We start from the raw sequence: 144,179 nt of genomic DNA on the forward strand, positions 1-144,179 counted from the left end.
GGAGCAGACACACCCAACCCTGAGACACCAGGCAAGGTCTTTTGATTCCAAACATAGTTTATTGATCAGTACAGAATGTATCTCTAGAGCTTCCCGCTCACTCCCCTTTCCCTTTTCTCAAACATGATTCCCCTCTCCCTGCTGCCTTCCCACTTCCAGTCCACAATAGAGACTCATATCAGAATCAGGTTTATCATCACTCACATAATCTCATGAAATTTGATTTCTTTTGTGGCATCAGTACAGTGCAATACATAAAATTAGTATGTACTGTACAAAGGTCTTAGGCAACCTTGACCCAAGAATTTTGCACAGTACTGTATACAAATAAAATTTTCCACATTTATCTAGTACTTATCTTAAGTTTTCATGTGTTTGTGGCACAGAAAACTTGGAGATAAGACTCTTATATATTTTCAAAAATCACAGAACTACAGATGGAATTAACACACCCAGACACAAAAGACTGTAGATATTGGAAACTGGAGCACAGAAACTGCTGGGTGAACTCAGTGGATCATTAATGTTTCAAGTTGAGATTCTGCATCAAACCCTAATGCAAGATCTCAGCTGCAGATGTGTGGTGAACTACATACACCTGTCTGGACACCCCCCCCCCCTGTTGATTGCTCCTGTGGCTCCTCCCACAGACCCCGGTATAAAGGTGATGGAGGCCTGAGCCCGGCCTCTCAGTCTCCAGGATGTAGCATGGTGGTCAACCACTGCTGGCTCCTTCTTCCAGTCAATAAAAGCCGATATCTCGCCTTTACGTCTCAGAGTGAGTTATTGATGGTGCATCAACATGTTGACTATAATTTGCTGCTTGACCCTCTGAGTTCCTCTAGCTGTTCTTTGCTGAATAAATGAGTTACATTTGTAACTCTTACATACTCCAGTTTCGTCATAGAGCTATTTTTCAATCCTATTGCTTGAATGTGTTCATGCTCCATATCTGCAGCCAGAATTTTGTACAAGTTTTCTCCATCTGGCTTTGGTGAAATGCTCTCTCAAAGCTATGATTAGATTTTCAGAGGCTGAAGTAATCATTTCATTTTCCAGAGCAATAGTTTCAGCATTTAAACCAATTATCTTCACTGTGATCTTTGTACCTTCTAGTTTCTCATTTTTTTAAAACCATATTTTTAAGGCAAAACTGTGTCACATTAAAAATGAAAAGCTTTTCATTTGCTGATTCTTAAGCATGTGTGCAAACGTGAATATTAGATAACATAAAAATTAAATTTGATTTTAAAGGAAAGTGAATTGTATGTTTTATGTTGCCTTAGACCTTAAATAGATATTCTGACTTACATATGTTCTTAAACAAGGGCACTTTCCAGTGACATTAGCCAGGAAGTATAATGTGATAAAGGCAGAATAATACATAAAGGTATTTTATCTAATCTATTTTCCACTTTGCACTTCTAGAATAAATTTGAAGCTATTTGGCTATTTATTTAAAAAAATGATTTATAGAGAAAAGGTTCCTTGTTCCATGTTGCTGCATTCACTGTTTTTAAGCAGCTATTCAATATTTGATTTAAAATATAGCTGAGGGGATACTAGATCATTTGCCAGTCCCATTTACCCTCTAAAAAATATTACGGCGTTCTGTTAATCACAATGAAAACAAATGCATTTTGGACACAAATCACGTGGAAAAAGTCTAGCTCAGTGGGCAACCTCATTGCAGATTTCTCTGGGGTCTTCGAATGGCTCAGCTTCTCGAGACAGTTAGCACCTTTGTACATGGTAACAGTATGAAGCATTTTCCTGCTTCATTCATCAGTAATACCCATGGAAAACAAGAAAAAAAAACAAACAGTTGAGGAATCTGGGATAACAAGTACAGGGAGGAAAAAGAATACAAAAAAAGAAAAGGAAGATAGGGGAAAAACAGCTAGAGCAGGGGTCCATAGACCCCTTGCTTAATGGTATTGGTCCATGGCATAAAAAAATCTTGGGAACCCCTGAGCTAGAGAATAAAATCTCAGTAATCATTTAATTGGTGTATAGTTAAAAAGCAGCAAGTGCTACTTTGGTATTGCTCCTGAAGAAAGGAATCCATTCCTTCATAACAGAATTCATTCCTTAATAACATTGTGGTAGTTATGTCACATTTTTTTTACAATCAACATTAAAAGCACCAAAAGGAAGGCAGAGAATATTTTTTATTAACCAAAACATACCTCCATGCCAGACTGAATGTGAAATCTTGATTGGGTTTTGGAATTTCCCTGACTTTGTGTTTGATGTCCTTCTATTTTATCAGCTAAAAACTTGGCAGATTAATGCCATATTTTCTCTCCATAATTCTCCATTTAAGTTATAATCTTGATAATATTCTGCCTCTTCAAATATTACTGTGAAAACTAAATTAAAACTTACTCCAATGGTTGCAAGAGATGATTCATTTGAGATAAGGTCTTTATCTAGATCGTTACCTAAATCTAAATATTCTCATCTATGGCACATTAGAAGAAGCATGACATTTTTAGGGTGCCTACATTTGTACACTTCATACAAAGCTCCAGCCACCAAAACATTGTGAACGTTACTTAGGATTCACATATAGCAAAGCTTATATTTAAGTATTGACTTTTAAAACACTCACATATTTAAATCTAATTCAGAACTTTGAATCTTGAACTACCCCTTGATTATTAATGAATCTTCAGTTGATATCAACTGACATGATTGGCTAAAAAAGATTTGTATATTGGAGACTTTTTTAAAATTTTAAAATCAATGTGATTCTTGTGAAAACAGCCGTGAATAACGATTACCTACACTAAAAAGGGTTTCTTTACAAATCCTGTCATCTCAAACTTCAAACTTTGAGAAGCCTGTATTTAAGATTCAATCATGGCATAATCCAAATAACTGTAATTAAAAGCTGCATGTGCTTTTGTAATTATAGCTTAAACAATACATTTAAATAGCTAAACCATCAAAACACAAATTAACAGTAACAAGTCATCAGCATCACATGAAACTGGGAACAGCTGCACCATTAACTTTGGCTGATGGTGAGTAAAATGGCCAGAGTGTAGGGTGGAGGGGTCAACAAAGTGTCAACAGCTGAGGAAGGTTCTATTATTGAAAAGCAATTGCAATGATTGTAGTTTATCAGCCACATCCTTTAACATGAATTGTGTGGCATTATCAATAAAAAAACAAAGTGTAAAATGCATTTTCTATATTTCTGATAAGCCTAGTTCAGGTTATAGAGCACACTGTTTTTTTTAAACCAACTCATTAAACAATACTGAGCCATGCCATCCCCCTCTCCCTCTTCAGTCAAGGATGTCTCCTCATGGGTACAGATCACTCTCAGGGGGATGGATAAGGAACCAGTGGTTGTACATATTGACACAAGTACGAAAAAGGAATGAGGTAATGCAGAATGAACACAGGGGATTAGGCATAAGGTTAAGAAAACAGGCTCTCAAGGGTTTAAACGCTGGATTACTCCTGGTGCCATCTAGCACTGAGGGTAAGAATCAAAGGAGAGGGGTGGTGAATACATGATGAACAATTGGTGCAGTGGAGAGATTCAGGTAATTGAACTATTGGCGATTCTTCTGAGGGATGGCTTGCACTTGAATGAAGAGAGATCAATATCCTGATGGAGAGATTTCCCAGAACTACTCAGGAGGGTTTAAACTAGTCTGGTAGAGGGTGGAACCTAAAGTAGTTTAATAGCATATGAGAACGTTGAAGTATGTGCAGAAGTTAGAGCAAATAAGTTGTGGTGGCTGCAATTACCAGCCACACCATCAACTGGGCATATTAAAGTGTCCTGTAGCCAACCAGCCTCCTGATAATCTGGAAAATGACTGAGCTTTTACATTACACCGGCCCAAGTCGATAGGGCTGGATAATTGGATTGTGCCATTCTGCTACAGCCAGAGGGTTGTTCTCTGGAGCAGTTTCATTTAAGCGGTATCTTTTTAAGAAGAGGAATGTTTTCTCTCCCCTGCAATTTACTATGGACTGGCCAGCATTGAATATAAACCCGCAGTCAGCAGATGAGTGGTGTCACTTGGTTTGAGGAGTATTTATTATGCTGTTGTAACCAAGTTCTGTTCTGTTTAGCTGATTCAAGTTTGGACTCTAGAACAGTTCTGTCGAGATTGTAAATATTTTGGGTAGATAAAACCCCTATTTTCTATTCACCTTTACCTACTCTCCCAGTTTTATGCTCAGCCTGATCCTTCACATAAGTGTAGTAGGCAGACAGGCAGTGGCAGGACAGAGAACGAGAAAGATCTGATAGACTAAACTGCATTTACTTTAATGCAAGGGTTCTGACAAACAAGGTAGATGATCTATGGGCATGAGATTGGGAATATCATAACTTTACAGAAACATGGCTGAGGGATGAGCAGGGCTGGCAGCTCAGTGTTCTGGCTTACAGATGGGTTTAAGTGTTATGGAGGTGGAGGCGAAAGCAAGAGGTGGAAACTGCACTATTGGAATAGGGAGAATGGCACAAAGGCACTTAGAGAGGATATTCCTGGGGGACTGTTCAGTGAGGCAGTGAGGGATAAAACTTAGAAATAAAAAGCAGATGATCACATTGATGGGATTGTACCTGGGCCTCTCCTCCTATAATATGCAGGAATTGGAGGAGCAAGTACGTAGGGAAATGACAATTAACTGTAAGAATAATAGGTTGTAATAATGTGATTTTAACTTCCTTAACTTTCACCATGACTACTATAGAGCTAAGGGTTTAGATGGAACGGAATTAAAGTATATTGAAGAATTTTTTTCTCAAACAATATGAAGATGGCATTCCTGGATGGGGCGGGGGGAACATCAATACACGGTTTCCTGTTGGAACATGAAACAGGGCAAGTATCTGAAATCTCAATGGGGGAGTACTTTGAGACCAGTGACCATAGTTTTAAAACTAGTTAAGCAGAAAGATAGTAAAGGTCCACAGGTTAAAGTCCTAAATTGGGGAGAGGCTAATTTTGATGGCATTATAGACAAACTTGCAAAGGGTGATTCAGAAAAGCTGCTAGTAGGATAAGGGATGTCTTAGAAGTGGCAGGCATCTAAAAGTGAGGAAGAAAGAGCTCAGGGGCAACGTATTCTTTTTAGCAAGGCTGGCGGGATTAGGGAACCCTGGTTGTCAAAGGATATTAATACTCTGGTTAGGAAAAAGGAGACATATGTCAGACGGCTAGGATTAAGCAAATCCTTTGAGTACAAGGTATGCAGCAGTACACTAATAATGTAAATTAACGTAGCAAAAATAAGACAGGAAATGGTCTTGCAGGTAATAATAATTATAGTAATTATAATTTAAAGAATATTAAGAACAAAGGAGTAACTTGGGAGAAAATAGGGCCCCTCAAAGATAATGTGACCATCTATTTGTGAAGTCACAGGAAATGGATGAGGTCTTAAATGAATGTTTGTCACCTGCTTACCGTGGAAAAAATCATGGAAGCTAGGGAATTCAGAAGAGAATAGTGATGATTTAAAATACATTCACATTATAAAAGAGAAGGTGCTAGCAGACTTAAGTAATATGAAGGTAGATAAGTCCCTGTGATCTGACCAAGAATATCCTTGGATGTTGTGAGAAGCAAAGGAAAAAAAAACTGAAGCCTTGGCAGAGATATTTGTACCATTGCGGGCCGTAGACTAATGTTGTCTCTTTATTTAAGGGGGTTTCAAAGACAAGCCAGGGAATTACAGGCTGATGAGCCTAACGTTAGTGATGAGACAATTATTGGAGGAATATTGCTACATTTAGTAAGGCAAGGACTGATTAGGGACAGGAGGTAAGGCTTTGGTCATGGGGAAACAGTGACTCATAAATTTTAGGGGAAGAGTCAGCAATGAGGATTGATGAGGGCAGAGAAGTAGAAGGCACCGGGTTAAGATGAGAAGGGTCTTGATGAGCAAGCTTTTCCACAAGGAGGGTGGTGAATATACAGCAGATGCCAGATGAAGTTGTGGAGCAGGGTACAATTTCAACATTTAAAATCACTTAGATAGGTACATGGATAGGACAAGTTTAGAGAGAAGTGGGGGGAACAGGCAAATGCAAACTTCTCAAGTACATAACTTAGTCTGCATGGACAAGTTCAGCTATATGAATCTATGTATTAATGTGAATAATGACTCTTCACTTACAGGACTGCATAGATTTCTAAAATCCAAATCTGGCATGGAAAAATCTTTTATCCTTTATAAGTACAAGATGTAAAATCTTAACTCCATTACTGGTAGTCGTGGAGCCACAGCACAACCCGGCATTGACAATCCATTTAGTGATAACATTGAAATAACTGTAGCAGAGTACTGCCTAATGGAAATGGATTAAATTGTGGTTGAGTTCGAATAACTGGAGCTTTACTCTGCTTTGAACTTGACTTTACCTTCCCATATCTGATATTGACATGATGCATTCCTGCTCCTCTGCCAGAGTTCTATGAGCATTCCTCTTTCTCCATAAAAACATTTTAGCAGTACAACCAAAATATATTTCAGAAAATAGAGTGACGTAATCAATGTACAATGGACCAGACCTTGCCACCAGTGAAAACTTGCATATATGTTCTTCTGCCATAGCAGCAACTACAGACTTATTACTTAATTTAATTACACAAAAATTAGAATCAATTATGAAAGTTAAAAAAGAGCCCTGGGAGCAGGGAAAGTCATGGCAATGGTTGTGAAAGTTGTCAAGGGTTTTGACTTATAAATGCCTTTGATATTCAGCAATATTAAAAAAATATTACATAAATATAAAATATTAAATGAAATTGCTTAACCACTTAGAAAACCAAAAGCCTTAAACAAACTCTATTAAATATATTACCTTGCACTTGCCATTTCTGCATGTGGCTATTCTTCTCCATTCAAGTGCACAGGCTTGCTGTTCCTGGTGCAAATTCAGCAGATAAATCTTTCTGTTTAACTACTCAGGAAATCCAGCAAGCTCATGCACTGTTGCACCACTCAGTGTGGTCTCCAACACCATAAAGCTGCAGGAAAATTGTTAATGGAGCTTAGCCTACAAATTGGGATTCCTGAACTTCTGAACATAAGTGTGGTTGTTCAGCAGTCCCTACAAGTTTTCAGATGGTTGAGTTTTTTTTAAATCTTAAATGTGGAAGCAGAATTGAAAAATAAAAGCAACTTGAGGTGAGGCTGGTACCAATTATTTGTATGCACATACTATGGTTATATTAGATAAGAGCTTAAAGGAACATCCAGAATTTGCTGCCCAAGTCCTGCTTGGAAAAACTGTTTGCTCTCTTTCCAATTAAGTGTACTGAACAGCAAAAATTATGCTTACACAGCAGACATAATGTAAGTGCAGCACAGGAAATATAGGCATCCTTCTAATCAAAAAAATTACGTAATTACTACTCATCAAACTTTAGTGTTAAAAAATAACAATTAAATAAGGAGTCTCATTTCTTTTATAGTGCTGGTGGATCATTTGAAAATGTTAAAAGTTAAAATAAAAATTAATGCCCTTTCTCCTCTATGTTGTAATTCTGATTTGGTTTCTCTTTCTGTATCTGATTTTGCTGTGCATTCAGAGTTCCTTCTCATGCTCTTAATTTCACACTAATTTAATTTTGTTGGTTCAGCAGATGAAGTTGCTTGATCTATTCTCTCAGGATATGAAAGCCCCATTTCCCTGCCTGCCCCATTATCACTTACCACACAAAGAAAAACTAAGAACAAATTAAGAAGCAAACCAAGTGTGATCAATAGCAGACCCTATGAAAGCAGTATCTGACAAATAATATCTTACTATTTCTACAACTCAAATAGGGTTTACCTGCTTTATTTACGACAATAATTTATAGCCAAGCTTCCCTTGAAGAATGATCTCCCTAATGGATAACAGAATGACTTAATTACAATGTACGGATCCACATACAGGGATCCACAATAACCGACAATATGTTTCCCAGTGGTAAGAGATAAAAGAAATTTGTTTGAAACAAAATAAGGAGGACTCTTCTCAGGGTGTATATTTTTCACTTCTTTTCCTTAATCAATTTTACTAAGGGCAGTAATTGTATATAATTCTCCGTGGCAGAGAGGGTATAAGAGGGGATCGATCATGATACCCTGATTGTGTGACATAGGAGGTAAAGATTCACAGCTTCAGTAATTAAGATTAATTTCAGATACAGCAGATGAACCACAATATTGGAATTGTGAGTAAAGGTTAGATAAAGCACAGCAAGTGGACAGTAGTGGTTAATGTACAAAGTGCTGGTGGATTTCAGGTTAACCCATTTTAATAGTATTCATGGTGTTTATGAGAATTTTATCATTCAGAAATCTAGTTGGCCATATAACAGAGAAATTCCACAACCATGCAGAGATGTCAGATTAAGTTCAATCCAGATGTAAAAACAAATTTTGAATTACAAGTGCTTATGTTAGACATGTAGATTCAGAATGAAACCATTAGAAATTGATAATATTTCAAAACGTATACACAAGAGTATCTAGGTCATAGAAAAAGGATACAGTTGTAGGAAAGCTATTTTAATTATAATGGAGATTATGAAATCTGCCAAAGGTATACAAAAAAGTTACAAGCCTTGGTGAGATAAAATTAATTAAAAAAATTATTTTTGTGCAGATGACCAGAAGGTAAACATTTAGAACATAGAAAACCTACAGCACAGTACAGTTCCTTTGGCCCACAATGCTGTGCCAAGCATGTACTTACTTTAGAAATTACTTAGGGTTACCCATTGCCCTCTATTTTTCTAAGCTCCATGTACCTATTCAGGAATCTTTTAATAGACCTTATCGTATCCACCTTGACCACTGTTGCCAGCAGCCCATTCCACGTTCTCCCCACTCTTTGCGTAAAAAACTTACACAACATCTCCTTTGTACCTATTTCCAAGCACCTTAAAACTGTGCCCTCTCATGTTAGCCATTCCAGCCCTGGGAAAAAAGCCTCTTGACTATCCGCACGATCAATTTCTCTCATCATCTTGTACGCCTCTATCAGGTCACCTCTCATCTTCTGCCACTTCAAGGTGAACAGGCCAAGTTCACTCAACCTATTCTCATAAGGCATGCTCCCCAATCCAGTCAACATCCTTCTAAATCTTCTCTGCACCCTTTCTATAGTTTTCACATCCTTCCTGTAGTGAGGTGATCAGAACTGAGCACAGAATCAGAAGCAGGTTTATTATCACCAGCATGTGACATGAAATTTGTTAGTGGCAGCAGCTCAATGCTTAACATAATCTAGCAGAGAGAAAAATAATAATCATAATAAATAAGTAAATCAATTACATATATTGAATAGATGAAAAAGCATGCAAAAACAGAAATACTGTATATTAAAAAAAGTGAGGTAATGTCCAAACCATCAATGTCCATTTAAGAATCGGATGGCAAAGGGGAAGAAGCTGTTCCTCAGTCGCTGAGTGTGTGCCTTCCGGCTTCTGTACCTCTTCCCCGATGGTTAACAGTGAAAAAAAGGCATGCCCTGGTTGGTCAAGGTCCTTAATAATGGACGCTGCCTTTCTGAGACACTGCGCCTGGGTACTTTGTAGGCTAGTGCCCAAGATGGAGCTGACTAGATTTACAACCTTCTGCAACTTCTGTCCTGTGCAGTAGCCCCTCTATACCAGACAGTGATGCAGCCTTTCAGAATGCTCTCCAGGGGCACAACTATAGAAGCTTTTGAGTGTATTAGTTGACATGCCAAATCTCTTCAAACTCCTAATAAAGTATAGCCGCTGTCTTGACTTCTTTATGACTACATCAATGTGTTGGGACCAAGTTAGATCCCCAAAGATCTTGACACCCAGGAACTTGAAACTGCCCACTGTCTCCACTGATTCCTCTATGAGGATTGGTATGTGTTCCTTCATCTTACCCTTCCTGAAGTCCACAATCAGCTTTCATCTTACTGACATTGAGTGCTGCAGCACCATTCCACTAGTTGGCATATTTCACTCCTGTACACCCTTTCATCACTACTTGAGATTCAACTAACAATGGTTGTATCATCAGCAAATTTATAGATGGTATTTGAGCTATGCCTAGCTACACAGTCATGCGTATATAGAGAGTAGAGCAGAGGGCTGAGCACACACCCGAGGTATACCAGTGTTGATCGTCAGTGAGAAAGATATGTTATCACCAATCAGCATAGATTGTGGTTCTCTGGTTAGGAAGTCGAGAATCTAATTCTAGACGGAGGTACTGAAGCCCAGGTTCTGCAATTTGGGAATGATGGTATTAAATGCTGAGCCATAGTTGATGAACAGCATCCCAGTTTGTGTTGTCTAGGAGGTCTAAAGCTGTGTGGAGAGCCATTGAGATTGTGTCAACCATTGACCAATTGTGGTGATAGCCAAATTGCAATGGGTCCAGCCCCTTGCTGAGACTGGAGTTCAGTCTGGTCATAACCAACCTCTTAAAGCTCTTCATCACTGTCGACATGAGTGATACCAGGCAATAGTCATTAAAGCGGCCCACATTATTCTTCTTAAGCACTGGTATAATTGTTGCCTTTTTGAAGCAAGTGGGAACTTCTACCTGTAGCAGTAAGAGGTTGAAAATGTACTCTAAGTGGGGTCTGATGAGGGTCCTATATAGCCGTAACATCATCTCTTGGCCCTGAAATGCAATTCCACGGTTGATGAAGGCCAAATCATCATATGCCTTCTTAACCACAAAGGCAACATGTGCAGCAGCTTTGAGTGTCCAATGGACTCGGACCCCATGATCCCTCTGATCCTCCACAGCGCCAAGAGTCTTACCATTAATACCGTACTATATTCTGCCATCATATTTGACATACCGAAATGAACCACCTCACACTTATCTGGGTTGAACTCCAACTGCCACATCTCAGCCCAGTTTTGCATTCTATTGATGTCCTGCTGTAACCTCTGACAGCCCTCCACACTATCCACAACACCCCCAACCTTAGAGTCATCAGCAAATTTACTAACCCATCCCTCCACTTCTTCATCCAGGTCATTTATGAAAATTACAAAGGGGTCCCAGAACAGATCACTGAGGCACACCACTGGTTACTGACCTCCATGCAGAATATAACCTCATCTACAGCCACTCTTTGCCTTCTGTGAGAAAGCCAATTGTGGATCCACAAAGCAAGGTTCCCTTGGATCCCATGCCTCCTTACTTTCTCAATAAGCCTTCCATGGAGTACCTCATCAAATGCCTTGCAAAATCCATATACACTACATCTACAGCTCTAATTCATCAATGTGTTTAGTCACATCCTCAAAAAAATTCAGTCAGGCTCTTAAGGCATGACCTGCCTTTGACAAAGCAATGGTGACTATTCCTAATCATATTATGCCTCTCCAAATGTTCATAAGTCCTGCTTCTCAGGATCTTCTCCATCAACTTACCAACCACTATAATTTCCTGGGCTATCTCTACTCCTTTTTCTTAAATAAAGGAACAACATCTGCAGCCCTTCAATCCCTCAGAACCTCTCCCATCCCTATTGATGATGCAAAGATCATTGCCAGAGGTTCAGCAATCTCTTCCCTCACCTCCCACAGTAGCCTGGAGCACATCTCACCTGGTCCCAGAGACTTCTCCAACTTGATGCTTTCCAAAAGCTCCAGCACATTCTCTTTCTTATTGTCTATAAGCTCATGCTTTTCAATCCACTTTAAGTCATCTCTATAATTGTCAAGATCCTTTTCCATAGTGACTACTGAAGCATTAAGTATCTCTGCTATCTCCTTTGGTTCCATACACACTTTTCCACTGTCACACTTGATTGGTCCTATTCTTTCATGTCTTATCCTCTTGCTCTTCACATACTTGTAGAATGCCTTGGGGTTTTCCTTAATCCTGTCTACCAAGGCCTTCTCATGGCCCCTTCTGGCTCTCCTAACTTCATTCTTAAGCTCCTTCCTGCTAGCCTTATAATCTTCTAGATTTCTACCATTACCTAGTTTTTTGAACCTATTGTAAGCTTTTTGTTTCTGCTTGACTAGATTTTCAACACTCTTTGTACACCATGCTTCCTGTACCCTACCATCCTTTCCCTGTCTCATTGGAACATACATAAGCAGAACACCACGCAAATCTGCTGAACAGATCCTGACCCGGATCTGGGCCATACCTTCTAAATATATGGACCTGACTTGCACTACCTTACTCTCCCTTTTCGATTTTCTAATTATGATTTATAGTTTAAATTTTTATTATATTTACTTCGATTTGCACTTCAGGGAACAAGAAGCACAGAAACAAATATCACTGTGATGATTGTACGCTCTAGTATCAATTGCTTGGTGACAATAAAGTAAAGTAAGTAAAGTAAATATCCCCTGAACATTTGCCACATTTCTGCCATACATTTCCCTGAGAACATCTGTTCCCAATTTATGCTTCTAAGTTCCTACCTGACAGATTCATATTTCCCCTTACTCCAATTAAACACTTTCCTGTCTGTTCCTATCCCTTTTTAATACTATATTAAAGGAGATAGAATTGTGATCACTATCTCCAAATTGCTCTCCCTGAGAGACCTGACACCTGACCAGGTTCAATTCCCAATACCAGATCAAGTACAGCCTCTCCTCTTGTAGGCTTTATCTACATATTGTGTCAGGAAACCTTCCTTAACACACCTAACAAACTCCATCCCATCTAAACCCCTTGCTCTAAGGGAGATGCCAATCAATATTTGGGAAATTAAAATCTTCCACCATGCCAACCCTGTTATTCTTACACCTTTCCAGAATGTCTCCCTATCTGCTCCTAATGACTCCTTCCTGTTTCTAACTTCCACCCATAGAGACTCAGTAAACAATCCTTCCTCCTTTTCTGCAGCCATGACACTATCTCTGATTAGCAGTGCTACAATCTCCATCTCTTTGCCTCAGTCCGTCATATAACCATATAACAAATACAGCACGGAAACAGGCTATCTTGGCCCTTCTAGTCTGTGCCGAACGTTTACTCTCACCTAGTCCCACCCATAACCCTCCATTCCTTTCCTGCACATATACCTATCCATTTTTTTTTTGAAAATGACAATATCGAACCTGCCTCTACCACTTCTACTGGAAGCTCGTTCCACAGAGCTACCACTCTCTGAGTAAAGAAGCTCCCCCTCGTGTTACCCCTAAACTTTTGCCCCCAACTCTCAACTCATGTCCTCTTGTTTGGATCTCCCCTACTCTCAATGGAAAAAAGCCTATCCACGTCAACTCTATCTATCCCCCTCATAATTTTAAATACCTCTATTTAAAAATACCCCCTCAACCTTCTATGCTCCAAAGAATAAAGACCTATCTTGTTCAACCTTTCTCTGTAACTTAGGTGCTGAAACCCAGGTAAAATTCCATTAAATCTCCTCTGCATGCTCTCTATTTTGTGGACATCTTTCCTATAATTTGGTGACCAGAATTGTACACAATACTCCAAATTTGGCCTCACCAATGCCTTGTACAATTTTAACATTACATCCCAACTCCTATACTCAATGCTCTGATTTATAAAGGCCAGCATACCAAAAACTTTCTTCACTACCCTATCCACATGAGATTCCACCTTCAGGGAACAATGCACCATTATTCCTAGATCACTCTGTTCTACTGCATTCCTTAATGCCCTACCATTTACCATGTATGTCCTATTTTGATTAGTCTTACCAAAATGTAGCACCTCACACTTATCAGCATTAAGCTCCATCTGCCATCTTTCAGCCCACTCTTCCAATTGACCTAAATCTCTCTGCAAGCTTTGAAAACCTACTTCATTATCCACAACACCACCTATCTTAGTATCATCTCCATACTTACTAATCCAATTTACCACCCCATCATCCAGATCATTAATGAATATGACAAACAACACTGGACCCAGTACAGATCCCTGAGGCACACCACTAGTCACTGGCCTCCAACCTGACAGACAGTTATCCACCACTACTCTCTGGCATCTCCCATCCAGCCACTGTTGAATCCATTTTACTACTTCAATATTAATACCTAACAATTGAACTTTCCTAACTAACTTCCCGTGTGGAACCTTGTCAAAGGCCTTACTGAAGTCCATATAGACAACATCCACTGCTTTACCCTCGTCAACTTTCGTAATAACCTCTTCAAAAAATTCAATAAGATTTGTCAAACATGACCTTTCACGCACAAATCCATGTTGACTGTTCCTAATCAGACCCTGTCTATCCAGATAATTATATATACCATCTCTAAGAATACTTTGCATTAATTTACCCACCACTGACATCAAACTTACAGGCCGATAATTGCTAGGTTTACTCTTAGAACCCTTTTTAGACAATGGAATCACATCAGCAATACTCTAATCCTCCGGCACCATCCCCGTTTCTGATGACATTTGAAATATTTCTATCAGACCCCCTGCTACTTCTACACTAACCCCCCTTGAGGTCCTAGGGAATATCCTGTCAGGACCCAGAGGCTTATCCACTTTTCACCTTACTTGCTAAAACAACTTTATACCTTCTTTTAGCTTTTCTAATTTCTTTCTTAAGATTCTTTTTACATTCTTTATATTCCTTGAACACCTCAATTATTCCATGCTGCCTATATTTATTGTAGATCTCTCTCTTTTTCTGAACCAAGTTTCCAATATCCCTTGAAAATCATGGCTCTCTCAAACTTTTAACCTTTCCTTTCAACCTAACAGGAACATAAAGATTCTATACCCTCAAATTTTCACCTTAAATGACCTCAATTTCTCTATTCCCATAAAGTCCTTTCTGAAACATCTGAAGCCTGGCACTCGAAGTAACCATTGCTGCCTTGAGCCATTCAAGTCTCTAATGGCCACAACAGCATAGCTCCAAGTACTGATCCATGCTCTAAGCTCATTTGCTTTGTACGTGGTGCTTATTGCATTAAAATAGACACATCTCAAACTATCGGTCTGACTGCATCCCTTATCACTTGCCTACCCCCCTTCTTGCACTGTCTCCAAGCTTTCTCTATTTGTGAGCCAACAGCCCCTTCCTCCATCTCTTCAGTATGGTTCCCACCCCCCCCCCCCCCAGCAATTATAGTTTAAACTCACCCCAATAACCCTAGCAAACCTCCCTGCTAGGATATTGGCCCCCCTGGGATTCAAGGGCAATCCATCCTTTTTGTACAGGTCACACCTGCCCCAAAAGAGGTCCCAATGATCCAGAAATCTGAATCCCTGCTCCCTGCTCCAATCCCTCAGCCACACATTTATCCTCCAACTCATTCTATCCCGATACTCACTGTCGCGTGGCACAGGCAGTAAGCTGATATTACTACCTTTGAGGTCCCGCTTCTCAACTTCCTTCCTAACTCCCTGTAGTCTGTTTTCAGGAGCTCCTCCCTTTTCCTACCCATGTTGTTGGTACCAATATGTACCACGACCTCTGGCTGTTCACCTTCCCATTTCAGGTTACGGTGGATGCTATCAGGAATATCCTGGTCCTCGGCACCTGGGAGGGAAACTACCATCCGTGTTTCTTTCCTGTGTCCACAGAATCACCTGCCTGACTCCCTAACTATACAGTCCCATATTACTGCTGCCTTCTTCCTTTCCCTACCTGGCCACAAGGCCAGACTCTGTGCCAGAGGTACGACCATTGTTGCTTCCCACAGGTAGGCTGTCCGCCCAACAGTACTCAAGCAGGAGTACTTATTGTTAAGGTGGACAGCCACAGGGGTATTCTCTAGAATCTGACTCTTGCTCTTCCCGCTCCTGTTACCCACTTATCTGTCTCTCAAGCGCCCGGGTTGACTACCTGACTTTAGCTCCTCTCTATCACCTCCTCACTTTCCCTGACCAGACGAAGGTCAGCGAACTGCATCTCCAGTTCCCTAACGCGGTACCTAACGAGCTGCATCTCGACACATTTAAAACCATCCAAATTAAAACCAGGGAGAAAGTACAAATGATAAAAAAAAGCTCATAGTTTGGAATTCTCTCCCCAAACTAGTGTAAGAACATATTGCATAAATGAGAATTGGATAATTACTTGAAAAATAAACAAGAATTATATGAAGGAGGGGATTAGGCAGCCAGCCAGAAGTAGTGTAATAAATTTGGAAAGTCATATTAGATGAACAAATATTGCTCTTAAAAGCTAGTTGGCTGCCTTGGCAGATAATTACTTAACAAAGCACACTTGTTAATTGAGTAATATTGCTTTAGAAGTTTCTAAGCCAGAGCATCATCTAGCTGAGAACCATGCCGAAGTTCAAAGTATACTTACAATATTATTCATGTATACTGCAGATAACCTTCGCATTGGTTTTCTTACACAGCCTCAAAACAAAGAAACAGATTAGAACCCATTGAAAAAACCTACTCAACAAAAGCCATCAAACACCCAATGTGCAAAAAAAGATCATGCAAACAATAAAAAAGTAAACAAATAACACACAGAACATTAACTGCCGAGTCCTTTAAAAACAGTCCGCAGCCACAGAGCCAGTGAAGCAGGCCAGAGCCATGGAGCCATTTCAGCGCTGAAGCGAGTAAACCTCATGGAGTAGTGAGCTGAACACCAGTTCATCCTTCGCCCTCGACAACTTGATCAAATCGTGGAAATAGTAAAAAGTAAATAAAAGCACATGAAACATGAACTGCAGTCCCTGAAAATGAGTTCACAACTGCAGAGATTGTTCTGCACTGAGGAGAGTGAAGCCCATCCAGGTACTGCTCCTGAACCTGGCCTTACGAGACCCAAGACGCCTGCACCTCCTGCCCGTTAGTAGGAGCAAGAGGAAGAGCTCTCAAATGCAGACAGGTTGGCTGCGCTAAACACCTGTTCGTTTTAATTCCAGTTGTGGAAAAGTTTGATCTCACTTGACTCTTTAATTTTCACAAAATAATGGAGACGTCCACGAGTTCACCTTCTGCCTTCAGACTTCCACCCCCAGTGACAGCTGCCCTGACTGTACCTGCCCTTTTGACGGTCAATTACTCCAAATCCCCCAAGAGATCCCAAAAGCCCAAGACCACTTAGTTGGTTCGAACGAACATCCATAAAAGGGAACTTACAGGCTGCAGCAATCACTGCTCAGAAGTATATCTGCTAGTTTTATGTTTTATATCTAGTAGTTTTATGAGCTGCCTGGAGAATGTCACTGTTGGTCGCTGGCACCAGGATTCACTATGAAATATTAATTTGTTTGTTTAAAGGCCAATAAAGGCGTGAGAGAAAATTTGAATAAGGGAATTTCAAAAGCACGTGATAAACCACACTATACTTCAAAGCTGTCCAAGCTTTTCCGAAGCTTAAGTATGACTCCACAGCTGTAGTGGCCCTCCAGCATTTACCCAAATGCTATCAATCATGTGTAAGACATGACAATGAAGATCTTCACAATTATTCAACTGCAATTGAGCATATTCTGCTTTTCTGCACTCTGTAGCTTTTCATCCAGCTGTGGGATGTTCCTGGAACACAAAACATTGAAACTCCTACTGAAGCTTGAATTAAATTCAGGGGCAACCAGACGACAGAAATAGGCCCTGTAAATACTTGCCATAACAAATACCTTTTCTTTTTATTTTGTCTATGATACTCATCTTTAACAAGTTCATGGGTGCTTTTTTTTATAAAAGCAAATCCCCACTGAATGGATTCTGTTCAGCATATTTGTACCATTTGAAGTATCAACAATAGTCCACTGCTTTTTGAAGACAATTATAAATTGTAGACTAAATTCAGAATTGGACTCTACCTCCAGAAAATAGTTTTACTTTCCTTTGTTTCTGCTTGGCTGCATCCATCTCTAGAATTACACTTCAAAAGATTACTAAATGAAAAATGGTAAATGAGAATGCTTTCAAAGGAACATTACAAGAGCACTTTCAAGTCGAGTTCCTCAGTAAATAAAGTAAAGATTGACCAACTGAATAGACACCGAAAACTGCAGATGTCAGAATTTGAAACTACAAACAAGGTGGTGGAGAAACTCAAGAAACATCTAGGGAAAGAAATGAATAACTGATATTTGGGGTTGTGATCCTTCATTTAGACTAAAAGATAGAGGATTGATAAGGCAATAAAAGAGGTGAAGGGAATGTGGAGAGCAGACGCCGGCAAGGTGAATCCAGTTGACGAGGGTTGATGGACAATTTGGGTTTGGAAGAGTGGAAATAGTGAGTTTGGGAGGTGATAGGTGAAGGCAATAAGGGGCTGCAGCTGATGGAATCTGATAGGAAAGAGAAATGGAGCATGGAATCAAATAAGTGAAATGTGCAGATGGAAACAGAAGGGGTCAGAAAATAGAAGGGAGTAGTTGAATGTATTTTCAAATCTAGAGTCAGAGTCTACTTAGTAATAATTTGATCACTGAAGCAACTTTTTTCTCCTCAATCCATCTTTCTTGGTAGTTTGTGTTATTCTGTTTACTTTTGTTGCTTTTATCATTCTCTCTCTCTTCAATAACCCGAACCCACCACCTTCCCACTACAGAGATGACATCAGCTGCATTTACCTGAAAGCTGACTCTCAGTTTTCTTATGGAGTCCTAATAACACATTTCAGAAACAGCACCAGCAGTACAGAATTGGCTATTATACAGTGTAATAGCTCACTAAGACAAATGAGACGACACGCACACTATTACTGATAAAAAGGACCCTTCAACTCTGAAATCATAAGTTACATTCAGTTGACATTTAATGCTCAAACTGTGTCACTACATTCTGTTAGTGTAATGCTTGCACCTTTGTATACTTGTTCAATACATTATATCATATGGGGAGTAGGTTATATACTAGATGCTTTACCTTAGGAGCAGAAATCAAACATTAACATTTATTTTCTATCAGTTGAATTCTGATAGTTTCTTTGAGTGCTGAAGGATTAAAGTCAGCTGAAAAATTAATACAGCCTACTAGTTGGCAGGATTATACTTTCTGCTGATCTAGACTGCAGAAAGCATATTTCATCCACCTCATCACAATAAATTGTATCAAAGTTGAACTGTACATGAACACCAAGGTTCTGCAACAATGAAATTAAATCATTGCATCTATGTTGGTTTCAACCATATTTTATGTTTCAGAGAATTAGAAACAATAAGTTTTATTCTATTCCATATACTGAGCAATCATTCTACATTAAATTAATGAGATGATTTGTAATGAAGATAGTTCATTTCAATTTCAGAAGCATCAACAATCTTACACTTACAATTCATCTTGGTATTTTAACAAAGAAATAAATAGAAGTGAAAATGTGGTTACGTTCAAGGTAAACTTTTGAGTTGTAACAGTGCACACCCATACCACAGTCAAAGGAAAAAAGCTTTCTTGAAATTAATAAAACACAAATATACATGAACTGAAAAAATAAAGTTTCCCCTTCTTTAGAGTTCTTTTTATATACATATAAAAATATAAAACAGATAAAGAAATTATCCAATGCCAACTGATGTTTCATCTCATTTAACAGTTTTAAGTATGGAACCTGAAACGTATTTTCATGAATGCTAAATGGATTGAAAATGATCAAATGGACAAATTTTATGTTAAGAACATTCTTAAGCAATATTACTAAAATGACATCAATCTCATTGTGGTTTACATCCAAATATTTTGTGATTATTTCACAAATAGTACATTGATGCAATATTACAAAATGAGCAACTTTGTACAGTAGAGTTAGGATGTGTAACTGTCCATTCAAAGCTACAGTTTGATCTTTGCAATCCATTCGTATGATGGCCAATGGAGCTTTCTGTCAGTTCACTAGTTCCAGACTTCATGAGATTTGCTCATAATTAGGTTACTATGTGCAATTTTAACAGGCAGCAGTTATTTAATCCATAGTACCTTAAAGGCAGACTGTGGAAAAGAATGAAGTCTTGTTGTGCTAATTTTAGTATTAGAAATACTCAGATAAGTTCTTCTTAAACAGCAAATTCTGGTCCTCCCTTTATCGGTCTAGGAAGGAATCTTCTTATTCTAATGCCTGAGAAAGGATTAATCCATAGAAACGAAGGTTGTCCTCCAAAAACATTCTTCATTCCTTCCCATCGTAACTTCCTTTCCCATGTAGGCTTTTCATTTTTTAATCGTTCAATTTCCTGCATAATAAACACAACAACACTGATTAAATATGATTATATGCTGGGTAAATATTTAAATATTCACTCCCTTTTCATAGAAGCATGGGATGGAGGGGGTTGTTGCTGAATTAATCAATTTACCATGAAGAAGAGATTTTGAGAATGTTTATATTTTTCTTAACTATCCTCAGAGTCCAGCAAAAGTTTGAATTTGGAAATTTAAAAAACCTGGGTGAATTAACTTATTCTCAGTTTTTAACATTTGTCTTGTTTAATAGGAATAAAGTTCAGCATGATTTTGCACTTAATCAACCTTTTCAGAATCAATATCACTTAAGGAGTTTATTTTGCTCAGCAACGGAGCTAAATTTAACAGTTTGCTTAATGCTCTAAACTATAAAGCAAAACAATGCAAAAACCTGACAGTTTTTGCAATGTTATTTTTCTGTACTATCTCTGTAGAACAGAGGCATACAAGCTGCAGAATCAGTTGCCTGGACTAATTTTCTCTGATTGTAAACCTAGATGTTAATACATAGTCCACTTAGTAGCCTTGTGCATATACTTTCAACTGGAATTTGGTAGGGCCATGGCCATTGAATGGGTCCAACACTTTTTAATCAGCTTCCTAGTCTGCCTTTCCATCTTGAGTTTTTTTCTTATGTGGTAGGAGGTGTTTGTAAAAGTAGGAAGGGAAAGCAGGGTGGGGTTGATGTTAATGTGATGGGGGGGGGGTGGGGGAAGAAACAGCTCAATCCTAGTTTGTGTTGAAAAGAATCATTTTTCCATTCATTTATATTTTGCTTTAGGCTCTTATCTGACAGAAGAGAATATGAGTTTCACATCTCATGCAGAAGACACTTCCTCTGATGAAACTGAACTTATCCTGTATAGTAATATAGTTCAATTGCATTCTACGTTTATTGTCTTTAACAGGGTTTTACCCACAACTTGCTTGGAATTCAGAATACTAACAACTGAGTTCACCAATGAAGCCAACATTAACACCTGCTATGATTTTATGTTAAAAAAGTTAAGATGTACAAAAGGTCATTTTAATATACTTCACTACTTTAAAAATCATTCTTTGGCAAAGTATGTATGTGCTTTTAATACAAGAATTTTTGCAAGCTTAACTTGTTTCAGCACATTATGCAGATGATGGAATATGGCATGAGTTGCCAGAGGAAGAGTTACAAGGAGGTACAATTACAGTGTTTAAAAGACACCTTGACAGGCACATGTACTCAAAAGGTTCAGAGAATATGGGACAAATGCAGGCCAATAGGACTAACTCTTGGTCAGCGATGATGATTTCGATGAAAGTTCTGTTTCTGTGCTGTATAACGCTATGACTCTAAAAGAGAACAAAATCTTTCCTAGTCTGAGGGCTTTATATTTGCATATAAGAAAACCACCAAAATACTTTTAAAATAATGTTCAGAAGAATAAAGCAGAGGATAAAAGGCTCTTATTTGGGATTATTTTTGCATAACTTCATTAAAAACGGCGACAAGTTCTCCCTCTAGTAACATTCAATATGGTTTCTTCAACTAAGAATCATAAAAATAAAACTTACTGTCTCATCATTGCATATCGAATGAAGCTGTGTGCCAAACATTACTGAGGTGAATGTGAGAAACAGAAGTCCCTCAAGGCACAAAAATATAATTAAGATTACAGTTACAGGAGGTGAGAAGCCACTGCATTCTGTGGAGAGAAAAATGCACTATTAAAATATTTCTAACATATATGTTCTAAGTACAATTAATTTTATTTCATCCATTTATAATTACCCTTTTACATCCATTTTAATTTAAAATAAGCAATGTAAATAAATATACTCTCACACACAGAGCCTTTCAAATAATTGTTCTACTGAGTGATAATATCTTTACTGAAACATTGGCACATAAAAAAGCTAATGGGATGCTCTTTTGTCACACTAATTGGGATTATCAAGCAGTTATTTGATATATATATGCTGTATTGTAGTAAATGTGTCAGAATTTAGTGCTAATGGGACAGTGTTGGTAAAGCCATATCAAAACATGAGGCAAACTGAAATTCACTGCATGCTTTTGGGGAATTTTTGGCTGGCAACCAAATTCATTAAAACTACAAGACAAAGAGGTTAGTTTGTGCATATTTCTACAATACCAAATTTAAATCAACCTCCTTAGTAGCTAATGAGAGAAAAACAAACATTTTGGATGATCATGGTAAAAGAAGTCAGTTTCCAAAAGTTAGATCTTATATTTCTTAAAATTTAATTGAAATTTTTTAAAATCAGCATTGATATATTTTTCTTTCCTTGGAATGGAATATGGTAAAACCAATGCCCACTTTGCAAATTTGATCAGGCAACTTTGTGAGCGATGCTCATCCTCACACATGACCTTTGTTGGTCTAACATAAAATCATGTCATTCGCTAAGTGATAAACAAGAGAAAATCAGCAGATGCTGGAAATCCAAGCAACACACACACAAAATGCTGGAGGAACTCAGCAGGCCAGGCAGCATCCGTGAAAAAGAGTTTAGTTGATGTTTTGGGCTGAGACCCTTCGTCAGGATTTGGAGGAAAAAAAGATGAGGAGACAGAGTTAGAAGGTGGGGTAAGAACAGAAGAAACAAAAGGTGATAGGTGAAAAGTGGAGGGGGCAGTTGCAGTGAAATAAAGAGCTGGGAAGTTGATTGGTGAAAGAGATACATAGCTGAAGAAGGGGGAATCTGATAGGAGAGTACAGGTCATTGAAAAAAGGGGGAGCAAGAAAGGGAGGCGATGGGCAGGTTAGGAGAAAAGGTGAGAGAGGGGAAATTGAAATGGGGAATGGTGAGATGGGGGGCATTACCAGAAATAAGAGAAATCGATGATCATGCCATTAGGTTGAAGGCTACCCAGATGGAATCTAAAGTGCTGCTCCTCTAACCTGAGTGTGGCCTCGTCATGACAGTAGAGGAGGCCATGGAGTGTCATGTTGGAATGGGTAGTGGAATTAATTGGGAAGTGGAGATCCTGTTTTTTCTGGTGGATGAAGCATAGGTGCTTGGTGAAGCAGTCTCCCAATCTAATATACAGGAGGCCACACCAGGAGCACCAAATACAGTCGATGACCCCAACAGACTCACAGGTGAATTGTTGGCTCACCTGGAAGGACTGTTTAGGGCACTGAATGGTAGTGAGAGAGGAGGTGTAGAGGCAGGAGTAGCACTTGTTCTGTTTGCAAGGACAAGGAAGATCAGTGGGGAAGGACGAATGGACAAAGGAAATGCATAGGCAGCAGAAAGGGGAGGGGGGGAGGGAAGGATGTGCTTGGTGGTGGGATCCCGTTGGAGATGGCAGAAGTTACAGAGAATTATGTGCTGGATGCAGAAGCTGGTGGAGTGGTAGGTGAGGACATGAGGAACCTATTCCTGGTGGGGTGGTGGGAATATGGGGAGGGCAGACATGAGCCAAGTAATGCTTCTTTTGGAGTATTGCAGGGAATGAATTAAATTCCCTGAGGAGCAATATTGCTTGCCATGACTGGGACACCTGGTTTTCCCAATGAAATGATGAACTGAATTTTTTTCAGGTAAGCCTCATTTTTTTCATTCAATTTTTCATTCCTATGGCTTCACCTGATATTTCACAAACCCACATCCTGGCAGCTTCCGAATATGCAACCACCCCACCTCAAGGCCCAGTTACAGAAACATCTAATTCCCTGTCCCTACAATCCACCACCCATCCAAGATCACAATCTCCCAATCCAATGGGATACCTCAACCCTCCTTCTTCCAGATATCTCAGCCTCTAACCAATTCCTGCCATACAGCCTCATTGCTTACCCTGATCTGGGATCTTGGGGCCTCTTAACTAGTCATTGAAACTGAGAGAATACAACAGAGTTCTGACAGGAAAGACTGTAGGGTGAAGTACAGACACAATAGCTTTAGGAGTTAATGAGTTTACAGTGAATGTTAAACTATGCCTAGCTGTTAAAAAATGTTGAGAAAGATTAGGGAAGAGCTGGAAAGTAATGGAAGTGGAAGTGGTAATTCAATGTTCATGGTGAGAGTAGGATATATGACCGAGATAACCGAGATTGAATTGGAAAGGTGAGGGATGAATGAGTAAAACTGATTATGATTTGAACAGAGAATAATCCTCAAATTCCAAAGAGATGATGAACATGGTAATATGCTATATAAATTCTCAAAGAAACACTTGTTAGCTCGAGGGCACTCTCTACTGCTTTACCATTTTTCTAGCTGCAACTGCCTTCACTATGGACCCACTCTGTAACTACAGCTCCATCAGAGTAGCTCTCCACCTATTCCCTGAACCGAGGTAAGACTAATTCTAACCCAGCACTTTCTTGCTGTCGCTCACAGAACACGTCACTACAATGAGCAACTCCTCAGACTTCACTTGGTCCAAATGAAAGCTTTGTGAAGAGCAACACTGTAAATCACAAGTGCGATTCAGCACTTGATCATCTGGCACTCAACTCAGCTCTAATTAATAAAGCTAAATTGTGTGATCAGGAATGTAAGGAAATCACTACTAACGACCATGTTTCCTACAGTCAAAAACGTTAAGCAACTAGTCATGGCTTAAAGCTAACAACAAATAATCTAAAACAAAATCTGTCATTTGTGAACAAACATTTGCATAACTATTCTTCTGCATTAAAGAGGTGGGGAACTTGAGTGCACAGTTCAGAGCTCACTGGACTTTTGATCAACTTGTTTCTTCCTTTTATGTTTAACTCAGAAAAAGGAGAAAGCTAATGTTTTGTTGTTGAATAAACCAAAACTAGTTTTAGTTAATGGGGGTGTGAGAAATAAAGCAAATACCTTTAGAATAAAGAGTTTGTCATTTATTATTATGTGTAGAAATGCAGAGTCATAGACCAGGAAAACAGAACCTACGGCCCAACTCGTTGATGCTAAAGGAGATGCCCATCTAAATTAGTCCCATTTTCCCTGTTTGGGCTACGATCTCTCTAACCTGTTCATATCTGGCCAAATAATTGTTTTAGATGTTACTATTCAACATCAGACCATAAGACATAGATGCTGAATTTGGCCTACTGAATCCGCTCTACCATTCCATTGTGGTTCATTTTATTATTACTCTCAACCCCATTCTCCTGCTTTCTCCCTGTAAACTCTGATGCCCTTAATAATCAACAACCTATCAACATCTGCTTTAAGTACACCTAATGACTTGGCCTCCACAGCCATCTGTGGCAATGAATTCCAGCTTCACTACCTCCTGGCTAAAGAAATCCCACCTCATTTCTGTTCTAAAGACACATGCTTCTGTGCCCTCTGGTCCTAGACTCTTTCAGTATAGGAAATGTCCTCTCCATATCCACTGTAACTAGGCCTTTCAATATTGGAACATTCTTCTGTCAGAGGGCAGTGAACTACTGGAATTCTCTGTCCCCAAGGACACTTAGATATATGCAAAATTGAGATACATAAATACTTGGAAGATTGAGGAATTGAAGGCTATGGGGTACTGGGACAAGAGTTAAAGCCAGCACAAGCCATATTGAATATTGTGGCAGGCTTTTATACTTGGTGGTTTGCCTCTGTTCCTACTTTCTTGCATTCCCTAAAGCTAAAAACATAAGATGTTGGGTATCAATTGCCACTTAAAGGAATTTGTGCACACAAGCACACAAATCTGATATTTGATGTAGGATAATGCAATATCTTACCAATTTGAAGCTCAAATTTTTGGCCAACTAGCATACATCAAACTGCTGCTTTTTAAATCACAAGATTTGTCAGAAAACCACTTCAACCTATTAAACATATGTAGTTACTCACCACTCCACTGTGCTCTGATACAGAAGAAGAACTGGAAACCACACAGTATCAGTGCATGGACTGAAATCAGTGCTATGTACATCTGCAAGTGGATGAAGAGGGCACAACATCTGTCACTATCACTTTCATAATTAAGCATGACAATACAGCATCAGACTGATACAACACATTTATTTCAAGGTCAACATGTGTATCTACAAAGCTTCTAATTTGTTTATGTCACCAGCCAGTTCGGCAAAGATGTACATATATACTTTAATGAATAATAAAATGCTGCTTTTGAGTGGGTTACATTAGTCTATGACAATAAATAAAGGATTTTTAAATTATTGCATATTGAAAGACTGTTGGCCATAAGAAAATGTTGTGTTTCACAAGTTAAACATACAGTATAATACTTCAAACACACTCCCAAGATCATAAAGTAGTTAACATTTGATTGCTAACATACCCACTAATCTACACATTAAAAATTACAACTGGTCACTGATATTAAATTCACTCGCATTATTCCAAAACCTCAAGAAATCTATTGGATGTTTAATCAACAACGAAGCCTTAAAGTTTGATTTTGAGTGGGGATTACACAATAAATGTGGGATTATTGTACAAATGTTTTTGTTAAAAATTAGAATGGAGGAGTAGAAGAGACAAAAAAATCTTAAAGTATCTAAATGATAACTGAAAATGCATATTCTAGTTTCATCAATACTGGCAAAATGCTTCGGTATCAGATTTCTAACAGTCCATGAACACTATCTCACTATTTTGCACTCTGTTAGCACTATTTTTTAATATAGTTTTTATTGTAACTTGGCATTTTTTAATATATCGTATTGTACTGCTGCCACAGAACACCAAATTTCATGACAATGTGGTTAATTAGATCAGCAAATTTGCAGATGACTCCAAGATTGGGGTTGTAGTGCACAATGAGGAAGGCTATCGTGGCTTGCAGAGGGATCTGTATCAGCTGGAAAAATGGACTGAAAAATTGCAGATGGAACTTGATGCAGACAAATGCAAGGTGTTGCACTTCGGTAGGACAAATCCGGGTAGATCTTGCACAGTGAACAGTGGGGTGCTGAGGAGTGTGTAGAACAAAGGGATCTGGGAATACGGATCCATAATTCATTGAAATGGTGTCACTGGTAGATAGAGCCGTAGGGAAACCATTTGGCACATTGTCCTTCATAAATCAATGCACTGAGTATGGGAATTGGGATGTTATGCTGAAGTTGTACAAGACTTTGGTGAGGCCTGTTTGGAGTATTGTGTGCAGTTTTGGTCACCTACCTACAGAAAAAGGTATAAATAAAAATTAGAGTCCAGAGAAAATTTACAAGGATGTTGCCAGCTTTGAAGGACTTGAGTTACAAGAAAAGACTGAATAGGCTAGGACTTTATTCCTTAGAATGTAGAAGATGGGTGGATATTTGATAGGGGTAAGCAAAATTATGAGGGTAGATAGGGTAAATGCAAGCAGGCTTTTTCCACTGAGCCTGGGTGGGACAACAACAGAGATCATGGGTAAAGAGTAAAAAATGAAAAGTTTACAGGGAACAGAAGGGCAACTTCTTCACTCAGAGGGTCGTGAGAGTGTGGATTGAGCTGCCAGCACAAGTGGTGCATGTGAGCTTTATTTTAACGTTTAAGGAAAGTTTGGAGAGGTACATGGATATAAGGGGTATGGAAGGCTATGGTCCTGGTGCAGGTCGATGGGAATAGGCCGGTTAAATGCTTTTGGCACGGATTAGATGGGCCGAAGGGCCTGTTTCTGTGCTGTGCTTCTCTTTGTGTCAGTGATAATAAACCTGATTCTGATGACATCTTTAAGCATATTATCTGTAACAAATTTACCATTTAATGTTTCTTTTTAATCTCTCAGATCAAATCAATGCTAATTTCTTTATAAATCACTGTAGAATGTATTTCCACTTCTGACCTCAGACTCCCTTTTCTTGATTTCTCTGTCTTCATCTCTGGAGACAAACCATCTGCTGACATCTTTTATAAACCTACCCATACCTACAGTTATCTTGAACTATACCTCTTCCCACCCTCCCTGTCTTCTGTAAAAATGCTATCCCTTTACTCAGTTCCTTCACCTCTGCCACATCTGTTTCCGGCATGTGGCTTTCCTTTCCAGGACATCAGAGATATTCTTCTTCTTCAAAGAGCATGGTTTTGTTCTTCCAGTATTGATGCTGCTCTCACCTACATCTCCTCCATTTCCCGAACATCTGCAATCATCCTATCTTCCGGTCACCTTTACAGTGATAGAGCTCCTCTTGTCCTTACTGACCACCTCTTGAGCCTCTGCATCCAACAGATTATTCTCTGCATTTACGCCATTTCCAAAGACATCTTATCACCTCTCCCCTCTCTGCTTTCCACAGGGATCACTCCCTTTATGGTTCCCTTGTTCATTCGTCCTTCCCCTATATTCTCCCTCCCGGCACATCCCGGCCAAAGTGCTACACCTGCCCATCCATCTCCCCCCTCCCCTCTATTCAGGGCGCCAAACAGTCTTTCCAGGTGAGGCAATCTCACCTGTGAATCTGCTGAGGTTGTCTATTGTGTCTGGTGCTCCTGATGCGGCTTCCTCTACATTGCTGAGACCTGTCATAAATTGGCAGACCATGTCAAGCACTTCCACTCCATCCGCCAAAAGTGGAACTTCTGGGTGGCCAAACATATTAATTCTCGTTCCAACATGTTGGTCCATGGCTTCCTCTTGTGTCATGATAAGGCCAGCCCCAGTGTGGAGGAGCAACTGCTTAAATTCTGCTTGGGTAACCTCCAACCTGATGGCCTGAATATTGATTTCTCCTTCCGGTAAAAACAATCTCTCCCCTTCCTCCTTTCTTCTATTCACCATTCTGGCTTCTTACTGCTTTTCACCTGCCTATCATATCCCCCAGATCTCCTCTTCCTTCCTTTTTCCAATGGTCCACTCTCCTCTCTCGCCCTTCACCTTGCCTACCCACCTGGCTTCATCTATCACTGTCTAGCTATCCTCCTTTCCCTACGCCCACCTTTTTATTCTAGCGTTCTCTCCTTCCTTTCCAGTCCTGAAGGGTCTTGGCCCGAAATGTCAACTGTTCATTCATGTACTTAGACGCTAACTAAGTTCTAGTTCCTCCAGCATTTTGTGTGTGTGTGTTGCTTTGTATTTCTGCCTTTGCCTTCTCTATGCCTGGCAAATGATAGAAAAAGGAGCACAGAAATTTACAGAAAGTCACTGCTAACATTCAGAGACCATTAAGCCTTTGCTAGAACAACTGATACTGTGTTGATTATTATATATTTATGGCTTTAGTTCATGGAGATGAGCAGATTATCTTGGAGCTTAGTGATGAATTTACAATTGTGAGGTCAATTGAAAGAGAGTTTCCACCTGCTCCATCACATTAAAAAATACTATGAGTATAATAAATAGCGAGTTCCAAAGGCATTTCGGGTTTAATGAAGTTACTTTCAAAGTTAACACTTGTGAGTAATTGAGGTGAAAAGTTAATAATATCCATTACTGTATTGATTTTCCAATAATAGAAATATGTGGTACAAATTTTCAAAAACCAGGTTCAATTTTGCCTGTGAGTGAAGTCAAGGATGAATTTAATGGAGCAAGAATTTGTCCTACTGTTCACCAATTCTCCTGCTTGAAGGTAGCTGTCACAATATGCATTGTTCAGTGCTGGTCTCTTTATTGTGCATGAGAGATTCTGAAACTTGACCTGTGTACTGTTAAAGGCACGTTCCCTATAAGGTAATATTCAACTTCTTCAGACACATGACAAGCTTTCCTTTCCATATAAGATTCATATACATACACTAACAGATGCAGCGACACATTGGTGAAATGGAAAATAATTTGCTTATGTGTTACAACATACAATCTGCTATTTGTTAGAATTACTCTCTTCAGTCATTCCATGCAGTATGCGAACCTGTGTAATGCACTCTCTGTGTCAATGTTAAAGGCGCACTTCTCAAAAACTATTTATTAAGCTTCAAAGGCAAGGTCTGACCCCCCATATTCCCAATGTAAAGAAACATGGCAAAAAAAATATACAGGTGTCCCCCGTTTTTCGAACATTTGCTTTACAACACCTCACTGTTATGAAAGACCTACATTAGTTACCTGTTTTCCCTAACAGAAGGTGTTTTCAGTCTTACGAAAAAAGGCAGTGCATGAAAAAGGCAATGCGCGCCCGAGCAGCCAAGCTCCTGCCTCGGAACTGCATTTTAGTCGCCATTGTTTAAACAAATGCCTGTGAGCATCTGTGCTTTATCTCAATTTATTTTGTGCATCCGTTAGCAAGATGAGTTCTAAGGTATTGGAAAAGCCTAAAAGAGCTCATAAGGGTGTTATACTTAGTGTAAGACTAGACCTAATTAAGCGTTTCGATCATGGTGAACAAAGTAAGGACAAAGTGAGCTTGGCTTGTGGAAGTTGACGAAAATGATGTTAAAAGGATAACAATCGAAACTGAATGCAGTAGTGAACAGCCCAAAAGTGAAGTTATCCAGGAATTGAACATGAAGCAATTGCGTGAGATTTTCGCTGCAATGATTGCAGAAAAGTATGACTTTAATTTTGAAAAGGTACGTAGGTTTAGGGCATATTTGCAGGATGGTCTGAGTGCTTACAAAGAACTATGATAGAAAAATGCGGAAGGCTAGTAATCAAGCAGACTGTCATTTTTCAAGCCTTCCACATCATCCACAGCAGACGACAAAGATGACCTGCCTGCCCTGATGGAAACAGACGACGGTGAGATGACACCCCAGTCTCCCACCACCCCAAACTCCGACGACTCAGCCTAACACACTGTCAGTGTGCTCGCTGTCTTCCCGATTCTGGTAAGTGAAACTACACTGTACGTACATTATTTCTACTTTACATAGGCTGTGTATTTTTATGTGTTATTTGGCATGATCTGGCAGCTTCATAGCTTAAAAGTTACTGGAGTGTTTCTGCGAGAGCGCTTGAGCTGAGTGTTTCTCCCGAGAGCGTTTCGCTTGCATGAGATTCGCTTGCTACGGTGGACAGTGCTACAATGATTGCAGGAAAGTATTTCTACTTTATACAGGCTGTGTATTTATCATATCATTCTTGCTTTTACTACATGTTACTGTTATTTTAAGTTTCATGTGTTATTTAGCATGATTTGGTAGGTTATTTTTTGGGTCTGGGAATGCTCACAAATTTTTTTCATATAAATAAATGGTAATTGCTTCTTCACTTTATGACATTCTGGCTTACGTTTCATAGGAATGTTCTACCTTCAGATGGCAGGGGAAACCTGTACCACAATTTAATTTTAAGTCTAGTATCTTAGAAGCTGATATAGTCATGAAAATTAAATGCAAGTTCAATTATTGAAAGAGCACCACAATGCTTCTTTCAAAAGTATAAAAATGTCAAATGTATATTTCTCTGTATTCTGCCATTATAGTTGCAGATATTCTCTTGTTCTCCAGGTCCAGGAAATCAGCCTGTTCCAAGCATCCATATTTAAAAATTTTAATAACCTAATATCACAAATTCACAAACATCACTGGAATTACAAACATATAATGCACAGATTAAATAATTACTCAAAATAGTGACTCAACATTATCTTTAGGAATATAAGCAATAAATACAATGTCTGCAAGAGACAATTTTATGGAGACATGGGTTGGCTTATTTTAAAATAATTTATACTTTTTGTTAAAACAGCAGATAGCCAAATGTCATTGTTGTAATTTTGTTAGTAATAATTTCTAGTTTTACATCCCATTAACTGACAGAGGTCACTTCAATCATAATGCAAAATGACACATCACTATGATCTTGATTATGTCTTTGTTTTACTTTGGAATAATGTATTGCTTCTGCACATTTCTTTCACTGTATAATATAATTTTATGTATACTTTATAAATAATTTATATTATATGTATTGTCTGTGACTGTAGGTTCTCCACTGTACTCATGCACATGACAATAAACTCGGCTCAACTAGACCGCCATAAGTGGCTGTTCCTGAGACAGAATGATAGCGACACAGCCTGGGGAAAGACTCTGACATCTCAATGACATTTTTAATGCAGAAGTCCTGTTGCAGTTTTAATTCAAAATGCCTAGTTAAATGTCTAGAATGAGACCTGAAAATGGTCATTACTTTGCTTCGCTCTGGACAAAAAATAAACAATTGCCTGTGGCTGGATAAAAAGCATATGCAAATGAATCTCTAGGCAAGAGATATTTCTAGACACCTTTTTTTGAATTTTTGAGTACAAATTACTTTGTACAGCAATTCCAACTGCAACTCTTCAAACAATAAGACGAAAAGCCAATTGTGATATTTTATAGAAATTATAAAAAAACCAAGACCATATAGCATAAAAATCCTGTTTAATATTTTACAGGTATCTGCCTACACTAAAGGTGGATGAGGTCAATTAGCATACCAAGATTTCTGTCATATTGCATGTTGATTAATATAAACATTACATTTTCATTATTTATTTGATTCATTTATTTTTAAAATTAAAGTGATTAATTTTTAAAGTCAAATTCCAAGAGGTGGGAAAATAATTAAATATAATGCTAAAGATAACTCCTTCTGTTTCAACACCGATTAAATTTAACCAGAAATACATTTTAAATGACAATATTCCAGCTCTATTCCCTAACTAGAAGTGAATAGAATTTACTATTTGTTATCTCAACATTGTTTTTGGTCACCATTCATACTGATCTGCTTGCTAAGATTGCTCGAAAGCAAAGTAGATTTCACAGGTTCAATGAATAAGCTCCTCTGTCTCTCAACAATAACAATGTACTGAAAATGTAAAATCTATAACACCTATGATGAAGTATGGGAGAATAGGAATTCCTTGCAGCACTTGGTGAGGTTAACACTGTTTAGTGCAAACATAGTTAATTAGCTCCTTGCTTTATGCTATCCATAATGTTAATCCACCAAAGCTCAAATGCTAAATTCTCAACCCCTTGATGTATTACTTTTAATTGCTCAAAACTTATACTAGAGCATGTCTAAACTTACAGTGAAGAGTACAAAGAATTTTTGATTGTTCTCTCCAACGCAGTTGTTCACCCAAGGACAATGGTGGTCCATCTTCCGGATGCATCTTTTACAAATACTAATATGGGGAAGAAAGAAGAAGTCATTACATAGCAAAAATGATCAGCTAAGAAATTTTCAAGCAAGCATTAATACATAGATCACTACAGTACAGAACAGGCCATGTTGTGCCAACGTTTTAGCCTACTCTAATAGCCATACAACACTTCCCTCCTACATAGCTCTCAATTTTTCTATCATCCTTGTAACTATCTAAAAGTTTCTTAAATGTCCCTAATGCATCTGCTCTACCACTACCATACACTAACCATTCTCTGAGTAAAGAACTTACCTCTGACATCCCCCCTATACTTTTTTCCCCCAATCAGCTTAAAAATTATGCCCCCTGGTATTAGCCATTTGACTCTGGGAAAGCCTCTGGCATTCCCCTCGATCTATGACCCTTATCATCTTGTACATCTCTATCAAGTCACCTCTCATCCTCCACTCAAAGAGAATAAGCCTGGCTCGTTCAACCTATCCTCATAAAACATGGTTTCTAATCCAGGCAGCATCCTGGTAAATCTCTGCACCTTCTCTAAAGCTTCTAAAGTTTGATATGGGCCCCCAAGTCCTAAGAACTTTCTACAGGGGCACAACTGAAAGCATCCTGACTGGCTGCATGACTGCCTGGTATGGTAACTGTACTTCCCTCAATTGCAGGACTCTGCAGAGAGTGGTGCGGACAGCCCAGCATATCTGTAGATGTGAACTTCCCACTATTCAGGACATTTACAAAGACAGGTGTGTAAAGAGCGCCCTAAGGAGCATTGAGGACCCAAGTCAGCCCAGTCACAAACTGTTCCAACTGCTACGATCTGGGAAACAGTATCGCAGGATAAAAGCCAGATCCAACAGGCTCCCATACTGCTTCTTCCACCAGGCCATCAGATTGATTAATTCATGCTAATACAATTGTATTTCTATGTTACATTGACTGTCCTGTTGCACATACTATTTATTATAAACTACTATAAATTGCACATTGTGCATTTAGATGGAGATGTAAAGATTTTTACTCAAGTATATGAAGGATGCAAGTAATAAGGTCAATTCAATTCATTTATAAGAGGTGATCAGACCAGGGCGGCATGGTAGCATAGTGGTTCGCACAATGCTCTACAATGCAGATGATCCAGGCTCAATTCCCACCGTTGCCTGTAAGTTCTCCATATGACCACATCGCTTTCCTCAGGGTGCTCCCACAGTCCAAAAACCTACCGGTTAGTAGGTCATTGTAAATTGTCCCTTGGTTAGGCTGGGGTTAAATTGGGGGATTGCCGGGTGGCATAGCTCAAGGGGCCAGAGTGGCTTACACTGTGCTGAATCTTAGACAATAAAAACTGAGCACAATATTCCAAGTGTGGTCTAACCAGTATTTTATAGAACTGCAATATTACCTCATGTCTCTTGAACACAATTCCTGATTAATGGGGAACTAATATATCTCATAATGCTTACAGATAATTGTTCAAAGTACATATTACCTCATATTCAGAAATGAACCTGCTATCAATCAATACAGGGAAAATAATTATTTTTAAATGTTCTCTTTTAATTTTTACTTGTCCAAATGTAATTGCGCTATTACACAGTGGAGCTTAAACCATTAAGCAGACTAACTTCATACTAAGCCGTACAGTATGTGTATCTACTTCAGCCCTACAGTGCTGAAGGAGAAGATTGTGTCTAAGGTTAAGGCAATGAAATACAGGCCAATTAGCCTGACATTGGGAGTGGGGAAATCACTTGAGGGATTTCTGAGGGACAGGATCTACCAGTATTTGGATAATACAATTAGGACTCATGAGGCTTTGTGCATGGAAAATCATGCTTGGCAAATACTTTAGTTTTTTTGTTTTAAGAGGAAAGGAAAAGAAGGAGATGAGGGTAGAGCAGAGGATATTGTCTATTTGGACCTCAGCAAAGTCCCACATAGTTGACTGGTTTCGGGCAGAGTAGGTCTCTTGGAATATATAGAGAACTGATTAGGTTAATCCAAAATTGGCTTGGATGTAGGAAGCATAGGGTGGTGGTTAAAGATTGTTTCTCAGAATGGATGCTGATGCATAGGACCCTTGCTATTTGTTATTTTTATAAATCATTTGTATGCAATTCACAAGGCTTTATCAGTAAATTTGTGGATAATATAAAACCAGGAGATGTTGATAGTGAAGAAGGTTATTGTAAGTTACAAGGGGATCTTGCTCAGTTAAAGAATTGAGCCAAAGAGTGACAATTGGATTTCAATAGTTAAATGTGAGGATTTGCATTTTGGAAAGTCAGTCCAGTGCAGGACTTATTGTATACCCTACCACTCATTGTATTAGGGTACTGCGAGGGTATTAGTAGCAGTGGTAGGGAGTGCAATGGAACTTGCCCATTACTTGGGAATACAAGGGCATAGTTTGCTGTAAACAGTGGGACAGGTAAACAGGATGGCAAAAAAGGTGTTTAGCATGCTGGCCTTCTTCAGACATTGAGAGTACAAGATGGGACATAATGTTGCAGTTACATATGCTGTTAGTGAGGCTGCACTTGGACTAATGTGTACAGTCTTGCTCACTCTATTGTAAAAAAGACGTGGTTAAATCGGAGAGAGTACAGAAAAGATTTACCTGGACTTGGGGGCCTGAGTTATGGGGAGAGGTTGGCCAAGCTAGGTTCTTATCCTTTGGAGTGTAGGACAATAAGGGACAGTTTTATGGAAATTGCATTAGATATGCTAGACGATAACAGTCTCTACCCCAGGGTAGGGGGAGTCCAAAACTAGGGGATGCTGATTTAGGGCAAGTGGGAAAGATTTAAAAGGGACCTGAAGGGTAACTTTCTCACATAGCAGTTAATAAGTACATGGTGTGATTTGCCTGAAGAAGTGATTGAACCAGGTCAACTGCATCATTTAAGAAGCTCTAGCGGGTGGGCCTTAAAGAGGTACAGGCTGAATGCAGGGAATTGGGACTAGGTAGGTGGGGAGTGTGGTCATCATTGGCTTGATGGGCCAAAGGGTCTTTATCTGTGCTGTATTACTCTAAGACTCTATTGTGGATTCATGCCCTATTTTAAAAACTTGAGCACAAAAATCCAGACTGCCACTTTTGTTCAGTATTTAGGAAGCTATCATTTCCAATGGGAACTTTACAACCAAGATCTCATCTGCCATTTCAGGCACAATTCTGAATAGCAGAGGGTCCCTCAATCAACATCACCAAATCAGATTATCCTACTGCTGTTTGTAGGAGCTTGCAATGTATATTGGCACCACAGTAGTGTAGTGGTTAGTGCAATGTCATTACAGCTTGGAGCACTGGAGTTTGGAGCTTAATTCTGGAGTTAACTGTAAGGAGTTAGCATGTCCACCTTATGGAATGCATGTGTTTTCATTGAGTGCTTCGGTTTCCTCCCACAGTTCAAAGACGCATTGGTTAGTAGGTAAATTGATCATTGTATTTGTCCCATGATTAAGCTATGGTTAAATTGGGGACACTGGGCTGCACAGCTTGAAGGGCCAGAAGGGGCTATTCCACGATGTATCTCAATAAGTAAATAAATAAAACACATTTTTTCTCCAGTTAGATTACTACATCATAAGATAAAAGAAACAGCTGAATATAATTTATTGTTATTCTATTTACAACTTAGAAATCTATTTCAAATTGAAACCTCAATTTTTCATAGCCAACTTTATTCACGTAATTGATTATGAACACTTATGCTCCATTGGCCTTCCCGTATTTAAGATCATCAAGCAATTGGAGAGTCAAATCAGCACAGCAAACTGAAATGTTACAAGCTATTTATCAGAATTTCAGACATTCAATAGAGATTAATTGCTTAAATGCAGCATTAGTTTTATTTCTAGACAATTTCTCTTCTGTAGTGCTTTATTAATCTCATATTAAAATTCCAAAGTAACAGTCACAAAATGTGGTGACGAATCAGCATACATGAGGGAGATTGAAAAATCTGGCTGTGTGGTGCCACAACAACCTCTCACTCACTGTCAGCAAGACCAAGGAGCTTTTTATTGACTTCAGGAGGAGGAAACCTGAGGTCCATCAGCCAGTCCTCATTGAGGGATCAAAGATGGAGAGGGTGAGCAACTTTAAATTTCGCAGAGTTATCATTTCAGAGGATCTGTCCTGGGCCTAGCATGCAAGTGTAATTACGAAGAAAGCATAGCATGACATCTTAAATTTTGACAAACTTATATAGATGTGTGGTGAAGAGTATATTGACTGGTTGCCTCACATCCTGGCATAAAAACACCAATGCCCATGAATGAAAAGTCCTACAAAAAGTAGTGGATTGAGCCCTGTCAATCAAGCCCTCCAACCGTTGAGCACATCTACACAAAGAGCTTTCACAGGAAAGCAGCATCTGTCTTCAACCCATCGTTAGGTCATGCTCTCTTCTCAGTACTGCCATCAGGAAGAAGGTGCAAGATCCTCAAGACCCACACCTCCAGGTTCAGGAGCTTATTACCCCTCAACCACCAGGCTCCTGAACCAGAGGGGATAACTTCACTCCCCTCATCACTGAACTGTTCGCACAACATATTGTCTCACTTTTAAGGACTCTTCATCTCATATTCTCAATATTTATTGCTTACTTATTATTATTTTTCTTTTGTATTTGCACAGCTGCCTTTTTGCACGTTGGTTGTTTGTCCATCCTGCTACCCAGGTGAGGTTTTCATTGATTCTATTGTGTTTCTAGGAGTTGCTGTGTATGTTGGAAGAAAACAAATCTCAGAGTTGTATATGGCACATATGTACTTTGATAATAAATATACTTTGAACTTTGAAAATGCAGGAGGAACTTAGTTAACCAGGCAGCATCTATGGAAGGGAACAAATAGTCGACCTTTCAGACCAAGCCCCTTCATTAGCATATAGCAGAAAGGAATGGGATTAAAGCCTGCATAAGAAGGTGGGAGGAGAGGTACAAAATGGGAAGATGATAAGTGGAAAGGGTAAAGGGATAAAGTAGAAGGAATTTGGTAGGAGAAGAAACTGGACCAGAGGAGAAAGAGGAGAGGGTGATCACCAGAGGGAGGTGACAGGCAGGTGGAGGAGCAGAGAAGTGGTCCGAGGGGAGCCAGAATAGGGAATCCAAAAAGAGAAAAAAGGGGAGGGGAGGAATTACCAGAAATATGAAAAATCAACCTTCATGCCTTCAGGTTGGAGGCTACACAGATGGAATATAATGTGTTCCTGCTGCAACCCGAGGGTGGCTTCATTGTGGCAGCAGAGGCAGCCATGGACCGACAGGTCTAAATGGGAATGGAACACTGAACATACATTGAGTAGCTATAAAGCTGAATTCCCCAGCAATTGGTGTCTAGAGTTCAAACTGCAAAGGTACATGATAATCAATAGATCAATGAAACATGTAAATATTATTAATTTGCTGAAATAATTGTCCTGTTCTCCAACATAAAATAGTTGAGGTTGTAATCAGCGATGCTGCTGTAAATCACATCATCTCACAAGCATGAATTAGGTGTTAATTTTGAATTGAAAACCAAGAAAAAAATTAAAGGTAAATTGTTGCAATTGAACAATGGAACAAAGTTTATGTAATTCAAGAATGATTAAGCTTACAATCAATAGTACTATTATTATGGAATGACCAGGCACAGAGATCACAATTGCATTGGAAGCTTTAGTAAAATTATGTCATTTCTATACCTGCAATGGTGAGCTCGCTCTGGCTTAATACTGCAACATTTTGGGCACTTATAGATTACTTCCCCTGGCTTCAGCTGCAGACTCTCCATATACTCTTTTGTGGCATTGCCTTTCGGTACAGCACCCTGTGCAAAGAAATCGTTAATGAGTCCACACCAGGTAAATAAATGAACAAGTCAGTCATTAATCAGATGAATCTCAAACATAAAGCGACTTAAAAGAATTAGACTTTTTTTCCTCCCACAAACAATTATAAAATTAGGTATATACTTAGGCATGTTACAGCCCCACAATTTTCACAACATTCTTCAATACCTCTTTATGAAACTTCTCTCAGTATCTGTTGTCACTTTCTAATTGTCTTAAATTTCTACCTTACTGTCTCTCCAGTGACTTCATCAAAATTTAAAATTTTATTAAATATTACCTTAACATTCTCAGTTTCAGTAAAAATACTTCAGCATTTCAAGTTTCCACTCAAAAATAGATTCCCTGTGTGTGACCATTCCTTTAGAAGCTGAAAATTGAACATCACTGTAATTTTGCTTAACCTATTTCTTGCATGAAATCATTTAATACATCTTTATCCTTTCATACTATGTCTTTGTTTGAAAAAAAAGTTAGTCAATTTATGTTCTTTTCTCCATTTACAGAGCACTTCCTTTTTGAACACCTTGATACTCAAACTCATTCTGAGAACTCAAACTGAGAATTATGAATAATTATTACTCTTATTTAGATACAGCTGTAATTTTATATTAGCAGGTAGTATTTAAGTGATAATGTACCATATGTCCTTTCTAAATTGTGAGAGGAGTTCAGGGAAGTAGCTTAATTTTTTTTTATACAAACCCCATTTCCAGAAAAGTTGGGATATTTTCCAAAATGCAATAAAAACAAAAATCTGTGATGTTAATCCAAAAGGAACATTTCCCAACGCAAGATTGCAGAGAATTTAGGTCTTTCAATATCTACAGTACATAATATTGTGAAAAGATTCAGAGACATCTCAGTGCGTAAAGGGCAAGGTCGGAAACCACTGTTGAATGCGAGTGATCTTCGAGCCCTCAGGCGGCACTGCCTAAGAAACCGTCATGCTACTGTGACAACTGTAGCCACCTGGTCTCGGCAGTACTTTGGAAAACAAAGGGGTGAGCCACGACCCATCTTTGTTTGCAAAAACTGAGCCTTTGATAGATGCTACTTTTATACCCAGTCACGATACCTCACCTGCTACCAATTAGCCTGCTTAATGTGGAGTCTTCCAAACTGGTGTTACTTGAATATTCTGTGCACTTTTCAATCTTATTTTAACTCTGTCCCAACTTTTGTTGAATATGTTGCAGCCATCAAATTCTAAATTTGTGTATATTTACAAAATACAATTAAGTTGGTCAGTCAAACTATTGAAAATATTTTCTTTGTACTTTTGTCAGTTAAATAAAGGTTCACGTGAATTAACATATCACAGATTTTTTTTACTGCATTTTGGAAAGTATCCCAACTTTTCTGGAAATGGGGTTTGTATATAAACACTTAATCTTGCCATTTTACCATGTCTGTGAAGTATCTTGCTTCTTAATCTATCAGTGTAGATGTCTCAGTGTAATGCAGACCATTACTCCAATGCAGGATATGTTTGGTTGCAATGTTGAGTCTGTTGGATAAACAGGCAAGTCTGTGCTCAACCCAGCCAACAGCAAAACATCTGCTTTGCCAATATCAAAGCCAGTCCTCAGAAGCCAGTGTGAGGCAAGACTGAATAAGTAATAGAGGTCACATGATCCAGCCTGCTTTTGCAACATCACAATTTAACTACGGCCTCAATACTACTTTTTTTGAGCTTCCTCCAGCAGTAAACATTCTTTGAGTGATGTTTTAGCTTTTCAGCTTTTATGACAAATATCTAAATGTATTGTTAATATCATCCAGATTCATCTCAGCTATGCAATATTCTGATAATTCCTAATTCTTAAATTAAATAGATTGTTCCTTATTAATATTAAAGCATTTGATTTGCCAGCTTGGTATTCCTTAAATCAGTGTCAAACTGTTATATGATACCTCATTTTGTAAAACACTCCTAATTTAATTTACAGTATTCTCAGTCACTGTTTTTAATTTTATTTATAATATGTAACTATAAACATTATATACGCCTAATCCCTTTTCTATACCAATCATGAAATGTTGAGTCTTGCATAGAAGGTAGGAAAAGATGATTGTGTAAAATAGGACTAGAGAGAGAGAGAAACCATGAAGGCCATTATATTTTCTAAACTGAGCCCATATGCTCAGGGTATGTCTAATAATAGGATTAACAATTAGTCCAGGCAAGTGACAATGAAGTGCGGATACAAGAAGTGCAGAAATGGAGAGATCCTTACTAGAGTTCAACTCCATTGCCACCCATTTTGGGCAGTCAGACTGATTATGAAAGAAGGACCAAGAAGTAAGACAACGAATTTTGGTTGCCCAATAATATAAACGGAAGTTAGGCAAGGCCATATCACCTTCAATTTTAGATTTTTGAAGGAGAGCTTTATTAAGTCTGGAACGTTTGCCCTTCCATAGATAGGATGAAATAATAGAATCTAATGAATCAAAGAAAGCTTTAGAAATAAAAATTGGTAAAGACTGAAATAATTACAAAAATTTAGGAAGGATAGACATGTTAATAACATTAATTCGACCTACCAGAGACATGGACAGGGGTGACCACTGTGTCAAATTCTGTTTTGTGGAATTTTAAAGATTAGCAAAATTTTCTCGAAAAAGATTCTTGAAGTTCCTTGTTACTGTAATACCAAGGTAAGTGAATTGATTATTAACTATTTTAAAAGGGAGGTCATGAAATACAAATGCTTGTGCTTCTCCATTGATTGGGAAGAGTTCGCTCTTGTGTAAATTAAGTTTGGAACCGGAAAACTGACTAAATTGATTAAGAACTAAAAACATTGGGGGTAAGAAAGTAGATGGATTTGATATAAAAAGTAAATGATCATTGGCATAAAGAGAAACTTTATGCTCAACACGTCTCCTCCAAATCCCCATCAATTCAGCACAGCTACGAAATGCAATCGCCAGTGGCTCTATGGCCAAATCAAAAAGTCAGGGACTTAAAGGGAATCCTTGTCGGGTGCCACGTTGATCTTATGAAGATGTTTTCATAGATAATCATTGTTCTGCAACTTTTCAACAACTCTCTGTAAAGTTTAACCTACCTAATACTCATTTCTTTAGATATCTTCAAATTAGACATTTCAATAACCCTTTAATATCAAATTTTCCTGAGATGCCCGAGAAAAACATTGTGGTTGTGGACCTGTTTCTTTGTATTAATCCATTGAGTAAAGGTTTAATATCTACTATTTGTGTAAGTTAGTGATCTTGAGGTGTGCCCCATTCGATAAAATTAGAACTGCCTGGGAGTTTTCTTTATTTTTAAATATTTCTTTATCTGATGCGGTTTGGGATTCAATTCTTAAGTCAGTTAACTCTACCTCTTTATGTGCTCGCCACTGCTTTTTGCAGTTTAAGGTTGTACATAGGGCTCATATGTCTAAAACTAAATTATCGCAGTTTTATCCTGACATTAGTCCTGTTTGTAACAAGTGTAAAGGGGGCGAGGCTTCTCTTACTCATATGTATTGGGCTTTTCCTAGTCTTGAGAAATTCTGGAGAGAGGTTTTTTTAATCTTTATCCCTTATTCTTAATTGCCACTTAGAATCTAACCCTCTGATTGCTCTTTTTGGCACCTTGGGTGAAGTAGACATGCATTTGAGTCCAATTAAACGTCGAATATTATCTTTTGCCTCTCTTTTGGCTGAACGGTTAGTTCTTCTCAGGTGGAGAGATGTTGCCCCAGCCACTCATGCTCTATAGCTTAGTAATACGATGTCCTATTTAGACCTCGAAAAGATTCAAGGTCTTTCATAAGGTCTGGGGACCTTTTCTTGAATATTTTCATAACTCCTCTTTAGATTAAGCTTATTCCTTTTTTTTGTACTATAATCTCTTACTTTCAGCTTTTTTTTTCCTGCAAGTTTTACGGGTTTTTTTTAATGTGAATTACATTATAATTTTAGTACTACGCATTATATTTTCTTTTTTTAATATATATATTTACAGCTCTGTGGGGTCAAACACTCCGAGTAATTTTTCTTTTACATACTGAAATGGTTGGCTTGGAGTTTTGTAGTGGGAGTGTGGGGAGGGTACTAACTTTATATAATTTTATTTTGGGTGCTTTTTCCTTATTGTTATGAATTATATATTAGGCACCTTTGTTTTGCACTGTATAAATCTCCATTTTGTTGATTTTTTTTGTAGCTGTAATGTTGAAACTCATAAAAAAAAATTAAAAACATTATATGCAACTATCAGGTGAATCCTACAGTTAACTAGTAGCATATCATATATCAACTCAATGCTTCAAGCAACAGTTCAGTACATACAATGTCATGTGAAATTTGTTGAAGATGATAATCTAAATTAATTTGTCGTGAAGTTAAATGGAAAACAGAAATTGGCAGGGGAAAATGGTTATTTTCAATAACACTGTCACATATTTTGATAATGGATCAAGTTTGCAAAAAGGAGGAATGATATTTCCTTTTTTTGGAACATTCAGTTCTACAATGGATGTGATCTCATTGGCTCTTGACTTGGCCTTGGGTCACCTGGATAATACAAATACTTATATCAGGCTGCTGTTTACTGACTACATATCAATGGTTAACACAAACGTTCCCACAGTTGTGATCAAAAAGCTCCAAAACCTGGGCCTCTGTGTGGATCAGAAATAACATTGATAGTTCACCTCAAGGATGTGTGCTTAACTCAATGCTTGACTTTTTCTACACCCATGACTGTGTGGCTAAGCACAGCTCAAATGCCATCTGTAAATTTGCTGATGACATAACTATTGTCAGCAGAATTTAAGATGGTGAAGAGAAGGTATATGGGTGGATAGATCAGCTGGTTGAATGGTGTTGCAGCAACAACCTTGCACTCAATGTCAGTAAGACCGAGGAACTGACTGTGGACTTTAGAAAGTACGATGAGGGAACACACACCAGTCCTCATTGAGGAATCAGAAGCAGAAAAGGTGAAAAATTTCAAGTTCCTTGGAGTCAACAGTCTGAGGATGTATTTTGGGCCTAACATATTGATGTAGTTACAGAGAAGGCATGACAGCAGCTACATTTCATTAAGAGTTTGAGGAAATTTGTTATGTCACCAAAACACTTGGGAATTTTTACAGGCAAACTGTGGAGAGTATTCTGACTGGCTGCATCACTATCTGGTACGAGGGTGGGGAGGTGAAGCGGACGCTGCTTAGGATCGAAATAAGCCATGGAAAATTGTAAACTCAGCTCCATCATGGACACTAGCCTCCACAGCATCCAGGACACCTTCGAGGAGCGATACCTCTAAAAGGCGGCATCCATCATGAAGGACCCCCATCATCCAGGACATGCCCTCTTCTCATTGCTAACATTAAGGTGGTGGTACAGGAGCCTGAAGGGATGCACTCAATGATTTAGGAATAGCTTCTTTTCCTCTGCCATTAGATTTCTGAATGAACATTGAACCCATATACAAAATCTCACTACTTTTTTTCCTCTCACTTTGCACCACTTATTTAACTGAACTTTATAAATAAAAATGTCTGTGTTAGATTGTTTTAACAATACAGGACAAGTGTTCCAAATAGCATAAATATAACAGAAAAAAAATATAATTTCTATATCTGAAAAATACAAATTTAACTTGGTTCATTTCCAATGTATGAATTTTTGACACTAATATTAACATGAATATTTAATGAACTATCAAAGAACTATTGTGGTTAATAATTACTTAGCTCGGTCTTAATACACCTCACTTTGGCGTGGAATCTAAATAACTCAATTGAATAATCCCCATTTCATCTTACAAATGTATAGAGTTCAAATAGAGCAGTGAATGGCTGAAATATATTAATATGCAAGTCATGTTAACACAACTGCTAAAAAATAAGAGATTTAAAAAGTGTTTTTTTATTTTTAGTGGGATACAGTATTCAATTACTTAGTAAATTAAAAAAAAACCTATAAAATGCTTCCTAAACACAAGCTTCAGTTTAATTTTTAAAATGACAACTATTCAGGTGATCAATTTATTCTGGGAGTATGGCCAGCTAAATGTCAAGTATAACAACAATGTAGATATCTCAAGAAGAATGTTTTCTCTAAGCATTCTCTCTGCTCCCACTAGGAACATTGGTTCATGGAATTACTCTTGTTCAAAGTGTTATGAAGGATGAACAACTCTGATGTGCAGAAGGGTACAGAGTTGCCCATGTCCCCCTCCCCTGGGAGAATCACAAACTGTTACTGTTACCACGCTGCTCATGAGAGAGAATGAGAGAGACACACAGATAAGAGGAAAATAAGTTGGAACATCTGCTGCTGATAAGAGAAAGGAGAGGAGCCATTGATTTACTGTTATGTCTTTTGGAGAGGGTTGTTTACTTGGTACCATTCTGTTCATTAAAATTCCTCAGTGTACAGCCGGAGTGGGCTGGTTTGATGGACTAAGCCATTCAAAACTGATTGACACCTGAGACCCAGTGAGTAGGGATAAAGGTGAGATCTGGGGAGACAACCCTGAGACGCACCAAGAGACACACTAGTGAGCACTGCTTAAGTGTTGGAGAAGGTGTGGGGCATCAGAGACCGAGCAAAGGATCGGTCAATTTTAATTCACAGTTTTTATAGCGAGGCTAGTGGGGGCTTGTGTGTGTGTCCACCCTTGCCTGGGTGACAAGTCCACCATAGAAGAACGGTCTAGCTAAAGGAGACAGAGGCGTCATACCTGAATGGCCATAACAACACATCGACAAATCAAGAAAGTAAAGGAAGGTTTGAATGACTGTAGCTGTCACTGTTTGCTCGCCCTCTCTCTTTCTCTCTCCAACAGTTACAACAAAAGAACCAACAACTACCTCAGCCTACATGAACTGAACTTTATACTTTCCCATGATAATTCCTTATCCCCTAGACAACGATAGAGCTTGTTTATTATTGATTATTATTATACCCACACTTTTAGGTTTAGTATTGCTAACGTGTAATATCTGTATATTTGCATTGTTGATATTGATTTGTATATTTTACTAAAAAACACTGTTTTGAAAATAGTACCAGACTCCAATGGATACTTCTATCTTTGCTGGTAAGACACCCAATTATGGGGTACTTAACAAAAGTAACAGAAAGATTTCAGTCAAATTTTATTAGGTTAACAGCTAAAAGCATTTGCCTTATTTGATTTTGACTGCAACACACATGACAGAATGTGTCCATTTTCATTCCTCTGAGCTTTATCCACCTCCTATTTAAAAAAAACTGTAAAGATTCTTAAGAGAAATATACCAAATATGTTTTGAAACAAATATACCAAAGTTGAAAAAACCTTTATCTCAATCAGGGGTCCGTGGACTCCAGGTTGGGAACTCCTGATCTAGACGAAGATACAAGTGACAAAAATACTCTGCACACCTTTAAGCATCATTCATGAATTCCACCAACTAAGCTTCAACATTTGCAAAATATCATAACTATATACACGATACTACATTGCCATGTAATGAGTTATTTATTCGCCTTTTAATTGGATGAACCAAAAGTGTGTTCCAAATATCAATTTATGCTTTGTTGTAGATATGCCATAAAATGAGATTTTTTTTTGGCTTATAATTATGGACAATGGGAAAATCTTCTGGAACAAATATTTCCAGTTGTTCATCAAGTTGTCTAACATCAACACCCTTGGTGGATTTAGATGGTGTGAGGGGTGGGGGAGGGGGAAGTCACCACTGACTTGAATTAGTTAGTGTTCCTATGGCAGGTCAGTCATTTCCTGATGTCCTCAAGCTTTGCCACCATTTACAAGGCCTAAGTTAGAAACGTCAGGGAATATTTTTTACTTTGCGTGCAGCTCCAACACTCAAAAGGCTCAATAGCACCAGTCAATGGAGCTCAGCACATTCAACATTCATTCTCTCCACTGTTGGCACACAATGGCTGTGGTATGAACTATTTACAAAATACACTGCAGTACCTCAAACTCATGACAACAATCACTAAAAAGGCCAGCTTTTTCATTACTGCTAAGTCTAACTCTTGCTACTGCTTATCCAAAAGTACATTAGCAAAAGGACTGCAGTGGTTCAAGGAGGCAGCTCATAACTGCCTTCTCAAGGGCAGTAAGGGACAAGCAACAATGGTGGTCATGGCAGCAATGCACAGATCCTTCCAAAAAAATTAACAAAGTAAGAATCCATAAACCATAAGACTACGTGGGGGAGAAAAAGCTTCAGCCTGGTTTATGCTTTACATTTTAGGCACACTTCTCCTCTTGATATCAGCTACTTTCTCCATATAGCTTCTTGGATTTTGGTTACCTCCCCTTCTCCCATGGAATAGGCTGAAGGAGCAACTCTAGATGGATGAATGCAGATAGGTGCAAAAGGCTACTTACTGAATGTTGAGAGACACACAAGCTTCAGCCATTGAATTCTGAAAATAAGTGTGTTACATGGTGTCTTGGCCAGCAATGAAACGAAGTATATCCAGGCCTGTTTCCCTCTTTGACTGACATTAATCTCCTGCTCTTGAGTAAACGTGGTACACAGCAGACTCAAAACCACTGGGTCAGCTCCTCAGCGATCAAATGTATAAGCTTTTTTCCAATTGAACTATTTAACTTAGACACTACTGAATACTAAGTCAGAGTCATAGAGCACTAGAGCATAGAAACAGGCCTCTCAGCAAATCTAGCCGATGTCAAACTATTACTCTGCTTAATCACATCAAGCTGCACTTATACCACAGCAACCACAACCCTCCCTTCCATGTTCAAAATTTCTCATAATTGTTGAAATCAAAACTGAAGCCACAAACGATATATTTAAAACATAAATGATGCGTACTTACTGGATCTGTTAACATTGTTCTCAGATGGGATGAGAGAGCCAGCACTGCCAGACAGTTAAAAACAATGCCATTTATCAGCGAGTACCAGTAGTCTTTGGGAGGCAGCAGCATTACAAAAGTCACCACAAAGTCAGCATATAAAACCAGAAGCCAAGTTATGACAGCGCAAATCATTCCACATCCATCTCGGATAAACCAGATCCGATCCACCGTCTCCACATTGGCAGGTGAGCATTCAAAGTCATCTTCGGAACTCAGCAAAGGATGATGCTCAACATCCCGGAATCGGTGCCCTGTTGACTGCATGATCTGTCAGTCTCATCTATTGAGAAAGAGATGTGTGAAATAAATGCCAGTACTTACTTACTCACTCAATGTCATACTTTAAAACAAAAAGTGAATAATATAAACATTTTAAGAGATATGGATAATTATAAACAGCATTTAGACTGAATAGTTGAACTCTTGTTTCAATCACAACTTCAGGAAAGATACAGTATATCTTAACAGTTGCAAGTGATATCAAAATTTTTAAAAATAATATAGTAGCCAGTAGCTTTCTCACATCACCCTTACATTGCACTTTCACTTTAGTCACCAAACATAACAAACATAAAAATCTGTGGGGAACAATCTATAGAAAGAGAAACAGACCCAATACCCCAACCCTTGTGCTTGTGCTGAGGAGCTCTAGGGTGTCATCTGCGACATCGAAGTCAGTCACCCCAATGGTGTCTTCATTCATGTCAACTTAAAACGGTCCTGCCAAAGTTCTAGCAGCATGTCAACTTCACAACCAGTGGAGAGAATATATTAGAGATGGTTTATACCAACGTTTCTGAAGCCTACAAGGCTGCCCTCTGCCCTCACCTTGGATTCTCAGACATATATCCGTTTTGCTAATCCCTGCATAGAGAGCACTGGTTAATTGAGTCAAGCTAGTTTCTAAGGAGATGAGGACCTGGTCAGAAGGTGCCACTTCAGCACTGCGGGATTACTTTGAAAGCAAGAAATGGAGCATATTCAAGGAAGCTGCCACTGATGATCATCACATCAACATTGATGAAAATGAAGGATTGTTAACTGGCTACACAGGAAAATGCATTGAGGACTTACTGTGGTTAAGCACTACACTGCCAGGACAAACCAGAAACTATGGTTATCTGAAAGGTTCATGCACTACTCAGGGATGGGTACGCTGTTTTCTGATCAGGGGATTGGACGAATCCAAGGTTGACAAGAGCTGCACTCCCCCGTGCAACAGAAAGGCAAAGCATTGAGTTCACACATAAAATACACAGACACCTTCGTGACATCAAAGGCACGCGGCACATGTGGCAAGGTATACAACCCATAACAGATTACAAGTCTACCTTGCACATCAATGACAGCAATGCCTCTCTTCCTGATAGGCTGTTTCTATGCACGATTTGACATTGGGGAACGCTCCTCTCCCTCGAGGAACATGAACCCTGTTTGGCCACAGCCAAAGTGAGGAGGATCCTAGCCAGGGCAAAGCCACACAAAGCTGCGGGGCCCGACAACATACCCAGTCGGGTGCTGAGGGACTGTATCATTCAGCCAACAGAGCTATTAGTGAACATCTTCAATATCACTTTAAAACAGTCCACTATCCCTGTAGGCTTCAAGACAGCCACCATCATTCCAGTGCCCAAGAGAGCTACAATGACTGGCCTAAACAATTACCACCTAGTGGCAATGACTTCAACAGACAGCTGGTAATAGATCATATAAAATCCCATCTTCCAGCTACATTGGAGTGTTTTCAGTTTACCTACCACTCAAACTGCTCCAATGATGATGACACAGCCTTGGCCTTCCACTCTGCTGTGTCCCACCTGGAAAATGATGCCTCATTTGCTGGGACATTGTTCACTGACTTCAGCAGAGCATTTAACACAATCATGCTTCAGAGGTTGGTGGGTAACATGTCCTCATTGGGACTCAATACCCCTCTCTGTAATTGGATCTTGGACTTCTTGACAGAAAGACCTTAGTCCAATTTGGCAGCAACATCTCAAGTTCCATTACACTGAGCACTGGTGCCACCACCCCCCCCACCCCCCAAATTCATGGTTGTGTGCTCAGCCCTCTGCTATTCACACTGCTGACTCAGGAAGGCACAAGTCAACCATGCTTCATTACACATCAATGCCTGCTGTAGAGACAGTGAAGAGCACAGACCACAGATGTGCATGTAATAGACTATTTAACCTGGACCCACAACACCTTATCATTATTGAAGGAGGCACAGCAACATCTACACTTTCTGAGGAGATTGAGGCACGTAAGGCTTCCCATCCCCATTCTAATAACTTTCTACAGGCGCACCATCAAAAGTGGCCTATCTGACTGTATCATTATGTGGTATGGAAGCTGCAAGTCATCGGACGGCAAAACCCTACAGAGGATAGTAAAAACTGCTGAGAGGATGATCGGGGTATTACTTCCACCTATTTCTAATACTTACCTGTAAATGCTGTACACGAAGGGCCTGAAGCACTGTTGAGGATCCCTACCACTTGTTACATAATCTGACCCACTCCATCAGGTAGGAAGAACAGAAGCAGTAGGACTAGGACTGTCAGACCGGATAACGGCTACTTCCCTCAGGCTGAGAGACCAATGAATACCTTGCCACCACTAAGGTCTCATCACTGGGACAGCAAGCTGTTTACTGCATAGCATATTGTTTCCCTGTGCTACACAGACAATGCATTTTGAATTATAATTTCTTAACTTATTTACGGATATTTTTGTATGTTGTGTGTAACATATATTTTGTGGGTGTACCTTTGTCCACAGGGAAGTCATTTCATTCAGTTGTACAGTCAGATGACATTAAACTCAAATGTAAACCTCAGGTTAAAAGATACTTTTTTCAAAATTCTTTCCATAGATACCTCCTTCTCTGCTGGGTATTTCTGCTATTTTTTGCTTTAGCTTCAGAGTTCCAATATCTGCAGTTTTCCAATTTTTATTGGTTCCATTTTAAGGTACTTCTTAATCAATAGTTCACAAATACTTCATTTCTAAAATAGTGATCTTTGAATAATCCAAGATATTTGCGACTTTGTGGTGGTGGACTGGTAGGTTCTTCCAGACATGGCTATTATTTTTTATGTATACCTCAGCTCACTTTCATTTCGTATTTTACACTAACACAATAAGGTAAAAGCAGAACTTCCCAGTGGCCAAACAATTTAACACCAATTCTTCTCATTCTGACATGTCAATCTATCTTGTGCTGAGATGAAACCACCCTCGGGGTTGGGGGGTGGGGGCAACATCTTATACTCTGTCTGGGTAGCTTCCAACCTCACGGCATGGTTCTCCTTCCAGTATTTTTCCCCCTTCTCCTTTGATTCCTCACTCTGGCCTTTTACATCTTCACACCTATCACTTCCCCCTTTCTCTTACGGTCCAGTCTCCTCTTCTGTCTGATTCCACCTTCTCCAGCTCTTTCCCACCTACCTGTCTTCACCTATCTCCTTCCTCTAACCCCATCATTTTAATCTGGTGTCTTTCCCCTTCCTTTCCAGTCCTAAAGAAGGGTCTTGGCCTGAAATGTATACTGTTTATTCATTTCTATAGATGCTGCCTGACCTGCTGAGTTCCATAGCATTTTGTGTGTATTGCATTGGATTTCCAGCATCTGTACTTTATCATGTTAATAAATATCCCAGTTAACCAGTCAAGTTGAAAGGAAGAATGGGAAAAGGAGTCACAGCAAATGGATGGGCAATGCATTTGACACAATGGAAAAGGAAAATCCAGCCTTCTAACCATTTCTCAGATTTGCCTCTAGCATTAAAAATTACCTAAAAATTATACGTCATTAAAGAGCATTGCTGAAAAAAGTGCATGTGTACTCTTATACTCTTACCTAAATTAAGTGGTTTCCATTTGTACTAGACTAAAACCCAAAACCAAACTTTTACTTATAGTTTAAGAATATTGACAAACTATTAAGAAATGGTAAAAATGATGGTTCAACTCTTCCATTTTACATAATTAAAGCATGGATTTATGTATTCTAAAAGTCATACATCCAGTATTTACAGTAGGGACATGCCTGGTGAATATTATACGCACCATGGTCCTTAAAATTACATCCATGTGTATTTTAATACATCCTAAACTTTATTTGGTATATCTGGATAATGTTTCTGATTTAATGCTCACAAGTTTTGTGTTGCACAGATATGCTAGCCATGCCTACACACTAACTTTATTCAATAGTTTTATATTGGAAAAGACTGATATGTGAATTTAGTCATTAAGTTTGTTCTTGCTGTTTGGCAAGTGCAACCAGAAGTAACATCTTACCTAAAATTTTCAAGTTTTTCCATTAAGTTGCTTCCAATCAAACTGCTTTATTAGTCAGAAGACCTGCAAAAAACATAAGTGGCAACTGTCATTCATTCATGAACATTCATTCTTTAAAGTTGGCTAAAATAGCTGGAGTTTAGAAGAATGAAAGGGGACCTCATTGAAACCTATCGAATATTGAAAGGCCTAGATAGAGTAGATTTGGAGAAATTGTTTCCTATAATGGGGGAAGTCCAAGACCAGAAGGTCCAGCCTCAGAACAGAGGGATGTCCCTTTAGAACAGAAAAGTGAAGGACTTTCTTTAGCCACAGGGTGCTGAATCTGTGGAATTCATTGCTAAAGATGGCAATGGAGGCCAGGTCATTCTGTATATTTAAAGTGGAAGTTGACAGGTTCTTGATGAGACAGGGTATAAAAGGTTACAGGGAAAAGGCAGGAAAATGGAGAATAATGAATAATAAATCATGAATAATAAATAATGAATAATAAATCAGCCATGATGGAACTGTAGAGCAGACTCAATGGGCCGAATGGCCTAATTCTGCTTCTATCCCTTATGGTCCAACTTTTGTACATTTATTCTGCAAAATGGCAAACATGGCAATATATTTATATTAAATAATATTGTGGGTATCTGATTGAGGGTATTGGTAAAGTGATGATACTGATCAGGAAACGTAATTGTTGCTTATATCGGTTGAGCAGATAAACTTTTATTTAAAAGTCACTGTTTTAAATAGCAGTTTTAAATGGTAGTTTCCATTTTCAAGTTCCAAGATAAGCAAAGTGTTGGTAGAAAAAATTTAGGCTGAAATGTAATCTCTATTTCTCTCCCACAGTTATACTTTCCTCAATTTGACACTGAAGCTGACCACAACATACAGATGTTGTCAAACCACATCTCATATTTTTTGCCATCAGATTGTTCAGTTTCATTCTTCCTGTTGACAACATGCAGTGCCTCAACTTTCAACTTAAAACTATAATTTGAGCTCTTGCACCATGTTAAACCTGACAGATTACCTTAAACATCATTTCCTTTCAGTTGAAAAGGATTAGCAGTCACTGCTAAAATTTATTTTGTCACAGATAAAACTAGTTATTTTAATTCTGCTACGAGATAGTTTAAACTGATGCAAACTGGATTTTTTCTCATGGATAGAAATCAAGTCCTCTGCAGAAGCAAAGTGAAAGGTTCTTGACCCGCCTCAGTTTTCACATATCTGCAAAATCTAACTGAATAAATATCGTTGCAATGAAAATATCAATAATGATACAACTGTGAAAACACTGATCTTGCAAAGTCATTCTGATTTTAATTATTTGCTGAAAAAAGACTTGCAATTAAGATTTTAAGTCCCATGAAAATATATCTTGTAGAAAATTTAGTATTGTGCTTTGTATTAACTAGAAAACACTCCCTAATGGCTAGCTCTATAATATGAACAAAACATTTAACTTCAGTTCACCATTAATACCCATTTCTTTTATGACGAGTGTTGCTGTCTGCTCTTTAGCTCATCTCTGGTGGAAGTATCGCCAATTCATTCGTTACCCCTTGATTCGATTATTCTCATGTACCACTGACTGGCCTTCCAAACTCTATTGTGTGTCCAAATGTGCACCCACCTACTCTGTGCATAGTGATCTGCATACATTCCCACTAATTTTAAAATGTCATCCTTGTTCTCAAATCCTCCACACTGTCATCCTTTTCTAAGTGGAATCACTTCAGGCCCTAGAAACCTGCACAAAATGGCCTCTTGACTAGTACAAAATAAAATTTTACTCCCTAAATATCTCTTCTTGACCAAGCTTTAGCCATCTATCATCTTATTTCCTTAAATCACCCATTGTCAAATTTTGGTTTGATAACAGTTCTGCAAAGTGGCTCAGGCCATTTTACGTAATTAATGACACAAAATAAATACGTACCACAGTTCAGTTTTATACCCTTGTTAAAAGTGCCCACAAATACATTGGAAAAAATTGAAAATAATAACTAGAACTGGTTTTTTATTCCTGTCAAATTTCAATAAGTTGCATGAAATTTAGTCATCAAGCTCAAATGAAATCTAAATATTTGGGCAATGGAAAAAATTGTAAATGATTAATTATCCATTCAGAGCAGGAAGTATTATTGACTTTCCTTTTCCTTGTGCTTTGAGTGCATATGCCAACCCCTATCCAATCTATCATTTCCCTCAGTTAAAGAAATCAGTCATGTTCTTTAATCTCATTAAGGTTTCAGGATGACAAAGATGAAAGCTGCATCTCTTATAGATTTCTTTCTTTAACTGTACATAACAATATTTGTAATACAACTGGAATATTGCCTAGAATAAAAATAACTACTCATGAAAAATATTCAATTTAAAAATACAGTATGTATTGACAGTCTATTCAGACTGAATTGCATCTAATATAGCATTAATAACCAATCCTAAAACCTTTTAATATTATAAGACTAATGTTTTTGTCCCTTCAGCCAACAAAACAAGAGATATGCCGCTGTGTCTATGTAATTAGGAACACATCCACGACAATAGTTAAATTTTTAATGTGAGAAAACAGCTGATGGAACAGTTGGCTCCAAGTCAAGTGTTGAGATTAGAAAATAAAATGCAAATGTTGGTTGCCTAGAGTCTTTTTAGAGTTTAAAGTTACACTGAAGCCAACAAAAGAGATGACTGGATGCAAAGCAGCCTCTTAGGATCAAAGAAGCACTACTTTTTTTGTATGTCCAGTCCAAATCAAGGTCTTGACCAGAAACATCAGCGGTCCATTTCTTTCCATATATGCTGCCTAACACACTGACTTAACTCCAGCAATTTTTTTTTATTGTTCCAGATCCTAGCTGTTGCAGTCTTTTGTGTCTCCATGGTTTCTACAGCATCTTATCTGACAGTAGTTGCAGCAAAGGGTAGAAAAAATAAGTTATTATGTGTGCTCAAATCTGGGTGGAGTTAAGGTAAATGAGATCTTCGAATTAACTTCCTCTTTGTCCCTAATGCACACATATCTCTTCGCTCTATGTGAAATATTGGGTGAACAGACTGGAAATAACCTTCATGCTGTGTATGTCAAACATGTGCCCTGACTGCTAGTGCGTTACAAATCCTCGGAATTTTCTCCATCCAGCACAGAATTCTTGCTGGACTTTTGGATTCAGCTGTCTGTAAGATGGCTTCTCTTTCCCCAATCCAATCGCCGAATGCCTCACATTTGTAGTTGATTAATTCCTTAGATTCTTGGTCATTCTCATCCAACTAGTCTTGTTTCCTTTCGGTGGAGAGACAAAGAGTCCCTTCACAGGAGACAAATATGGTTTTCAAGCTGTGGACACTGGCTGAAAGTCAACAGGCTGACTGTCTGAGAAGCGCTGCCTTTATAAAGTCCTTGAGAACTTTGATCTTCCTGCAACAATGTTTTGTTAAAGCTAATGTTCTGGGGTCAGGAAGGTGGATATAAAGGCATGGATTAGGTAGAAGTTGGTCTAGTCAAGGTGCTTATTATGGCATGGAGCTGGAATAAAGCTGAAGAGCCAAATAAGAAAGGGCACCTGATCCCTTAGTTCAATATCATCCCTGGACTCTTTGTAGAATCCAGCTGCAGAGCAGATGGTCAGATGTGGTAGCACTCAACCTCTTAATTTATCCCAACTTCAGGAAATATGTGAAACAGTAAACTGCGAGGTGTACATCACAGACAATTCTCAATTAAACTATGGACAAAAGGCTAATATATTTTAGACTAATTTTCATAAAATCCTTCAGGGAAATAAATCTACCATATTTAATTTGGCTTGAATCTGATCTATCCATTAATAAGGTTAACTTTCATTGCACCTTGACACTTTGATGTTCCCGAAGCAAAACAAGCCATTAGTCAGATGCCATGCATCAATCTATCTGTTCTGCAACTGGATTCATCAGGGTCTGGGGGCAGAACAGTAACTTACTTAAGAAAGTCCAGATACACCTTGTATCCACATTACAGCTTTATGCCAGGAACAGCCACCATGTCTTACAAAAAGAATAATTATATGTTGGTTCTTTAATGTTTGAGTAAAATATATATCTCATTAATACTTTAGCAAGCTTTTTCCAATTGTACTTTACTACGATATCTCTAACTACACCAAACATTTAAAAATTGTTGAGAATAAAGCATCAACTTTATTTGGCATATCCATTGACGTGTATTATGAATTTGCTGTGGTGTGCTGGCCACAGCACAACATGCAACAAAAAAAAGACATTCAATGAAGAATAAAGATTAAAAAAAAGTAAAGTTAGAGGTTAAAGGATGGATATAGAATAAAATGTGCACAAACACAAGTACCAGCATGTAATTACAATGTAAACAGCATTATAAAAAGTGATTTAAAGTGTCTACAGTGCATTGTTGTCACAGGGAAACTTTTATGATTAGATCAACTGCCTTGGGGAAGAAACTTTTAAGACGGTGTGACGTTTTTGCTTTAATAGCCTTATAGTGCTTTCCAGAAAGGAGCTTTAAAAGTCTATGAGGAGAGGTGAGCTGGGGATATCAGCCAAAGCTCACTCACCACTTAGATTCTGCTCCACCTGGTAGTATTCAGGGTTGGTGTGCTCAGTTAGCTTTGAGAAGAGCAATGACTCAGCTGATTCATTTTAGGAAAGTCCAAATTTGTTTATTCCATTATTCCATTCTCAATTGTTCCATTTTATTGTAGGTGAAAGCAGTCTTGCTTCACATTCCTACTTACGCTGAAAAGCTTAACATTTAAAATGTACCTTCCAATTCTTATAAATCACTCCTTGACAGTACTTGTCTGGATCTATTTTCCATACTGGAAAACAAAATGCTCACCACTCAACCTTCATCTTGCTATATTCTACAGCAGAAATTCTCAATTCCATTTCATCATAATTATGTATTGTATTCATGATTATATATACATAATCATCTAGATTATGTATTGCATTGAAGTGCTGCTGCTAAGTTGACATATTTTGCGTCACATGCCAGTGATGCTAAACATCATTCTGATTCCGAAAACCGCACAGAAAAGAACCAACCAACTACCAAGATGCATGTATGATCATATATCTAAATCCATAGTAAAAAAAAACTGAACCCAAGGTCACTTCAACATCATTTCTTTAAGGCCCCGGGTCCTATTCTGGGCTAGAATAAATGGAACTCCTTCATAACCCGGGGTCTGCCTGTACACACATTTTGTAAGATAACTCAGCATGAGTAAAGTTCAATATATATCAATATGAAATACATTATGCTCTTTAATTCCTGATTGACTGCAGCCTAATCTATTAAAGGTAGGAGGTAGGATTGTCATACCACATTTTCATATTAATCTAGCAAATGCAATGGCTTTACGAGTGAGATATTGTGTTACTTTATGTAGCTAAATCTTGCAACAAGTGTTAAATTAATTTTTCTACTACAGAGAAATTGCAATTGCTTAAGCCAACAAAATACAACTACTCAGTGAAAATACAACTACTCTGAACAAAAGGCCATTGACAGTTCAATTATTAAATTTGGAGTATTCTGACTGGATACAATTCTACGTGCAGCAAACAGTCATGATTTAAGGTCATGATATTTATCTTCTTTTGAAATTTATGATCAAATATTGGAGCAGGCACTGCAAGTACAATCTCAAAGTTGACAGTACATTTATTATTCAAGTATGTATACTATATATAACCTTGAGATTGGTCTCCTTACAGACAGCCACAAAACAAATAAACCCAATAGATCCCATTAAAAGTCTGTCAAACACACAAAGTGTAAAAAAAGAACAAATCATGCATCAGTAAAGTGTAAGCAAATAACATTCAGAACTAAAGTTCACGAAAGTGAGTTCACAGCCGCAAAGCCAGTCATCACTGCAGCTGGTCAAGGAGCCTGTTAGTTGCAGGCCACAGCCTCAATTCACCGCAGAGACAAGTAAACCTTGCCAAGCAGCAAGCTCAACACCAGCTTATCCCTTGACTGCGACTCTGACATCCCGACCTTTTCAAATTTGGCCTGGTGCTTAAATCAGCCATATCAGCTCGCTCCTCACACAGACCCAGGCCCTGCCCCTTCGATACACACTCGGGAGGGTCTCAGGATCCACTCTTCAGTAAGCTGCTTTTTAAATGATGAGGTGAATTGAGAATTGTACACAGCTATTCCCATTCATGACATCACTGAAAGACAAGAACTCCTGGGCAAATTCTCTTTAACAGTAAATGAAAAAATGAACAAAATAACAGAACTATCCCCATGACCGGGTGGGTTTCCTCCGAGTGCTCCGGTTTCCTCCCACATTCCAAAGACGGGCTGGTTGGTTGGTTAATTGGTATTGTAAATTGTTCTGTCATTAGGTCAAGGTTAAAATGGAGGTTGCTGGGCAGCCAGGCTCAAAGGGCCTGAAGGGCCTACTCTATGCTATGTCTCACTTAAAAAAAACATAAAATAAACTATGACATTTTGTAAGATATGCAATGTGTCTCTTACTGTACTGCATTGCTTGACACTTATAATTTGCAACCTTACCAAATTTATTACATAAATTGCTATATCATACAGTAAATTAATAAGCTTTGAAAAACTACACTACATTCTTTGATCATCTGAAGGACATCAGCTTTGATGAATGTCAGGAATTAAATATTAGAAGGAGATTTAGTACAAATTCTATCAAGACTTGGGGCTAAATAGGGAGGACAAGTTATATTAACTTGACTAATATATCATTGAGAATAGTACAACATACAAAATAATAGTGAAATCTAATATTTGTTTCTCCAAAACTTGTCAAATTAAACTATAAATGTTAAAACAAAGATTTTTTGATATAAATTTTATAGGAAGATCTATAAAAGTTGATAGATCTATCAATAAAGATCTAAGAAAAAAAACAGAAAATGGTTAAAAGGACAAAATAGCTCGTTTCTATTAATAAATTAATAATAAATTTAAGCTAAAAAATTCATCAAGCCCTATACCTTTTTCCAAGATTACACATCAATCCAGATATGCAGGCATTACCTAATATTACTTAAATTTGAAATTCTATGGCTTTCTGCTTGGTTCTCTAACATAAAAATTCAACCAAAAAACAAACAAAATTAGTTGAAAACACTTATAGTCAAAAAACCCAATCAAACATTGCATCCATTTCAGTATCATTAAATTGAAATAATATCAGACAACTTTTTATTTGAGATACTACCTATACAGTCGGCTCTCCTTATCTGCAGGGGATTGGTTCCAGGACCCTCCAGCAGATGCCAAAAAACGTGGATGATCAAGTGGCATAGTATTTGCATATAACCTGCACACATCCTTACGTATACTTTAAATCATCTCTAGATTACTTATAATGCCGCTTTGGCATCAGCCAGTCCCGATTCTCCCATGATCTTTCAGTTCTTGAGGCTGTAGCGCTTTACATAGCTATCCAACCATCCCTTACTAGCCTTAAACTCCTTCCTCTTGCTCACAACACAAGCAGCGAATGAATGAGACGTGAGGCGAACAATGCTCAACTTCTGGGTTTTCCTGATCCATGGGTCGTTGAGTCCACGCATGCGGAACCTGCGGATAGGGAGGGCCGAATGCACATATATTCATAAAAATATAATTTAATAAGTTACGTTTTCAGGTTGACTAATTATTTCATGTGCAGAGATCCAGAATATAATTAGACATCTCAGTAAATGACAGAAAACCATGATGCCCCATGGCAAGTCCCCGGTGTTTTTTTCCTGCAGTAGCATCTTGAATACCAGTGCGTATCTTGTTTCAACAGCATTCCCCATCTCAATCTCCCAATGTTGAAACGTGATGGAATTGCTCCATCAAGTGATTTAACATCCTCAAAGTATCTTATCATGAACAACTGATTAAAAAAAATGCCTTTTACTCCCTTCAAGCTCCTAGGTGTCAATATCTCGAAGGATTTATCCTGGACCGAGTGCCAAGATGCAACCATGAAGAAATCATATCGGTGTCTCTACTTTCTTAGAGGTTTAAGGAGATTCAAAGGGTTTGACAAACTTCTATAAACTTATAGTAGAAAGTATTCTGATTGGTTGGATCACAGTCAGATATGGAAACTGTAATGCACAGGAATGCGAGAGGTTACAGAGCAATGCGGTACAGCTCTCTCTCTCAGTGCGAACATTTGTAAGGGGGAATGTCTTAGGAAGGTAACATCTATCACTAAGGACATCTACCATCTGGATTACACCTTCTTCTCAGTGCTGCCATGAGGCAGAAGGTATAGAAGCCTGAAGACCCACACCTCAGGAACAGCTTCTTCCCCCACTGCCATCAAGTTCCTGAATGACCTGAAAAATCCTAGTACTACTCTATAGTGTATTTCACTCAACTAGCACTAATGATATTATGCTTATTTTATTTGGCTGTGGCATTATGAATAATTTATAGTAAAATATGTTTATGTCAATTTATGTTTTTTTCATAGTTGTGCTGCTGCGAAAAGCTCATTTTCATGGTATTTATACCTTGGGTATGCATGCCCATGACAATAAATCAGAATTTAATATTGTAATAATGATTGACACATTAATAATACTGATGAATATTGATTAGTCCATTCAAGGTGAACATATGTTCAAAGAAATATGTTTCTTCACTCGTTAGAATTTAGAATCATTCCTGTTGATAATTTGGATTAATACCATTAGAAAATTGTATGCACTAGCTAAAAACTGTTCTAAATATTTTACAAGGAAAGCTAAGCCAATTTTATGCAGTTGGATGATTTCCAAACACAAGGTCAAAGCCAGATGGAACGAATAAAACAGTGATTTTTGGTGTTAAATTACTCTTTCATTTTTTAATCATTATTCTGTGAAAAAATAATTGACAGAAAATGGTTGATTCAATCAAATTCACTTGCAATTTATTGACAATGAGAAGGCCAAAAGATCAAAGTCTACTTTTTTCGCTAGCAGGACAACCTAAACATGCCACTGGCTAACTAAAAACTACAACCTGCAGTACACTGTGTCGTTGTAATGGAGTTCCTATTTGCAAGACAAGCATCTTGCAACTGATGGGGTTGAGCTGCAGATATCTGCTAGGTTCGTGGGTCAAACTTTTTTTTGGATTGGTAGGGATGGTTTTTGGGAACATGGATGAGGGGATTGAGCGATCAAGGACATTAATGGAGAGTCAGAGAAGGGAGCTGGGGGTCGGTGTTCAGGACAGAGCACTCCTAGGCCAGAGGCCAGTGAATCCCCAAGGACAAAGATCCAAGATCTCAGGCATTTTTGGCGAGTCCTGAGGTCAAATCCCAGAGGTGAGCAAGTAGAGAAGCGAAGCCTGAGGTCAGCGAGACTGAGAAGGCCCCTAGGTTGGTAAGTCCGGAGGCAGCCTGTCCTGGGATTGGATGTGTGTGTGTGGTGGGTGGAAAAAGGGCATATTTTGCTGCTGCTGCTGTTAATTTTGCTGGCATTTATGTTGGCTGTTTGTCGTTCTGCTGAAACTTGTGTGCATGCAATGTTGGCACAGGACTGTGTAGCCACACTTGCAGGCTGCCCATCCACATCCTCAGGATGGGTTGGTTGTTCACGCAAACAATGCATTTCCCTGTATATTTTGATGCACATGAAATAAATACATCTAATTATTTAATGAAAATTTAAAAACTCTTATTTACACTCTTTACAATCAGCCTATTTCTTTATTTTGTAAAACATAGTCCGTTTCATGTTGCCCAGTGTATAAACTGTACTGCTTGCAAATCCAAGGCACAAGATTGAAAACAATGTTCAGTACCACAGCATTTTTGAACGATTTTGCTCACTACATATTTATTATCTGATTTGGTTCCTTTCCTTGCAATTAGTAAAGTGACTGTAGAATGAACCAATCTATTTTTTAAAAGCAAATTCACACCTGAAAGGTGATGAAAGAAAATTTATCAGAAACATAAAAAAGGGTGAATATTCAAAATAAAAACAAGGGTATGAGTGGAAAAGTTGGCAAGTGGGACAAAAATACACACAGTGGTACCTCCTGTACCTAATAACGGGACCACAGAGTGTACGTTTGTTGCAGTAGCCCTTCCACTTCAAGGTTCAACATGCTTATTCAGAGATGTTCTGCTGCATATCATTGTTGTAACACGTGTTTTTTTAAGTTACTGACACCTTCTTGTCAGCTTGAACCAGCCCAGCCATTCTCCTCTGACCTATCTCATTATCAAGGCATTTTCGTTCATTTTCATTTTTCAACCAATTTTCTGTAAACTCACGAGGCTGCTGTGCGTGAAAATCCCAGGTGACCAGAGGTTTCTGAGATACTCAAACTACCTGACCTGGCACCAACAATCATGCCGAGGTCAAAGTCACTTAGATCACATTTCTTCCCTATTCTGATGTTTGGTCTGGACAACTGAACCGCTTAACTATATCTGCTTGTTTTCATGTTTGGAGTTGCTGCCACATGATTGCTGCATTGACAAGCAGGTGTACAAGTGTACATAATAAGGTGGCCACTGAGCGTATATGCATGTGTTGGCTCATAACCACCTGACTGGCCTCCTCCTGCACTGCATAATTCAAATGGTCTCTATAGTAGAACTTGAACCAACATACCCCTGCCACCCAATTCAAAGCGGAGAGCATGACCCCTTTGGAGGACAGAGTTGACAAGTTAAGAAGTTGTATATGGACCTTTTCTCTTGAGTTTCCAGCTTTACAGCATCTCAATCCTGCACAGTACTTTCTATCTTCTGCTACAAATCATGTACTTTATCAACTTGTACATCTACAGAATATTTTCTTCTATTATTGTGCTAATATTTTATGTGCTGCATGTGATGTGTGTATTGTGTTTTGCACCTTGGTCCTTGAGGAATATTGCTTCAATTTGCTGTATATATGTATACAGTTGAATGAAAATAAACTTTATTTATTTATTACATTTTTAGAAAATTACAAAGAATAAATGTAATGAAAAAAAAAGAAAAATAATATTGATCCTCCCCCCTCCCCTTAACCCTTATCTAAAGAAAGAAAAAAAAGAAAGAAAGAAGGAAGAAAAAAGATTGCCTGGATATCGGAGGGTCCCCACATGCTCCATGGAGTTCAAAATAATTTTAATATTTATTTTTACTTTCCCCAATTACTTTACAATTTTATCTTCAAAGGACCTATATATTTAATCCCATCTTTTGTATGTATGGGAGCCAAATTTTCAAAAATATATCATATTCATTTCTTAGATTATACGTAATTTTTTCAAGTGGAATACAACTTCAGGAATACAACTATATATTTCATTATTCCAACGATCCATAGTTAAATATAAATCAGATTTCCAAGTAACTGCGATAACTTTTTTAGCTACTGCCAATGCAATTTTTATAAATTTTTTATAAATAAAAAATATCAAACAACACTCTTTTCTGTTATTTTCAATTAAAGGCTTATTTACGAGAAAAGCTGGGTCAAACAATGTTAATACCAAAACCTAGTGAAATAGAAATATTAATTCAAAAAGGAAAAATTAAAAAATTTACATCTTGTATGTACAATTTGATTCAAGAACAGACAATTGAATCTGGAATTCATAAATCAAGACAAAAACGGGAATCTGATTTGAATGTTAAAATTGATGGAAAAAGTTGGTCAAGATTATGTTCTGATAGTATGATAAATACAATAAATGTTCGACTTAGATTAATAAAATATAATTTTTTACATCAATTATATATAACACAACAGAAAATAAATAGATTAAATTCAAATATGTCTGACTAATGTTTTCGATGTAATCAAGATATTGGTACTTTTTTTACATTCTACCTGGTCTTGTTTTAAAATTCAACCATTTTGGATAAATTTAAGACTTTTATTGGAACAAATTACTGGAGTACAACTCCCACATAGTCCAATGTTATTTTTATTAGGAGATATTGAAGGGAAAATACCGAAACTTAAATTGAATAATTATCAGAAAAAATTTATAAAAATGAAACTAAACTTGAACATGAAAATCTACAAGCAGGACTACCTGAGAGAACATACTGATTCAGCACAACCAAACTACAACTGCAAGAAACAGTTTGTGAACCATTTATACTTACATGGTCTACTACATTAATTACTCATAAAATGTGGTCTGAACTTCATCTAAGTCTCAACAAGAGACAAACACAATCTTCCCTAAACAACTGTACTACTTCTCATCAATCCTGAGTACATCATTTACACAATCACAGTCCAGGTTCAAGGGTAATGCCTTCTACAAACGCTTTTTGGAGTCAGATGCTGCAATCAATGAGATACTTGAGGTGTGGGTTGTAGAGGTGCCCTATTCTATAAAAAAGACACACAGTCAAGTTACTGACAGAGCCTGCTCTTCTCAAGAAAGATCTGTTTGGGGGGGGAGGAGGGGAGGATAAGTTTTGCTGGTGAAAGGGGTGGAGGGGGATCGTTGCCTTGCTGCTGCTTGTATGTGGGGGGGGGGAAGCTTTGGGGTTCTAACATTTTAACTCATTCATTCTTCGGGGCACTTCTCTGTTTTCATGGATGTTTGCAAAGAAAAAGAATTTCAGGATGCATATTGTTTGCATTTCTCTGATATTAAATGTACCTATTGAATTGCAGAGTGTTTACAAACTTTTTCTTGCAACTGTATTTTCTTCCTAACTTAACTCCATCCTTTCTTCCCTGATCAAGTCCCCACTCAGATCAATAACACCTGTGTCAGTTCGATCTTAATAGATTACTGTTCACTTGGTTATAATTATTTCTGGAATTGGATTATGGAAAAAATCTAAAAGCTTTATAGTCATTACAGGTAAATTACAAAAATATTGCATGGAAAAATCATGCCAAACATTATATCGTACGAACATGAAGATGTAAAATCTTTTGCAATACACACAAAATGCTGCAGGAACTCAGCAAGTCAGGCAATATCTATGAAAAGGAGTAAACAGTAGATCTCTTGGGCCGAGGACTTCCATCCGTCATGCTGCAGGGTCTCAGCCTGAAATGTCTGCTATTTATTCCCCTCCACTGCATGATACCTGACTTGTTGAGTTCCTCCAACATTTTCTATGTGCTGCTCAAGATTTCCAGCATCAGCATTTCTTGCATGATAACAATAGCTATACTATACAAACAACAGTTTCTCAGCTGTTTGTGTAACATAGCTATTATCATTTAACTAAATGATTACTAAAATTGCATCACTCTTACACTATGCTTCAAAAGCCATACATCCTGCTTATATGATAGTCTAAACCCATCTGTAATATAGCTTCAATGAATCTCAACAGACAAATTTAAATTCCTAAAAGCAATCATTTATGATTGTACTGCAAATAGTTATCACTATTCAGTGCCCAAAATTATGTTGTGATAGAACTTTAATGTAAAAGAGCAATTAGAGCATCAAGCCATGAGTGTTTTATAAATGCCACCTACAGAGAATTACAACCTACACCGAAATTACTTTATAAAAAAGAGCCACTCTTCCCAACCAAAGTTTAAAGTTCGAAGTATATTTATCATCAAAGAACATATATGACACCATTTACAACCCTGAAATTCATTTTATTGTCGGCATACTCAATAAATCCAATAACCATAAAAAAATCATTGAAAGACTACATCAACAGGGTGGATAACCAGTGTGCAAAAGACAACAAACTGTGAAAATACAAAAGAAAGAGAAAGAAGAAAAAACATTGAACCAGCTTCTATGATGGGCATCCTCCACATGGTCAATATATCTCATTTGAAGTGCTCATGATTTTCTGATACACCTTTACCTTCTACACTTTCAACCATCCAGCAGCCATCTAATTCTGCAATGTTGAAACAGTTTTGCCTCCAATCATCAGCACTAGTGATAAACCACAGCATCAGAAGTATATTAGCTTGTCTTTGGCTCTATCACTGATATTCCTACAACTATATCTCTTTATTCTAAATCATTAATAAATAAAAAGTGTCTTTATCTTTTTCTACGCATTTCAAATTCTGCATTCAGTATCCAAGTGAAATTTTCAAAATCATATGGCAATATTTTAATTCTGGATTATATGCTAATGTTTTGTTTTAACCATAACATGTCAAGCCATTCTAGATCAGTATTTCATTCAGGTCTGAATTAACACTGGTGTCCTGGTCTTGATTAATATTTGTTACTTGGTATTTCTCCCTAAAACAGATCAATAACAAGTTTCAGACGGCTACATTTGCAATGGTGATTGGGTAAGGACAGTAATAAAAAACAGCCCATCATGAAATCGGACAAAGTTATGAGGAACATAAAAATGACAGAACTTCAAATGTCCTTGGTGAGCAAAGTCAAAGGAAAACTCAAGGACAAACAGAGGGAATGTATGCCTGGAGCCAGAGGAAGTGACTAAACTACAAAAGGAGTGCTAACCATCAGTATTCATCATTGAAAAGGACATGGAGGAGAGTGAAATTAGGGAGAAGTATGCTGATATTGAAAGCAAGGAGGGCATGTTATTGGGACTCGTGAAGAGCTGGATAGGATCTTCCCAGATTATTGAGAGGTGAGAAAGGAGATTGCTGCATCCTTAACAACGATCGGTGTATCTTCATTAGCCACTGACGAGGTTGGAGAGGATTAGAGATTAGCAAATGTTGTTTCTTAAAGACAAGTCAGAAAATTATAAACCGATCTGCCTTACTTCAGTGGTATGGAAAATGTATATACTGAATATGCAGTTGGGTGAAGTTTGGGTTGTTTGAGGGGATGACAACGTTAATGAAGGTAGAGCAGTTAAATGTTCTATATATGTTGTTCCTTTTCGCTCCTTGTGGTGCATCAGGCAGCATTTTTTTTCTGTTTCTGTAGCATTTGACTGCTTTATACAAGGGCGAGTTGCTAGCTCAATGCTCAACCAAGCACGGATAGAAAGTGAGTGACCAGGTTTGAACTCAGGACCATTTGCCTTGAAGTCCGATGCTGATGCCACTACACCACTGGCTGGTTAGTTAGATGTTGTATATATGGACTTTAGTAAAGTTTTCTGCAAGGTTCCTCATGGTAAGCTGATCCAGAACTTTAGGGCACATGAGATCCACAGCGATTTGGTAGATTGGACAAGCAAGTTTTGAATCCAGAAGGTAGTGGTGGAAAGGTGTTACTCTGTCTGTAAGTGTGTTGTTCCTCAAGGATGAGAGGATGAATTCTCTGTTGTCAGTAACACTTGGATGAAAACAAAGGTAAGCTGATTGTTAAGTTTGCAGATGACACGAAAATTGACAGTTTTGAATAATGAAGTAAGTTGTCAAAGGATTCAGCAGGTTATACACCAGCTGACAATGTGAGCAAAGAAAGGATAATTGGAATTCAATCTGAACAAGTGTGAAGTATTACACTTTGGGAGGTTCAATGAGATTTACAGGAAGGTGGTTCCTGCTCAGCTTTGCTGCCTGCCACACTTCCTACAGTGCCCTTAGGTCAGCTGCAGGGTCATCAGCCAGAGACCACCATTCATCGATGTTTCGCTGCCTTAGCGCTGGTACATCTCCTGGTGACGGAGCAATGACAGGGACATCTCCCTCCAATTACTGTACTTCCTGTTCAGCCACAGCCAAAGTCTGCCTTTTTCTCCCTCTTCAGCCATCTCTCCAGTGGCCTTCCTGAACCTCGCTCCAGTCACTGCCATTTCATGGAGTAACCTTGTCAACAAAGTGCCAGCATCCTACCTCCACAGGGTAGATAATGGTCCTCCAGCCAACTTCCTTACACTCAGCTGCCAGGTCTGAGTACTTTAGACTCTTATGCTCGTGGGCAACTTCCACTCCTTCCTCCAGTCAAATGGACCCCTGAAAGTGGCGGCACAAGTAGTCAGGGTAATAGAGATGGCAGTGAACATAATTCAGCATCAGATGGGCACTGAGTATAAAGATCAGGAAGCCATGTTGCAGCTGTAGAAAACTTCATGTGCCCACATTTAGAATGTTTTGTATAGTTCTGCTACCACTATTGGATCCAACTGTTTAATTGATGTTTTCTTTGCAGTTTAACAATTGTTTGCTTGTATTTTACATAATTGTTTATATAACTTCCTAATGGTCATAATATGTATATGCCAGTTCAGTGTGTTTTCCTGGTTGCTGTAGAAACTATGATTCTGGAAGTTTCTCTTGATACTGAATAATTTGAATAATTATCTCATTGGTTAACTCGTATCTAAAAATTGGAACGGAATTTTCCTTATCTGTGGGCATAAAAGCACTGTACTGCAAGGCACTTTTGTTGCAAACCATAAAAATAGCGATATTTACATGAACTCTACTATGCAAAATGAAGAAAACCAGGTAACCAGCTACAATTTAACTTTAATTACCATTAAAGACAAATACCAACTATTACTTCAACCTACAAATAATAATTTTTGAAGCCTTGAGACTCCAAGAACAACAACAGCTTCTATCCACTTCTGTGTACCTTACAACTTGCAATTTCAAACTGACAAATTATTTAAATAAATATAATCAAGTTAGTGAAAAATATATCAGTAACTAAAGTATTGTCAGCAGTAACTGGATTTGACATGAACATAAAATTCTGGAATTTTATGAGAATTGTGCCACAAAAGATCAGCTGAATTGAAATAAAATTCATAGCTGTACATCCTCTTTTGAAGATCAACTAGACAAATGCAAAGGCATTTCAATAGCTTACAAAAAAGCTTGGCTTCTTTTGGATACTCAGCTGCCAACACTATTTAAATTAAATAAGCAAATTTTCATCATATTTAATTATGTTAACTGGCAGAAGAGAACTTCTGTTAGATCAACACAGGTAGATGGGGCTACTTACAATCAAAAGCAAAATTTTGTAGGTAAAACTGACCTAAATCTAATTTAACAAAAAGTTTGTGCAAAGTAACTTTATAAATCTGCAATGAATTTAAACGCCGGCAATAAACTGTGGGTGTGGTTACAGAAATATTTATTAACTTGGAGTTGAGTCAAAGTGGGTGATAAGCATATCTTCTGATATTTTTCTCATTTATTATTTCCATTCTTTCACATATTAATGCATCTTGCTTATGACATACCGAACAGTTTGTCTTTGGGATGAAAGAAGACTGTGGTACCAGGGGAAACCACCCTTAAGAGTCACAGGGGTACCATGCAAACACATTCTATACAGGGGATGTCAGAATTGAACCTACATTTTTGGAACTGTGAAGCACAGGCAACATTTGCTGTCCTATAGTATTGTCAAATCTTAAATGTGTCAAATAATTATCTAAAACTTACAGCTTCTTAAATCCTTTTACCATCATACAATCATATGGTGAGAAAAATTATTTAGTACTTATGACCTCAGAGTATCTAAGAGAACTTAACAGTTGATAAAGTACTTGGTAAAATACTGTCAGAGTAAGGAAGCACAGGAGCCAACATTCACTCAGCATGGTTTCAGAACAGCAAATAGAGACCAATATCAAACTGCTCATCTGAAAGATAGCATATTCATCTGGCTTGATAGAACAGCAAGGTTCCAAGGCATTTGTGTGGAGTAGACCTTGACCCTGTGATTTTCTGACTCACAGGGAGCACCCAGTAAGCCAAGAATGACTTTGAGCCAACACATAGCAGCTCCACAACCATGCTTATAAAGTCTTCACAAAATGAAATTAGTCTATACAAGACCAACATTAAATGTCTCACTTCAACCTGGCCATACAACAATCATCTAAGAATTACTGAATAAAAAGGTCCTTTTACATAAATTTATCATTCTGTTGACTGGAGAATTCCCATTCAGGCTTTACACAACAGCAGAGATTCTCATGATTAAAAAACATCACAACATGAAGATCCCAGAAACCTTTATCAAGATAGGAACATGTTTCATAAAATTACTCCCTGTTTTAACGTGTGTAGTTCCTGTGGTTTAATTCTGAATATATCACAAGTTACCTTTATTGACATAGAAACCTATAGGTCCTGCATGAATGAACCAACTGCGAATGTGCTCCTTTAAATCACGAAGAGTAGAGTGTGTTTTTGTCCTTGAAGTGCAAAATGTATACCGCATGATGCTGAGGAGTTCATCAAAAATCAAGTATAATTTATGAAATCAATTTTATTTCTCTTCCTCTTTTCCTGTTTCATTGTTCCTTGGCTGTGGACTTCTAAAGTACATGAATAACCATTCAGTGCAACATCAAATACTCAACAGGAAAAGGATTTTAAGTGTCTTGTTAGCAACTGGTAAAAAATGAAGAAACTGAATTCAAAATATCGAATAAAGTTTTTCCTTCGACTGCAGTTACCGACTCCGTGTCGTAATTTTAGCGCTGTTTGTAGCACACCGCTACAGTGGCACCATTTTGGAATAAAAGCAATTTCATTTTTGTTTTAATCTCACTGTAGGTATTATCAGGGGAGTCATCCATTCACACCACATCTCCACTTCCTTATTTAGGTTTCTGTGTGCAGCAGGGACAATGTGAAGTTTCCCATTTCTAGTTTGATAATCACATTATTGATGAAAAGAAGCAATCCAGTGGAATTTCTGCCAATGGTTCCTTGGGTGCACTACGCATATGGCTCTCAAGACTGAAAGAAGCAAAGTCCCAAGTGGGAAAGACCAGATTCCTTCAAGCAGCTGGTCACATTGATCAGCTATTGTCAACTGATAAAAGTGGTATATACATTTTAGAAACATTCTTTCCTGCTCAGACAAAATGGCTGGCCAAGTCTTTCTTTCTTGTGATTTATAACTTGGCACCAGGAATGCCATTGACATCAAGTACAGAAGTAGCCATCACAAACCAAGTTCTACTGTCCCATTATTGAGCCAAATTAATGGACTTGCATATATTAATTTATTCATTGAGATACAGCACAGAATAGACCCTTCTGGCCCTTCGAGCTATACCGCAGAGCAATTCCCCTGATTTAACCCTAGACTAATTATGGGACTATTTACAATGATCAATTAACCTACTAACTTGTACACCTTTGGAATGTGGAAGAAACCAGAGCACCTGGAGATAACCCATCCATTCCACAGGGAGGATATAAAGACTCCTTGCAGATGACACTGGAATTAACTCTGATGCCCTGAGCTAAAATAGCATCAGACTAACTGCTATATTACCATGGCGCCCAAATAAGATTCATATCCAGAAGATAACTAAATGACATATCGTTGAGAAATGATGTGAAATGAATAAGCTTTTTTGAGTACCAATTCTGAACCCTATATCACTTATCCTGTGGTAGGTTACAGATGACTTTGAAACCCAAATAGGCTTTTTAGTACCTTCATGAACAGGTTTAAAAACTTAACTACGAAATAACAAACACTTTCAAACAAAACACATGAACAACTTAACAGAGGTAACACACATGAAGTGGTGGAGAAACTCAGGTCAGGAACATCTATGGAAATGAATGAACAGTCAATCTTTTGGGCTAGACCAGGGGTCGGCAACCATTACCACTGAAAGAGCCATATGGACCCATTTCCCACAGAAGAGAAAACACTGGGAGCCACAAAACCCGTTTGACATTTAAAATGAAATAACACTGCATACAACGGTTTTTTTTGCCTTTATGCTATGTATAAACAAACTATAATGTGTTGCATTTATGAAATTGATGAACTGCAGAGAAAACGAAATTACATTTCTGCATGCAACAAAAACATTTTGAACTCCGAAAAAAAGACGTTGGGTTGAAGGTTACTCCATAGTTAGCCTACCTTCGATCGAAAAATTAAAAGAAATCGCGCACTGGCGGGTGTCAGGGATTGGCAGTGGTGACGTATATTAGTAGCGATAAAAAACACGTTGTGGCGGTGTGCTACACGCAGCGCTAAAATAACGACACTGCAGTCAAAGATAACTTTATTCAAACTAAACAGCCTTGCTTTAAAGCCTCCCTCAACCCACCCCCCCGTGGGCGCGGATGCTCCAAAAGACACGTACTCACAAACCCCCGTAGGCTATCTCCCTTAGCCGGAACGGTGGCTAATTGAGAGCTGGTTCGGATGTGCCAGGAAATGGGGTCGCCACGTTTTATTTAGATTGTACAAGACCACCATAATCTTCAAATTTCGAATTACATTTCAAAAACTAACAAACCACGGGGAGCTGCAGCACAGAGATGAAAGAGTCGCACGCGGCTCCAGAGCTGCGGGTTGCCAACCCCTGGGCTAGACTCTTCATCGGTACTGGGAAGAAGGGGGAAAGATGGCAAAATAAACTGATAGTGGGAGGGAAGGAGGACAAGCAGACCCCTTGCTTTATGCTATTGGTCCCGGACATAAATAAGTGTAGGAACCTCTGAGCCAGAAGGTGATAGATGAAGCCAGGTGGTTGGGGGAAGTGGGGGGGGGGGGGGGAGAGGAGGAATGAAGCACGAGGCTCAAAGGTGATAGGTGGAAAATGCAAACGGCTGGAGCTGAAAGTCAAGTAGAATGAGATGGTGTCAAAGACAAGTTCCCAGGAAGGATTTGTGGCTATGGTAGGGAGTCTGGGTGGGCACATGGTTGAAGAGTCAGAAGGCAACAGAGATCAGAGGGAGAGCAGTGAGAGAGGTTCTCAACAAACTCATGAAGATTACTTTCTTTTATTTGGCTTGGACCTAACTCAACCTTTTAAAAAATAATAATATATTGATTTTTTTTCTAGCACTGGAAGTGATGCATATTGTGTACCAAATATATTCATTTCAATCAAGTTTAATGGAGGATGATCACAAAATAGTTGAAAGAATCAAAGAGATCATATCAAAGCTTGCCATTATCAAACCACTTTTTATCTTTTAATAAATTGTTTATTTTCAACCAATACATATAGTGGCATGCAAAAGTTTGGGCACCCCTGGTCAAAATTTCTAAAAACTGTGAATAGCTAAGCCAGTAAAAGATGACCTGATTTCCAAAAGGCATAAAGTTAAAGATGACACATTTCTTTAATATTTTAAGCAAGATAACTTCTTTTATTTCCATCTTTTACCATTTCAAAATAACAAAAAGGGGAAAGAGCCCGAAGCAACTTGGGTACCCTGTATGGTCAGTACTTAGTAACACCCCCTTTGGCAAGTATCACAGCTTGTAGACACTTTCTGTAGCTAGCTAAGAGTCTCAATTCTTGTTTCAGGGGTTTTCATCCATTCTTCCTTGCAAAGGCTTCTAGTTCTGTGAGATTCTTGGGCCGTCTTGCAAACACTGCTCTTTTGCAGCCTATCCACAGATTTTCGATGATGTTTAGGTCAGTGGACTGTGAGGGCCATGGCAAAACCTTCAGCTTGTGCCATTGTGAATTTTGAGGTGTGTTTAGAATCAATATCCTGTTGTAGAATCTATCATCTTTTCATCTTCAGCTTTTTTTTTATACAGACAGTGTGAAGTTTGCTTCCAGAATTTGCTGGTATTTAATTGAATTCGTTCTTCCCTCTACCAGTGAAATGTTCCTCGTGCCACTGGCTGCAACACAAGCCCAAAGCATGATCGATCCACCCTGTGCTTAACAGTTGGAGAGGAGCTCTTTTCATGAAATTCTGCACCCTTTTATTTTCAAACATACTTTTGCTCATTGCAGCCAAAAAGTTCTATTTTAACTTCATCAGTCCACAGGACTTGTTACCAAAATGCATCAGGCATGTTTAGATGTTCCTTTGCAAACTTCAGATGCTGAATTTTGTGGTGGGGATGCAGGAAAGGTTTTCTTCTGATGACTCTTTCATGAAGGTCATATTTGTGCAGGTGTCGCTGCACAGTAGAACAATGAGTGCACCACCATTCCGGAGTCTGCTAAACCTTTTGCAGTCAAAAGGGGATTTTAATTTGCCTTTCTAGCAATCCTATGAGCAGTTCCTCAGAAAATGTTCTTGGTCTTCCAGACCTCAACTTGACCTCCACTGTTCCTGTTAACTGCCATTTCTTAACTACATTACGAACTGAGGAAACGGCTACCTGAAAACGCTTTGCTATCTTCTTACAGCCTTCTCCTTCTTTGTGGGCATCATTTATTTTAATTTTCAAAGTACTAGGCAGCTGCTTAGAGGAGCCCATGGCTGCTGATTGTTGGGACAAGGTTTGAGGAGTCAGGGTATTTATAAAGCTTGTATCACCTGGCCTTTCCTAACGATGCCTGTGAACAAGCCATAGCCCGAACAAGCTAATTAAGGTGTGAGATCTTGGTGAAAGTTATCTGAGAGTTCAAATTTCTTGGGGTGCCCAAACATTTGCATGGTGCTCCTTTCCTTTTTCACACTTTAAAATTGTGCAAAACAAAAATTATACACTAATCTTGCTTAAAATGTTGACAAGAATGTTTCATCTTTAACTTTATGACTTTTGGAGATCAGTTCATCTTCTCACTTAACTATTCACAGTAACAGAAATTCCGAACAGGGTTGCCCAAACTTTTGCATGCCACTGTAAATTATTAAATTTACTGACATAGAGGAAGGTCATTTTGGTTGTCAAGTCTGGTCACGCAAAGGAAATCTGAAGTTGCAAGCCCCTCTCTTATTTCTTTGTGAACTCACAATTTATTTTCACATGCCTACAATGCTTCCTTCATTCCTTTTGTTCTGGCCAGTAAAAGATAGTTTACCTAGGCAATTATTCTGTTAGAGGCAAAAGATTAAAATTCTAATTTCTATCAGGATCACCATTCGTTAGCTTGGTATTTATAGCCTAAAGATTAGTTTCCTTTGTAATGTCGCTGCACCTCAAGAGAGATGAAGCCTATGGAAAGCTGAACAATATATCTACAGCTCCAATGGAACAAAATAAAATTCTTGTATGAAGCTGAAGCTGTAAATTCTATAGTATCTCTATAGCAAGTATCTCTCTTAAATTCATTTCTCAGGATACAGGCTTTCCAGTTGAGAATGGGATTTTGTACCCATTGCTGTTGTGAGTCACCTTCTTGAGCCATTTTATCCTTCCCACACAAGTACTCCCACATAGGGAGTTCCAGGATTTAAATGCCATACTGAAAGAACAAATGGTGACCCCAGGACCTTGATAGTGAGAAAACAGCAATGGTAACATCTCTGCATTCAAAGCTGAATGGTCAGAATCCCTTTTCAGATATGATCTTTGCCTTGCTGGTTTATCTTGCAGGTATTATTTGCCATATAAATGTTCATGCCTGACTGTTGCTTGCTTTACCAGAGATGATGTTCAGTTCATTTTGAGGAATGGCAAATGGAATTGAAGATTGTGCAGTAATCAGTGAACATTATTACTTCATTGACAAAACAGTAGTGTATGAGATACACACCTATGGATCTCTGCATTGATATCCAGCGGCTGGTATGATTAACCTCCAAGAACCAGACTCATCTTCTTTTGGGTAATAAATGGCTTAAACCAATTGAGTGTTTATCCCCAAGGACTTAATTTTGCTAAGGCTCCTTGCTGTAAAATGCTCCACTGAAGTCACTCTTAACTATTGAGAAATTAGACACCAACAATATAGGCAAATTACACAGATGGACTCAAGAAAAAAAAAAATTGACAGATTTTGAAACAACATGAATTAAAGTGGATATTGGGAATGGGTGATCTATAAAAATAATCAATTAGTTTTATTCAAGTGTTATTTTATAATACAGTAACATTTAAAGGGCCATTTTACTTTGAGATTGATATGCAGGTGCTAAAAAGAGTCATGTGAGCATCTTTATTATAGTTTATGTACATTATCCAAACCCTCTCGTTACATCATAATGACATGACCATGATCAAATTTGTTAAGTAACTTTGACACTAAAAATAATACCATGTCTTTCCTTTTCTTAGCAATCTGACTAGAGACCAACATTCCAAAACTACCCTGAAATAAAAGTGGACTTGATACTGAAAGATATACATCAGTAATTCATACACACCGTATCCGTTTGACTAGTGCACGAATCCAACTGAGCACTGCCTTTTCCTGGCATCAAACTTCAGGTTGATAGATAGTTTATTGATTCCAAAGGAAATTACAGTGTCACAGTAGCATTACAAGTGTAAATATAAAATTATTAGAAGTGAAGAATGAAAGAATAAAAAATAAGTTACCTCGATCAGTCTAACCCCTCGGGGGGGGTGGGTTATCACTTTCCCGCTATAGGTTGACTCATTATTGAACCTAATGGCCGACGTTATAGTGCTCTTTGGAGCAGTGCAGTTGTCTTGGCTTATCATTAAAAGTTCAGCCAAGGTGGCATGAAGAGGGTGAGAAACATTGTCTAGAATTGCCAGGATTTTCTGTAGGGTCCTTTGTTCTATCCCAACCTCCAGCATGTCCAGTTTGACTTCTGTAACATAGCTAGCCTTTCTAATCGATTTATTGAGCCTGTTGGCATCATCTGTGTTTATGTAATTCCCCCAGCACACCACTACATAGAAGATTGTACTGGCGACAACAGACTGGTGGAACATGTGAAGGAGAGGCCTGTGTACTTCAAAGGACCTCAGTGTCCTCAGGAAATAGAGGCAACTCTGTCCCTTCCTGTACACAGCCTCCATGTTAGTGCTTCACTCAAGGTGCACTCCCAGGTACTTGTTTGTCCTCACCACATCCACTTTCTCACTATCAAAAGTAACGGGGAGCAGTGCAGGTTTAGTCTTCCTAAAGTCTATCACCATCTCCTTTGCCTTACTGATGTTTCAGCTTGCACCATTTGACAAAGTCCTCCACCAGGGCCCTGTATTCATCCTCTTAGCCTCCCTTTATACACCCAACTATTGCTGAGTCATCAGAGAATTTCTGCAGGTGACATGACTTAGTGTTTTATCTAGATTCCGAGGTATACAGGTTAAACAAGAAGGGAGCCAATACAGTTCACTGTGAGGCTCCAGTGCTGCTTCTAGCCATGTCTGACCCACAGCTCTGAAGCCACACAGACCTGCCTGTCAGGTAGTCTATTATCTAGTATACAATGGAAGTGCCGATTCGCATTGAATGGAGCCTTCCCCCAGCAATGACGGCCAAATGGTATTCAAGGCACTTGAGAAATCAAAAAACTTGATCCTCACAGTGCAACCCTGCTTATTTAAATGGGAGTAGTCTCTGTAAGGGAGTGCTCCTGTGTGACAGGTTCAGTAAAGCAAGCTTCAACATATTTGTCTTTGTCTTTACAGGTTCACAAGGCAGTAGAAACTAACCAATTAAATACTGCACCTCCTAAAACAGGGAGCTTAGACAGTCAATACTATTATAAATATAATCCAACACACACACAAAGTGCTACAGGAGCTCAGCAGGACAGGCAGAAGGGTCTCAGCCTGAAACGTCGACCATCTATTCATTTCCATAGATGCTGCCTGACCTGCTGGGTTCCGCCAGCATTTTGTGAGTGTTGGTTTGGAAATCCAGCATCTGCAGACTTTCTCATGTTTATAATTACAATTCTGTGTACAACACACCATTCAGGAGTTCTCACTATTCAGATATTACACATAGTTTGGCAGATTTCAAATTCAAGACGTTTTATCTTAAACAAGTGTTCAAAATATATTATCGAAAAGCAACTGCCTTTCCCTTTGGAAACAAAAGTCAATTAAAACTGTGTAAAAGAAATTAAATGAGTAGGCCATCCTACTGGATGCTTACATGACATGTACACAATAGCTTGCTCCACTTCTGAAATTCAGTTTCATTTAAATAATCCCTGTTTGAAGTAATCATACTGACAAATTTTTGTATTTTGTTTTAAGTAAACCATAAAGGATGTATCAAAATATAAATGTAAGCTTTAGGAATGAAAAAGTTACAAATAAATGCCTTATTAAATATTTTCAATGGTAATTTAACAATGCACTAAGAAAATAGCCATCAAAACCTTAGCTTAAGAAAGAGTTTACTAAACAAAAATGTTAACTTTTAATTATTAAAGATAGGGCTACTCCTGGAAGATTAATTGAAACTGACTTACATGGCTTTTTACAAAAAAGCATTTTTAGCAACAGTAATTAAACTTGACTTAAGTACCAAAGATAAACATGAAATATCTTTAAGCAATTTTCTTTTTTAACTTGTATATTAAAATATTACTGGATCACGGGACATTTTACATTTTATCACAACAAAAATATCAACTGATCAAGATGGATAAAACTTGCATTGGAATTGCTGATACAACCAACAGCATCATGACCTAGAAGTTCATATGCACAACATCCAAAACAAAACATGACACGTTTACATTAGTGCCACACCAACAAATTTAGAGCACAACTCCAACAGTTAAGAAAAGTAATTAAAATTACAGACTTTTTAGTGTTCTAACTCTTTGTACTTTAGCATCTCACTGCCCAAATGCCAGGAATAGTAATGTTTACACCTAAATTGTGTATTTCTGCTGGGATTTTCAACCATACTGATTTAAATCACAACTGACACTTACCTCATTTAAAATAGCTGTTATTAATTAATGCTAAAACTGAGCATTATTGAAAGAGTACTCAAGCATATCTCTTCTCCAACAGTCATAAGCGGAGTGCACCACCACAACCATATCTCACCAAAAACACATTGTGAGTATTAACATTATTATTGTTGTCAATTGGGCAAATTAAAAATGGCAAGGATATGAGGTTATCACATTAAAGATGTCCACTGTTCTTAATGACCAGTTGGTGTCAGCAGATTGTGCCTCCAAAATTTAGTGGAAAGAATGCCAGAAAGAAAAATTGTAAAAAGGTTGTGCTGAGCAAACAAACACAAGCACCGGCAGTACTTCCAAAGTTTGGCTCACCTTCACTGTCAGGAACTACTTCTTTTTGCTGCTTGCTGCTGAAACCTCCTTTTTGATCTAAATAGCTTTTGCATTCAGACACAGAAGGGGCATTTAACTACACTGCAAGCATTCACTCATGCCCTCAGAGATATCTTCATGGTACATCTTGCCTTTTGCACAAGAGTGCCTCCTTTTTTGCATGTGTTTTTCAGAAACCAATGTAAGATCCACAGACTTCCTTCCCACCGCCACACCCATCTGAGCACACACTACAACCAAACTTCCATCTTGTAGCACGAATTCATTGCTTGTGAACGAGCCTTAGTAAATTTTCTAACATTGTTATATAATGGTATCACCCTTTAAAGGCTATGTGCTGAGGTCAGAGATTTGAGGAAAAGTTCAATAGCACAAGTACTACCACTAACACCCCGTTTTCTTAAAATAGAATAACATTACATAGAAAAGTCCATAAAACCATTTATGAAGCTGGCTCTACAAGAAGTCATGTTGTGTTTTTCTTAAATTTATGAGTAAAGTTGTTAACATTGGAAAAAACAGATAGATTTCTGGACCTACCTACCATAACCCCCTCCCATCTATTACTTCTATTGCAATGACCGTAAATTTATATTATTTCACTATTGATAAGTTCAATGGGGAATTTCATACTCATACATCCAAATATTTTTCATCATTCTAACCAATCAGCTTAGATTAGTATTCTTCCTGCAAAAGAGAACATGTGCTACCTAGCTCAAGCACCAACAAAATTATACCACAACAAAAAGAAGATGCTGTGACAACTCAAAGCAGCATCTGTGGAGGAAAACGACCAAAAAACCAAGACATAGGTGCAGAATTAGGCCATTCAGCCCATCGAGTCTGGTCCACCATTCAATTATGGCTGATTTATTTTCCCTCTCAACCCCATTCTCCTGTCTTTTCTCTATAAATTTGATGTCCTTTACTATTCAAGAATCTATCACACCTACTTTAAATACACCCAATGACTTGACCTCCCCAGCTATCTGTTGCAATGAATTCCACAGATTCTCCACACACTGGTTGAAGAAATTCCTCTTCATCTCTGTTCTAAAGGGACATCCATTCTGAGGCTGTGCCCTCTGGTCCTAGGCTCTCCCAACGTTGAAAACATCCAAAGGGACAGCAGACCTCAAGAAGGAAGATCTTGACCCAAAACATTAACTGTCCATTTCCCTCCACAGATACTGCCTGAGCCACTATGTACCTCCAGCATCTATTGCTCCAGATTCCACATGTACAGTCTTATGTTTTTATCAATGTTATTGGATCTTACAGCTGGCCATTTGGTGATGATTGTCTGTGCTGGACCCTCATTATTTCCACTGCCCTAACTATTCCCCATGATCATGCAATGGGTTTCTAACCCAAAAGACCAAATCATTTTATTTAAAATTACAATCCTGGATGACTAGAAGTGCCATATTGTAAAAACTGAAAAACTGATGATTGCCAAGAGGTGTTCAGGTATATAAAAAGTCACTCAATTAATTTCAGAGGAAAATGTGGGGTACCAGACCAAAATTTAATTTTGAAGCAGTGACAAGCAATATTATTTCACTTACTCAATATTTAACTACTTTAAATGGTATACAGTAGGGTCCAAAGTAAAAAAAAATAACAATATGCCAAGAGGATTGGGAAATAATATAAATTGTTTCACCTTTGTGCAGTAAAAGTCACTGTTCAATTCCATTCACTGGTTCAATTATCTTTACTCTAATGTCCACCTATGTTAATTTTAAAATCAGTTTATTAAAGCTGCATTCTCTTAGAATACATTGAAATAAAACAACCTTCTCAAGGGTCACCAACATTGTGCATCACAGTAGTCCAATAAGGTTGATCTACTGATGCTAAATGATAATAATAAATTACTTCTACTTTGCCAGGTAATGTGAAAGAAGTTAGCAATGCCTGACAAATAATCAATGCTCATTATTCCAGTAAATCCAATGAATTAGTTTTATGCAGATTGCTACCGCATATAGTTGATTACAGAAATAAACTGTGCAGGTTTATGCTTGAATGTGATCAAAGAATGTAATCAATATGTGACCTAAAATCGAGATTTATCACAATAATACTCGGTTAAAGATTAATGACATCTCTGACATCCATGATAGATAAGAGTAAATAAAGTAGAATGTGCCGAATTCACAAAAAGTTCATATTGGAATCACTGTGTCTGCCAATACAAACACTGAAAATTACATGGTATTATTTCTTAGGTGTAAACACCTTTAAATATTCCAATCTGGTGCTGAATTCAAAGATGCAGCTAGTCAGCTCTTCTGCAAAGATCTGTGAATTTTGAAGAAGCCACACATTCGGTACCGGAGATGAAAGAGCCAACTGTTCCCTTTTAGGAAAAAAGAAGGGGGAAATACAAGCAAGGATTGCTGCAATGAGGTTGGGACACATACTGTAAGAGATCATATTATAATAAAATCAATAATAAATTATAATTGCACATAAGACTTTGCTTAATTCCACAGCGCATGCTAAGATACTAACAGAGATTTAAAGAAAGATTATAATCAAACTTTGTTCATTTTAAACGGGACAGTGGCCTAAACCTGATTGAGATTAAGTGAGGCCGGACAGGGCACCGATAATTAAAACGGAGCTTTCTTAAATCAAACAATACAAAAGATTATACATACCTGTCAGCTTGAAATGCCGCAGCAGGAAGTGAGTTGAGATAGAAACAAGGTTAAAAGAAACGCAGCCGCTTTCGACAAGAGTTTCCCATTTTTAAAAAAATCTTTCCCCCCTCCTCCCTGTGCTAGGAAACTCCTCTCCGCCACAGCGACCGAGCCCCGAACACGCGCCGGAGCGCCGCACTTCCGCAACGGCTTCGTGAGCCTTCGGGCGCGCTCGGAGAAGCTCGTGTGGGCTCGGGGAAGAAGCCAAAGAAAGGCGGGGAATCGGTGGAGGAAGTCGGGCGGGTTCGTGTGGGATCGGGAAACACGGAGCGAGAGCCGGCTGGCAATGCGCGGGGTGTGGCCGGGTTTGTGAGAGCAGGCTCGGAGCCCTGCGCAGCATTTGTGGCAAATAAGTTTCCCTAGAATACGGAAAGTTTAATGTAAGAACAAAAAGCAGTTAGGTTGAGATGTTGCCTCTAAGAATGTGAATCCGCTAAGTGTGTTAACAGATAAATTACAATCATCTTTGGCACGGAAGGTGTTGGTGAATTTCACCATCAGTGTCTGCCTTGTTTGACCATTAGTTCTTGAAATACGGGAAGGAGGCTCATGTTTTCCATGTCTTATTGTGGAACTTCATATATATATAGGCTGTTATAGAGCAAGGACTGATTGGTAGTGGGGTTTGTGTTTGCAGATGTTACATGTAAGGCCCATGTAAGGCTTTCTTTTGCAATGGTAAGTGAAATTAGCAATTAGTTAACAGTCTGTTTATGTGTGTGCAAATACCGACGATGCACTGCAATTTCAGTTGTAGTGTATTTGGTTTTGAAAAGAAAGCGAGGTAGGTTGAACAACTTCCAGTTTGGATTAATTTATTGTCGTATATGTGCCAAAATGCAGTGAAATTCCTTGCTTCCATAAAGGGCTCAGAGTAAACTGTAAATAAGGTTGCAATAAATACAATGAAAGATAGAATGCTGAGCCCCAAGCGACGGAATGAAGTTGTTTTGTGCTTCTGAAAGATTGCAGTGCAAAAAGAAATGCCAAAGTGACAATTACAAAATAACTTGCACAAAAATGTGAAAGCGCCACCCAGGAATGTTCAAGGTAAATATATTATCAAAGTACATGTATGTCACCATTTACTACCCTGAGGTTCATTTTGCTGCAGACATTTGTAGTAAATTGGAAGTAGTATGGAATCAATGAAAAACCACACATGACAGATGGAGAAGCAACCAATGTGTAGCAGCAAGAAGAGAGCATGGCCTGGGTGGTGAAGAGTCCCTGATGGTGGATGATGCTTACCTGTGACAGTACTCCTTGTAAATGGCTGCATCTAGAGGGTATGAAAGAGGTGACTGGATTAGGAGATTATCTGCACTTCATTGGAAAGCTTGATAGAAGTAAGGTTTAATGCTGGAAGAAGATTGGAAAAAAAAGTTTTCAGGAGTCAACACAACCTTATCAGACATCACTCTGTACTGAAATTGGGACTACTGTATTGTTAATCCTCGGGTTGAAATTATAGTTTATTCCCTGGCAGAATGATGAAACAAAATGGTGAGGAAATCCTGTGGGAAGCCAAATTTGAGAAGGTGTACTGTGAGGCCATATAATGAACACCATGTATAATGGTTGATTGTTTTTTTTTCTGAACTTTTAGAGTTGAGGCATGGTGGAGATCATGTACATTGTGCCTGCAGACAGGTAGAATCTATAGTGAGAACAGCCCTTTTGTCACTGGAAGGAACAGGGTGAGAAAGCAATGATTATAACTGTGGCAGACCGTATGGAGTGCCTAACTAATAATCATATTTGCCTTCTTTCTTGAGGATAGTTACAGTTATGAGAACTTTTGTGTTCCTGACATATCCTCTTCCCTGACGTGGAAGATGAGTTTATGATTTTGTGCATGACAATCCATTAGGTCTTTTTACAGAGCAAACACGAGGAAATATGCAGATGCTGGTAATTCAAGCAACACACACAAAATGCTGGTGGAATGTAGCAGGTCAGGCGGCATCTATTTATGTTTTGGGCCGAGACATCGACAGCGCTTTTCCCTATAAATGCTGCCTGACCTGCTGTGTTCCACCAGCATTTTGTGTGAGGTTTATTTTACCATGTTTTTCAATTGGCATTCAACCTTATTAGTCTGGGGTGGTGGTAGTAGTGCACAGGACAGTTTACTGTGCAACAGAACTGTGGTTGATTTATTTAAAGTCTTTCTTACAGCAGATGCTGATAAGTTTTCCTTGGCTTTCAGAATGGGCAGGCCCTTGGAGAAGTTAGGCAATGGGTGGTTTTGTCAACGTTACACAATCCACTCACATAATGGTAATCAGCGAGTTGTTGGGCCTTGCATTCTTCCACCTGCCATCATCTTTGAGTCATGATTTTTCTGCCATACCTTAGCCTCTGGGTACTTCAGAGTCTTCTTTCACCTGGAGTTTTGGATGATAAGATTTCGAATCCAAGGACAGTTTACATTATCTATCAGAATCAGATTTAATATCCCCAGTATACGTCATGAAACTTGTTAACTTTTTGGCAGCAGTACAATGAAATACATGATAAATATAGAAGAAAAAACTGAATTATGTTAAGTATATTAAATAATTGAAATAAGTAGTGCAAAAACAAATAAAAAATAGGTAGTATTCATGGGTTCAATGTCCATTTAGAAATCAGATGGCAGAGGGGAAGAAGCTGTTCTTGAATCACTGATTATATGCCTTCAGGCTTCTGTACACCTTACTGATGTTAACAATGAGAAGAGGGCGTGTCCTGGGTGATGGGGTTCACTGATACTGAGGCACCACCGCACCTTGGAAGATGTTTTGGATAACAGCTCCATGTTGGAGCTGATTAATTTTACAACTCTTAATTTTTAAATTCCCAAATCTGACCATTTTCATTAAACTAATCCTGGTATCGTCTAGTGGAGAAGCCAGAAGTTATTCACAGGTTCTAATTATAGTGGACTTCAGAACTGTCCACCTCCTTTTAATCACCAGGTTGTCTTTGATGCACAGTCTGAGGAAGATAACAAGGAGTCTTTCCAGGCTCCTTGAGATCTTCATTGTTGATTTTCTTGCAACAATATTTAAAAATTGAGTTTATTGTCAGAACCACGATTACATAAATGCACGTGCAATGAAAAACTTAATTGTGGCAGTCAGCATCACAGACACAGCATCATATAAGGAGCATTCACAAGAAAAACAGAAATTAAAATTGTTCACAATTTTTACGAGGAAGCAGAGCTAGGATTAAAAAAGAACCATGCATTTTAGTGCAATGTGGTTGTAGTGTTACTACTCTGTAGTTATTTGAGTTTTGCCATTTGGTTCAAGAACAATGGTTGAGGGGAAGTAACTGTTCTTGAGGCAGATGGTATGGGTCTTCCCAGGACAGAAGCCAGCCCTGGCTCCTTTCAGCCAATCAATCATTTTTATTTGGTGCTACTTCCTATACTATTGGAGTTAAATGCTCAGAGAAACCATATACTGCAGAGAATCAAACCACAAATGGAACTGGAAACCAGAAGTTGGGAAAAGAAAATACTGAGTGGTTCTTAAGATAACTTTTATTAACTATCAAAGAAAGGAAATGAAGCCAACTGATGTTTGGATATCTAAGAGGTAGTTTTGGAATGTTCTTATTACTGCCTTGCTGCTGAGTAGAGGGTACAGATTCAGTGTTTATCTACTGCGTGCTGTGGTTTCACTGTAGTCCTTTCCAGCTGTATTTTCAATTCAACAGCCGGGCTGAGTTTGATCCCAGCAAATACATTGACATGTATAGTATTTACTGCTGGAACCACTGGGAGTCAAATGTACCTTGTTGTCCTTGCCTCGGTAGTTGGTAAGTTCAGTGATGATGAATCCATTTCAATTCTTGGCCTGATAGAGGTACTTAAGATGATGAGAGGCATTGATCGTGTGGATAGTCAGAGGCTTTTTCCCAGGGCTGAAATGGTTGCCACAAGAGGACACAGGTTTAAGCTGCGGGGGAGTAGGTACAGAGGAGATGTCAGGGGTAAGTGTTTTACTCAGAGTGGTGAGTGTGTGGAATGGGCTGCCGGCAACAGTGGTGGAGATGGATACAATAGGGTCTTTTAAGAGACTCCTGGATAGGTACATGGAGCTTAGTAAAATAGAGGACTATGGGTAAGCTTAGTAAGTTCTAAGGTAGGGACATGTTCAGCACAACTTTGTGGGCCGAAGCTCCTGTATTGTGCTGTAGATTTTCTATGTTTCTAATTCCTCCGAAGTTCACATTTCCTCTTAATTTCAAATACTTGCAACTGAAGAGGACATAATTCAAGCTTACAGAAATCTTCACCTGAAGTACTTTGCTTTATATTTGGGTATAAAAGAACACCAAATCCTCCATGCACATGGGTGTCTCTGTCAGTTTATTAATTGCAGTGAAAAAAATGTTGGTTTGCAGCAGATCTTGTGCCACTTTGTGTCTTTGGATTAATGCAAGCAGCATCACTTCTTCAAATAAATGTAAGTTTAACAATAGTGGAAGTGAAAACATATGTATATTGCCTCACACCCTAACAATGCTGATGGTCTAAAATGATGCAAGATTAAAAGTCAATATGTAAAAGTGGAATTGTTGCTCTGAGTTAATGAATCAATCAACTCCCCAGTGGTTAGAATCAAATATTTTCTGATTTTATGTTTAGATTCATTTCCAGCATAACTAATTCCAGATTCAAAGATGAACCTTAGATTCTCCTATACCTCTTTACAGGTTGGTGGGATGGGGGTTCCACAGTGAAGGAGTGGGAGGTAACTGACAACAGAAGCAACTGTGAAAGCCATTGTGATGACAAGAGTAAGTCAAAGGCTGCAAGTGCTGAAAGAACTCAGTGGGTCTGCCAGCATAATCCTGCATGACCCACTGAGTTCATCCAGCTGCTGTTTTCCTTTTGCTCCAGTTTCCAGCATCTGCATTCCTTTGTCTCTCAAAGGCTGGGTGTCCTGTGATGAGTGGAATCTGCTGATTTCCACAGGGAAAGAGTCAAGGGATTGATGAAATCTATCTACCTAGATGAGTGCAGCTCTAATAATCATCAAAATTCTGCTATTTTAAATATCCATTCCTTTCATTATTGTGACTATGTTAAGCTCATCTACAAAGTTAAATGCAGTCACTTCATTCTCATGATCATGTAGCTAAGAAAAGCTCCCAATGCCATATTTAAGTTTGCTGCTGATGCCACTATTGTCGGTCAAATCAGAGCTGGTGGGGAATCAGGAGAGAGATTGAGGTGCCACAACAAATCAACTTCAGCAAAACCAAAGAGCTGATTAACAACTATGAGAAGAAGAAACTGGAGGTCTATAAGCCAGTCCTCATTAGAGAAATGGAGGTGGGAGAGGATCATTAGCTCTAAATTCCTTGGTGTTAACATATCAGAGGATCTGTCCAGTTCATAAGTGTCACCTCAAAGAAAGCATGATGGTTCCATTTTCTTAGAAGTTTGCGTATATTTGGCATGTCACCAAAAACTTTTCAAAATATTCAGGATTGTTTAATATAATTTCCAGTACACAAGTGTAAAAGAGAATAAAATAATCATCATTCTGGATCTGATGCACAACAAAAAAAAAACACAGTAAGATAACCCTATCTTTGAAACATTGCTACAACCTATTCTTCATCTCATGTTCTCAGTATTTATTATTTATTTGTTATTTATTTATTTTTGTATTTGCACAGTTTGTTGTCTTTTGCAAGCTGGTTGAACACTCAAGTTGGTGAGGTCATTTGTTGATTATATTATGTTTATTATTATGGATTTTTTGGGTATGCCCACAAGAAAATAAATCTTAGGGTTTTATATGGCGATATATATGTGCTCAGCTACTAAATTTACTTTGAACTTTAAGGGAAGGATTTCTAGAGTTATGGTCCATGGCATGTCATCTGAAACACTGACAAATTTCTATAGATGCACACTGGAGTGTATTCTGACTGGTTGCATCTTGGCCTGGTATGAAAATACCAATGCCCAAGAAAGTGGTCGATACAGCCCAGTACATCAAAGGAAAAGCCCTCCCCACCATTGATCATACCTACAAGAAAGCAGCATCCAGTCCATGCTGTCCTTGGGTACTGTTATCAGAAGAAGGTCTCACACCACTGGGTTGAGGAACAGTTATTACCCTTAGATCTTTAGGTTCCTGAACTAGTATGGATAACTTCACTCACCTCAACACTGAATTGATTCCACCATCTACAGACTCACTTTTAAGAACTCTATAACTCAAGTACTCAGCAACACAAAATGCTGGTGGAACTCAGCAGGTCAAGCAGCATCTATGAAAAAGAGGCCGAGACCCTTCTTCAGGACTGTATCTCAAAAGTATTTACAGATACAATGTAACTTGTAAACATTGGAGATGAGGATTATATGGACGACAAATATGTTAAAAATACACCCACATTCTGAATTATTTAACTTGCATTATACAAAAGTACATGCTCAAATTTGAGAAATTCCAATACCAAAAAGTTGGAAAAAGTAAATTGCAACTTTTACAGAAGGAAATTCAAGTAAAACAGATGGAATGATCAATTCATGGACGTGCTTCTTTGAGGTAGTTTTAAATATTTCCCTTTATTAGCTTCAATCATTTCAAAGCATTTTGTATTAGTGCAGCAGCAGCGGGGTTATGCGCAAGAAAATATTGTTAAAACAGTTAAATTAGGATAATTTTTTGAATTATCTTGTAAATAAATGTTGAGAAGGAGACGGAAGAGAGCTCCTCTGTTCTTCGGATCATACAATGGAATCCTTTTATGTCCATCTGAGGGATAAAAGGGAATAGGTTTATCATTATCATCCAAAAAATGGCACATCTGATAGATTGCTGAAGTATTGGACTAAATTTTTGCACATCTGGAATATTGTGATTTTTTTTTGAAACTTGTATTTACAAACAAATGAGGAGGTTCATGTGAATCTATCATTCATTGTACCATGTAAGCCAGGTAATTTTGGATTTATTTACTGCTTTCATTCTGAGTACAATGCGTGGCCCACGAGTATATTCTTAGGAGGAATTCATTGTAGGGGTGAAAAGGTTTCAGTGCAAGTATTCTGTATTGTTTCGCAAAATACGCAGTGGAGCTTATTGCTTTGACCTTCAGTTGATTATTCAACAACAGGGTATTTTTGCCGGAGCTGGCAACGTGATCTATGATACCTTCAAATTACATAGAATGTGGAGATGTTATACATGCCAACAAGCCTAAGGAGTCTTATTTCCAAGGTAAAGCAAGGGTTGGATGAAGACAAAAGGTAGTTTATGGCAGAATTAGAAAATTGAGAACATGAAAACCATTATGGGAGTATAGAAAATGAGTGGGATATTTAGAAAGGTAATTATCAATTGCAAAGGAAAAACACATAAAGTAGCAATAGCAGGCAAGACTAAGGAAAATCCCTAATTATGTGTATACAGTATAAAGCTATAGAGCAGGGGTTGGCAACCTTTTTGCCTCTGTGGGCAGGATCGCGTATTAATGAGTGGATGGTGGGCCAGATAAATGCCATAAAAAAACTTGAAATATTGGAACTATCCATTTAAATGCATCTAGTTATGTTTTGTCTCAAATTAGTGAATAACGCATGCTAGAAAATCATTTGTGCTTAAGGTTGCCTACCCCTGCTCTAGAGAGTAAGCAGAGAAAGAGCAGAATCTGTTAGGGATCGAAGTGTCAAACTGTGTCAGTGATGTTTTAAATAAACAGTTCCATCTATATTCACTATGGAGAAGAAGATATTTTAGCTGGAGAACTCAGGAAGCGGGAGGTAAAATTCTCGGACACGGACAAATTACCAGTTAAAAAAGGAGATATTAGATACATTAGGCTTAAAGGTGGATGACAAACTATATGCTAGGTTGGTGATAGAAGGCAGAGGGTGATGGTCAGGAGTTGTTTTTGTGATAGAAACCTTATGACCAGCAATATATTAGATGAATTGCTACTGATATCCATGGCTGTTTGTTATATGCAGTAATTCTCTGGATGTAAATATGGTAGCTATTATTAGTAAGTGCACAATAGACACAGAAATTAGTGAGGTTATCTACAGTGAGAACATTAGTCTTTACCTGCAGCAAGGTATTGATGAGTGGGTAAAGTGGGCAAGAAATGGTAAATCGAGCTTTAAACTGAAAAATGTGAGGTGATGTGTTTCAGGAGAACAAATAAGTCTAGACCATACACAATGAATAGAGGGCTGTAGGAGGTACAGAAGAACAGAAGTATGGTATATTGCTAGACATGATCAAGGATGCTGGAAGTTAACAGACTAGGTATGTAAGCTGATTAAGAGAAAATATGGTATAATTGCCTTCATTAGCATAGAGCACTTTTGAACTCTATTAACATAGAGTTCTTTTACTTCATAGAGTAAAAGAACAGGGGAAGTGTGCTTCAGTTATATAGAACATAAGTTAGACCACAGCTAGAGTAATCTTTGCAGTCTGATCACCAAAGTATAGAAATTATGTAATAACACTGGAGAGAGTGCAAGGAGTTCCCAAGAATGGAATTTTTAGCTATGAGAAGAGATTAGATAGGTTGGGGTTGTTTCCCCTCTGTATAGGAAGCTGAAAGGTGTGGATCTGATGGGTATATAAAATTGAGGGGCCTGTAGATAGGGTAGACAGTTCATATACAGATGTCTACAGTTATAGGACCAATGTGGGTAAATAGTGAAAGGGTAATGCCTTGAAGGAGTGTCCATAATTGATTGCAGAGGTTTACAGTAAGATGTGAAAGATTTAGAAGGGATTGGAGGAAAAATGATTTCTTTTAGAAGTTGGTTGAAATCTGGAATGCATCTCCTGATGAGCAGGGGAATCAAATATTTTTGCAAAGAGTACTTAGATGAACATTCTTGAAACAGATATATTCTAGATACTGGAACTAAACCCACAGACTGAAAACAAAATATATTCTAACCCTATTTCAAATATTGGCTTTCCTGAAGATCTGATCACTGAAAATTTTATAAGACCGGCATTTGAAACAATGTGAGTTCATGGAGTCCTTCCACTATTTGAAGACTATTTACTGTATATGGAAAGCCTGTTCTCATGTTGGAGGTCTGATGTCTGTGAGTCCGGGGCCAAGGACTGGAGGCCCAGAGGAAGCCTGTCTTGGGGTTGGAAGCTTGTCGGTGGGTAGGGTTTTGTTGTTGCCTGATTTTGTTGTTGTTGCTGCTTGTGATGTTTTGCTGCACATTGTCAGCATCCAAATGTGTGGTAACACTTGTCTCTAGCACATCATTGGGTGTACTTGTATGTTTCAGTGTTCTGTACATGTGATGAATAAATCTGAATCAATAAAATTAAAGTTGGGACGTGATTTTATGAAAGGGAGGGAGACTGAGAGAGTTTGGAAATTGACAGAAATGAGAATATGATTTAGGTCGATCACTAGTGATGCTTTCATTTAACTAGGTGTACATGTCAAGAAATTCCATCAAACAGACTGGAATTTTCAGATGACAAATTTTAATGGAGAGGTAATCAAAGATTGCTTTCAGCTGGGTTGGGCAGGGAGGGGGTGTGGAGTTGTTCCCTAGAAGAAAATATCCATTATGGTTACCAGTAATGGATGATTTGTGAAATAGAATTGGTTAATTGGGCTCACGTGTTTCTTTTTCCAATGAAGAAATTATGAAGGATTAAAGTTAACTTATGGTTACGCAAGTTTGGACTAAGGATCCCAAAAGACTGAATAATAATTGAGGCTTGGTTTATCTACTTCAGGAGTACCTGGCTCTGGTGTAGGTTCGTGGATTCAAGTCTCATTCCAGAAGTTGAGGGTACACGTGCTTTATCAAGTGATAACAAAAGATCCCTGATACACTAGTCCTAGTGAAGAGCATAATTCTGGGTAGCCGTGGGCTAAGATTTATCCCTTAACCAGCATCTGATAAAATAAAAGGATTTCTGCTTTTGGTAACTATGCTGTGCATTTTGGCTGCTGCATTTCACACATTACAATGACTACACTTCCAAATTGTGGTCTGCTGGATATACTATAAAGCTCTTTGGGACATACTATGGTTGTGAAAAATGTTGTATAAATGCAGATATTCCTTTGAGGGCATGTTGTCTGGGAACTAGGAAGCAGCTTATCTCAAGTTCTTTCCAGCAAGTCTTGAGCATGCAGCACCATTCCTGATTTTTCTATGCATTAAGATAAATGGAAGAAAATTACATTACAATGACATGGTTTATTGAAAGGCGGTGCCTGTGACTTCGATTTTTTTTTTGCTGGCAATGCTGGGTTGTGGAATCAGCTCTTATGTGGAAATAATGTTGGAATTTAAGGCACTATTTATAGCTACTGATTTGAGGCTGGAAAAATGCCAAGAAGCCTGCTGGACTCTGTTCAACTGAGGTATAACCACTTTCCAGAAATGCAAATTCTTGTCTATTTTCTTATAAAATTTGTTAATACTTTGTTAGAGTCAGAACTCTTTAATTGTAAAAAGCTTGTTTATGATTATATGAAATTATTTGTCCATTGTTTCTGTTGACTCTCTAAGGTTGCTATTTATGGTATTCCACTGTACTGACTATAATTTTCTATAATACTGTAAGAGAATCACTGAGAAAAGTTGTCCAATTAGATTACTGAGAGTGATTTGAATAATGGCCAAATTGTAGTTAGCAGCAAATCCATTGGATGAATTAAATGAATAGAGTCATAGAAAAGGAATTGATGAGATTAGTGTGCTGAGCTCATTATGAAATGATAATACTTATGTCAGCAAAATTGGAGGTGGAGTACTGCAGTGATTATAGAGCTGGATTAGCAACACAGCAGCCATGGGATCAAGTTCATTTATGGTTCATTATAAAACTAAATTCAATACATGAGGTCAATTGTGGATTAGCACCACAACAAGATTATTATAAAAATTGTAATTGCTCTAAACAGAAACAATGGCGCCTTACTTGATTACCTCAAATAGCAACATAAAAGCGACAGATGAGTGATCAATATGCAGGATGCACAACACAAAAGCAGCTATCTGTAAGGTGACCTATCATATAGCTACACCATGTGACTTCTCAAAAATGCCAATGTGAAATCTGAACATCCCCCCCCCAGTTGAAATTTTAAAACTAAGTTCAGTAAGTCTTCCTTGGATGTTTCTCAAGGCATAAAGAACAAAAGTATATTAATAACCTTGAGGTGCAGATATGCCAAGCCTTATGAGAAGGGTGGGAGGTATTATAGAGCTTAAATGGCTTGCATCTATTTTCTTTATTATGATTTATAATTATAGGCAAAGATCAGTACTGCAGAGTTATAGAGAATTACAAAATGTAACAGGCCCTTCAACCTACCAGGTCTGCACTGGCAATAAACCCGCCCCTGTATTTACATCAATCCCACTTATAAAATTCTTCACACCTTTTCATTAGTTACCTGCTCAGATGTTACCAGTCATCTATTAGGGACAACTTACAGCAGCCAATTCACCTAGCGGTCTGTACAACTTTGGAATGTGGGAGGAAACCGATGCACACAGAGGAAACGCATACAGTCGGAGAGAATGTGCAGACTCCACACAGACAACGCCTGAGATCAGATTTAAGCCCAGATCTTTCCCTCTGTGAGGCAGCGCTCTTTCAAACTGGGCGTGAGGTGAATTTTCTCTCAGTGTTTAGTTTGGGATTCTCCATCTAAAATATGATGGAAGCAGAATCTTGGAATATTTATAAAACCTTGCAAGACTGGCGATTGAAAGGTTCCCTCAGGGAGATAGCAAGGTGCAGTAGAAGTTACAGGTAGCTCAGCTGTGATCTTGCTAAACAATAGAGAAGGCTTGAGGGGTAGAGTGCTTCTGACTGCTCCTGATCCATACATCACTCTCTGCAGAAAATGGATTGTGTATATCCAACTCCTCCAGTTCGATTCCTTATGTATGACAATCATCTTAAGAATTAGTAGATGGATTTTCTCGATAGATATTTCAACATGTGGAAAATGAGCTACAAATGTGATAAGAAGGTTGAAGAGTTCAAGACCAGTTATTACCTTTCAAGCATCAGGCTTCTGAAACAATGTAGATAACGTCATTCACCTCAACTCTGAACTGATTCCATAACCTGTGGACTCACTTTCAAGGACTCCATAGCTCATGTTCTCAGTATTATTTATATCTGGGCAGTTTTTTGCACTTGGTTGTTTAGCAGGCTTTGTGTGTAGATTGATTTTATTATATTTCTTTGTTCTGTGAATGCTTGGAAGAAAATGAATCTCAGTATACATACTTCGATAAATTTTATTTTAAACTTTTGAACTTTGAAATGTCTAGGGTGAGCCCCAGTGTCATAGAAACATAGAAAACCTACAGCACAATACAGGCCCTTTGGCCCACACAGTTGTGCCAAACATGTCCCTACCTTAGAGATTACTAGGCTTACTTATAGCCCTCTATTTTACTAAGTTCTATGTACTTATCTAAAAGCCTCTTAAAAGACCCCATCATATCTGCCTCTAGCACTGTTGCTGGCAGCCCATTCCACGCACTCACCACTCTCTGCATTTAAAAAAAACAACTTACCCCTGATGTCTCCTCTGTACCTATTCCCCAGCACCTTAAGCCTGTGTTCTTTTGAGGCAATCATTTCAGCCCTGGGGAAAAAGCCTCTGACTATCCACATGATCAATGCCTCTCATCATCTTGTACGTTATCAGGTCACCTCTCATCCTCCTTCGCTCAAAGGAGAAGAGGCCGAGTTCACTCAACCTATTCTCATAAGGCATGCTCCCCAATCCAGGCAACATCCTTGTAAATCTCCTCTGCACCCTTTCTATAGTTTCCACATCCTTCCTGTATTGAGATGACCAGAACTGAGCACAGTACTCCAAGTGGGGTCTGACCAGGGCCCTATATAGCTGCAACATTACCTCTCGGCTCCTAAATTCAATTCCACGATTTATGAAGGCCAATACACCGTACGCCTTCTTAGCCATAGAGTCAACCTGAGCAGCTGCTTTGAGCGTTCTGTGGACTCAGTCCCGAAGATCTCTCTGATCCTCCACACTATCAAGAGTCTTACCATTAATACTTATTCTGCCATCATATTTGACCTACCAAAATGAACCATTTCACACTTACCTGGGTTGAACTCCACCTGCCACTTCTCAGTCCAGTTTTGCATCCTATCAATGTCCCGCTGTAACCCCAGACAGCCCTCCACACTATCCACAACACCTCCAACCTCTGTGTCATCAGCAAACTTACTAACCCATCCCTCTATTTCCTCATCCAGGTCATTTATAAAAATCACGAAGAGTAAGGGTCCCAGAACAGATCACTGAGACACTACACTGCTGACGAACTTCCATGTAGAATATGACCCGTCTACAACCACTATTTGTCTTCTGTGGGCAAGCCAGTTCTGGATCCACAAAGTAATCCCATGTTGGATCCCATGCCTCGTTACTTTCTCAATAAGCCTTGCATGTGGTACCTTATCAAATGCCTTGCTGAAATCCATATACACTACATCTGCTCTTCCTTCATCAATATGTTTAGTCACATCCTTAAAAAATTCAATCAGTCTCATAAGGCATGAACTGCCTTTGACAAAGCCATGCTGACTACTCCTAATCACATTATACCTCTCCAAGTGTTCATAAATCTTGCCTCTCAGGATCTTCTCCATCAACATACCAAGCACTGAAGTAAGACTCACTGGTCTATAATTTCCTGGTCTATCTCTACGCCCTTTCTTGAATAAGAGAACAACATCTGCAACCCTCCAATCCTCCGGAACCTTTCCCGTCCCCATTATTGATGCAAAGATCATTGCCAGAGGCTCAGCAATCTCCTCCCTCACCTCCCACAGTAGCCTAGGGTACATCTCATCCGGTCCTGGTGACTTATCCAACTTGATGCTTTCCAAAAGCTCCAGCACATTCTCTTTCTTAAAATCTACATGCTCAAGCTTTTCAATCTGCTGCAAGACATCACTACAATCACTAAGATCCTTTTCCATAGTGAATACTGAAGTAAGGTATTCATTAACTACCTCTGCTATTTCCTCTGCTTCCATAGACACTTTCCCACTGTCACACTTGATAGGTCCTATTCTTTCACGTCTTATCCTCTTGCTCTTCACATACTTGTAGAATGCCTTGGGGTTTTCCTTAATCCTGCCAGCCAAGGCCTTCCCATGGCCCCTTCTTAAGCTCCTTCCTATTAGCCCAATCTGAACCCTTTGCTCTAGGGAGATGCCAATTGATATTTGGGAAATTAAAATCTCCCATTATGACAACTCTGTTATTATTACACCTTTCCAGGATCTGTTTCCCTATCTGCTCCTCGATATCCCTGTTACTATTGAGCTGCCTATAAAAAAACACCCAGTAAAGTTATTGACCCCTTCCTGTTCCTAATCTCCACCTACCGAGACTCCGTAGACAATCCTTCCATGGCATCCAACTTTTCAGCAGCCGTGACACTATCTCTGATCAACAGTACCACACCCCCACCTCTTTTGCCTCCTTCCCTGTCCTTTTTAAACGTCTGAAACCCGGCACTTGAAGTAACCAATCCTGCTCCTGAGCCGTCCAAGTTTCTGTAATGGCCACCACATCATATCTCCAAGTGCTTCATTGTCTTAAGATGTATAGTACTAATGGAACTGAACACAGCACATCCATTAGGTGGGAAGGACTGGGGAAAACTTTTCTAGTCTTCTGATTAATGAGCATTCCTTGAAGCAGTTGTCCTAAAATGCTTCTCTGAAGAACTGTGATTATTCACTGACAATTTAGTGATTAATAGTGATTAATTGTAGTTAAGAGCCATTTTCTTTGTGCTTTGTTTGAATTTGCCTTATGGCAACATTACCTTTAATTCTATTTGCTCCAGGCAAAAGTTGCTGCTTTACATTGACCAATAAACTCATCTCGGCTCACATTGCTATAAAGATACCATGAATATTAATCTTTTTATACTGCATTAGAATTAAATAGGCTGAGATAAGCATAGTTAAGAAATAGAAAATATTCAATACTGTATATTGGAGGTGAAAATAGGTTACTGATGAGAAAGTATATGTATTTTTAAAAATTTTTAACCAATAGCTTTTTAATTTGATTGCGGTTAAACTTCTTGTAGTCTATGTGGCACAGGTATTTATGATAATTTTGAGAGTGACAGAAGAGTTAAATCTCTTTAAGCAGAGTCCACATTAATCTCCTCTGAATTAATAACTGATCTGGAAGCAGAAAGGATTTTATGAATTCATCAAGGGTAATTAGTTTATATATCCAGTAGTTCTTTTATTAGTATCAATTCAGTCACTATTTTACTTTATGGCTCTCCAAAATGCTGTGTAGGAGTCATGTGAAAACAGATTACACACACAAACAATTCAATTCAATTCTAGCCCTGTTTATTTGCAGGAAAATGTACAGAAAATGAACCAGAGATCGTTGTTGAAGTCATGTAATTGAGAGTAGTGCTTGTGCATTTAACCCACTCGTGTTTCTCTTATGATAGGCACAGCTAAATATATGCTGCTCATCTAGGGCATCCCAGACTTTGGCCAGGTTCTCCTCGGATCAGAACCAGAATCACCAGCATATGCCATGAAATTTGTTAACGCAAGCAGTACAATGAATTACATGATAACAGTGAGAAAAGAAATGTGAATTACTGTAAATATATATAGTAGTTAAATTATATAAGTAGTGCAATAAAATTGGAAATTTTAAAAAGTAGTGAGGCAGTTTTCCTGGTTTCAATGCCCATTCAGCAATTGGGTGGCAGAGGAGAAGAAGCTGTTCCTGAATCAGTAAGGGTGTGCCTTCAGGCTTCTGCACCTACTTCCTGATGGTAGCAATGAGAAAGGGGCATGACCTGGGTGGTGGAGTTTTTACTTATGGCCTCCGCCTTCCTGAAGTACTAATACTTGAACATGACCTGGATACTATTTGGGCTGGTGCCCAAGATGGTACTGATTAATTTTACAACTCTAATTTTCTTTTTCCTAACACTTTTCATAATTCCTTTTTTTTTAGGAAGTTGTTAATAAACTTGCTTTCACCATGCTTTCATCTGAAATAATCCAGATCACAAACTGATGGCTATGTAAAATAGTACTGTCCTTGCCTGTGCATTGATTCTTTTTGTCAAAGTCGTCACGGTCACCATGTGCTGTAGAGTATGACATAAGCGATCATAGTCTATCCATGATCGTTGTTCTTGGCAAATTTTTCCACAGAAGTAGTTTGCCATTGCCTTTCTCTGAGCAATGTCTTTACAAGACAGGTGACCCCAGCCACTATCAATGCCCTTCAGAGATTGTCTGCCTGGCGTCAGTGGTCGCATAACCAGGACTTGTGATATGCTGCTCATATGACCATTCACCACCTGCTTCATGGCTTCACAAGACCCTGATCTGGATGGGGGGGGGGGGGTCAAAACACATTGCCCAAGGGTAACCTGCAGGCTAGTGGAACGAAGAAGCACTTTACACCTTTATACCTCATTTGGTAGAGATGTATCTTCACCCCAGCATCTATTTTTCAAAATAAACTGAGGTAATAGACTCTGACTGAGATGGTTGGCATCTGACTGGAATAAATTCATGGCTCCTAGACACATTCAGTACTTCCTGATACTCCAGATTTCACCACAAATCCTTTTTCTGTATAAGCATCATAATGTCACCTGACAAAGGAAGAAGGAGTGGGAGGGGGGGAAGCATTTATTTTCAAAATGCTGTTGAAAATTACAGCATTTATCTATGGATATGATCCTCTACTTTTCAAAGCTTACGTAGAAATGACATTAGGAACAGGATTCAATTAATGCTTTGATTTTCACGCTTGAAACACAACATAGATGAAGCAAATTAGTTTTAAATTTTAATCTACTGCTCTAAAACTGTAATGAAAACGGAAAATGTTGGAACTACTCAGCTGGTTAGGGGGCAGATGCACCAAACGAAACAGAATAGATTGAAAGTGAATGAGCAGTCAACTGACCTGAAATAACAAGTCCATTTATCTCCAGACATGATGCCTGACCAATTGAGTATTTCCAGGATTTTCAGTTTTTATTTTGTTTTTCTAATATCTGCAATATTATGCTCTGCCTCAATGATCGTATCATTTTCAATACAGTTCTGAATAACTAACTAAGTCTTTTCACTTTTCTCAGTGCCTGGGTATCTTTTTTTGGGAGATGGTCACCAAACCTGTGCACTTAAATCAGTGGCATGAAAGGCTATGGGCCAAGTGCTGTAAGATTGGATTGATATGGATGGATGCCTGTTAGTTGGAGTAAATGCTGTGGGTTGGAATAGTCTGCTTCCATGCTATATGATAAAATCGTTAAACCATTTGAGAAGATTCAAGATTGTTTCCAGTATCATTTCCAGTACATAATTGTGAAAGAAACCAAGATAATTGTTACTCTGGAACCTGTGCAGCATATAAAAAAGACACTAAGATAAAGAACACAATAATACAAAATACAATAAATACATAAGATGGCTTATATACATTGATTATATGTACATGCAGTGACACTAGGTACAGAACTGTCTGCACATAAGGTGACTGACATGAAGTGATGAAGTAATGGTGGTGGAGGGTGTGGAGGAGTAGCTTAGTGGTTGGAGGTGTTGATCAGCCTTACTGCTTGTGGAAAGTAACTTTTTGAGTCTAGTGGTCCTGGTGTGGATGCTACATACTTCTGATGGGACTGGGACAAAACAGTCCACGAGCAGAATAAGTTTCTCTGTGCATGTTCAAAGAAATAAATGATTAAGAAAAGCCTCAGCTTGAAAGTCAGCAGTAGCACTATGAAACCCAACAGCTACACACAATGCTGATAACTTAAAGATGCACATGAAGCCAACTGCATGCTTGTGCCCCAATTAAAGTAATTTATTTTGCGTCTTCTGGCTGAGTTTTTGTGTCTACTTGTTTTATCGGAAGTTGAAAACAAAGGTTGGACGTTGCAAATTTAAAAGTATTAACATCTGGAAGTTGCAATTTCATTTGGAATAGATGCTATCATGTTAAACCAGGCACTAAAATGAATTAAGCATAATAAAAATTGGTTGTATCACCTCCAACCACCAGGTGTCAGTCTTCGTACTTTGGGTCCTGCGTCAGAGACTTGATGGTAAATGTTTAGAAATGCAAAGAGCACACCTGATCTTAACAGACTTCTGCATTTGCACGGCAAGTGGTATTTGCTGCTACAGCACCTATGAAAAGTAGTTAGAGTTATAGTTGTAATAAAACGTTAATATGTGTGAGGCATCCTACCTCGTCAGTGACAGTATTGAGGACTTAAGTAACATGCAGCATCCCCGGAGGAGATTGCAGAAGATGTGATTTGTTAAATTTTCTATATAATAAATCACATTTATTCTATATTGTTTACATATGTGATATCATTTATGCCATGACTAGTCCTTGGATGAGTAGGAAATAAGGACTCCAGCCCATGCCTGTCCTTGTTGTATTTAAATATCCCTCGTTTGAATGTTGCCAGCCTCCACAAGAATTTTGTTTAGACACGTTATTCACTTTGCATTTCTCTAACTCATTGTCATACCTGTGATGCAAATAATTTTTACCTGTGGTTCTTTTGAATCCAAACGTCTGGTTTCCTGGATCAAATTGTACATTTTTGTTCCAAGAAACATGAATAGACATTTCAAAGCTTAAATAGTAAAGGCAAGTGCCATGAGCTAATTTACTGTGATAGAATAGAAATGGCTTCTCCCTTCAGTCACTCATGAAGGACTGTAGTCCTGTTGGAAGCAAAATTATTTATATTTTTACACTTAATATGTAATGAGCTATGAATCCTGTGATTACAAATTTATGTATGTAGAACTTAGATATGTCCATGAGCATAGGATGGGAGGTTTAAAAACAGTGAAGAAAAATGTTACTTGGCCTAAATATTCACCTTTGTATTTTAAACACCTCCATTAAACTTTAGAGTTCTAAGTAAACTTTATTATTTATGTACAGTACATATGTCATCATATACAATACATTTTCATGTGGGTGGCATACTCAACAGATCAATAGCTAATAACTGTAACAGAATCAATAAAAGACCGCCCAACTAGGGTATTCAACCTGAATGCAGAAGACAACAAACTGCAAGTGCATAAAGAAGAAACAATAATATAAATAAATAATAAACAACTAGAATATAACATGAAGAGTTCTTGAAAGTGAGTCCATTGGTTGTGAGAACATTTCAATGTAGGGGCAAGAAAGGTTGAGTGAAGTTAGTTCTTTTTTGTTCAAAAGCCTGATGGTTGAGGGATAGTAACTTTCTGAACCTGGTGATGCAAGTACTGAAGCTCTTGTACTTTCTTCCTGAAGGCAGCAGTGAGAAGAGAACATGTGCTGGATGGTGGGGGTCCCTGATGATGGATGCTCTTACATTTGGCACACTCTTTTGCAGTTGAGTAGTTTGTATTATCGCTCACAATTTGATTTTGGAGACAGATTCTTGATAAGTCCACACAGGGTACATTTTGTAGATTTAACATTCTGTTTTCCAATTGGCACACTGAATCTGGAACAGGAAGCAAATAAGAGAGGCAGCATTTGACCAGTCGTCATTTCTGGTTGATGCACCATCAATAACTCACACTGAGACGTAAGGCGAGATATCGGCTTTTATTGACTGGAAGAAGGAACCAGGAGTGAGTGTCCATCATACTATGTCCTGGAGACTGAGGCCGAGCGTCAGGCCTCAGATCGCCTTTATACAGGGGCCTGTGGGAGGAGCCACAGGAGCAGTCAGCAGAGGGCGTGTCCAGACAGGCACATAGTTCACCACACTGGTAAAGGCCTTTCATCAGTATTCATTGTTGATGAAAGGTTTTGGCTTAATGTAGATTTTTTTATTTTCCTCCATTGATGCCGCCTGACATGCTGAGTTCTTCCAGCATTTTGTGTGTGTTGCACTGGATTTCCAGGATATGCAGAATCCCAAACCCAGCCAATTCTGTTTTTCCTAGAGTTGGGCAAGTAATGGAGTTTATAAAATGGTTAAAGTACATGAAGAAAGCTTGCAAAATTTTGACAGGAAGTATTATACATTTAAAGCTACTATGAATGAGATGGTACATAACTAGCCTTTTTAATATTTGACCATTTCTTGACCCATGAATAGATTTTCCAGACCCTGAAGCCTGTTTTCTCATACAATGAATTCATGGATTATCTGTAATTGAATGTCTTATGCCTGTTTTTCTTATCACTCAGTGGCACTTGGTTATTGAAAGTAAGTCAACCTGTGGCTTAAAATTAACACATAGTTTCAGAAAATTATCATTTCTGTTTTTGTCACCCTTCCATTTCAAACATGTAATTAAACTGGAAAGAGTACAGGAAAGAGTTAAAATAGTATTGTTAGGGCTCAAAGGAGTAAGTAAGGGAGAGGCTGGGCAGTCCTGTGATGTTATAGGTGTGCATAGAATCATGAGAGGCATATATTCAGGTAAATGCACTCATTCACTTTTCCTGAGCTGGGGAATCAAGAACAAGAGAGGGAAACAGGTTTAAGGTGAGAGGGGAAATATTTAAGAGGAACTTGAAAGGTAATTTTTTTTAACACATAGTGTGTATATATATGTAATGAGCTGCCTAAGGAAATGGTTGAGGCAGGCACAATAACAATTTTTAAAATACAATTGTATAGGATCAATTTAGAGGGATATGAGCCAAGTGCAGACAAATGGATGGACATAGGAGCCAGCCTGTTTCAATATGGTATAATTCAATTCCCTCAATATCATTCAGGTAGATGGAGCTTGTCAGCCTGGGAAGGCAGTCCATCTAAGAGAGGGAAATCTCTGATTTTAAACCTTGGCTGCCTTGCCGTCATACCCACTCATGGGGAAAGGCTTTGGGAGTAAACCCTGAGGACAAATCCAGAGCTGGAGTCCCTAAGGCAGTCCGACGTTGTTTTCAACCTCGATCTGGCAACTCCTGCGACAACACTGGTGCCAAGTTGTATCGGTCCTTGCCCTTCCCTTGAACAACATCGATGGTGTGGAGAGGGGAGACTTGCTGCTTGGGCAACTGCTGGTCTCCCATAAAATCTTGCCCAGGCCTGCACCCTGGAAACCATTCCAGGTGCAGATCCATGTTCTCGCGAGACTAACGGATGCCACCACAATATCATTCTACTAGTACATCCCTATAATCTATTTTCTTACTTACACTCTTTTAAAAAAAAATCAGTACTCTTTAAAAGTAATTCATAAGTGCTCAAAACAGTTAAAACTCATTTGAAACATCTAAATATGATAACGCTTGGTCCCCTACTGAAATTATTCAGTGCGAGGAAACTGCAATCAGCAGAGGTTTTTTGAATGAATTCTCCAATGAACAGTTCAGGACTTAGATTTTCACATGTGTAAGCACAGTTATCCTAAACTTGCTGACCTTTGCTGCCTGTTTCCGTGATGTAGTTGTTATATGGTTTATATGCTGAGTACAGGTCAATGGGACTAGGTGAGAGTAAGCATTTGGCACGGACTAGAAGGGCCCAGATGGCCTGTTTACGTGTTGTATTTGTTATATGGTTTATATTTAAGTAGGGAATTGCAGGAGGATGCAGAGGTTTGTAGACTTATCAGCTCCATTGTGGGAGGGTGGTGCCTCGAAGGCGGCATTAAGGGTGCTCACCAGTTGGGACATGTCCTCTTCTCATTACTACCATCAAGGAGGAGGTACAGAAGCCTGAAAATCATACTTAATAGCTTACAAATGAAACACCCAGTTTCCTTGTCAGCGTAAGTCTAGGGAAGACAGCCTCCAGCCCTGCCAAATTTGTGAGATTGAGGCGCGCATGATCCCACCCCCAAACCTCAGTTTGTGTGGATGCTGTGTCATTTGCTACCCTGTTACAAATTAATGCCACAAAATAACAGATAGTACACTGCATACAATTAAAGGAATTATACAAACCCCATTTCCAGAAAAGTTGGGATATTTTCCAAAATGCAATAAAAACAAAAATCTGTAATATGTTAATTCACGTGAACCTTTATTTAACTGACAAAAGTACAAAGAAAAGATTTTCAATAGTTTTACTGACCAACTTAATTGTATTTTGTAACTATACACAAATTTAGAATTTGATGGCTGCAACACAACAAAAGTTGGGACAGAGGCATGTTTACCATTGTGTTACATCACCTTTCCTTTCAATAACACTCTTTAATCGTTTTGGAACTGAGGATACTAATTGTAGTAGATTTGCAGTTGGAAATTTTGTCCATTCTTGCTTGATATAAGACTTCAACTGCTCAACAGTCCGTGGTCTCCGTTGTCTGATTCTCCTCTTCGTGATGCGCCATACATTTTCAATAGGAGATAGCTGGCAGCAGGCCAGTCAAGCACACGCACAAAGCCACGCTGCTGTAGCCCGTGCAGAATGTGGTCTGGCTTTGTCCTGCTGAAATAAGCATGGACGTCCTGGGAAGAGATGTTGCCTTGATGGCAACATATGTCTCTCTAAAATCCTAATATATGCCTTAGAGTCAATGGTACCTTCACATGCATGCAACTCAACCATGCCATGAGCACTGATGCACCCCCATACCGTCACAGATGCTGGCTTTTGCAGCTTTCACTGATAACAATCAGGATGGTCGTTTTCATCTTTGGCATGGAGCACTCGACGCCCGTTTTTTTCCGAAAACTAGCTGCAATGTGGACTCATCTGACCACAGCACGCGGCACAGCAGTTAGTTCTTTTTTGTCCCAACTTTTGTTGTGTTGCAGCCATCAAATTCTAAATTTGTGTATATTTACAAAATACAATTAAGTTGGTCAGTGAAACTATTGAAAATCTTTTCTTTGTACTTTTGTCAGTTAAATAAAGGTTCACGTGAATTAACATATTACAGATTTTTGTTTTTATTGCATTTTGGAAAATATCCCAACTTTTCTGGAAATGGGGTTTGTATTTATGAATCTTAACTGAAGGATTAGTAAAGAATAACAAAAAGAGAAGGGCCCATTCTAATTTAACAGTCAAATGTGCACAAGTTGGAGCTCATCTTGAACTTCTTTGTCACTCAAACTTCTTTGCCCTCAGTCCACATGACAGCACACACCACCTTCCGAATGTCACTCGCAATCCATCTCGAACAAACGGGTCCCCCACTGATCGTATCCTATGACCGGTTCTCCCCAGCATCTTCTCTCTTCATCTCCTCTTGAACCAAATGAAAAATCTCAAGCTCAACCTTTATTGTCCCTCACCAAGAAAACCACCTGTTAACTGGATGGCACACATTCCACTTCATCCCTCATCTTCGATCATAACCCAAACAGGCCGAAAGCAGAATAGCGACTCTTATGGAGCTGCTAAATGAAATACCTACAGCACAGCAGTAAAGATGTGAACCAGGGCTTGACACAAACATATTCGTCCTTTCCATCATCAGATTTATGATTCATGAACTGTACCTCACTCTTTTGCTTTTATTGCACTTTCAAAGGTACATTTAATGTCAGATATACAACGCACATTCTGAAATACTTTTTCTTCACAACCATCCATGAAAACAGTGCCCCAAAGAATGAACGGCCATTAAATGTTAGAACCCCAAAGCCCCCCAGCTACCCCTCCCACATGTAAACAGCAGCAAAGCACCGATTCCCCCCACCAGCAAAAAAAGCATTGGCGCCCCCCCCCCCCACCGAGCACTCAAGCATGTAGCAAATTTCCATTTATTTATTTTGCATGTAATTCAAGTAATTTTAATTCTTTACACTCCTACTGCTGCCAGAAAAACAACAAATTCCTTGACTATGATAATAAACCTTGATTTTGAATTTTAGCATTTTCATCCAAAATCCCTGCCAGTATTTCATGGCAGACCTCCAAGTTATAGACTGCGGTATCCATAATTGAAGCAAACATACACTGGGCTGAAAATCTGAACTTTTTTTCCTGCACAGCATGATGTAGATGACTGATATCCCAAATTCTTACTGATTTTAATATTGTTGCATCTTCATTTGAACAGAAAAGATTGCGAATCACTGACATAAAATTAAGTATACCAGGCAGAACTGATGCAAGGAGAAAAACAGAAAAAAGTTCTTGAAGTTCTAGGATGTTTTGCCATTTGCTGATTGAAGTAAAGACCGTTCACGAATAGGCTAGATAACGGGGGTGGGGGGGTGGGAGGAGCACGGGAAGGAAAATCTGTTCTCCCCCCCCCCCCACAAAAAGAGCCAACTGAGCCAATACATTTGGGTTCTTCAGAGCTTGATATTTACCACAACTACTTTATATATTAGCAAACTTCAAGTTCTCACTACACTTTGAATGAAAAAGTTCCTTTTGAATTTGAACCATTAGTGACTAGCTGACAGTTGGTGGCTAAATGCTATAGTTCAGTTGATAATAACCAAAGGAGTGCCTCAAGCACCTAGTTAAAGGTACAGTTTTTAAAATGCTTAAGCATTGTTTTGACATTTAAGTTTATAACTGCTAGGTTTTCTTGGACTTCAAATTGCAGATATTGTATAAGCTTTCTGAACAATCACATTTGCTTGCAGACATAAAATAACTGAAATGGAAAAAAAAGATTGTGGTATCTTTCTTTGTTTAATATATTGCTGAAAGCTCAGAGAGAAAAGTTGAGAAATAGTCAAAAAGCAACAGGTAGCTTTGCATGTACAGGTATTATATGTTACTCATGTTGTATATCACTGTTGAAGCTGAAAGTAGTTGCTTGACTTTTATAAAAACTTAAAATATCCAATTTTGCTAAAAATATTGATAACATATTTGTACAACTCCCTGCCATCAGTATCACCAGCAACTGATCCAAAATCAAAGTGAAAAACTGAAAAATCTGAGCTTTACTCATAACTATTGACAAACTTCAACTCATTCAGAATGCAGCAGTTAGACTTCTAACTAAAAGCAGGATGAGAGAGCATATCACTTCCATCTTAGCTACTCTGCATTGGCTACCTGTATTATTTAGAATTGATTTTAAATCCCTCTGACTTGTATTTAAAGCTCTTAATGATCTGGGACTGTAGTGCACTGTAGAATTGTTTTTTTGTTTTCTGATTGTGAAAGACCAGGGTAAGCATAAAACCGGGAGAGCAGATAAAGGTGAAAAAAATAGGGGTTTTATCTACCCAAAGTGTTTACAAACTTGACAGAACTGTTGAGTCCAGACTTGAATCAGCTAAACAAAACAGAACTAGGTTACAACATAGGAAATACTCCTCAAACCAAGAGACACGACTCATCTGCTGACTGCGGGTTTAAATTCAATGCTGGCCAGTCCATAGTATATTGCAGGTGAGTGAAAACATTCCTCTCCTTAAAAAGGTACCTCTTAAATGAAACTGCTCCAGAGAACAACCCTCTGGCTGTAGCAGAATGGCACAATCCAATTATCCAGCCCCATCTACTTAGGCCGGTGTAATGTAACAGCTCCACTGTAATGCCAGATTATCAGGAGGACAGTCGGCTACAGAAAACTTTAATATGCCCAGTTGATTGTGCGGCTGGTAATTGCAGTCGCCACACTGATCCTGCTCAAGCTCTCTGTTGTTCAACCTATCCTGTAAATTTAAGCAGTCTCCCGTAAAAGATAAAAGGAGGAGTTGATCAGCGCTTGGGGAAAATAACTGGTTTTGAGTCTGGTGGTCCTGGTGTGGATGCTATGTAGCCTCCTCCCTGATGGGAGTGGGACAAGCAGTTCATGAGCGAGGTGTGTGGGATACGTCATTATGTTACTGGCCTTTTTACAGCACATGTATCCTTAATGGGTAGCTCTGGTGCCAGTGATGTGCTGGGCAGTTTCGACTACCCGTTATAGAGCCCTTCTGTCCACTGTAGTTTCCATACTGTGCAGTGATGCAGCTTGTCAGGATGCTATCTGTTGGGCATCTGTGGAATAACTTGAGTCTGGATGTGTCTAGTCCAGTTCTGTTCAGCCTCTTCAGAAAGTAGAGATGCTGGTGAGCTTTCCTGATTGTGTAGGGTGTGTTCTGGGACCATGTGAGGTTGTGTGGGATGTGCACTCCCAGGAGTTGTAAACTGTTTGCAATTTCCACTGCTGTGCTACTGATGTAAAGAGGGGATGTGAATGGTGCGAGTTCTCCTGACATCAATTACAACCTCCTTTGTCTTGTCGACATTAAAGAAGGGGTTATTTGTCTAGCACCAGGCCTCCAGCTCTTCCACCTCCTCTCTGTAGGACGATAAGAGATTTTGATGTTCTGAAAGAACATTATTTTAATATCACAAGGAAGAGAAAATCCACAGATGCTGGAAGTCTAAGCAAAACACACAAAATGCTGAAGGAATTCAGCAGGTCAGGCATCATCTATGGAAAAGAGTAACAGCTGAAGTTTCAGGCCGAGATCCTTCATCATTTAAACAGGCTTACTGAAGTTTTTCAGGTTAGCTTTTCAATTACAATATTACTTTATACTCAGAGATACAATCATCATAAAGAATGGTTTGAATATAATATGCATAAAGTGTCATTCTATAGCCTGTGACAGTTAACAATTCTGCTTAATTTTGATTAGAATTCGGATACTGGGGCTTGATAATAATCCTCTTCTGAGTTTTTGCTGCAATTCCAGTGTTTTCCCACAAGAGGGAATAAAATTGCAACTCCAGTAAAGTCTCTATAAAATTGTTCTAAACAGGAGAGATTCTGCAGATACTGGAAATCCAGAAGTAACACATGAGGAACTCAGCAGGTCAGATTCATCTATGGAAAGAAATAAACAGTTGATTAAACAGTGCCATTCCTGGCTTTAGGGCAAACGCTTCACTCCCAGATGAGCTCAGCACCATTTATGTTCACTTCGAAAAGGAGAATAAAACTAAAACTATGCAGGTCCATGCAGCAACCGATGACCCTGTGACCTTTGCCCCAGAGGCCAACATCAGGCTGTTTTTCCAGAGGTTGAACCCTTGCAGGGCAAAAGGCCCCAATGGAGAACCTGGCAGGGTTCTGAAAACCTGTGCCAATAAACTTGGTGGGGATGTTCAAAGACAGTTTCAGTCTCTCATTGCTACAGTCAGAATTTCCCACCTGCTTCAAAATGGCAACAATAATACCAATACTCAAGAAGAGTACTGTCATCCAGTAACATTCACATCTACTGAGATGAAGTGCTTTTGAGAAGTTGGTTGTGGATAGAATTAATTCCTATCTCAGCAAGGTCCTGGAGCCACTGCAATTTGCCTTTTGCCACAATAGGTCTATGGTGGATGCAATCTTATTGGCTCTTCATGTGGCCTTCGATCACCTGAACGATACAAATAATAATGTCAGGATGTTGTTTATTGACTACAGCTCAACATTTAACACAATCATTCCTACAGTTCTGATAAAAAAGCTCCAGAACCTGGGCCTCTGTACCTCCCTTTGGAACTGGATCTTCAGCTTCCTAACTGGTAGACCACAACCTGTGTGGATGGGAAACAAAATCTCCACCTTGCTGACGATCAAAACTGGCGCACTGCTCTACCCTCTCTACATCCATGACTACGTGGCTCAGCACAGCTCAAATGCCATCTATAAATTTGCTGACAATACAACCATTGTTGGGCAAATTTCAGAGGTTGGTGAGGTGTACAGGAGTGAGAAATATCAGCTCATTGAGTGGTGTTTCAGCAACAACTTTGCATTCAACAGCAAAGAACTGATAGTGGCCTTCAGAAAGGGTAAGACAAGATGTTACGTACCCGTGGGTATCTTGTGCCTGTCACAAGACCATGATGTAATGGTCTTGTGATGGTGGAGTGATATAATTTTCCCACCAGTGAGAGGTCATGTGATGTGTTCCTTAAGATTTCCAGCATCTGTAGAATCTCTTGTGCTTACAAAAGGTTTGAAGTTTGCGCTTAGACTTATGTATAAAACTTAATTACAATTGTGAGCATTCATTTCTGAACGGTTTCAATCAAATGTATACCTCATTGTACTGCTGTTTGTGGGAGTTCATGATGTGCTTGTTGACTTTGGTGTTTACTACAATGGGCACAACTCACAAAGCAGTTGTCAGGTTACTGGACAAGCACAAGCATGAGGACTGGGGAATTTATATTCAGGTGATTACCTAAAATAATCTGGAATTAGTTTATCTTTGAAGCTATCGAACTGTTGCAAAAAGACTGTCCGATTTATTAAGTACTTTCCCATGGCATTCTCATTTGGCTTTGGCCCATATGTGACTCCAGGGAAATCAAAGTGGCTTCACATAAGAAAACAAAATTTTAGACCAAGATCCTGAGTGGCAAGTCACACAAATTGATGGATCCTGGCAGTCCAGCTTGTAATTCCACTGATCCACCACTGGAGGAAAGCACCAACAGGAGAGGTGTTTTCTCTGAGTCCAGATGCCATGCTACAGCACAAGACTGAGGACTGAGGTCTAGTCCTAACTACAACAGAGGTGACATTGTTGCCTTGCTGCCCGTCTCACCACCAAACAAGGGAAGCAGGCATGTGGCATTTCAGAGTGGCCGAAAGAGAAATGGCCAGTGATGTTACAGAGTGTAATTAAAGATAAGGCACAACAAGTTTATACAGCTTTAACTGCTGAGCAAGCACTTGATTATGATATTGTGAAGCAGAAAACACTGACAGCGTATGAACTGGATCCAGAAGCTTAAAGAGAAAGATTCAGAAATTTGAAGAAATCTGTGGATAAAACTTACGTGGAATTTGCTGTGTGTTTTGAGAGATGGGTTTCCTCTAAAACTGTGAATGGGGAGTATAATAAATTTAAAAAGTTGATTTTAATGGAGGAATTTAAAAAGAGCATCCCTGTTGAAGTAAGGACATACTTCAATGAGAGGGACACTGCTGCATTGCAGGAGTTTGCTAAATTAGCTGACGAGTATGCTTTAATCCATAAGAGTAAGTTTCCTCAGGGTAGAACATTTAAAAGGGAAAATAACACAGAGAGTCAAGGTAAACTAGAAATTAAATCAGAAGTTAATAAGAAAGGTAAGGATGAAGGAAAATATGTGAAGGAAAGACAGTTTAGTCCCATTTGTAATTATTCTAAGAAACCTGGTCACGTAATGGATAACTGTTTACGATTGAAGAAGAAGGAGAAGGAAGCTGTCCCAGATGCTTGTGTGCAACATATTGAAACACCTGTAAATCCACAGGGTTTGATAAGTACAAATGAAGCTTTGTCAGAGTCTGACCAAGTTAAGTGGGGATATTATCATTTTATAACTGAAGGATTTGTATCCTTGAAAGAAGGATCCACTCCAGTGCCAATAAATATTTTTCTTAGGGATACTGGAGCTTCTCAATCACTAATGTTAGACAGTGTGTTAAAGTTTAGTAATGAGTCTGACACTGGTGAGGTAAACTATATATGAGGTGTTGGGAGTGCCCTTATGCCTGTATATTTGCATAGAGTAATTTTAAGGGCAGGGTAAGTTACAGGACCTGTTAAAATAGGACTACAACCCAGCTAACCCATGAATGATGTTCCTCTATTGTTAGGAAGTGATGTAGCAGATGAATAAGTTTTTCCTGAAGTGCATTTGACAATAAAGTCAGAGGAACCACGGATGGATTCTAACACAGATTCCTCCTGTGTTGTAACTCGAGCTAAAACTAAAAAGCTTGATGTGCAGGATGAGGTTGTTACCCATTGCTGTTCAACTCGGGATTCGAATTTTGAGGATGTGTCATAATCTCAGAGACCCTGAGATTATCAAATTAAAAGAACAAGCTCTCCCGGATAGTGAAACTGATAAGGTGCCAGTACAATATTATTTTGAGAAAGGAGTATAAATGAGGAAATGGAGATCACCTACAATTCCTGCAAGTGATGAATAGAAGGTTGTTCACCAGGTAGCAGTTCCTAATGTTTGTCGAAATGTGATTTTAACTTTAGCTCATGGTGTGCCCTTGGGTGGACATCAAGGGGTGAAGAAAACTGTGAACAAGGTTTTTAAACATTCTTACTGGCCTGATTTGAGAAAAGATGTGACAACATTTTGCAGAACATTTCATACTTGCCAAATTGTGGGTAAACCTAATCAAGTTACTCCAGTGGCCCCACTGCAACCTATACCCACATTTGGTGAACCAGTTTCCAAAATTATTGTAGATTGTGCAGGCCCATTACCAAAACCTAAAACTGATCATCAATATTTGCTGTCCATCATGTGCACAGCATCTAGGTTTCCAGAGGCAGTACCACTTAGGAATATAATGGCTAAAACTGTAATAAAGGCTCTTATAAAATTCTTTACTTATTTTGGGTAACCTAAGGAAATACAGTCTGATCAAGGTAGTAATTTTATGTCCGGATTGTTCCAACAGATAGTTTATAAACTGTTAGCTAAACAGATTACCTCGTCTGTATACCATCCAGAATCGCAAGGAGCCTTGGAGAGGTTTCATTCTACCCTCAAAACCATGATTAGGACGTATTGTGTGGAAAATGAAAATGATTGGGATGAGGGCATATACTTACTTCTATTTGCAATACTGCAGTCAGTACAGGATTCATTATGTTTTAGTCCATTTGAACTTGTATTTGGGCATAGAGTTAGAGGACCTTTGGCCTTATTAAAAGAACAATGGATTAATGAAGAGGTACACACTAATTTGCTGGATTATGTTTTAGAATTTAAGGATAGATTACGTAAAGCTTGTAGCTTAGCCAGGGAAAATTTAAAATCGGCTCAGGAGTAAATGAAAACATGGTACAATAAAGAAGCTAGAATGAGGTAATTTAAGTCTGGAGATAAGGTGCTGGTTCTTTTCCCGGTGCAAATGAACTCTTTACAAGCTAAATTTCATGGTCCTTGTGAAGTTATGTCTAAAGTTGATGATGTGATTAAAAATGCCAGATCAGAGAAGGCCAACACAACTTTGTCATGTAAATATGATAAAACCATATTATGAGAAAGAGTCTGCGACCGTGACTGTTGTGGTCAATAATAATGAGTCTGATCTGACTAGGAATTTAATGGATCTGAAACTCATTTTAAACCCAATATTATTTCTGGCAGATTACCAAACTAAACCATTCTGGGAAATATTGATGAGCAATTAGCTCATTTACAACCAGAGTAGAAGCACAGATGAAACAATTAATTTTTAAATATAAGGATTTATTTCCAGGCGTTCCTAAAAGAACCACAGTAGCTTCACCTGATGTAGATGTTGGAGATGCCAAACCCATAAAGCACCATCCATATCGGATGAACATGGAAAAATGTGAACATGTTGAGAAAGAAATTACGCATATGTTGGAGAATAATAATATTAGACCTTCTAATTTGAATTGGAGTTCACCTTGTTTTATAGTACCTAAGTCAGATGATAGTATTCAGTTTTGTACTGACTACAGGAAGGTGAATGCTGTAAAGAAAACAGATGCGTATCCAATCCTTAGAGTGGATGATTGTGTGGATAAAGTCAGACAAACAAAGTTCCTTACAAAGACTGATCTGTTAAAATGGTATTGGTGTGTTCCATTGATGGATAGAGCTAGAGAGATTTCCACATTTGAAACCTCATCTGGGTTATATGAATATAATGTTCTTCCTTTTGGGAAGAAGAATGCGCCAGGTACTTTCCAGCGGATGATTAATTCTGTGATTCGGGGCATTAAAAGATACAGATGCCTGTCTTGGTGAATTAGTTACAGGAAATGATACTTGGGAAGCACACATTACTGCAATGGAGAAACTATTTGAAAGCTTAGCTAAATTCACTTAGCTAAAAGTGAATTTGATCATACCACTGTGACTTACCTTGGTTATATTGTAGGTCTGGGCTTGGTTAAGGAAATAAATCAAACTCCAATTTAGCAACAAGGGTTTGTTGTTACAGGAGTATAATATTTTGAAAACTTAAAGGCAAAGATAATGTGATTGCTGACTGTCTATCTAGATGTTGAATGTACAGTGTAATTTTTTTATGTAGTATATCAACATTTGTAACACTCCTGTATATTAATTTGTAAGGTGCTGTATGATAATACTATGTATATTGTAGAATTCATACGTTTGTATTTTTTTGTGTAATTAGTTAATTGTTACATACCCTGTGGGTACCTTGTGGCTGTTTTATGACCATGATGTAATTCAGTATCTGGTGAGCATGATGTAATGGTCTCGTGATGGTGGGGTGATGTAATTTCCCACCAGTGTGAGGTCACGTGATGACATGTTCCACAGGTATAGAAGAGGAAAGTCTGCTGTGACGCAGGAGTTTTGTGTTGAGTTGTTGTTTAATTTGCCAGTTACTCCATTATGCTGCGTATTTGGTCTCATGACGCAGCCTTGTTTTACAGTGGAGTTTTACTTTCCGTTGTAAGGTACAGAATCGTTGTGCCGGCAGTTTTGGCCTATCACTGCCAGTTTTTGTTTGATGTGTCTTTGATTTAATTTTAAAGTCTGAGTATCAGAGAATGAAGATTTTATCGAAGTACGGGAACCCAAAGGATCGAGTAAAGTTGGTGTCGTCAGCGGGTGTGGCATCCAGTTTCACTGAGGTCAGGATATAAGCTAGGGGGCTTCAAACTTGACCCTGTAGTGGTAGTCACTCAGTTTATCCACCACCACCCATTTCAACGCCAGAAATTCCAACTTGATAGTTCTTTTCGGAGGGCGACAGACACCAGCTTACAAATGCAATGGGTGTCAACCCGACTCCCTGATCCTGATACAGGACCCATCCCCCCACCAAAGCCCTCTCGGCTGGCATCTGTGTGCAGTACATTCGGCAATTGGGGGTCTGCCGAAGCCAGCACTGGTGCCTGGGTTAGTAGCTTCTTCAATGACCTAAAGGCCTCTTCACATTTTGCATACCCAGTTTGATCCAAAGGACTTTGACAGGCTAAGATACTCTCCACCTGCCTATCACTTATTCCCCTCCCTTTCTTCCCCAAGGGAGGGTAACTACACAAAAGCTGATTCAATGGTTGGCTCACTTTTATGCAGCCCTCTGTTACGAACCCCATAGCTGGGTCACTTACCAGCAAAGATAGAGAGGCCCGTTGAAGTCTGATGGTACTATTTTTAAAAGTCTTTATTTATAAAGGGGCACAAAAATAAGATTAATACAGACATTCAGATAAAATATGTCGTCAATACTCAATGGAAAAATGCGGGTATAACAATTAAGCAATAGCTCTATCGTTTGTCTAGGGGATATTGTATTGTCCGATGGAAAGATAAAAGTCACTGTCCTTTCAAGCTGCAGCTCTTTGGGTTTAAGAGAGACGGTTTTAAACTTATCCGGGACTTTTATGAGGCCAAACCGTTGCGTCGGGGGAGTTGGTTCCCCGTTGTTAGTTCCAAGTCGTTTTCCGTGGTACCAGCCACCAGCCCCCAGGCAAGGGAACCGAATGCACGTGGCTTCCTTCAAATGGCTTCCCGCTATTATGGGATTGCTAGCGTTTCTTCTGGTGCATCTGAAAGGGGTTGTTCCCCCAGACTCTCCTTTATACTTCCTCACGGGGTCTCAGATGTCAATCAGGTTGGGATGATGCAATCCTTCTCTCAGCCAGCCCACTTTGCCCGAGGGCTTGCATGTAGCATAGTCCCCAATCCACAAACGTCGTCTCCAGGAGACAATGGCCAGGTCTCTCTCTCTCATTTCCTGGGTCCTCTGACCCAACCCAATAATGCTCTTGCGATTCTCACAAAGGAGGGGGCTCCCCCCCCCGCACCCTTCGGCCCCTCAGAGCTGTGGTGCATTCATAACACCTCCACGAACCTCTGATAGTAACCACAGAATCCAAGGGATTAGTGCAGAGCACTCACAGTCTGGGGTCTTGGCCAAGTGGTCACAGCCTCTACTTTTTAGTCTCAAGGGATGGAGTAGCTGCAGATCCAGCTATGTGCCCAATATAACTAAGGCTACATCCACACTAGACCAGATAATTTTAAAAATGCCGGTTTCTCGTACAAACAATAGGTGTCCACACTATGCGTTTTTGAAAATATCTCTATCCACATTGAAACAGAGATCTTGTCGAATTTCCTCCTATTGCGCATGCACAGGACACATCTACCAAAAACAAGCAACATGTTTGCTGTTGAATCGCACTGTGAAAGACGGTCTGTGTTTGTTCAATTACAGACTCGGTGATGATTCCAGCTTCCTTCAACTTATATGAATGCTGCTGAACATCTTCCACCTCTGCAGGGGGCATTCTCCACGATCTCTCTCTAAACAGTGTGTCCCTCGGCCACCCAGATAGTGTTTCAAGTGCTTTTGGAACAACCCACATCAAACTCATCAGTGGAAAAGAAACCTTCCAGTTTCAACGTCTTCTCCACCAACTTGCTCTTCCAACCCACAGGAACCAGGGAGTCCTCAATGTTGAATGACTCAGTGGTCAACTTTCCCCCTTTTTCCAATAGTTTTTCCTCATCTTGTCTCAGAGGGACAGCCGAAACATCTCCGTTCTCAACTCTGCCACAATCTCCTCTACCACTCCCCAGGGTAGGCTATCTGTGGTCACTTCACCGCAGAGGACTAGTACCGAGGACTGTACCCTGCTGACGAAGGCCTCCTGTGCCTCTGACGTTTTCTCATCTTTTCGTACCTCTCTGATCAACTCAACAAATGATGAAGGGGGGTGTGTCTTATCAGACTGTCGGAGACCCCAAGTCAGGTCCTGGGACTGGGCGCCCTGGTTATTTGGTCCATTCTTAACTGATCTAGCTCAGCTGCCTGAATGACCCCTCTGTACCGCAAGCAACTTAGCTGCCTCTCTAGCCGAAAAATGTAAATAAAAAGATTCGCCCCCTTCTCCTGACACATGTTCTGAGACCCCACCATGAGCTTCAGTGGGCTCCCCGTCGTACCAAAGGTACTCTCCAATGCATGCAGATAATTGGCAAAGTTAGCTAAAGGTTAGTGTGTTTTCACGGCTCTCACCATGTCAGTGGCCCGCCCATTCAAACTCTCAACCAATCTCTGTCGATTTATGTCATCAGAGCACTGCCACTCATCTAACAACTGAGAGGCCTGCTCCACCCAAGTTTCATACTCCTTCTCCCTTTTAGGGGTGGGTGTTATTCCAGAGAATAGGTGGAGCCTACCATGGCAGGGACTTTGAACCTGGGCATTTTTCTATTTATTCACCAGAGAGGTTAGGGTGGATATGACCTCAGAATTCTCAGTCTGCACTGGGGGACATGGTCTAATTAGACATTCCAAATCTGACCATTCTTTCCCCTCACTCCTCAGAAACAGTAAAACCCTGTCTTTGAAGTCTCCACTCCCAGCTGTGGGAAACTCTATTTGTGACTTGGCCCACTCTGCTACATTCTCCTCCTCCCTGATGGTATGGACAGGCCATGACCCCATCTCACCTGGGTCACTGATAAGAGCGGGCAGTTTCACCGCTATTACATCAGCACTAGTCTGAACTAAAACAAGGTCTGAGCCCACCATTTTATTAAACCTCCCCACAACTTTGCCAATAGCTTTAACAGTACTCAAAAATCGAATTAACAATTCACCTGGGGTACAAATATCCATCCCGCTCAACACACACGCATTAGTTTCCGGTAACACCATGGAGGCACACCACTGCTCCACCCTGGCAGCATCCATACCAGCACAGACTTAAACACACAACCCAATGGTTCAATGCTCAGGGCAATCACACAGCATCCGACGGAATCAGTCCCGAACGATACCCCCACAATTGCAACCCTCAAGTTTGGCCAGCATACGTTTGTCTAGGGGAAGACAGCCCCTGGCCCAGCCAAACTGAGAAATCTCGTTTGTTTGGATATTGTGTGATGTGTTGCCCGGTTACAAATCCGAATCACAAATATCAGACAGTATACCGTATGCAATTAAACAATTGAACTTTATAAATCTTAATCTAACTATAGGGTTAGTAAAGTAAAAAGAAAAAGGAACCATTTTAATGAAACAGTCTACTGTGTACATTGGAGCTCACAGATTCATCCATTCGTACCCCATCGACCTCAGAGCATTGCTGACCGTCAGACCCTCGCTCAGAGTCCTCTCTGTCCGCCGGTCTACCAACTCTTTCCATCTGCATCTTCTTTCTTCATCTCTCGCTGACAAGAGACCCCGAAATCCCTGCTCCCAGCCCCACAAGAAAGCACAGCATCCCTCTCATTGGATACCACACATTCCAAAGCCTCTGTTATCTCCACTCATAACCCAAACATTGCTGCTGTAGAGAAATCATTACCTTAGCAATGAAACATTACGGAGAGGCCATTACATTAGCAGTGAAACCTTACAGCATGTTTCAAGAATAAAAACCATAACAGAATCAATGAAAGACCTCACCAACTTGGGCATTCAATGAGTGTGCAAAAGACAACAAACTGTGTAAATACACAAAGAAAGAAATCGTTGCAATGCCCTGGTTAAGATTTCTGCTGCTATACTGTGAGGTATTTGTGGTGTGTCCTGTTAGTAAAAGGCTAAAGATATGGAGTCATGTTGTCCAAGTTGGGAATGTTGTGTCAGCCCAGTGCAAGATTCCGGAGAGCTGGGCAGGATCACATTTCTTAAGGACATATTAATGTCTGGTTTGGGGTTTTTTGGTGGGAGCCTGTGGAAGAAACTTTAAAGCATTAATACCAATTAGGGAGCCATTTCTGCCATTACAGCTTTACTGTCTGTCCTTGGTAAATTGCCAACTAACAGGTTCAGAGACTGTATGACACATTGATAGGACAAGGCAATCTCTACATGCAAAATCTGCAGTACTTGATTAATAGCAGCCGAGAAAAGAAGCAGCTCCATTGCATGGTCTATTACACTTTACTAACTGACCCGCACTGTGATCAGGCTGTACTCCCTTATTTAAAACAGTAAGACAGAAGGCAACACCGTATGTGTATTTTGGTCCCAAGGGATTTAGTAGATTTAGTAGAAGATCGGAAAATAAAGGATTCCGACTAGGGTCTCCTCAATGCCTCATTTGACAGTGCTCATAAGACCCACCAGCAAAGCCTAAAGATATCGGGACGGTGATAAAATGATTGGCAAAAGAAACCAAGGCTATAACTCTGCCGGTTCTGGGACAAGAAGCTCAAATAGAATTCATTAACGAAAAGGAGGGGAGAAATATGTTAAGTCCAAGAGCTGGGAAACATCCTTTGAAAAGCAGCAACCACCAGCAGAAGACTCTGTACTTCCCCCTGGAGCCTTAGAGCAGGTACAGGGAATCCCTGGGACTAACATAAAAATCATGTAGAAAAGGCCCAAACAGCTCCAGAGCATAAAGTTACTCTAAAAACAAAGAATGTGCCACTGTCCTGAATTAAACTGTACTGTATGGCTACTGAAGCTGAAGAAGGTATCGCTCCAGTAATTGATTCATTGCAGCAAGACGTGCTAGTGAAGACACAAAGCCTGTGTAACACCCCTATATTGCCTATCCCAAAAACAGGCCGGAGAAATAAGTTGCATTTTGTGCAGGACCATTAATAAGATAGTCATCCCTATTGCTCCGCTGGTGTTGGACACCAACTTTATGCTTACTTCTATACCTGCGGGAGCTAGTACCTTTACGGTAGTTGATCAGTGCTCGGCATTTTTCTCCATACCTTTGCACGAGGAAAGCCAGTATTTAATTACCTTTACTTATAAGAATGAGCAATGTATGTGGACACGTCTGCCCCAGGGATATACCAAAAGCCCCGCAGTTTATGCTGCAGCAGTTAAGAATGGTTTTTCCGAATGCCAGCTGTCACTGAATATTCCACGTTGATTCAGTATGCAGACAACATCCTGATGGCTTCTGCTACAGGGCCACAATGCCTGACAGATTCTTTAACACTCCTTGAACTTTTGGCGAGAAGAGGGCACAGGGTGTCTGTGGAGAAAATGCAGTTTTGCCAAGAGACTGTCCAGGACGTTGGATTCCAGCTCAGTAAAGGTTGGCGAAGTTTGGGAAGGAATCAAATACAAGCAATAAAGAGGATCCCAGTCCCCAAAACAAAAAATGACTTTCTTTCTTTCCTGGACATGGTAGGGCACCGTCAACAGTGGATTCCCGAATACCGGGAAAGGGGTGCAGTAATGAATTCTATTACATTAAAAACAGAGCCCCTCATCATGGAATAGACACCCAAAAGGGAGAAAGCCTTCCATGACCTGAATGTAATGGTAGAAAAATCTATTCCTATTGTATTGGATCACCCGTGTACTGTGATAGTACCCCATGCTGTAATGTTACTGTTGAATTCAGCTGCTACTCAGCATTTTACCACGGCTAGAAGGACAGGTAATGAGGTGATTCTTCTCTCTCGATCCAACTGTACGTACAAAAGATCTCCAGCTATTATTCCGTTATCATCTGCACAGCAGGCTAGGGATGGCCATGACTCTCAGCTCGCAGTGGAAGCCACTACGACTCCCTGACCAGATCGGAGAAGCGAACCTATTGATAACCCTGATTTAATTCTTTTCCCAGGTGGCTCTTTGCACCACCCAAGAGATGATCTGTTGCTGGCAAGGTACGCTATAGTAACTCCCCACGAGGTAGCAGAAGCTTACGCCTTGACAATAGGAACATCAGCGCAGGCCGCAGAACTCCATGCCGTTACCCGAGCTTGCTTGCATTTTGGCCTAAGGAAAAGCTGCCAATGTTTATTCTAACTCACTTTATTCCTTTGAGATAACAGATGACTTTGGATAATTGTGGAAAAATAGAGGATTTATCACCTCATCAGGGAAAGTGATTAAACACGCATCCTTTGTACTGAATCTTTTAGAAGCTATACAGTTGCCACAGACTTTAGTAATGAAGTGCGAGGCACACACCTCAGCCGAGAATGAGGTCTTCAAGGGGAATCGGTTTGCAGACATGGTAGCAAACAGGTGGCCCATCAGTGACAACCTGCGCCACAGACCCCTGGGGTTGAATCAGGAGGGAAGGAGCTCCCTGTGTGTATTGACGTCCAGCAGTTGCAGGAAGCCCAAAATCTTGCCTCACAGCAAGAGAAATGTGCCTGGAGCAAATCTGCATGTTACCACAATACTGGGCTATGGCGTCACCCAAACAGCCCAGTAAAGTGCCCGCATAGTTTATTTTTGCCGCCAGCCCGCCTGGCACATGGCCAGGCTCACGTGGGCAAAGGAGGATGCAGCATGCTATCACTCAACAACAGTATGCCTCTGCAAATTGACTTCGTGCATATGCCTGCTGAAAGGCGATTCAAGTATATATTGGTAATAGTAGACATGTTTTCCAGATAGGCGGCGGCCTATCCAACTAGGAGGAAGGATGCATAAACTGTGGTGAACATATTGATGAAAGAAATTATACCTGGGTTTGGAGTTCCACTAGGGAGAAATAGCAACAGGGAAACCCATTTTACAAATAAATTATTGCAGGGACTGAAGGAAGCCTTGGGGTTCCAGTAGAAATTGCATATCCCCTACCAGCCTCAGCCCTCAGGTATGGTGGAAAGAGCAAACGGGGAAACAAAAGCGGCTTTGACAAAAGTTTGTCAGCAAAACGGTCTTGGACGGCCAGAGGCAATGCCCTTTGTAATGTACATTCTGCAAAATCAGAAGAATAGAAATACAGGACTTAACCTCTCATGACATTTTGATGGGGCGGCCTATGATAACAGGAACTAAGCCTCCTATGACCCCAGAAAAGGTAGCGCTAATATGATGTGATGAGAAGACACTGAAATACGCACAAGGATTGCGTCAGGAGGCAGGGAAATTTTATGAGAGGGTCCGGCAAGCCCAAGCACCTTTAACTGAAGGTAACGTGCATCCGTTTAGCCAGGAGATAGAATATATGTGAGATCAATGAATAAAGATTCTTTCTCTCCCAGGTGGAAAGGCCCCTACCTAGTACAGCAGTTAAGGTGAAGGAGAAACCTGATTGGATCAATGCCAGCAGGTGCAAGTTGCACCACGACAAGGATGAAATAAAACACTGAACAAGTGACATCTTCCCTGAGAGAGAGAGAGAGAGTGGAACGGCGCTGAGAACCCAGGTGTTATTGAGAGACTGGAAAAGAAACTTATTCTAACCTGCACCTCATGTTACATACATACTGACTGATTATTAACAAAATATATACTCAATAGAGGACTAATATGAAGGAAGTAGTGGTAATAATCATATTGGGGGTGGGATTGAAGGAATATTTTCCTGGCTACAGCCCCACTTTTACAGCCTCATTGCCTTGGTCTGCTTGGCGGTGGTAGTGCATTGTGTCATACAACTATGCATTCGCTAGGGTCTGTGCCGTACAAAGTCAAAGTCAGGGGAGATGGTAGCATTACTCTATGCACAATCACACATCACGGGAAATGGGAAAAAGAGGATAGTTACGTTGAAGAGGAATGTTGTACTTACGTTCCCGCTGCCACAGAAAACATAACTGACCTTAGGGGAACACATAAGGGGAAAGACTGAGGAGATTAAGAGGATAGGGAAACAGTTTAAGAATTTTGGTTCAGAGATGAAATGGTGGGAAATATTAGAGGGATGGTTTTCTGGCTGGGAAAGTTGGCTCACCCATGGAATAATAATAGTGGTAATGGTATGTGTTTTAGGGTGTTGCACATGTTGAGCATTGGGGTTATGTTGCAGTCTATTAATGAAGGAAGTTTTGTTGGGCCCTGAAGTCCCTATTGTACCCCAAATGGTAAGAGAAAAATCTAGCAAAGAACACTGGTGCAGTGAAGAGGTGCACCCTAAGAAAGAAAGACCTTTCCCCTATGGATATGACCCCCCCCCAATGAGGAAAAGGAGGAAATACCAAATGAGGAATGTTGATCTAAAAGATGAACAAAGAGTGAACTGTGGAAGTGTTACGTACTCGTGACACATGACCGTGGTACCCTTGTCACGTGACTGGGGTTGAAGTTATACTGGACTTGAGGTAATGGTCTTGTGATGGAGGAGTGACATCATTTTCCCGCCAGTAGAGATCATGTGACAGGTTTTTTTTACAGGGTATAAAAGGAAGACCCCACCCTGTGAGGAGGGGCAGTTCATGGTGGGATTTGCCATGTTGACTTCATGCCACTGTGTGATTTAATGTGATGACACAGTTTAGGTGAAAGATGAAGTTTTATCTAATACCTAAAGTTTAAAAGGTCATTGCCAGCAGTTTCTTTACGATACTGCTAGTTGAGAATCAGTGGAGAGTGAAGATCGGAGTTCGGGAGTTAAAGATCGAGGAGAATCTATTTCGACGGTGAAACGGGTTTGACCTTGTTTAATCCTTATTCGGAAGGAATTCGTTGACTGTTCTTGTGTTAATCTCTGCGGGATAGCAGAAAAGATTGAGGACAGTGTGATAAAGGAAAGGTCAGTGCCTTTAAGCCGTTACATTTCGTAAATTCTTCGTGGGAAAAGTTTGACTTCGGGATCAAAGCAAAACAACGTGAAAGAGAATCTAAATCGTCTTAAAAAGTCTCTCCCTTAAGTGGACTGTGAGCATTTCAAACTTTTGGCAATACTACTTTAAAGAACTGTTTTTGCAACATCGCTTTAAGAACTGTTTGAGCTGCATCGCTTAAGAACTGTTTAAGCTGCCGCACAGCAGCTGATTTCCGGTTATGTTAGTGTTTGTTTACTTTTGGGGAATTTGTTTAAAGTGTTTAATAAACATGTTATTTGTTATATAAACCCTTGCCTAACTCATATATTTATTGTTGCCTGAATCCGTAACATAAATATGGGGGCTGCGTCCAGATTGGATCATTTGAATTTAAATGCTTGTTGAATTTTGAATCAATGTTTTGGAAAAGGGGAATACTCGATTCTTTTGTTTGATTGGCTTGTGAGTGGTATTCGGCAACAATGAATATTGATGAGTTTTTGGCTTTGCCAGGCGCGGAGTGAAGGTGAAAAAAACTGAGGTGTCTGAGATAGCTAGTAAATTGCAACTTAAAGGTATCTTGCAGACTACATCTAAGGCTGTTATACAGAGGGAAATCGCGTCACACTTTGTGGATTCGGGTGTTTTTGATTAATCGATTTTAGAGTCGTTTCCAATAAGTAATCTGGAGATGCAGTTGCAAATCGAATAAATGAAGTTGGAGCATTGCAATTTGGAGGCTGATCAAAAGAAAAGGGAATTTGAATATGCAATGGAGGAATTAAGGTCTGGGAATCAGTCTTCTGGTTCTAAAAAACCATTTGTTGCTAGTCAAGAAATTAAATTAGTCCCTCCATTTAGTGAAACAGAAGTGGAAAGATATTTTCAACATTTTGAAACTATTGCTCGGATGTCAGAGTGGCCGAGAGATAAATGGTCAGTGTTGTTACAGAGTGTAATTAAAGGTAAAGCACAGCAAGTTTACACTGCTTTAACTGCTGTGCAAGCACTTGATTATGATATTGTGAAAATGCATATTCTAAACGCATACGAATTAGTCCCAGAAGCGCATAGAGAAAGATTCAGAAGTTTGAAAAAGTCTGTGGAAAAAACTTATGAGGAATTTGCCTATGATAAAGCTGTGTGTTTTGAGAGATGGGTTTCTTCTAAAAATGTAAATGGGGACTATGATTCATTGAGAGAGCTGATTTTAATGGAGGAATTTAAAAGAAGCATTCCTGTTGAAGTAAGGACCTACTTAAATGAGAAGGATACTGATAAATTGCAGGACTGTGCTAGATTAGCTGATGAGTATGTTTTAATTCATAAGAATAATTTCCTCAGGGCAGAATTTTTAAGAGGAAGAATAACATGGAGACTCAAGGTAAATCAGATGTTAATGAGAAAGGTAAGGAGGAAGGAAAACCTGTGAAGGAAAGACAGTTTAGTCTTATTTGTAACTATTGTAGGAAGCCTGGCCATGTAATAGATAACTGTTTCAGATTGAAAAAGAAAGAAGGAAGCAGTTCCTGATGCTTGTGTGCAACATACTGAAGCACCTGCAAAGTTACAGGGCTTGATAAACACAAATGAGGCTTTGTTAGAGTCTGAACAAGTTAGAAAGGGATATGATCATTTTATAACTGAAGGGTTTGTATCCTTGAAAGAAGGATCTACTCTGGTGCCAATAAGAATCCTTAGGGATACTGGAGCTTCTCAATCACTGATGTTGGACAGTGTGTTGAAGTTTAGTGAAGAGTCTGATACTGGTGAGGTAAATTACATAAGAGGTGTTGGGAGTGATTTTATGCCTGTATATTTACATAAAGTAAATTTAAAGTCAGGGTTAGTTACTGGATTTGTTAAAGTAGGATTACAGCATAGCTTACCTGTGAAGGGTATTTCTTTATTGTTAGGTAATGACTTGGCAGGTGGAAAAGTTTTTCCTGAAGTGCATTTGACAATGGAGTCAGAGGAACCAGAGTTGAATTCTAACACAGATTCTTCCTATGTTGTGACTAGAGCTACGGCTAAAAAGATTGATGCGCAGAATGAGGTTGTTACTCAAGACTGTTCAACTCAGGATTCGAGTTTTGAGAATGTGTCAGAGACTTTCTTATCTTTGTTGTTTGAACAAGATTCTTGGAGTAAGTCTGACTATGAAGATTTCTCTCTATCTTGGAAGGAGATGATAGCAGAGCAGAATAGAGACTCTGAGATTATAAAATTAAGAGAGCAAGCTTTACTAGGTAGTGAAATTGAGAAGGTGCCAGTAGGATATTACTTGGCAAAAGGAGTGTTGATGAGGAAGTAGAGATCGCCTACAATTCCTGCAAGTGAGGATTGGAATGTTGTTTACCAGGTAGTTGTCCCTAAAGTTTATCGAAATGAGATTTTGACTTTAGCTCATAGTGTGCCTTTAGGTGGACATCAAGGGATAAGGAAAACTGTGGACAAGATTTTAAAACATTTTTACTGGCCTGGTCTAAGAAAAGATGTGGTGATGTTTTGTAAAATGTGCCACACTTGTCAAATTGTGGGTAAACCAAATCAAGTTACACCGTTAGCTCCTTTACAACCTATTCCAGCATTTGGTGAACCGTTTTCTAAAGTTATTGTAGATTGTGTTGGTCCATTACCAAAGACAAAAACTGGTTATCAGTATTTGTTGACTATCATGTGTACTTCGTCTAGGTTTCCAGAGGCAGTACCACTTAGGAATATAAAAGCTAAAACTGTGACAAAGGCTCTTATAAAATTCTTTACTTATTTTGGATTACCTAAGGAAACACAAACTGATCAAGGCAGTAATTTTATGTCTGGATCGTTTCCACAGATAGTTTATAAATTGGGGGCTAAGCAAATCACTTCATCTGCATACCATCCAGAATTGCAAGGTGCCTTGGAGAGGTTTCATTCTACCCTCAAGAATATAATTAGGACATATTGTGTGGAGAATGAAAGTGACTGGGATGAGGGTATAAACTTACTTTTATTTGCAGTAAGGGAATCGGTACAGGAATCTTTAGGTTTCAGTCCATTTGAACTCACAAGCCACTCACAAGCCAATCAAACAAAAGAATTGAGTATTCCCCTTTTCCAAAACACCGATTCAAAATTTAACAAGCATTTAAACTCAAATGATCCATCCCGGACGAGCCCCCATATTTATGTTACGGATTCAAGCAACAATAAATATATGAGTGAGGCAGGGGTTTTTATAACAAATAACACGTTTATTAAACACTGAAAAACAAACCCCCAAAAGTAAACAAACTGCTCACGTAACTGGAAATCAGCTGCTATGCGGCAGTTTAAACAGTTTTTAAAGCAATGATGCTTAACAGTCCATTTAAGGGAGAGACTTTTTAAGATGATTTAAATTATCTTTCACATCGTCTTGCTTCGATTCCCAGGCAAACTACTTTTCCCACGTAGATGGAAATGAAACAGCTTAAAGGCACTGACCTTTCCTTTACACAACTGTTCCCAATCCTTTCTGCTATTCACAGGGATTAACACAAGTACAGTCAACGAATTCCTTCTGAATGAGGATCAAACAAGGTCGAACCTGTTTCACCATCGAAATCAATTTTCCTCGATCTTTTAACTCCCGAACTCCAATCTTCACTCTCCACTGAATCTCAAATAGCAGTATTATAAAGAAACTACTGGCAATGACCTTTTAAACTTTAGGCATTAGATAAAGCTCCATCTTTCAACTAAACTGCGTCATGATATTAAATCATGCAGTGGCATGAAGTCAACATGGCAAATCCAGCCACGAACTGCCCCTCCTCACAGGGAGGGGTCCTCCTTTTATACCCTGTAAAAAAAACAACCTGTCACATGACCTCTACTGGCAGGAAAATGATGTCACTCCTCCATCAAAAGACCATTACCTCAAGTCCAGTATAGCTTCAACACCTGTCACGTGACAAGTACACCACTGTCACATGCCATGGGTACGTAACATCTGAAAAATAATTTGTGCTTATATAAATGATCTTAGAAAAGCAGTTTAGCAATGAAAAAATTATACATATTTGTCTTCCACTGAAATAACCAAGCAGAATGTTAGAGTAATAGATGTCTAATAATGCATACAAGGTGATAGTTTTTAAGGTGCCTCTCGCACAAAAGTATTACAAGCCTCACAGGAGACTGCAGGTACACGAATTTGATAGAATTATAGAACAGTCCAGCACAGAAACTGGCTAGTCACATCGGCCTGCACCTTAGCCTTCCATATCTCTCCCATTCATATGCCTATCCAAATGTCTCTTAAATGTTGAATCTGAACTGAAATCCAGCACGTCTGCTAGCATCTCGCTCCACTTTCTCACTGTCCTCTGAGTCCCCCCCCCCCATATACTGCTTAAACATCTCACCTTTCTCAGCTCATGCTCTCTACTTGCTGCTGCCATCATTAAGAAGGTACAGGAGCCTCACGACTCACACCACCAGGCTCAGGAATAGTTATTATCCCTCAACGACTAGGATTTGAAATTCAAATCCTTTCACGAGACTTGAGCATAACAATTTAGATTGATAGTTCAGTTCAGAGAGTTATCCTGTGGACCATGATCTCTTTTGAACAGGACATTATCCCAGATTTTCACATACCCACGTAGGTGGATGCAAGATATCAAATGGCTCCATTTGAAAGAACAGTGAGGAAGTTAACACAGATGTTGTGCCTAATATTTATTCTTCATTGCCAGCCTACCTTTCCTATTTTGTCTTGAATGTTTATACAGCTTCCTCACAGCCTGATGTGTGGTACCACACCTCCATCCCTTAAATCTGAGGATAGACTACAGTAGACATTTGTTTTTATGTAATTCCCTCATATACATAAATTACCGTGGACCTCCTGAATACCCAGAAATTGAACATTGTTCCTACCATTACTATCTGCACTCTAAGTGTGAAATAGAAACATAGAAAACCTACAGCACAATACAGGCCTTTCAGCCCACAAAGCTGTGCCAAACACGTCCTTACCTTAGAACTACCTAAGCTTGCCCATAGCCCTCTGGTTTTCTAAGTTCCATATATCCACCTAGGAGTCTCTTAAAAGACCCTATCATATCTGCCTCCTCCACTGCCGCCGGCAGCCCATTCCACGCACTCACCACTCTCTGCGTAAAAACAACTTACCCCGACATGTTAAAAATATTTTAAATTTACAGTGCTCAAAGGTTCAAAGGTGAAATTTCATGCAGAGAAATGTAAACTAAGCATCCTGAAATGCTCCTTCTTCACAAACATCCAGGAAAAACGGAGAAGTGCCCCAAAGAATGAACGACAGTTAAATGTAAGAACCCCAAAGCCCCCCAAGCTCCCCTCCCTCCCACGTGTAAGCGGCAGTGAGCAACAATTCCCCCTCCCCCACTGACATAAAAGCAGCCAGCATCGGCACCCGCCACCACGCACTCAAGCACGAGCAAAGCAATAGAAAAGACACAGACTTGCAGTTACCCCAAAGACTTCACGTTTCACATCCCACAGGTTCTCTCCCTTATAAGGGAAAAGGTGGTGTCTCCATCTTCCCAGCAAGCCGGGAGACATAACAAACAATTCACTGGTTTATGATATTAAAAATCTGTTACGTTGCTTTCTTTGAGCTCTGAGCCTGAGGATTGCAAACATCCCAGGCCTTCAGGCCCACAGCAGTACATTGTCCGATTCCCCCGACGACACACGGGTCTGTTTCCTGCCATGACACTGACCCTCGATCTGCCCCGAGATCTTGGGCTTCCAAATCTGAGTCGGACTCTCAGGCCGAACCCTTGGCATGCTGAACAACAACGGCCAGTCCTGAAACCCCAAGAGCGGGTCCCATTCCTGCAAAGAACTGAAGTTAGCGTGTAACTGCAGGTCAGGGTCTTCAAAAGAACCCTGAAAGGGAAAAATAAAGGCATTAAAGATGGAAATAGAGCTGTTTCTGAAGATGCAAGCAAAGGAGTCGCTGTTTAGCGCCATCTTAACTTTGCTCCATCTCCAGATGCTATATTTACATATACAGAATTGTGCAAAAATCTTAGGCACATGTAAGACATTGGAGCAGAATTAGGCCATCCGCTCTGCCATTCAGTCATGGCTGATCCCTTTTTCCCTCTCCTCAGCCCCACTCCCTGGTCTTTTCCCAGTAACCTTTGATACCATTGCCAATCAAGAACCTATCAATCTCTGCCGTAAATACACCCAATGAGGGGGCATGGGACAGGTGGCAGAGGAGTGCGGGGGCTGGTGCAGACACTAAGCATGTTCTTTCGTTTCCAAAGAATTGGTTTATTGATCATTACAGGATGCCTCTCTGCTGCTTCCCACTCCTTCCCCTCTTCCTTCCCTTTTCCTCAACAATGATTCCCATCTCCCTGCTCCCTTCCCACTCTCAGTCCACAGTCGAAACCCCTCAACTATGCCATGAAATTTGTTTTTTTTATGGCAACAGTACTGTGCAATACATAAAATTACTGCAGTACTGTGCAAAAGTCTTAGACAGTTCTGTATGTTCCTCTTTTATGCTAGATGCTGAGGTGGAAAATAATTGGAAGTGGTTTTATAATACAGTAATGTTAATCTTAAATTACTGAGGATTTGGATACTGCTTTAACAGTGGCACTGAGGATCAGTTACAGCAGCTGATCAGTTACAGTAACACGTAAAGAAGCTGTTTAAGTCGTCAAGCAGGAGGAGCGCTGAAGCTTTGAGGACTGCGATTAAGCAAAGCTGAGTCAATATTTTCAGATTTGGCTTTGATTAGAAATTAGCTTATGTATTTTTAAAATCAGTTTAGTTACTGGTTAAAGGCCCTGCCAGAAAGTTTAAACTTGAATAGCTACCCTTCATTCCTTTCCTATGTGTCACCTTCTGCAACCACTGAAATCCTGTAAGTCCATATGATATAGTAGCAGAATTAGGCCATTTGACCCGTCGAATTTCTCCACCATTCAATCATGGCTGATTTGTTTTTTCACGCTTGCTGTCCTGCACTCTCCCTGTAAACTTTAACACTGTCCTCCCCCTTTCCAATCAAGGACTTGTCAATCTCTGTGTTACATAAACACAGTGACTTGGCTTACATAATGTCAATGAATTCCACATGTTCACTACTGTCTGGCTGAGGAAATTCATCCTCATCTCAAGTTCAATGTTATGTCCATTTTTTTTTGAAGTTGTGCCCTTGGATCCAAATGGAATTGTCCACTGCACATCCATTCTATCCAAACCTTTAAAAACTGGCATGTTTCAATGAGATCTCTCCTCATCCTTATGAATTCCATCGAGTACAAGTCCAGAGATTTAAAACACTCCTCATATGTTAAGCCTTTCTTTCCTACTATTATTCATGTGAACCTCCTCTGGATCCTCTCCAGGACTAGCACATTCTTACTGAGATACGGGGCCCAAAATTGTTCACAATATTCCTAATGTCACCTGACTAACACATTAAATATTCTAGTCCCTTCTATAAAACTTAATCATTATTCATGTAGTACCATTTGCCAGGGGACCTCTGTGTTTAAATTCAGTGAAGACAGAACAGTGGTATATATTTTCAAGTCAGGACCATCTGTTACTTGAACCTCCCTTTCTGGTGTCCCCTTCTATCTGCGACCTGTGTTCCTTCTAGACAGGAGCAGAGAACACAGTTTTGGGAACAGGAAGCCCTGATGAGCTGCATTATATTTTGAAAATTTTAAAAAGATGAGATTCTGCAGATGCTGGCAACCCAGAGTAACACGTGCAAAATGCTGGAAGAACTCATCAGGTCAAGCAGCGTCTCTGGATAGGAATAAATGATTGATGTTTCAGGCCGAGTGCCTTCATCAGGACTGTAAGTGAAGGGGAATAAGAATGTGAAAGGAGGGGAAGGAATACAAAATGGTAGATGATTGCTTAAGCCAAATGAGGGGGAAGGTGGGTGGGTAGGAGGATGAAGTGGAAAGCTGGGAGGTGAAAGGTGGAAAGGTAAAAGGCTGAAGAAGAAAGAATCTGATTGGAGCAGAGAATAAATTGGAAATGTTATTTGTTCTGCTTATCTCTTTTAAGGCCCTCAGTAGATCAGAATAGTCCAGGGGTCGGCAACCCGTGGCTCCAGAGCCGCATGCGTCTCTTTCATCTCTGTGCTGCGGCTCCCTGTGGCTTTGGAAAATAAATGATGAGTATTTAATTAAAATGTATTTTATGTTAGTTTGTTAGTTTTTGAAATGTAATTCTATATTTGAAGATTATGGTGATCTTGTACAATCTAAATAAAACGTGTTTTTTGTCGCTATTAATATACGTTACCACTGTCAATGCCTGACACCCGCCAGAGCGCGATTTCTTTAATTTTTCGATCCAAGGTAGGCTAACTATGGAGAATTCTAAAAAAAGAAAAGTGACTGAAGAAAACAGAACGTTTAGTGATACGTGGGCAGATTCATTTGCTTTCACTGCTGATGAGACTGGTTTACCGGTATGCTTAATATGCAATGAGAAACTAGCAAACAACAAAAAGTCAAAAGTCGCAAGACATTTCCAGAATAAACACGCAGCCTTTGCTCAAAAATATCCGGATGGAGATGAGAGAAAAAAAGCCTTTTTGGAATTGATGCAGAAGGTTGATCTGAGCAAAAATCATTTCAAGAAGTGGATGAAGTCTGGAAAATCAAGTACATATGCTAGTTTTGTTGCCGCTCAGGAAATAGTCAGGCACGGGAAGCAGTTTACAGATGGTGAATATATAAAAGAATCTTTCATTAAGATTTCAGAACATCTATTCATGGACTTTAAAAACAAGAGTGAAATTGTGCAGAAAATCAGGGATATGCCCCTCTCTGCAAAGACTGTCAAAGACAGAACCATAAAAATGGCAGAAGACATCACAAGACAGCAAATTAAAGACATCAATTCAGCTGTGGCCTACTCAATCGCCTGTGACGAGTCTAAAGACAAAGGTGATATTGAACAAATAGCGCTGTTCTGCTGATATGTAAACTCTGCCGGGCCACAGGAAGAAATTATTGAGTTGATACCTCTAAAAGGCCAAACACAGGGGGAGGACATCTGTGAGGCTGTCTTGAATTGTTTAAGAGCCAAAGTAATAAAGACCACCCACCTCATGTCAGTAGCTACTGATGGGGCACCAAGTATGACAGGAGCGCACAAGGGATTTGTGGCTTTACTGCAGAAGTCGCTGGACAGAAAGCTGCTGACTTTTCACTGCATCTTGTACCAAGAGGCACTGTGCGCTCAAACATTTCCTCCGGAATGCACAGAAGTAATGGATATTGTCATTCAGATTGTCAATTTAAATAATGGCAAAAAGTTTAAATCACCAAGAGGCACTGTGCGCTCAAACATTTCCTCCGGAATGCACAGAAGTAATGGATGTTGTCATTCAGATTGTCAATAAAATAATGGCAAAAAGTTTAAATCACCGTCAATTCCGTTTGTTACTGGACGAGCTGGAAAGCGCATATTCTGATCTCCTGCTGCACAACAAAGTCCGGTGGCTGTGCAGACGGGAGGTGCTGAAATGCTTTGTTGCATGTCTGGAAGAAGTGAAAACTTTCCTGGGCAGCAAAGGGCTCACCTTTCCTGAGCTGGAACAGCCAGAGTGGCTGGAAAAGCTACACTTCATGACAGCGCACCTGAACACGCTGAACACAGCTCTTCAGGGGAAAGGACGCACAGCCCTGCACATGTTGGAGGATGTTTTGGCATTCGAGCGCAAGTTGACAGTGCTTGCCAGAGATTTACAGAAAGGCACATTGTCTCACTTCCCCAATTTGAGAGAGTTCAAACAAGCTCACGACATGATAAATTTGGAGTATTTACATTCTGCAATCATCGCAATGCAAACATCATTTGGGAAACACTTCTGTGAGTTCAGAGAGGGAAAAAACACATTATCCTTCCCGGTCACTCCCCTAAGCATCGATCCATCCCTACTGAATACGACTGCATTGGCAGGTGTGAGTCAACCTGATCTTGAGATGGATCTGGCCGACATAGCCGACAAAGACATATGGGTGTCCCAGTTTAGACGCTTGACAGCAGACCTTGAAGATGTTGCCCGTCAGAAGGCCGTTCTTGCTCAGAATCACAAATGGAGTGATATTGAAAACCTCCCCTAACCGGACAAACTTGTGTTTGAAACATGGAATGCTATCCTTGACATTTATGTAAACATTAAAAAGTATGCACTTGGAGTCCTGTCGATCTTTGGATCCACATATGTATGTGAGCAGGTGTTCTCCAACATGAACTTTATTAAAAACAAACATCGCGCACGCCTCACAGATGACAGCTTGCGATCCTGTATAAAGATGAAGGTGACGTCATACAGCCCTGACATGCAGACGCTGTGCGCTGAGGTCCAGGAGCAGAAATCCCATTAACCAAGTATGATAAATATTTTAATTGCCTGTTACTTTACGTATAATCATACTTTTTCATTGTTCAGTGAAATAGCCCTTTTATTTTTCAGGTTGACAGCTGGCTGACGTTATTTTTGGTTTGCTGGTGGCGGAAAATTTAAGTTTGGCGTTTTTCATAAATACAAGAAGGACTCAGATAGACATTGAGTATTTTACTTAAATGTAACCTTCAACCCAACGTCTTTTTTTCGGAGTTCAAAATGTTTTCGTTGCATGCAGAAATGTAATTTCGTTTTCTCTGCAGGAGTTCATCGATTTCATAAATGCAACACATTATAGTTTGTTTATACATAGCATAAAGGCAAAAAAAACCCGTTGTATGCAGTGTTATTTCATTTTAAATGTCAAACGGGTTTTGTGGCTCCCAGTGTTTTCTTTTCTGTGGGAAATGGGTCCATATGGCTCTTTCAGTGGTAAAGGTTGCTGACCCCTGGAATAGACTGTTCATAATGAGACTTGATGCACCTTTTATTAGAAAGGTATTACTGATCGAAGTGAAAGGGTAGATTTGATAATGGTATTATCAACTTTTTGGAAATTATTTTTAAACAAGAAATATGAAAATATTTTTAAAAACCATTGATTTGGTGAGAGTAAGAAGGGCTGCAGGAGTATATTTAAACTTTTCTCAAGCAATTGTATTTCAGTGCTAAGCTCCAACTCATGTGACAAGTTAGCACAGAGAGTACCTCCTTTGCCAAAACTAAGTCAAGCCTGAGACGGGCTCTGAGAACATACTGATTTTAAAGGGGAGCATGGGATGAAAAATTAAGGTTTGGGAGAGAGAAAATATTTTCTTTTCATTTAGCATGTTTCAAATTTTTTCTAAAGTGTTGCTTTCCCAGAACTTTTTTTGTGATTATGACAGACTGCTTGAGACTGAACACAAATATAATTTCAGACTACCTGTATCACATAGGAATTTGGTGAATCAATAAGTTAACATTTATTCAATATAATATGTTTAATTGCATAATGGTGCTGACATTTCACAATTGTTTAACTAAGCTAAAAATGTTTTGTTGATGATTTTCATTTGTATTCAGTGTCTGAGGCTTCTCACTTAAGTGGCCAACAATAATCAGCCAGCAATGATGGATTCCAATTAGCCTGATACTGTTTCTCCATGACCGCATTATCTTGGTGAAACTTTTCACCATGCTCATCATTGAGAGCACCAGGATCTGCAGGAAAGAAATCTGAATGGGAATGCAGGAAATTAATCTTTAGCGACATGTTGCACTTCATGGTTTTGTATGCTTGAGGCATATTGTCACCCACATCACTGGTTTGTAGTTCCCAAGAAAATTTTCAGCAACATTCTTGAATGCCTCCTTCCATGGAATTTTTCCATGTTCAACTAGAAGCTCTTTCAATTGCCTGCCATTGATGATCTGCTTGAATTGTGGACTGACAAAATGCCTTCCTTAAACATGGCACCAGTTCTTCTGGGAAACACTGCCTCAAATATCAAATTCCTTCTCAGAAACTTCTGTGCCTGGTGGCACAGATTTCATCTTTGCACTCTTGAACCCAGTTATTCTGCTTTTTCACTTAACAAACCCAATCGACATAAAAGGTTCAAAATCTATATCAGTATCAGTGTTGTTTTCCAATCCTGGCTCATGCATCCTGGCATCTTCGTCTGCCTCCTCTGGACTTCATTTCTCTGGTGGTTTCAGTACTGGTAGACTATCATCATTTGGCAGAGATCTCATAGCTCAATATATTTCTTGTTTTTAGCAGAGAAAGCAGACACACTGGCCAGACAAAAGTAGCAGTCTGTCATATGATCCTCTGCCCTTGCCATAGCAGGAAAGTGAGGGGCATTGACTTCTGAGTACCTTTCAGCCAAACTCTTAAGATTGACAGTGCATGTTGCACAACACATATGAGGAGCCCAGGCTTTGTCTTGGTCACCAAGTTAACACACAAAGTAGAGCTCACCGGCTTTCTTAATAAGAGGACTCATGCTCTTTCTTTGAGATTTAAGCATGTACACGCCACAAATATAACAGAACATTTCACGGCTGTTACAACATTGATGAGACATTGTGCTATCACAAATACAACTGAAAATACAATTATTTTATTATGATGAGTAAACATAATATGCTATGCGCGTGGAGCATGTGCATCAGAGTGATTGCAAACTGATATAAGTGTAAGCACAATGCATAGAACGGTGTGTGTGTGATGCATTTATAGCCTTTCTAAAACCTGTCCTGCAGTGCACCATCTGCCCTACTTATGCATGCCCTGGTATGCCTGGACAAGATAGAAATCTTTTCAGCTTACATTGTGGGCAACATTTTAATTGACTTAAATTATGATTTGAAATAACAAATATAGACGATTGCAAAGAAATGATATGTGGTAGGGAAATGGTGAGTTTCATGATCAGCAGCCCAAAATCCATCAGGTACGCCCAAAAGTATTCAGGAAGCAAAATTGTTGCTGTTTAAACATTTTAACATTTTACCTAACAATATTTTTTTAATTTTAAAAATTATTTTAAATTATTTACTTAGATTACATGCCCTTGAATATGTTGACATGTAAAACAATTCTATAAATTATGCCTCAATCCTTGCCACCCAAAACTAGAGCATCATTTTTTTTACCGTGAGAAAGGTTTTCTTGGATGTTTTACGGTTGGGTCCTCACTTCATTGTAGAGGACAAGTGAGAGAAACACCTGGTTAGAGTACCGTATGTTTGAGTGGACTGGGGGTGCCAATTCCACCCAATATAAGAAAGCAGTCAGGCAACTTTGGGAATGTTACCCTTTTATAGCTCACAGGATGAGTTGTAATTACAGGGACTGATTCAAAGGGGCACATGAATACACGTGGGACTCATAGGCTGTTGTACGTTATTTATAAATGTGTATATGTTTCTTCTTTTATGACATTAGAACGAGGCCATGCTGGTTTACAGAGCAATTCAGATGTAAAACTATTTCAAATGCAAAACAAAGGCATGTAAAACAACGTTTTTCAATGTACTTTGTTGTATATGCCATTTTAACTAATTAACCATTTCTATTTCCTATTCATTTTCCCTGTTATCCATTATACTCACAAATCCCATCAATTCCTCCCAGATTCTACCAATGATTTAAGTAAGAAGAGTGATTTATAGAAGGCAGTTAACCTACCGAAACACATGTCTTTGGGGTTGTGGGCAGCAACCAGAGTATATTGGAGAAATCCATAAAGACTCGGGGAGCATGTTCAGACTTCACACACAGACATGGACACAGTTTGATCTTGATTTGCTGGATCTGTGAGGCAGCAGTTCTATTAGCTGTGCCATAGTGTGGCTCAGTAGGTTACCAGCATTTCCCGGCAATGCTGCGTTAGCAGAATGTTAGCCCTGATGAAGGGTCTCGGCCCGAAACATTGACTATTTAGTTCCATAGATGCTACCTGACCTGACCAGCATTTTATGTGTGTTGCTCTAGATTTTGAGCATCTGTAGAACCTCTTGTGTTTGTTATTAGTGAGATATAGTTACTGAAGGAGATTTGAGCCATTCTGAAGCTCCTTAACTTTAAATAACTTCTTAAAAAATTTGCATTGATAATCAGCCTGCCCGAATGGTCAGTGAGAGGATCCAGGTAAACCGTACGTCTGTCCTGAAGAAGGATCTTGGCCTGAAACGTCGACTGTTCATTTCCATAGATGCTCCCTGACCTGCTGAGTTCCTTCAGCATTTTGTGTATGTTGCAACTGTATACCTGTAACAAGATCATGGAAAAGGCAAGATATTAAAGAAAAATTATTACCCTTGTAGTGCACGGGAAAGCTCTTGCTCAGATTAATATAATGAATTAAAATTTTATGTTCATGTTAGGAGTTTTGAGTGACTGACAGTGACTCTGAAAAGTCAGAATGTTATGCTTAAGCCAGAAGTATAACTGAGGTTCACCATATGAAAATGTATTTGGTTAATATAAAGAAATATTTTAATTAACTCTACTCGGTGATATTAAGTTCATTATATATGCTTCTTCTACAAGCTGGGTAAAGTTATACACATACAGAAAATGGTGGAGGGACTCATTTGTTCAGGCAGCTTTTGGAAGGGAAATGAACTGTTGACATTTCTGGCTGAGACATTGCATCAGGACATAAATGCCTGACTCGCTAAGTTCCTCCAGCATATTGTGTGCATTGTTCCAATATCTGTAGAATCTCATGTCTGTCTCAAAATTATTCATATTATGTGTTCATCTTTAGAAAAAGCTGATCATTTGAGCCCATTCTTTTTTATAGATGGCTCCCTATGTTCCTGCTATATCTCCAATATTATTATGAATCTTAATTATTCAGCCAAGAGAATTGTTAGTAAATATTTTCTGAAACTCTAGAATATTTATCTACCTGCACTTTTACACAATTCCTTTACCTTACAACCCTGTTTTCTTTTTTTCCAGTTGGTTCAAAGAATTATTAAAAATAATCTCCAACCATCATTTGTTCTGAGTGCAAACTGAAGTACAAATCGTTCAGAAAATGCTCCTTTCTCAGTCCTTGCAGAAGGCCCATTAATTACTCAGCCTGTCAGGTAGCGTCCATGAGGAGAAATGCAGGGTTAATGTTTCAGGTCATTGATCTTCCAACAGGACTGAGACAATTAAGAATGAAACATATTTTAAATTGCAGAGTAAGGGGCAAGAAGGGGAGAGAATAAAAGGGAAGATCAAGAATAAAGTGACCAGAACACGGTCAGGGACATGAATTCTAGTGGTTCTGGTATAAGGTGCTGGTAAAGACTAAGAGATGTTTGGAAGGAATATAAACAGAAAAAAAATGTACAGCATAAAAGAAGACATTTGCATCTGTACTGGTTGTACAAGGGCTAGCCAAGTTAATGCCACCTACCAGCTCCACAGTCTTGAGGATGCGTCTTTTGGTCTATACTTAATTACTTTACATTATGCCACTGGCATTTAGGGCAGCAATGAAGGTCCTCTATTTCTGTGTTCATGGCTTCCACCATTGTGTCAGTAGCTTCCTTGGTTTAAATACAATCAGGTCCTGGGTGGAAACCCAGGAATACTGTCGCGCTCAGATGTAGAAGGGTTCTTCATTGCTACTTTCATAACAGTTTTGTGTTACCAGTCAGGTTTGTTAGCCCTGAGCTGAACCCCCAAAACCTGGAAGACTGGTGAATCACTCTTAGTCTGTCCTTTACTTTTTGACCTGTTTGGCATGGGTGACCCTACCAAGAGCCAAAGCATGAAGCTTTCTGATGATTGAGGCATGCAAGCCTTTAAACCACAACAAAGTTGTGGTTCTCGAGGTTTGGGAAATACAGCCAAGTATCTTTTAAACATGCAAGACTTTCTGCTTCAACTGTGTTTTCAGGGAGAGAGTTTAAAACTCTTGCTGCTCAGTGGGTGGAAAAAAATGTCCTTATTTCCCTTCTAATGCTTCTGGCAATTACGTTAAAATATCAAAGAAAGAGAAAGGCAAAAATTCTGAATGATAAAAATGTGAGTTGGAATGTTGGAATGCCTGTTTATCTGAAGTTGCTCAATTTGATGTTGGGTGCTAATATATCAAGCTTAAAGATGAAATGCTATTTCTGGAGCTTAGGTTGAACTTTGTTGGAATGGTGTAGGCAATAAGGTCCAAGTGGGAGTCGGATACAGAAATAAATTGACAAAGAACTTGAAACTCGGTGTTATTATTTACAAAAGTAGTCATCCAATGTAGAGGGATGTTGTGAGCACCAGATAATTAATTTGAATTACTAATTTTAGATCTCGGTATCCTTTTACACATGTCTAGAAATAACAAATTGATTCAATATAAACCTATCAACAGCATCATTATGTGCCGTGTTGTATGATGTGGGTGATCATGTTCTTTGACTATGATTGTTCTTGGCAAATTTTTCTACAGGAGTGGTTTGCCATTGCCTTCTTCTGCACAGTGCTCTAACAAGACTGGTGACCCCAGCCATTATCAATATTGTTAAGTGACTGCCTGGTGTCAGTGGTCGCATAACTACGACTTGTGATATGCAACATCTGCTCATATGACCATCTCCCATGGCTTCACATGACCCTGATCAGGGAGGGCTAAGCAGGTGTTACACCTTGCTCAGTGATGATCTGCAGGCTAGTGGAGGGAAGGAGCATCTTTCAACTCCTTTGGTCGAAACATATCTCCACCCCGTCACCCTATAAATCTATACTTCTTGAAATTCATATTTTGTTGCTAAATCTATATGTTTTTATGTTGTATTCAACTTCTGAAATTTGGCTCTAACGATGTCAATGGTAATGAACTTCAAAAGCAGAGTTACAGCTCTTCCTAAATTACATGTTTAGCGCAAATCCCTATGATCACTAACAGATTCTAATATAGGCAATGTCCATATCAAAATTGTTTGGTGCTTTTGTGCTTGGTAGAGGCAAATTTTCTCCTTTAATCCTTGAGCGATAAATTGACAGAGTTTGGTGATTTTCATCTGCTTCAACCAAGGGACCAGGGCAAGAATGGATTCTCAATATTCCTGGATTTCAGTGCTTTAAAAGGGATAGAGAGGGGGGGAAAGGGGAAGAGGGGCAGCATTACTGGTCAGGGGTACTATTACAGCTGCAGAAAGGGTGGATAATGTAGCAGGATCCTCTTTTGAGTAAGTATGGGTGGAAGTCAGGAACAGGAAGGGAGCAATTACTCTACGGGGGGCATTCTATAGGCCCCCTGGTATCAGCGGAGATACCAAGGAGCAGATTGGGAGGCAGATTTTGGAAAGGTGCAAAAATAACAGGGTTGTTATCATGGGTGACTTTAACTTCCCTAATATTGATTGGCACTTGATTAGTTCCAAGGGTTTAGATGGGACAGAGTTTGTTAAGTATGTCCAGGATGGATTCCTGTCACAGTATGTTGACAGGCCGACTAGGGGGAATGCCATACTAGATATAGTATTAGTTAACAAACTGGGTCAGGTCACAGATCTGTTGGTAGGTAAGCATCTGGGGGACAGTGATCACCGCTCCCTGACCTTTAGCATTATCATGGAAAAGGATAGAATCAGAGACGACAAGAACATTTTTAATTGGGGAAGGGAAAATTATGAGGCTATAAGGCTACAACTTGCGGGTGTGAATTGGGATGATGTTTTTGCAGGAAAATGTACTATGGACATGTGGTCGATGTTTAAGGATTTCTTGCAGGATGTTAGGGATAAATTTGTCCCGGTGAGGAAGATAAACAATGGTAGGGTGAAGGAACCATGGATGACAAGTGAGGTGGAAAATCTAGTCAGGTGGAAGAAGGCAGCATACATGAGGTTTAGGAAGCAAGGATTAGATGGATCTATTGAGGAATATAGGGGAGCAAGAAAGGAGCTTAAGAAGGCTGAGAAGAGCAAGAAGGGTGCATGAGAAGGCCTTGGCGAGTAGGGTAAATGAAAACCCCAAGGCATTCTTCAATTATGTGAAGAACAAAAGGATTTCAGGAGTGAAGGTAGGACCGATTAGAGATAAAAGTGGGAAGATGTGCCTGGAGGCAGTGGAAGTGAGCGAGGTCCTCATTGAATACTTCTCTTTGGTATTCACCAATGAGAGGGAACTTGATGACGGTGAGGACAATATGAGTGAGGTTGATGTACTGGAGCATGTTGATATTAAAGGAGAGGAGGTGTTGGAGTTGATAAAATACATTAGGAAAGATAAATCCCCAGGGCCTGAAGGAATATTCCCCAGGCTGCTCCACGAGGCGAGGGAAGAGATTGCTGAACCTCTGGCTAGGATCTTTATGTCCTCGTTGTCCACGGGAATGGTACTGGAGGATTGGAGGGAGGCGAATGTTGTCCCCTTGTTCAAAAAAGGTAGTAGGGATAGTCCAGGTAATTACAGACCAGTGAGCTTTACATCTGTGGTGGGAAAGCTGTTGGAAAAGATTCTTAGAGATGGGATCTATGGGCATTTAGAGAATCATGGTCAGGGACAGTCAGCATGGCTTTGTGAAGGGCAGATCGTGGCTAACAAGCCTGATAGAGTTCTTTGAGGAGGTGACCAGGCATATAGATGAGGGTAGTGCAGTGGATATGATCTACATGGATTTTTGTAAGGCATTTGACAAGGTTCCACATGGTAGGCTTATTCAGAAAGTCAGAAGGCACAGGATCCAAGGAGGTTTGGCTGGGTGGATTCAGAATTGACTTGCCTGCAGAAGGCAGAGGGTTGTGGTGGAGGGAGTACATTCAGATTGGAGGGTTGTGACTAGTGGTGTCACACAAGGATCTGTTCTGGGACCTCTACTTTTTGTGATTTTTATTAACGACCTGGATGTGGGGGTAGAAGGGTAGATTGGCAAGTTTGCAGATGACACAAAGGTTGGTGGTGTTGTGGATAACGTAGAGGATTGTTGAAGATTGCAGAGGGACATTGATAGGTTGCAGAAGTGGGCTGAGAAGTGGCAGATGGAGTTCAACCTGGAGAAGTGTGAGGTGGTACACTTTGGAAGGACAAACTCCAAGGCAGAGTACAAAGTAAATGGCAGGATACTTGGTAGTGTGGAGGAGCAGAGGGATCTGGGGTTACATGTCCACAGATCCCCGAATGTTGCCTCACATGTAGATAGGGTAGTTAAAAAAGCTTATGGGGTGTTAGCTTTCATAAGTCGAGGGATAGAGTTTAAGAGACGTGATGTAATGATGCAGCTTTATAAAACTCTAGTTAGGCCACACTTGGATTACTGTGTCCAGCTCTGGTTGCCTCAGTATAGGAAGGATGTGTAAGCATTGGAAAGGGTACAGAGGAGATTTACCAGGATGCTGCCTGGTTAAGAGAGTATGGATTATGATCAGAGATTAAGGGAGCTAGGGCTTTACTGTCTGAAGAGGAGGAGGATGAGAGGAGACATGATAGAGGTATACAAGGTATTAAGAGGAATAGATAGAGTGGACAGCCAGTGCCTCTTCCCCAGGGCACCACTGCTCAATACAAGAGGACATGGCTTTAAGGTAAGGGGAGGGAAGTTCAAGGGGGATATTAGAGGAAGGTTTTTCACTCAGAGAGTGGTTGGTGCGTGGAATGCACTGCTCGAGTCAGTGGTGGAGGCAGATACACTAGTGAAGTTTAAGAAACTACTAGACAAGTATATGGAGGAATTTAAGGTGGGGGGTTATATGGGAGTGGGGGTTATATGGGAGTCAGGGTTTAAGGGTCGGCATAACATTGTGGGCCGAAGGGCCTGTAATGTGCTGTACTATTCTATGTTCTATATGTTCAAGTCAGAAGACTAGACTGGTTGGCTGTGATACATTGTTGAGCGAATCTCTGAATTGCAAGGGCAAGTTTTACCCACTGTCTGGGCTGCTACTATCTATTGGATGACCACACCAATGTTTGATGTCTTTGGTTGTCCATTATATTGTACAGCTTGGAAAGAGCAGAGGAAAGTCAAGCTTCAGAGGAACAACTTCACCCCCTTGAGCAAAAAAAATCTGTGTAAAATTACCCTATTGCTTTAATTGCATCATTAAACATTGTTTTGCATTGTTCCACAAAAGAAAAGAAAATACCAAGAATTTTATGGAGTAGCTAGAAGAGCAATTTGCATCTTTCAATCTGAACATTTGGGATTGGTGTTCTCTGAATAAGCTTTTCTGTATAAGAAATAATTCTCGTAATAATCTTTATTCAGAGAAATATTCTCTGAGCAAACATGAGGAAATGTGCAGATGCTGGAAATTCAAACAACGCACACAAAGTGCTGGTGGAACACAGCAGGCCAGGCAGCATCTATAAGGAGAAGCACTGTCAATGTTTCGGGCCAAGACCTTTCGGCAGGACGACGGGTCTCAGCCCGAAATGTCGACAGTGCTTCTCCTTATAAATATTCTCTGAATAAGTTTCCTGTATTCTCTGAATATGCTTTCTTGTATGTGAGTAATTAATGAAATCACCAAATAGCATCAACTGCAGAAAGGAGCAAATCTAAAAGATGATTTCATTGAAGTGGAAAAGACAAGCATTTTAAACTAAATCCTCATACAAAGTGAATTTTGTGAAGGATGAACAATTTCAGAAACAGCTTGTAAGCGTCACATGAAGCTTCGAGTTGAATAAAAGGACTGACATGTAGAAGTATATGTAAATGCCTCAACACATGTAATCAGATGCTTGCATCGAAAGTTTAACAGTGGCAGATTTTGATTCCCATTTGTCATTTGCATGATTGCATGAGGTGATCTGGTCTTGATAATGACTCACTGCACAGAAGCCAGCAAAAGCTGAGACGACTAAACTGCACTAATTTATTTCACTAATGAGTGATGTTGTGGATTATCATGTTCCTTCATGTTATCATCAACTCTTTAAATAGTGTCTGTTCTGCTTCCATGTTATGGTAGCAAGATTAAGGAATGGTGTCGGGAGTGTTTGAAGGCTTTCTGTATTTACATGCAATCCATTCACCTAGAAAAGTGGAAGTTAATTGGGTAAAATTTATAGCTGTTCACGTGGCATGCCTCTTAGTTAGATGTCAATTAGAGAATTAATTAAGGTAACCGGCATGTATGGCTGGGCAGCTCAGTGTTTAACACAAGCATTCTTACAGTTCTGATTGAAAAGCTCCAGAACCTGGGCCTCTGTACCTCCCACTGCAACTTGATCCTTGACTTCCTAATCAGAAGACCACAATCTATGCAGATGGAAAATAACATCTCCACCTTGCTGACAACCAGCACTGGTGCACCTCAGGGATATGTGTTCAACCCACTGCTCTCTTCTTTCTACACTCTTGACTATGTGGCTAGGCATAGCTCAAATGCC

At 39.2% G+C, this 144,179-nt stretch overlaps 1 protein-coding gene across 4 annotated transcripts; it reads right to left on the reverse strand.

Moving 5' to 3' along the window:
- Positions 1–18,651: 18,651 nt before the first annotated feature.
- zdhhc7 (zinc finger DHHC-type palmitoyltransferase 7) lies at positions 18,652–81,704 on the reverse strand. 4 transcript variants are annotated; one of them, XM_059993181.1, is made up of 9 exons: positions 81,525–81,704; positions 67,804–67,923; positions 52,066–52,128; positions 47,716–48,037; positions 38,731–38,855; positions 32,960–33,056; positions 25,897–25,978; positions 21,649–21,779; positions 18,652–20,087 (listed from the first exon to the last, which is right to left on the reverse strand). In XM_059993181.1, the coding sequence occupies exons 4-9, from the start codon at positions 48,019–48,021 to the stop codon at positions 19,911–19,913; spliced, it is 918 nt and encodes a 305-aa protein (XP_059849164.1). In that variant the 5' UTR covers positions 48,022–48,037; positions 52,066–52,128; positions 67,804–67,923; positions 81,525–81,704; the 3' UTR covers positions 18,652–19,910. The 4 variants fall into 4 exon arrangements, with proteins under 4 accessions (XP_059849164.1, XP_059849163.1, XP_059849165.1 ...); XM_059993180.1 differs by lacking the exon at positions 67,804–67,923; XM_059993182.1 differs by lacking the exons at positions 67,804–67,923; positions 81,525–81,704 and adding an exon at positions 59,301–59,363.
- Positions 81,705–144,179: the final 62,475 nt, after the last annotated feature.

This window comes from Hypanus sabinus, chromosome 17, assembly GCF_030144855.1.
Source record: "Hypanus sabinus isolate sHypSab1 chromosome 17, sHypSab1.hap1, whole genome shotgun sequence".
NCBI classification, from domain to species: Eukaryota; Metazoa; Chordata; class Chondrichthyes; order Myliobatiformes; family Dasyatidae; genus Hypanus; species Hypanus sabinus.

Coding starts and splice junctions, on each gene's coding strand:
- zdhhc7 (XM_059993184.1), bottom strand. CDS start 48,021: ATGCAGTCAACAGGGCACCGATTCCGGGATGTTGAGCATCATCCTTTG. Junction 38,856..47,715: donor GAACAATGTTAACAGATCCA/GTAAGTACGCAT, acceptor TTCTTTGCACAG/GGTGCTGTACCGAAAGGCAA. Junction 33,057..38,730: donor GAGCGAGCTCACCATTGCAG/GTATAGAAATGA, acceptor TCCCCATATTAG/TATTTGTAAAAGATGCATCC.